This window comes from Myodes glareolus, chromosome 10, assembly GCF_982192425.1.
Source record: "Myodes glareolus chromosome 10, mMyoGla1.1, whole genome shotgun sequence".
Lineage (NCBI taxonomy): Eukaryota > Metazoa > Chordata > Mammalia > Rodentia > Cricetidae > Myodes > Myodes glareolus.
Genome location: NC_142035.1, coordinates 64,232,196 through 64,376,374, shown reverse-complemented (window position 1 = coordinate 64,376,374; position 144,179 = coordinate 64,232,196). Strand labels below are relative to the sequence as shown.

Below are 144,179 nucleotides of genomic sequence, written 5' to 3'. Positions count from 1 at the left end.
TTTTTTGTATCTGTTGAGGTTTGTTTTGTTATCAAGTATGTGATCAATTTTTGAGAAGGTTCCATGATGTACTGAGAAGAAAGTATATTCTTTTCTGTTTAGATGGAATATTCTATAGATGTCTGTTCTGTTAAGTTCATTTGAGTCATAGCATCTGTTATTTCCCTTATTTCTCTGTTAATTTTTTGTTTGACTGACCTGTCCAGTGATGAGACAGTGGGGTATTGAACTTTCCCACTATTAGTGTGTGGGGTATAATGTATGATTTAAGCTTTAGAAGTGTTTCTTATACATATGAGGGTGCCCTTGTATTTAGGGCATGAATGTTCAGTATTAAGATTTCCTCTTGATTGATTTTTCCTGTGACAAATATGAAATGTCATTTTTTGTCTCTTTTGATTGACTTTATTTTGAAGTCTATTTTGTTAGATATTAGGATAGCTACACCAGCTTGTTTCTTAGGTCCATTTGATTGGAAATTTTTTTTCCCAACCCTTTACTCTGAGGTGAATTTTGTCTTTGAGGTTGTGGTGTTTTTCTTGTATGCAGCAGAAGGATGGATTCTGTTTTCATATTCAATCTGTTAGCCTGTGTCTTCTTATAGGTGAGTTGAGTCCATTTATATTAAGGGATATAAATGACCAATGATTGCTATTGCCTGTTAATTTAGTTTTTGTTGGTGGTGATGATAATTTATATGTTTTCCCCTTCTTTGGGATTTGCTGATACGAGATTATCAATTGTATGTGTTTTTATTGATGTAGTCAACTTTCTTGGATTAGAGTTTTCCTTTTAGTACTTTGTGTAGTGTTGGATTTGTGGCTAGGTATTGGTTAAATCTGGTTTTGTCATGGAATATCTTGTTTTGTCTGTCTATGGCGATTGAAAGTTTTGCTGGGTGTAGAACCTGGGCTGGCATCCATGGTCACTTAATGTCTGCATAATACTTGACCAGGACCTTCTGGCTTTCATTTTTCCATTGAGAAGTCAGGTGTAATTCTGTTAGGTCTCCCTTTATATTTTCCTTTGCAGGTCTTAATATTCTTTCTGTATTCTGTGCGTTTAGTGCTTTGATTCTTACGTGGTTAGGTGACTTTTTTTTTGATCCAGTCTTTTGGTGTTCTTTAAACTTCTTGTATTTTCATAGGTATATCTTTCTTTAAGTTGTGAATGTTTTCTTTTCTGAGTTTGATAAATATATTTTCTGTGTTTTGAGATGGACTTCTTCTTTATACCTATTATTCTTACGTTTGGTCTTTCCATGGTGTCCCATATTTTCTGGACATTTTGTGTTAAGCTTGTGTTAGATTTAATGTTTCTTTGACCAATGAGTTTATTTCCTCTATTGTATCTTTAGCGCTTGAGATTCTCTCTTCCATCTCTTGTGTTCTGCTGTTCATGCTTGTGTTTGTGGTTCCTGATTGTTTTCTCATAGTTTCTGTTTCTATAATTCCCTCTGCTTGTGTTTTTTTTATTATCTCTATTTTAATTCTCAAGTCTTGAATAATTTCTTTCATATGTTTGATTTCTTTTTTTTTGGTTTTCTTTCAGGGATTTGTTGATACCTTCCAATTTTTTGTTGGTCTTTTCCTCCATTTCTATGGGGGGAATTTCTCATTTCCTCTTTAAGGGCCTCAAAACATTCTCTGTTATTTTTTAGGTAATTTTATTCTGCTTCATCTATATTTGGTTGTTCAAATCTTGCTGTTGTAGCGTCACTAAATTTTACCAGTATCGTGTTGCTCTTTGTGGTGTTGAGTTTGTTCTTACTTTGTCTACCCATCTTTCCCTCTGATTGTTATAGTTGGGGCTGTTTGTGACTCTAGTGATCAATCTTCCAGGTGCCAGTGGATCTAAGGCTCAGATGGTTGCTCCTCATGGTGCAGTCAGGGCCACGCTTCTACTCACCCTGTCAGTAACTCCATGTTCCTGGAGATCATTCAATGCTCCCTGGGTTTGCTCTGTTTCCATGGAGTTCGCTGTCTCAAGCCTGCTCTGTTCTGGGTTGCCAGCTCAGATCTGTTTCTGTAAATGTCCCTGGTCAGGATCTGCTGCTACAGAGGTCTCTGATTTGGGGTTATTCCTGCAAAGGTCTCTGGCTCTGATCTACTTCCTCAGAGTTCCCAGACTTGGGTGTGCCCGAAGCCACAGAGGTACTGGCTCAGGCCTGCTCCCTCAGAGGTCCCAGACTCACGCCTGGACTCACAGAGGTCTCTGGTTTCTGACAACTCTTTCAGAGGTTCCAAACCAATGTCCAGACCTGCAGAGTTCTCTGGCTCTGGCCCACTCCCTCAGCAGTTGTTCTCCTGCACCTGCTCCTGTGGAGTTCTCTGTCTCAGGTCTGCTCTGGCCTAGGTTGCTGGCCCAGTCCTGCTCCTGTGGCATTCACTGTCCCAGTCCTGCTCCAGCCTAGGTCACTGGCCCAGTCTTTTTCTACAAATGTCCCTGGTCTGGATCTTTTCCTGCTCCTGTTTCTGCAGAGTTTGCTGTCTCAGACCTGCTCTGGCCTAGTCTGCTGGCTCAGTCTTGCTCCCGTAAAGCTTATTGCCTCCACTGATTCCCGTCTTGATATACAACAAGTAAAATGCCAAAAGACAATATTATATTGTTTCATAACCTTGATGCAAGGAAAGGTTTTCCTTAAATATGGAAAGTATTAACTTAAAAAGACAAACAATACACAAATTCATCAAAAGATATTACAGAGAAAAATGGCAAGCTATTGTATAGACACATATCTGACAATACATTCCCATTTCAAATAAAACTAATTTTATTGGTATTATTAGTAAAATCAAGTATTAATTAAATTAGTATACATTAGACATTAATTAAAATAGTATTAACTACTAATAAACTCATATCAGCCAACTAAAACTATAGCAGACAATCCTATAAATGTTTGTGTAAGAATCTTGAAAATGTAGTTTTCTAAAGAAAATTCTCAAACAATCAAATTGGGCAAACTGCAGAATAAAACATGAAGATAACTTGGTTGATCTGTTTGAGGCCAGGGAGACCGCTTAGCAGAAGGTAAGCACCTGCTGGCAGGCCTGCCTGCTTTGATCACTGGAATTTGTCCGTGAGAAAAAGAGATCTTGCAAGCTGTCCCCCACTCCTGCCCAGCCACACATGTGTGTGCCATGTGAGTGCCTGCATGCTTGCACACACAAACACATGAAGATCTTTAAAAGCACGACCATGGCATATATTAAAATATTATATAATATGAAATGTTAGTGAAGGAATGGGACAAGAGGAACTCTAAGATACTGTGACTAATAGTGCAGTTTGTTTAAACACCATATAAAAGCCAATAACTCTAGTCAGAAAAAAGCGTATACTTCATCGCCTGAAAGATCTGAGTATAACGTTCACTGTGACATTATTTGTTTTTCAATATTTTATTTTATTTTTTTTTTGTTTTTTTTCTTCTTGTGAGACAACGTTTTTGTGTAGTTTTGGAGCCTGTCCTGGAGTTTTTTCTGTAGAGCAGGCTGGCCTTGAACCCACAGAGTTCTGCGTGTCTCTACCTCCCAAGTGTGTGTGCCACCGCAACCCACTGTGACATTATTTGTAATAGGCGTAAATACCCAAATGTTCTCTACAGAATGGACAACTTGTCATATACACATTTGATGAAATAAATTTCAGAAAAAATAAAGAAAAGTGAGCATTCACATGATGATATAGATGAGTTTGTAACCACAAACAGAATTCAGGGTAAGAAGGAAAAAAAAAGAATTGCAAGGATACCTAATAATTTAAATATAGAATAAATCCCAACAAAACGATGAAGATTGTGACTTTTTTTTCTTTCAGCAGAGTGGGAAAGGACGGTGAAAAGCAAAGGTGCAAAGCAGAACTGGAGCTCTACTGTCTTGATTATCCTCCCCAACCCAGGCCCCAGAAGCCAGTAACTGCCAACAGAGCCTGCTAGGGATGGAGGCCCATGAGTTCCTTCCATACTAGAATATTTACTGTCTTTATTCTATGCAGGATTTGTAAGAAAGCCACAGTGGCTATAAGAATCATATCTTTACTAAGGAGATCTTGTCAACTTCCCCTTCCCAGGGGATACATGTATGTCTCTCTTAGAGTTCTTCGTGCTTCCTGTCATCTCTGAGGTTGTGGACTGTAGGCTGGTTATCCTTTGATTTATGTCTAATATCCACTTATGAGTGAGTACATATCATGTTTGTCTTTCTGTGTCTGGGTTACCTCACTCGGGGTGTTTTTTTATAGTTCCATACAATTGCCTGCAAATTTCAAGTTGTTGTTTTTTACCACTGGTAGTACTCTGTTGTGTAAATGTACCACATTTTCTTTATCCATCCTTCTGTAGAAGGGCATCTCAGTTGTTTCCCGGTTCTGGCTATTACGAACAATGCTGCTATGAACATGGTTGAGCAAATGTCCTTGTGGTATGGGTGGGCATCTTTGAAGTATTGGCAGCATGAGAGGAGGGGGGAGGGTGGTAGAGGTGTGGGAAGGGTAGAATGGGAGCAGGGAGGAGAACATGAGGGATCGAGAAGATTGAGTTGGGTAAAGGACAGGGAGGGAGAGCAAGGAAAGAGATACCTTGAAAGAGGGAGCCATTGTGGATTTAATGAAAAACCAGGCACTAGGGAAACTCCCAGGAAACCACAAGGATGACCCTAGCTAAGAATCTAAGCAACAGTGGAGAGGGTACCCAAACTCCCCTGTTATCCAGATTGATGACTACCTTAATTGTCATCATAGAACATTCATCCAGTAACTAATGGAGGCAGGTGCATAGATCCACAGCTAGGCACTGGAACAAACTCCTGAAGTCCAGTCATATGGAGGGAGGAACAACAGTATGAGCAAAGGGGTCAAGACCATGATGGGGACACCAGCAGAAACAGCTGACTTGAGCTAGTGGGAGCTCACTGATTCCAGACTGACAGCTGAAGAAACAGCATAAGACTGAACTAGGCCCTCTAGATGAGGGTGACAGTTATATGCTAGGGACAGTTGGTGGGAACATTAGCCATAGAAACAGTAGAAACAGTTGGCTCTTTGGTGCCCATTCCCTAAGGAGGGATACCTTGTTCAGCTTAGATACCGTGAAGGGGACCTTGGTTCTACCTCAAGTGATGTCATGTGATGTGACAGTCTTCATTGAGTCCCCATGGGAAGTCTCACCCTCTCTGAGTAGTGGATGGGGGTGGGGTAAGGAGAAGGTGGGGAGAGTGGGAAGACAGGAGGGAGAGGGAACTGGGATTGATATGTAAAATAAGATTGTTTTAAAAATAAAAAAGAATTATATCTTTAAAAAGCAAATACCAGTATTCTACTTAAAAAAATATATCAACACCACTTATTTGGTTTCTTCTTTTTTATATTTATTTATTTATTATGTATACATAATTCTGTCTGTATGGATGCCTGCAGGCCAGCAGAGGACACCAGACCTCATTACAGATGGTTGTGAGCCACCATGTGGTTGCTGGGAATTGAACTCAGGACCTTTGGAAGGGCCAGCAATGCTCTTAACCACTGAGCCATCTCTCCAGCCCCGTTTTGGTATCTTCTTTACTTGGAAGTAAGAACTTCTACACCTTGGCTATGTTTCAGATTTTCTCCCAGGCTATATACACCTGTTCCATATTCTTTGACATGTTCTTGGTTGATGTGAAGCTATCTGAGTATCTCCACTCTTTCTTACAGTTTGAATTATATCACGAGACTGCGACATAGCAAAGTCCTAAGAACTATTACAGTCTCAGATCCTATCTATTTGATGGCAGGTTTCCAAACAAATCTTAAAACTATTGATTTCAGGATGAATTTATGAATGCTTCTGAACTGTTTACTAAAGATTAAATATTTTTCTTGAAACATTGCTTATTTAAACAAGTGAAAGAACAAAATCAAAGTCATGAAAGCAATGTTCCTGGATGAGTTTGAGTGGGATTTGAAATCCTCCTGTCTCAAGTACCTGAAATGGTTTTTTAAAGATGGAGGCCGAGATCTGATGTCTTCATTTTAAAGCCAATTGAAAGAGGATAAGAGTGACTTATAAGAGGCTGTGGACATAGTATGTTCCTGCGAATGGCTCTGAAGCAGCTTTCTTTGACAGGAGTTTGGTTTTAGGTCTGTCTTTAAACACATTTTTGGTTTTGATTCAGTGAGCATATTTGTGGGACTCTCGCCAAGAGAACACTCTGCTAGGGGAAGGAGGGACACTGCTTTGTTTCCTTTTTTGTTCTGAGGCTATTTTTGTTTAAAGAGAACACAGGATGTCATCAGATGTCCAAGTCTGAGCAGAGAGGTGACTTTGACAGCATCATTTTGCTCCCAAAGTCAGTAGCTTTCCCGGCAGCACAGCTGCCAATGACTTCCCTAGTCACTGCCATATTTAGATGCTTTAATAAGAGGCTATTGTTTACCCAAAGCTGTATCATTTTTTCTTTGTGTATTGCTCACTCAAGGTGAATTTACTTACAACCAAGGATTATGTCCTAAAGTTATTCCATCACTAAATATTTGAGCATCACGGGTGAATGATTTGTAGTTCCTTATAAACTGAATGCAGAATCAGAATCTAAACATAATTTTGATAAGTACCAGTATGGAGAAACTATTATCAAAATTATGATTGGGTCATTTTTCTGTAAGTTTATTAGTGGAAACTTCAGAAGTAAGCAACATGAGAAAAGTATGTGCATTCTCACTTCATCCTTCAGCATCAGACTTAGGGGCTGGTCCCTGCTGCCAAAGCAGTAGCTTATCTCTTAGATGTTACAGCAGCAGAAGCATAGAAGTCAGCACACTAGAGTTAGCCACTGCTTTAACTATGGAGATGCAGCCTTGTTTACCTTCAAGTGCGTGAGATGAACAGAGGTACTTCTGCTAACAATGCTGAGAGTCTGTGAAAGTTAAGAATGGGTTTTCATCATCTCTGTACCCATCACATTTGCTGTGAGATTTTGATCTCTAACTTTCTCTGGCCTTGAGTTTCTTACACTGGAAATGGAACAGGTGGGTTGGCTGAAGAGTCACCCCACATGCTTCTTCGGGGAACAGGGTATATGAGTAACTTTAGACAGAGCCTGAACTCCCCCACTCTCTGTCTCTTCCTACTTAGACTCACTAAAGTCTGCCATCTACAAGTGGAACCATGTCCATACTTCGCTATCTGCCGATTTCCTGGCTGGATGAACTCTGAAGGATTTCACAGTTTTTAATATAAAGCAATGGCCATGATGTGTCTAGTTAAATTCTCTTCCAATTAAAACAACAACAACAACAACAACAAAATGCTGCTTTCTTTACTCCCTTTACCTCCATTACCCTGGAAAACACTATGGCCTCCATCTACTTGGATGAATCAGGCAAACATATGAAAAATAAGGCAGTGAGTTTCAAATTTCCTCAGTGCCCAAAAGTAGAAGCTGCCATGTCTGGGTTTAAACATATAATGAATAATTTGTAATCAGTTGTCTTTTTGATGTATAGCCAAGGTAGATAATGTGGCTGAGAGTGCTCATGGAGTAAAAGTATTTCTCAAGTAGTCCTCAAAGTTTATTTTTCCTCTTTCTATACTCTAGCTCAAACACGAGTTGTAGGCACTTTTGCCAGTAGTGTTCAGGTCTCTGAGTCTACACACTGCTTTTCAATTTGTCCAGTCCAGTAGAACAACATAGAGGAACACATGACACGGGCCCAACGACTGTGTCGTTGACTTACATAACTGATTTCATACCCTCATTCTTTTTCAAGTCATTTATGTTACCACACCATTTTGTGTTTAGGCCTAACAATAATGGTTACTAATCATTAATGGTTAATAATCATTTACTGGCCCTGATCACTTATGGCCTGACTGGTATTATTTTCCTCTTTATTTCTACCATCTTTACTTAACGATCTGACATTGGCAATCTAAAAGTACATGATGCATCCCCCTGTTTCTCCAACTCTCCTTTAGTCTGGATGTCTGCTTTTCCACATTTATTTATTGTAATTATATACCTTTATCCCAAAGACATTAAAGCATGTAAATGCAAGAAATAAGTGTATTATATCTTAGACACTAAAGCTAACATGTAACATGTGGGGTATGACACAAAGTAGGCAATAAAATGTTTGCTACATGAATGCCATGGAAAGGAGACACCTTAGGCCATGGGTGGCAAAAGGAAAAAAGTAAGGAGACAAACATAAAATATAAAACCAAAAATAAAAAAAATTCAGAGGCTTAGACTTATTATTCACGAAAAATAATTTGCAATCAAATGAAAGAAAGTAGTTTAAAATTAGAGTGAGAAAGTCTAACAAATAAAACTAAGCCATCCTAAGAAAATCCTTAAGATTGTTTTAACTATGATATCTTGTGATTTGGTGGAAAAATAATGTAGCTAACCAAGAAAAGACATTTCCGTAAGGGTCAGTACAAGAAATTAGGTAATATAAACTGATGGTTACTGAGGAATATCTAAGTATTATAGATTATAGTCTACATGACCAGAGTCCATACACTCTCACAAGTGTTCAGAATGTGTTGTTTACTGAGATGTACAGACGCTGCCAGGAAATATGTGTTATTGCATAGATAACGTAAGGATACTGAGTTGAAAATTAGGACATCAGTGCCCACTCTCCAAAAACGGATGAAAGACAAGTGTATTCTCAATACTGTGTTTGCATTATTAAGCAACTTCGTGTTCATTTTATTTAAGCTCAGTTATGAAATTCTAAATTCATAAATTTAGATTCCTAAGTCCCTGTGGCAAAACCTATCTTCCTTGGGGGTGATTAAATCCATTAACCTTTCGAAAGGAAGGTTAAAAGGACATGTGCAGGCTGCATTCTCCCAGCACGAGAGAGAGCAGGCAGCAGCCTGTGTGAACTGCTGGGAGAGTTCAGCGAAGGGCTTGTACGAGCAGATGATCAGCTATGTTCTTGCTAAAATTTGGCAAAGAAATATATCGTGGTTTCTTCAGATGACAGCATCATAATTCATTTAACTCCCCCTACCTTTTCACAAAAAGGCCAAAACCCCACAGGAAATGTGAGCACTGACATTTTCTACCAAGGATCAAAACCTGACTATTCTGCCAGAAATTGAAAACAATATACCTAAAACAGTAAATACACAGTAATGTGTTGAAAGAAACAGGCTGTTGGACTGGTCAGTGACACAATCCATCATTTCTGTTTTAACTTCTGATGGATAGAAAGGTAGGAAAAAAATGTGTTTGGATTGGCAGACTTCCATGCAAATATAATGAAAACCAAATGAATGTGAAAGAACCTCTTTGCATTAATTTGCAGATTATGTTCCAAAGATTTATGCTACACACTGTGCCTTTAATGGCAAGTTTGATTATGCATTTCTAGCTGATTTCCAGGCAGTTAAAAGCTAGCTTAAGGGCCATCTAGAAGGCATGATTTCTTTGCTTTCTACAAAATGCTAAGACTTCTTTATCATTCTGTATTCAGTCATGAACTCAGCTGCACAAGCCAAACGTAAAGATTTTATGGGCCAATCTATCATGTGAATTCGTGAACAAGAATACAAGACTACTCATGCAGACACTAAGGGTGATTTCCATTTTTATGAATGAAAAAGAACCCTGCATAAACATTCTTTATTTAAAGTTTTAAACGAAGAGAGATGCAAAGCAAAATGGGAGCATTTTGTTTTATATGTCAATATCTTGTAAGAGGGGCAAAGCAAGGAATCTGGCTCCACTATTCCCAAGGCAGCTGTATCTCCTTTGCATTAAGTACATAAATGAAATTTATGGCTACTGACCTAATCTTAGATGCCACAATGTACAGCAGGAACAGCTTTCTGGAAAACTTAATTTAAAATTATGGTGTTAACAAAAGCACTTTAGGAGGCAGACATCCACACATGCATCCCTGAGACCTGACGATAGAAGAAGCCACAGCTATTTGCATGAAGCTGTAGAATACATTTCAGAGATAATTCAAATCTATACTATTTTGTTCTCTATAATCTTCATGTTAATGAGCTTCCAAATAAAGGCATATCACTGAAAAGTCTATTTTAATCATTAAAGGCCATTTAATACCAGATATTCCTAAATTTAGGTTTAGGGGAAGACAAAATATACAATATGTGAACCTGATAACTCTGTATTTCAAAAGTAAGCTTCTTCTTTACTGATCATGAAGCACATTGAGAGAAGAAAGGAAGCTAAGAAGGCCCTGTCTTCATTCTCTAGAAGAGGGCTGTGGTGCCGTTCATCTATCAGAATTTACTGTGTCGTTTCTCTGAACACTTATTTATCCTTAAAAAAACAAATATTAAAATCCATTAAGTGAAATTTATAATGACAGGAGTCAAATTAACACTTTTATAACACAGCCCTAATGTATTCTGATAGTCCCATAAAATAGAGCCCCTGCAGTGGTGTAGGGGTGCACCCTGCAAAAGAAGGGTTTTTAAAAGTACACTGTGCATAGTTAGAGGTGATAATTGTACAGTAACAAATGTTTTTCAAACAGTTTTATTTTAAATGCAGATTTAAACACTATATATTCATATAAAATAAATGTAAACCTGTCATTTCCTGAAACAGATAAGGCTATTATATAATACGTGCAGGGCTGAAAGTGGTTTAGTGAATCTCTGAAACTAAAAAGCACCACCCAAAAGAACAACAATTTCTCTAAGATAATTGGAGATTCTCTTAGAAGTTCCTGTTTTAGTCTGGGTTGTCCCAGAATGCCTAAAACCAGAACTTGGATCCGGGTCATTATTTGTTTGGGAGATAATCCCAAGGCAATGTAATAAGGAAGTGTGGGGTGTGAGAGGGAGAAGGAGATGTTTATAAATACCCTACAAAACTGGCTCATGATTAGGAGAACCACTGGTCAGCATTATGAAGGACTCACCAACAAATTCTGTAATATGTGCTTCAAACATGCTTATCAGAAGGATACTATCATAGAATTACATGCACCAAATTTCTATTCCATCTCCAAATTTTGAGGATGATTGAGAGTATTAGTAACTTCCCAAGTTCCCACACAGGGAGAAGATGAGCAGTTCCTCTGGCTACAGTGAATGGCTGGAGGTACTTGAAAAGAGAAACAAATAGTCTAAATCTATGGCAGGAAGATGTCATTTGGCTAAGTACTGGGTTGTAAGGTAGGGAGCAGCATCTGATGACACATTGAATTTGGTGCTCAAATGTGAAGACACTTGAGAAAGCTTCCATTGCCCTATTGGGAATAACTCCTCCAGGATGGAGACTGGTAGGACTCTTCATAAATCTAATCTTTTAAATGTTATCAAATACTTAGAACACAATTTCATTTGTAACAATAATTTACATATCTATATAACTAATCTGATACTTTTGCAACTAATATATTTTTGGAATGTGAATGTGTGTGGGGTTTCAGAAGAAATTAATGTTAGAGCTGAGAAATTAAGGTAAGGACTGGAGGTTGGTCCCCAGCAAATAAATACCTGGGAGATGTGAAGACATTTAGGCAGAAACAGGAGAAGTCCAGAACAAGAGGCCAGATGGAGAGCTACAGGTTCAAGGGAGAGATTTGCCTCAATATATAAGGTGTAGAGTGATGGAGGAAGACACACAGTGTCAAACCCTGGCCTCTACACGAAAGGACATGTAGTAGCTGCACATGCACATGCCACATACAAAGCACACACACATACATACACAAGACACAAGGATAAATACACGCGCAACAAGAAAATGATGCCCATACTAGACAAGATGATGAATAAGATAGTTTTAAATAAAGAAGTAGTCAATGATGGTATGTATGGTTTGGATTACTTGCACAATTTTCCTGCTGTTTTATTGCCATGAACAAACTGTGTTTTCTCTAACAATCTCTTTAAAAAAAATTTTCATACCGTATATTTTGATAATATTCTTTCCTGCTGTGGGAACTTCTTCAGCCAACGGCCTTTGGCGTGGGTCTTGGGGTACTATAAAAACAGACACAGAAATGTGTGCTCTCTCTGTTTAGGTTTCTGGATTCGGTTCCTGCTCCCCTCCTGTTCAGAGGACTGTTGATCTGTGAGTCTACCTCTAAATAAAGAGCCCTTTACTATACTCAGTTCTGAGCTAGTGTGGGACTACTTTAGCACGATCATCTACACTTTCTCCTGCTCAACTCCCCCTAGATCCTCCCTCCCTCCCTCCCCACCTAACTTAATGTTTTATTTCCCAACTCCTCAAACAAAATTCCTTCAAAATCAATACAAACAACAAAAGACCATAAAAATGAAAACCCAAACCGAACAAAAATTTAAAAAGCACACAAGAACAATAGAATCTGTTTTGTGTTGGTCAAATAGTCCTGATCAGGGGGGCAAATGGAGTGTGTTTTTATACCCAGGGCCACTCCATTAAAGAAAACTGATTTATTCTTTTTTAGTAGGTCTCAATTGAAAATAGCTTCTTGTTTAGGGGTAGGACTTCGTGCTCACTTTCCCCTTTCATTGTGTCTGGCTTGAAGTTGTGCAGGTCCTGTGCATTCTGTCATAGCTCCTGTGACCATACATGCATCAGGCCTACTTTGTCTGGAAGATGCTGTTTCCTTGGAGTCCCCCACTGATTTGACAGACATTCCATTCAGGGGATAGTGCTCCCAAGTCTCTCAATCTCCGTGCATTGTCCAGGTTGATCTCTGTTATAATTACTATCTTTCGCAAGAAGAGGTTCTTTGATTAGAATCTCCAGATATATTGATAATTTTTATTTTTATTTTTGTTCATTTAGCACAGTGGTTTTCAACCGTCCTAATGCTGTGACCATTTAACACAGTTTCTTATGTGTGGTGACCCCCCAACCATAAAATTATTTTGTTGATACTGCATAACTGTGATTTTGCTACTGTTAGGAATCATAATGAAAATATCTGGTATGCAGGATAGGATATGTGCCCCTATAGGTCAACCCTCAAAAGGGTCACAACCCACAGGTTGAGAACCAATGCTTTGGCTGAATAATAGTGGCAAGTTTTCCTCTAGGCCCATTACCTGTCTAGTTTCTGGTTCTTAGCAATTTTAGCAGTTCCAGGTGTGGGTTTAATTTCATGGGGTGAACCTATATTGTAATAAACAAGTGGTTTCTTACTACTATAACATTTATGCCACTGTTATACCAGGGTATCATGCAGGGAGGTCACTGTTGTAGATCACAGGTTTTGCAGTTGTGTGATATAGATGATTATTTTTCTCTGCCACTAAAATGCACAGTTCATTCTAGCCATATGAATGATATGCATATTCGAATTGGGTATATAAACACATCATCTTGACACAGCTTTCCACAGAACATTCCCAGAGCCAGCAAGATGCTTCAGTAAATTAAGTGCTTGCTTTCAAGCTTGATGACTGGAGTTCAATTCACAGAGCGGACATGCAGGAGAGAGAAACCGCTATGTTGGGTTATCCTCTGACTTCCTCCACATGCATGCTTGCACATATCCATTCACACAAATGAATAAATAAATAATTGTACAACATCTTAAAAGCCCATACAGCCCAATGGTTAAAATTGCTCAGGTCTATGTCAAATGCTTGAATTTGCATTCTCAGTTTACAACATATAAGTCGCAAAAATAGTGACTATGGTGATGCTTAATGAGATAGTTAGTAACTTTACATTTATGATTAAAATATGTAACACTTTCTAATCCTTCAGACAGGTGTCTATCTCATAGTAAATAGTGAGTGTTGTTAGATATGATGGATATTACTGATAATATTTTGCAAGTAGTAGGAAGCAAAAACAGCAACATTACATAAAATTGTACTATAAGGAAGCAAAGAGGATATAAGAAGCAGCAGAGAGGGTCAGAGGTTAAGAACCCTGGTTGTTCTTTCAGAAGAACGAGATTTGACTTACAGAACCTACATGGAGCCTAATACCTATATGTAACTCAAGTTCCGGGGAAATGATACCCTCTTTTGGTCTCTCAGGGAACTAGGCATTCATAACGTGCACTGACATACATGTAAGTAAAACACCCACATACATAATAAATATATAAATAAAATTCTCATTATTGTTTTACAAAAGGAGTGCATAATTTCTACGTGGAAGGATAGTATTTCATGGTGGTCCTTTTTTCTATTAAATGTGTTGTTTTCAATACAGTTTGGTTTATATGAGTAGTTTACTCAGGAACAACTTGTTTGAGGATGCTAAGTGTCAAGAAAAAGCCAGTGGGCAGGATAACAAATGACAAATCAGGAAATTTAGGGAAGCTGTCAGGTAAGGGCAATTTGCATCTACTCACAGTAAGACATAAAGCGGAAGTGAGAGATTTATTTACTCAGCAAAACTCGATATCTGAAAGTGACAAACAAGTAAATACTGACATTGCAGATGATTAGTGACCAATATGAATGACAGAATCACACTGCACACACACACATCCTCAGTACATTGCCATCACACAAAGACCAAAAGCATACTATAACAGCACCGAGTTAGGCTTTGCAGAACTCAAAGAGAAGCAAGGAGAAAATATCATAGTTACTAAAGGCAAAAGAGGCAATAGAAAGCACATCAGTTAAGTCATTGCAATAGGAAGAATGTTAATCAAGCAGAAGTGGTTCCCCTTTAAAAAAGTCATAGGACAGATGAATGTAATCGAGCAGGCATACGATCATAGCACTTACGGGACTAAGGCAGGGGGATTATGGGTTTGAGGCCAACTTAGGCTAGAGAGAGCGCTCATTGTCAGCTTGGGGTACATAGACCTCCCCCCAAATTATAGGATAATACCATTAACAAATGAGTAGATTGTATAAATGGATTAATATATACATTAATCAGATTGTCTGAAGGAGATAACATAAAACACAAATGAATAAACAGTGCATATCGTAAATAAGTTTTTAATCAGTTGGGATAAATTGGTAGTTGCATATGATACAATGGATAATGGAATAACATTAGGATCTAATAGACACCAAACAAATAAGACATTTCCATTTTAACCCATCAGATTAATTTTGTATTTAAAAGTAAATTGGAAAAAACCTTTTCTTTTAACTTTAGCTCTATTTGACAAAGTTTTTAAAAGAAAACTAGTTTATCTTATAGAACAGCTTTTATCATTTACTCCAGCAAACTTTTTGATTTCTTTTGCATTAAACATAAAAAATTATGTGCATTCCCATATAAGTTTATGTGTCCCTGAAGGAGCCCACAAAGACATGAAGGTTGTATTGGATGTTCTGGAAGTGGAATTAGAGGCTTTTGTGAGCCACCTCATGGATACTGGGAATGGAACGCCAATCCTCTCTGTAACAAAAATAAGTATGTTTTTCTTTATCAGAGAGCAATGGTTTCAACCCCAAACTTTAAATAGGTTGATGAACAGTTTTGAAAATAAATATTGCAAAACAGTGAAATAAAGTAGAATTTACTCATTATTAAAAGTAATTTTGAAATAAGCTTTCAGCTGGACTTTTTTTTTTACAAACATATGGTATTATTATATGAGTTTCCATAGCATTAATCTTAATTAAAATGTTAAATGTTTTCTATAAAATTAGTTGATAAGTTAAAAATTTTAGGAAAGTCCAGATGATTAATTCATGCTTATCAGATTTCCTCTGTAATGTAATTTTAAGTGAAAACTAAGTGATTTGTTAAGTTACCTCAATTCCTTCACACCAGAACACAGTCAAATGAGAATTCAGTTCAGTATACCCTTGCTACCAGCTGGCTTTATTAACTCTCTTTTCATTGAATATATTTGTCTGAGACAGGGTTTCACTATGAAGCTTTGGAGCCTTTCCTGGAACATGCTCTGTAGCGCAGGCAGACCTTGAACTCACAGAGATCCACCTGCCTCTGCCTCCTGAGTGCTGGGACTAAAGGCATGTGCACCACTGTCTGGCAAGGTTAATCTTTCTATCTGTTCTCTCACCATTTCCTTTACTTCCACTGCAATTGTGCAGATGAAAATTCCCCATTTCACAGAACCCATCTGAATTTATTTTAATAAGAAAAGGTAGAGAAATCTTTGTTTTGTTATACAACCTGAATACTATTATCATACCTAAAATATTCATTAAATTCTCATGTCAAATTTGAATGAAGTACAATATGTAAGACTGATGTGGGATTCCCCTCTGTATGCTATGAATAGGTTTTATTGCCATTGGTTAATAAAGAATCTCTTTGGGCCTATGACAGGGCAGAATAGAGAAAGTTGGGAATTCCAAGGAGAGATAGAGGAGAAAAGAGGGCAGAGTGAGGAACTGCCGGGAACAAACAAGCTGTCTCTTACTACATAAGACATAGTAAACAATAGTCAAATTCAAAGACTCAGAGCAAAATCTTAGCTAATCTATACATGTATCTTAGTTTTTAAGATACACTTAGTAATTGTTGGAATGCTGTTTCCATGTGAGCTATCATCTGACAATAAACAATGCCAAAACAGGGGAAAGGGATTTAATTTTAATAAGAAGTCAAAAGAATTCTGATATTACAAGTTTATATTCACAAACGAACTAGCACTAGTGGGTTGGTTCCCTTGTGAATAACCAACTTTATCTATTTATAGACTCACACACGTTAAGAAAGGATGATGATGGATCCTGCTCTAAGGGCACCACACAGACGACTATGATATTTTCTTTTAAACATGGCTGTCCCACTTCTTATTATATACTGCCTCTTGTTCCACTAACTACTTCTCTGCTGTAGTGATGAATAGGTAGGACGCTAGACTACTTTCAGATATGGTTCATAGATAAATCAGTTATTCTTTGACAAATTTAAAGGCTAAGTCAATTCAACTTATATTATAAACATTTATTGACTGCCTATTAACTGCTCTGTTCTATATGAAATATATACTGTTGACATTAACAGCCTGTAGTAAAAAAAAAAATTCTCCCTTTATCAAGCTTTTAATTTAGGCTGATAGAACTGTGAGAATATGGCAAAGAAGACTCCTATTCTAAAATTTAACAAATGCAAAGTTTAAAAATAGTTAACATTTATTTCACTCAGGTAATATATAAGGAATGACAGGGCCACTCTAATAACACGAGAGAGATACAACTCATGAACCTAGTTTTTCCCCTAGAGAAGCAGGCAGTACATTTCATCTTTAATAATAGTTAACTGTGTTTAAGGAAAGTTATTACCTGAGTAATTAAGTGAACCATCAAATCTCTCTTTAGTTATGAGATGGGTTATCAGTACTGCTGGTGTTAAAGAGGTCAGATTAAAAAGAAGATGGGCTGGCAGGAACTACAAAGAAGAAAATGAATTTTCAATCCTAGGTTTCAGATCTTACAAATGTACTCTGCCTTTTAAAAATATTTGCTCCAAGCAGAAAGCCCCATAAATGACACCAGGAAAATGACCCTTAGCTTGTACTTAGTTGCGTTATAAGTGTAACGGAGAAATTAAAAAGTCTCCTTATTAGATATTCACTTATGTAGTACAATAAATAATTAAAGATGTCAGATTGGATCAATAAAAATAAATATATGATTACCAAACAAAAGTAAGTTATTGTAGTTCCCACCTCTATTTGAACTTATCAGTAACAAAGATAGATGAAAATTCTGTTTGCATATTAAATTATGAGTTAAATACATACAAATAGTAGTCCCCATCATATATCAAACTAAATTTCAACCACTTTTGGAACTGGTCTAGAGAAAGTACTTCTAAAATAGGCAAATCTTATTTTTAAAGTGGTGACTTCAATTATCTGCTGTTGGTCAACTGAGAAAAAAACCAATTTTTGAAAAGAAAACATGTTTTGTATGTGACTAAGGAAAGTACAAGAAAAATATGACAAAATGTGGAATACAATTAACCATGGAAAAATGAAGTCATGAAAATAGAGTATTAATATCCCTTATATTGCACATGAGTAAATTGAGTCAAGAGGGGCTACATAAAACAGTAATTTGACATGAAAATGGAAGACAGCATTTTTATAGCTCTTTTGTTTGAGATAAGGTCTTGCTTTGCAGATAGGGCCTTAGATTCATAGCAGTCTTCTTCCTGTAGCCTTCCATGTCTCAGGGAGGAAAGGGATCTTATTGTTTTGATACTTGTGGGGAGAAATAAAGAAACCTGTGTCTAGCGCAGAACCCAGAAGATGCTAACAGATCAAGGTCTTTCAAGTCCAGTGTGATTATCCAGTGATTGCAGTTGGAATGTCAAAGGCAGATGCACAACTTAAAGACAGTTATAATGCTGTTGAATCCCACCTCAATATATTGCTCACCTCTACATGTTACTGGGGAGAGAAAATAGTCTCTCATGTAGTTGGTCATAGCAGCTTTGTTTCAAGACATTGATAATTACTCCAACCCGGAGGGGCAGATATGTTATTTGAACGCGTCTGTATTTCTTGGTTGGACTTTTGCTACTCTGAAGGTTGTTATTACAGTTTAAGTCTCCTCATTTGTTACTGGGTTGTTTAGGATGATCTCTTGGTTTAACTTTGAAAATTTGGGTGAATCTGTAAATTTATTAATTTCTTTTAGTTGTCAAGTTAATGGAGTACAGTTTTTTTTTTAAAAAATTATACTCTTATGTAGTCTGAATTTCTTAGCTGTCTGTTGTAGTATGTCCATTTTTAATTCTATTGATGTGGAACATGTCATTCTTTTGATTAGGTGGGCCAAACATCTGTAGATCTTCTCAAAAAATCACTTCTTAGATTCATTGATTCTTTGTATTATTTTCTTTGCTTTTATTTAATTAAGTTCTGCTTTGATTTTTCTTGCCATTAAATAGATTTGGGTTTAGTTTGGTCTTGTTTTTCCAAATTCTTGAGTCATTTATTTGTGTTCAGATTTTTCTTTAATTATAGTTACCTAGGGCTTTAAATTTCCTTAGAACTGTTTTTAAATATGTCTTAAGTGTTATTGTATGCTGTTGGAACTCCTTCAGCCAATAGCCTTTAAAATGACAGTCCATTTGGGCATGGTCTCTTACACTATAAATGCAGACATAAATCTTGCACATTCTCTCTCAGCTGCTGGATTTGGTCCCCGTTTCCCTGCTTGTGCAGGGAACTTTGATCTGTGAGTCTACCTCTAAATAAAGGATCTTTATTATACTCAATTCTGAGCTAGTGTGGGACTACACTATTGCATCCATCTACATCTGGCACCCCATGTGGATCCTGACTCCATGCCTACCAGGACTGGCCCAAAAGGTCTGCAGCCCAGAATGTCTTCCACTCCTGCCCGCCTGGTCCAATTTCACTTACTGTTTTTTTTTTTTTTTTTTTTTTCTCAAAACACCACTGCAGTGGAGCTACCTCTCTGGCAGGCCTGTTGCATGGTAACTTGGCAAATTCCCATGCTCGTTCCCCCTCCCCGCCAGTGACTTGTGCAGCTTCCAGTTTGTGATCCCGGAAAGTGAGCTCTGGCTTCTGGCCGCCAAAAAACTCTCTCCGTGTACAGAATCAATTTAATTGCTCTTAATTTGTCAAGCAAAGCCTATTTGTCAGTATTTAAGCAGGCACCAAGCAGAACCCAGTGGGACTGTTCACACTGCTGCTGGGCGCATCTCTCTACCATGCGGCTGCTATCACAATACCTGCTGGACAATAAAGATTATTACATCTCCAACAATTTACTGAAATCTCATAATGAAGATAAGGTAAGTTAATTTGATTAATAAATCAATAAATTTGAAAGTTATATAATGGCAGACAGTATCACCATCCAGAAATTTAATAACCTCTTTGCTTATACTATGGATGGAATTCTGCAAGGTTTATATGGTTTTTCTGATATATCCACTTATTTGATATTGGGAATTAGTTTTGTTTTTCATATTATATCCTCAAGAAAATGATTTATAACAGAGCCAAAAATGAGGCACTTTTAGAAATGATTCAGTCTTTACAGACTAATAATGAACAGCTAGCTGATAGGATAAATACCATCAAAAATAAAAAATTAGCTGAAAAATTTTCCTTGAAGAGAATAACATTAATTTGGCAGACAAAATTCAATTCACGTCATAAGGTGCTGGGAAATTATCTGAAAGAATTCATAATGATGAATTTGACAATCAAAATTTGTTAAAAAGTTGTTGTAAGTTAGCAGATAGAGTATCTCTCCAGGTAGGCGATCTGCACACCATCCAAATAATACCCAAGAATAATAAGTTATCTTTAATGGAAGAATTTAGTTCATTGGAATCGTGTGTGCAGAATGAGGACCAGAGGTTATGTGCATTGATGAAATCATTAGAAATATTCACAGGTCAAGAGATTCGGGCTTTACAAAAGACAGTGGTAAAAAGATCTGAAACAATTGAGGAAATTATCAGGAATGATGAGCAGGGAGAGAAGGTACAATGAAAGGATTTCACATTGCCAGTACTTGTCAGAGCCAGAGATGACATACTAAGAGTTTAGCTACTTACCCCATAATCACCTCTGACAAATCATAAATTACTAAATACCCAAAAGGATCCACAGTGTAGATGGAAACCTATAGGTATGAACGATCTAAAACAAACACATTTATAAAAGTTATGGCCATCATGGGTATACCAGCATATGTCTCTAAGAAACTGAAACAATTTTTTGCTTATTCTGTTACAAAGCATATTACAGGTATACTAAATAATACTACATGTCAGGCAGTTCTAGAAGGATCAAATCAAACTATAAAGGATACATTAAACAAACAGAAAAGAATGGGAAATACACCCCAGAAATAGATTGTTTAATGCTCAATTAACCTTGAATTTTCCTAACGCCAATGAGAAAGGAATAATGGCAGCAGAGAGACATTGGATAATAGAAAAAACTTCTGAATTAAGTCAGTTGATGTATTTTAAGGATGTGTTCACCTCAGAATGGAAGTCAAGAATTGTGCTACATTGGGGAAGGGGTTTTGCTCTTCTCTACACAGGAGAAGGAAAGCTATGGATACCATCAAAATTAACATTCAGTTTGAAAAAGAGAAACCTCTTGTGAAAGGGAAATGACAGCTCATCCACACAAGTGACAACCATACAGGTGGATGTTTTTATTGTGCTATTCATTTTTTCCTGCTCCCCTCCTCTCTTCTGCTCTCTTCTTCTACTCTTTCTTGGGACCCCCATGATCCCAATTTACTCTTTCTCTCCTTCCTATTTAGATCCATGGATGGATCCTCTTTGTTGTCTAGCTTCTCTGAGGTTGTGGATTGTAGGCTGGTTTTTCTTTGCTTTAGGTCTAAAAGCCACTTATGAGTGAGTACATATTGCCCTTTCTGGATCAATATGCTTTCTGGTCAATGTGTTTTGTTCTAGATCCATCCATTTGCCTGCAAATTTCAAGATTTCATTATTTTTTTTAATCACTGAATAAAAAAGTTTTTTTGAGTAAATACATTTTATTCAGAAAATATAAGAAAATAGTCTGTACTTTATTTTAAACCAACCAAGCACTGATAAAAATATGTATCCCGGCAGCCATGATTCCACATTAAAACTTATCAATAAAAATGAGTATTTAATCTTCACATCTTGTGCTGGACCTGGCATAGGATACCTCCTTCCATGAGGGCCCTAAAGGCCAAAGCAAAGAGGGAGCAAGTGCCCTGGTAGAGAGGGTTAGAGGCAGGCTTATAGTAAAATGAGCGGCGGGCTGCGTTCCCGGAGCCCAGCCACCCGGCTAGTTTTACACCCAAAATAATTACTCGGAAACTGTATTCATTTAAACACTGCCTGACCCATTATATCTAGCCTCTTACTGGGTAACTCTCACATCTTGACTAACCCATTTCTTATAATCTGTATGTCACCACAAGGTCGTGGCTTACTAGCATGAGTCTAGCCAATGTCCGACTCAGGAAGGGGAATCATGGCGTCTGCCTCACTCTGCTTACTTTCTCCCAGCATTCTGTTCAGTCTGCTCCACCTATTTGAATTCTGCCCTATCAAAAAGCCAAGGCAGTTTATTAACCAATGAAAATAACACATAGACAGAAGGCCCACCTACTCCACAGGCTTGCTCTGGGTTCTGTAGAACAGATCAGGACAAGGTCCTGCTCTTCCCAGCTGCTGGAATATAACACTGATCAACAGTTGCTCAAGGATGGTAGAGAGTGGACAGGAGGAAAAACGCAAGATATTGGATCCTCTTGCCCTTTTCAAGGTTTCTGAAAACCCCAAAGGGCATTTGGCAGTTCTGGTAGAGCCCCAGCTGCAGGAGAGTTAGCCTTTGCTTTGGCTGCAGGAGAGCTGAAATTCTGCAATGGACTCCTCTCTGAACACAAAGTAGCCATAGCACACGTTCCTACATTCAGTGTGGCAAAGGGCAATGGGAGGGTGCTGTGGACTCCCATTAAGGCACTTGTAACAGAACCTAGATGTGCAGGTCTCCAGAGATCCTATTTTCCCTTATCCTAAGGTCTAGCATCTCCTGCCCCTTCCCACTGACTTTTTAGTAAGCCAAAATTAATGGAAATTTGATGAATTAATCTGTTTTCCCTCTTCCTAAAAATACAATATAATCTGGAGATTCTTGGGGCATTATCTTCATCCATACACACACCTATAACTCTTTACCCCTCCCCCCATTGCTATTTAACAAAAACAGGTCCAAAACTTGATCATTACTCTTCACTTTGAAGCAACAGTGTATCACAGTCATGTAAATATTGGTAAATCTTATAGGGCTTGTCACTGTAAAAAGCAATGGGTGCAATGATTATAGGCAGAAACTTAAACACAAGTTAAAACAGAATTATTTTGCAATTTGACTATATTTATAGTGATTGTCATATAGCCAGAATAAGTTTGCAAAGCAAAGACTGATAGATGTATGCTAAAGAGAAAAATTGAAACAGAGGTTGTTTAATGTTTATACTGTTTTGAGAAACTTGTTGATATAGTTGAAATAATGACAAACAGTAAAATGAAAAAAAGCAAAGTAAGGGTGACAATGATGATGTCTTTAAAAACTACAAGATGTTGGAATAGGAGCTCTTATAATTACTTAAAACATTTTGCTACTGTGAGATTTTTTTCAGCAAAAACAAAGGTAAGCATTAGTTGACAATATATACATCAGGACTAAAAGGCTATTTTCACACGAAGCAGAATTAAGGAAGAACTGGTATTGGAGTATAGATGGGTATTTGTCCCACCTGGTCTTACGGTCATTCAATTCCAAATAAATACACATAGACTTATAATAATTATAAACTGTTCAGTCTATTGCTCAGGCTTATTAGTAACTATCTCTTACAACTTAAATTAACCCATTATTCTTATCTATGTTTAGCTACGTAGCTCTGTACCTTTTCTCAGTAAGGCATTATCATCTTGTTTCCTCTGTCTGGCTCACAACTGAGTCTCTGCCTTTCCTCTTCCCAGAATTCTCCTAGTCCTGCCACCCCACATATACTTCCTGCCTTTCTAATGGCCAATTAGCATGTTATTAAACCAATAAGAGTAACAAATCTTTACAGTGTACAAGAATATTATCCCACAGCACTGGAGGAAAGTAATGATATTGAGACTAAATTTCTACGACCATTTAAAATTCTTTTATGTTTAATTTTAAGTGTATGGGTAATTTCCATGAAAGCATGTCTCTGTACCAGGTATGTGCATGATGCCAGTGGAGGGCAAAAGAGGGCTTTGGATCCTCTGGAACTAAAGTTACAGATGGTTGTGAGCTGCCATTTGAGTGCTGGGAATCGAACTCACTTCTGGAAGAGGAGTGCTCTTAACTGCTAAGCACCTCTTTATGTTTTAAGTACATTTTTTTCAAAAATAAAGTTTGAATGCTATTTTCCACAGAGCTAAGGTCCTGAGACAATTATGTGAGATGGGTGTTTGAATAGTTACAAGTAAAAGGCTTGACTCTGTTAAATTTTAGGCATTTTGATGTAATCTTTTAGTTGATTTATGTAAAGTTGTACTTTTCATTTACTCAAGCTTGTCACTGTGTGATGTATGGTACATTTTAACATCAAATTTGCTATAAGCAATAAAACCAGGGTCCCAAAGAAACTTTAATAATGATTTCTCAATTTTTAATCCAGGTCTTTCCATTATTCAGTTTTTTTGTTAGGGATCTCATGTCTAATTGGTATCATTTTCATACTTAAATCAGTAACTTACGGCAACATAAAATTTAATTAAATTAAGTTTGTTATTTTATATTATAAGGTGTTTAAGTATCCTCTTTAAAATGTTCACTACCAGTCTCTATATTTTGTATATTGTACTACAGCTTTCTTAGACATCTTTTTCTAATAATTACAGAGGAAAGTGATATAAATTTGTCTGTGATATACAACAGAAAGGCGTATACAAAACTCTTCATGAAGAAAAAAACTGAGGTTTGAAAAATGACAGTTCATATAAAAATTATTTTTAAAGTTATATCTGGTACTTTTAGATCTCATAGCTGATTCAGATGACAAGATGAAATCAGACCAGTCCACAAGAAATTTGCAAAAGAGTAAGAATGATAAATGCTTAAAACAACTGCTAAAACGAAGTTGCCACAGAAAGAGAAGAAAGCATTGGAACATGGTGCAGGAGAATTGTCTGTATTCTGTCAATCATATTTTAAATAAATGCTGATTGGCCAGGCAGGAAGTATAGGTGGGAAAATCAGACAGGAAGTAGACGTGGAGCAAAGAGAACAGGAGTATTCTGGGAAGCAGGAAGCTTCTTACACACTCCAGCTCAGACCACTGAAGTAGCAACATGTGACCTGCCAGCTGAAAAAAGGTACCAAGCAATACGGCAAAAATAGATCATAATAATGGGCTAATATAAGTTATAAGAGTTAGCAAGAAGTCTGAGCTAATGAGCCAATCAGTTTATAATCCTATGGAGTCCTGTGTGTGATTTTCTTTGGGGCTTGCCGGCTTTGGGGTACTGGGTGTGACAGATACCCCAACAAACAAGCCAGGCCCCCTCATGCTACAGGAACAATTTAACTGGGGTTGTTAAATTTAAGTATTTGAATTCAATTTTGCTCCACGGATAGGATACAATCAGTTTAAAAGAAGAATGCAAAGTGTATATGGCAGAAGAAGAAAGATCAAGGGAGGAAGGAAGTAATCGCAAAACAAGGGAGTATCAACTGGTTTTGTCTGATAAGCAAGGAACCCAGAGAGCAAAACTGCTAAAAGACCTTACAATGTTATGCCACATGGCTTCCAGTTTATAGATGATGATCTCCTTAAAGCAGATAACAGTGTACAATTGTAGAAACCACTACCAAGAAGCAGTTCTCAACCTGTGGGTTTCCACACCTTTGGGGTTGAATGACCCTCTCAATGGGGTTGTCTAAGACTTTCGAAAAACCGCATGTATTTATATTACAATTCATAACAGTAGCAAAATTACAGTTATGAATTATCAACAAAAATAATTTTTTTTTGGATGGGGGGTTCACCACAACATGAGGAACTGTATTCAAGGATCACAGCATTAGGAAGGTGGAGAACCACTGCCATAGGGGGAAAGAAACATGGCAGTGAAATTCATATAAAGAGTAAAAAAGCAAGTGGCCAACTCAAAAGAAGTTAGGGAAGACACAACTTTAAAGGGGAGATAGACAGGAGTATGGGATGATGTAGGGAAAACATGTAAGTGTAATACGAAGGAGCTCTTTACTCTTTCCTGTGGATGTAAGGGACTAGCTGCCAGAGTTCTAGACTATGTCCTGGAATAAAAAAACAAATAGCCTTTCCTCCACTATGCTGCTTTTTGTCAGAATATTTATTATAGCGATGGAAATAAACCAGATCATTCACCATCAAGTAATTAAGCTCTTTAATAGTTATACAAATGAACTGAATTTTCATTTATAGAAAATTTGTACATGAATGTTGATAGCAGCTTTATTCACAGTCACCAAAAGTAGAAACGGCCATAACAAGACACAAGGGAATCCAAATGCATATTAATAACTGATATTAATATATGACATTCTGGAAAATCACGTTGGTGACCCATTGATTACAGTAAGCTTGTTTGTCTAGATAGAGTAGTCTTTTTCATTTTCTGATTCCTCTTCTCCAAGACATGGGGTAAGAAAGAAAGGGAGGAAAGAAGTGTGAAAAGAAAATGTCAGAGAGAGAAGCGGGTAATAAAAACAGGTAATAAAGAAGCATGCCATAAAAAGGTCATGAGACTTGTTATCAAAAAAGAAAGTGAAGAGGAGGCAGAAAGACCTGAGGGTCAGAGGATCATGGAGTTTGCCTCTCCCAGGAATCTGAGGCTGCACCCATGAAGTATTACTAAGGTGGCTGCCTAATCATGAGCTCAACGCAGGACACTGGCAGCCATGCTGCTTCACCACACAAAGGACTTCAGGCAATTAAGGAATGCTGAGGGCAGAAGAAACTGTCTTTGCAGTGCAGAGCACACCAACTGGTATCCAATAAGAAATGGTCAGGCCTGAAAACATACATACAGGTATCTTTCTACAGAGTAAGGAAGTTGTTTTTAATGTACTTAAGAAAGTGAGCATGTGTATGTGCGTGTAGAGAGAGCAAGTGAGTGAGTGAGACAGAGCAGGAGAGAGGCAGAGACAGAAAGAAACAGAGAGACATAGAAAGGGTTATGTATATAATAACAACAGGAAGGAAAAAAAGGCTTTAAATTTGAAAGTGAGCAAGTGAGTGGGATGTAAGAAAAGGGAGGGGGGAGATGATGTAATGACATTATAATTTCAAAAAATAAAAGAAATTATCTTTTAAAAAAGAAAGTGAGGATATTGGCACTATTAGAGAAGGGTTCACGGAAATTTTTCCAGTTAACCAATGTTCCATTATATTTTTTGAAGAGGAACAAAACCATAATGAGAAAAGTTGGTCATAATAATTTTTAAAATGCACCATAAAATTTCAAGAATTGTGTACATAATTAGTTGTTTCGTTATTCCCAGGTACTGAAGACACCTACAAGGAAACAAAAGAAAGAAAATTTGACATAATCATTAATGTCAATAACATCATATCTCAAAGAAACAACAGCTCTCTGCAGTGGGCTAATGGCCTGTGAAGACAATGAACTACCAAGAGAACCCTAGTGGGTTACATGGTGAAGCCAAGCTTAGAGCTGAACAATGCGTAAGGGAGAGGTTAGTGTTTCAGGCTCTTAGCTGTGCTTGTGGCAGCAGAAGTAGAGGAAGGCTAAAATAAAGGGTCCTTTTTTTAAATTTGGAAAGTGTTTGGATGGAATAAATAACCCTTTGATGTCACCAATTTTTGATAAAAGGTCACCAATGTCTACTTTTAGCTCAGTTCAATCTATAGGTATCCAAACCTGTTCATCATCATTAATTTTTCTGGAAGATTTACATACGTATTTATCTATCTATCTGTCTGTCTGTCTGTCTGTCTATTTATTTATTTGTGTGTATGTGTGTGATAATGAGGCTTTCATGGTAAATGCTTTCACTTTTTTATTATTTAAAAAAAACTATCTCTTCTCATTTTACATATCAATCACAGTTCCCACTCCCTCCTCCAACGCATTCCTAATTGTTGAGTCATCCTGCTGGCCCTAGTAAGTACTCTTTTCTTACTGACTCATCCTGAGATTTGGGGACCACTGTTTTCCTTCTACTTTTAGAGAAGCCATCATTGTGATTCCCTGAAACATAGACAGCCTATGCGTGTGCCTTAGGAAGTGAGCAAGAAAACTGTACACAAGACCTTTTCCTATTATTTGTGCTTTCCATCACGACTCTCTTTTTCCTTAAATAACTTCACTGAAAACAGAGGGGAATCTCTCCAGGTCTTTCATACAAATATCAAATACATATCTTCACGTACCCCCAAAGACACATTCAACAGGCATCTGCTCCATCCTGATCACACCAATGTACTGCTACATTTTGTTTCATCTTCCATCTTTTTGTCATTTTTCTCATTTATAGCATCTAGAAAACTTTTCTCTTCTTTTTTTCCCTCAAAAGCCTTGCATAATGAAAGTCCAACTAACCATCAAGCCTTTCCCCACATGCTCAGGCACTACAACCTGATTATCATGCTAGATGACTTACTGGTTTTATACTATCCTTGTCTTCTTAGTATTTATCATTCTTTTAATAATTAACCTTCAGTCTCTTCAGAATGTAAGGCTTTTTGTGTTAGACAACATTTTCAAAAGTATTAGTTGTTGGCTGAAGTTGAAATCTACTTCTCTGGTCCATTGCCTACTGTTAGAGACTTACACAAGAGAACTGACCTGTACCTGTCACTTGTCTGAAATCACTGCAACTGGACAGCTGCTTACCTTGTCTTCCAGGTGCAGCTCTGAAAGTCGCAGATAAGCCACAGGTGCAAAGGCATCAGCGGAGTGTATGACTACTTCTGAGGAGTCTCTGCAACACAGATAATTTAGTGTACTTACCAAATCCATACCTGTGGCTAATCACTTCTGTTGCCAATAGAGGACACCTGAAAGCTGCCAATACTAAGAAACACTGACACTTTTCCTATGTAAAGGGACCCACAGTTCACATTTAAGTTTCTACAACTCTCTGAATGATTTGGAGACCTCAACTGTTCAACTGCACTTCACAAATGTGCTTGACATGGGCTAAACATTAAGCTTCGTTACTTGGTCTTCAATGCATCTTTATTTTTAAGACTCAGTGCTTCAGACACAGTCTCAGTCATCCCTTACACAGGCAATGGCTGTGGTGGAAGGCTCTGGCTGCACTCTTCACACTATAGGATCACTGCTATCAACACTGCTTATTTGACAGGTAATTACTGCTTATTTGACAGGTAACATGGTACAAACTGCTTGCTGCCTCCATATGGGTACATGTAAATTTACTCAAGTTTTAATAATGATACCCTGTACATATAAATAACTAAGATTATCTGTGAAATTAATAACTAATTATGTTAATTAATATAGCAATAATGATTTTCAATTCAACTGAAAATATAAAAATAGAAATTCTAAATATCTCTTCTAATTTCTCATGAATTACTTCCATTGGTTATATTATTAGCAGCTGGCCATGGCAAAATTGGAAAGCTCATTTTTAACTCCTCCTCCTCCTTCTCTTCTTCTTCTTCTTCTTCTTCTTCTTCTTCTTCTTCTTCTTCTTCTTCTTCTTCTTCTTCTTCTTTTTCTTCTCCTTCTCCTCCTCCTCCTCTTCCTCCTCCTCCTCCTTCTTCTGTAACATGATGGCCGGCTTATTGGGGTTTTTGTCCCGCCCGGTACCCCACAGCTGGCAAGTCCCAGAAAATCAATCACACAGAGATCTCTATAAGTTATAAAGCTGATTGGCCCATTAAGTCAGGCTTCTTATTAGTCCTTGTAACTTATATTAATCCATTATCGTTATCTATGTTAGTCACACGGCTCAGTACCTTTCTCAGCGTGGCAGCTCACATGTTGTCTCTTCGGTGATCTGGGCAGGAATGGAGGAATGCGCTTCCTCCTTCCTAGCCTTCTCCTGTTCTCATCACCCTGCCTCTACTTCCTGTCTGGTTGACCCGCCTATACTTCCTGTCTGGCCAGTCAGCGTTTTATTAAAATACATGATTGACAGAATACAGACAATTCTCCTGCACCATTCTTCCTCCTCCTCCCCATCCCCCTCTGCTTCCTCCTCCTCCTCCTCCTCTTCTTCTTCTTCTTCTTCTTCTTTTAAAAAAACAGATTTATCTACTTTCATTTTTGTGTGTGTGAATGTTTAGTCCGCATATATGTATCATGTGCATGTCTGGTGCCCAGAGCCTAGAAAAGGTCACTGGATTCCCTGTAACTGGAGTTAAAGATGGTTTTGAGTCACTATGTAGGTTCTAGGAATCAAACCTGGGTCCTCTAGTAGAGCACCAGATGTTCTTACCTAATGAACCATCTCTCCAGTCCAGTTATTTTGAATATATATATTAAAAATTCAAATTATGCTTTTACTTTATTTTAAAAATAAAGTGTGTGTAGGTATGTGCACGTGATTGGACAATGTCTGTGGAGATCTAAAGTTACAAGCTGTAAGATGTTAGTGCTGGGAGTTGAACTTGGGTCCTATGCAGGAGCAGTATATGCTCTTAACAGCTGAACTGAGCTATCTCTCTGGACTCTTACTTCAACTCTTTGCAATTAGCTTAAAACATATTTGAATAAGGTTTTACTCATTAGAAAGTTATGTAGTTATGAAGAAAGAACCACAAAATACTTGAGTTCAGAATACTAAATTTTCACAAGAAAATGCTTGTTTCATTTGCAAAATGTAAAAATATTAAAACTGCATATATCATGATCAAAAACAATACATATTCATGATTATTTACTATCAAAATGCATATTGCATATCTGAATAAAATAACATTAAACAGACAATGTTGCAAGAAAAGGAACTCATATAAACTGACCCTTTAAAGAATCAGATTTTGGATAAAAAGGTAAAACTAGCTTTCACAGATTATAAAAGCATTAACATAAAAATGCTTTCAGAGAGAGAGAGAGACAGGCAGAGAGGGAGAGAGAGAGAGAGAGAGAGAGAGAGGCATACAGACAGACACAGTCACAGACATACAGAGAAACAGGAAGGGAACTTGTCAGGAAGAAGGGTCTTATTTAATAGACATTCTCTGACACCTTTTACACAGTGGCAGGACTAATATTTGTGTGTTGTGAACTGCATAATGCTTGAGCTACTATAGCTACAAAGTGAAGATGTTGAATTGTTTCACTGTTGGAGTACTGCAATGCTGAGATCCTTTCACGACAAGGTGGAAAGCAGTACTTCTTACAATTAGGTGTTTATGAAGACCTTTGGGTTCTCAGAGTCTTTAGTCTGTCAGAAGGCCAGGTCGAGTATCATTCCTTTGCATTTCTGCTTGTTGTTTCCGTAGTTAATCTTGTGTTAATAAGTAAATCTATTGCTATTTTTCAATTATATTCTAAGTTTACCCAAACATGCAAATTATTTTTTAATAATAAGCAGCACTGTTTCATGGAAGTATACTTCCTGTATACAAAATCCTTTTGTGATCTGCATAGCTATAAAAAATTTCTCCCATCTACAAACTTGTAGAAAATAACTTTGCTCTATTCTATCTAAGTTAATATATAGATATGCTTTCACTTTGAGCTTATAAAGGAAGAAATAATAGGCATCAATTATAGTGACCAGCAGAGTTTTATATAAACAACAGACACTCAACAATAAAATGCCAAATAAATTAGTGATGTTAATTACTAATGCAAAAGAAGTTAGGAGAACATGAAAGCAAGAATCATGAATACTGGATTTGGGGATGAAACAGTTTTAGTCTTAATTACCGAGATTATTCCCTTGCCCACTATTAATTGTTCAAAGAATTCAAGTCTTTTTGTTTGTTTTCTTTCAGAGACAGGGTTTCTTTTTGTAGTCTTTGGTGTCCTGGAACTCTCTGTAGACCAGACTGGCTTCAAACTCACAGAGATCCACTTGCCTCTCTGCCTCCCATGCTGGGATTCAAGGTCTGCAGAACCACAGCCCAGCTTAATGCTGGAAAGTATCAAAGCTATTCATTCATCAACCATCTTTAACAGGAAAAATGAGTTTAGGAGAAACAAAACAAAAACAAAAACAAAGACAAAAACAACACAGGAAATACTCTTCCAGCAGACAAGAAGTGTAGCATAATGTAGAACACAGCTAATAAGGTGATGAACTAGACTAAGTTCCCATTGTCTCATTATACTATCTTTTATGATTTATGGCAGAGGTACCACACTGCTCACAATAAAATGAATCTGCTTCAAAATAAAGTTTGTATGTAAAAATACCCCTCCCCCCAAACTCAATAGAAACGTCTAGTCTCATCATTCTAACTTGTTAAAGCCAAGAAAGAGGAAAAAGAGGACAGAGTTAATGGAACCCACAGGCTACTGATGTGGTAGTTTATCAAACGTAGCTGTAATGAAAGATAAATAATACAGGCAATTCACACTTCAGGAAAGGATAAAAGTGTCAGTGTGTAGGCACCAGTTTTACTGCAGGCCGTAATCAGCAAGTAAAGGAAAGTGCAATGTCTAAAAAGTTTACAGCCTTCTATGAAGGCCTCGCCTTGGCAGGTATTGATTTAAGTATTCACACGACTTCCTTGGGATTAAACAAATTGAGTGTTTGTGAACTTAAGGGACATGTTCTATTTCTTCCAATCAAAGCTGCCTCAAGCTAAATGCTTAGGTGCTTCTATCACTTAAATTTAAGAAAAAGGAAGATGCTGATATGGTATCTTACACAACGATTTTCTTCTGAAATAGAGGGCAATCCAAAGTGAATGTTTCGTACTCGCCACCTTCCCCACAGACATGAACACCATACTTCTTAGAAAGCTGAGAACCATGAAAAATAAAGAAAAGGAAAGGTTAAAATGATACCCTCAAAATACTCATTTAGCAGGTTATCTACTCCTAAAAACTAATTCAGGATATTGATTCTAAAATATATTGTAGGCTACAGAAGGACTATTATAGGATACTAAAAACAGTGAATTTCCAAAGTTGTAGGAAGTCTTTTAAAAAAGTTCTTAAGTCTTAATAAGGTTCAGTTTATGAAGGTATCTAATAAAATCTGGAAATAAAAAGAGCAAGCAAGCAGCAAAAACAAAGAAAATAAACCAAAAAGCTCCAAAACAACAAACAAACAAAAAAACTCCATCTTATTTGTTTTAACTATAAGCCATTATGTGATGATCTTGACACTGGGTGCAAGCCCTATGGCTGACACACACTGGGCATCAGTGTTGAGGTCACTTGCACGGGCTGTCATTGACACTGATCTTTCAGATTCTCTGTAGGGAGATTTGACATCACAATTTCATGACTCCTTGCTTCAGAATGTAATAGCTTTTCATGCTCTAAGGTGCCACAAGCCCAAATCTTTTCAGCTTGCAGGAGGGAGTCCTCTACCTTACTATCAATGATGTGGCTGCTTCTTAAATCTTCAGTTTTCCTGCATGTTAGAAGCTTATTTGAGGATTTTTGCACTTGTGCTACTCTTCTGACTTTGTGGCTTCAGTGTGGACCTATGAGCATTCTACTCCTCACACGGAGAGCCAGAAGTGATGCCAATGACACTGGTGGTAGTTTGAATGCACTGACCCCATAATCTCACAGGGAGTGGCACTATCAGGACACGTAGCTTTGTTGGAGTGGGTGTTGCCTTGTTGGAGGAAGAATGGCACTATGGGAGAGGGCTCTGGGGTTTCCTATGCTCAGGATACTGCTCAGTCTATCATTTGAGTTCCTGTGGCCTACAAGATATAGGACTCTTGGCTATTCCCTGAGCACTATGTCTGTCTGCATGTTGCCATGCTCCTCGTCATGATAATAATGGTTGGACACTCTGAACTGTAAGCCACTCCAATTAAATGTTTCCTTTATAAGAGTTGCTGTAATCACAGTGTCTCTACACAGCAATAAAAGTCCTAAGCAAGACACACTGTAAAGCCAAACAGCAGAGTGAGTGTGGAAGGAGAACTGGGTAGTGTTTTCTATAAGGGCTCCAAAGGGCAAGATAGATAAACTTTTGCCTGGCTCATAAAGCAGAGACTCTGCAAAGCCAAATTATAAGAGGTGGTCCTTAAGGGACCAAATAATAGGACAAGACTGCTTTGTCATACCAAACTAAATTAAATTAATACCTTTTCTGCAATAAAAACCATACAGCAATAATAATGAGATATGGATTTCTGGGTATTTATTTGTTCCGCACTTGGTATTCTACTGATTTTCCAACAGCTTCCCACCATGGACCTTCTAATTTCACCTTTATGACTCACTGGCCAGATTATGTGGAGGGTATATATGATCAATACTTAGCTTTTCTTTACTGCCAAATGTTTCATTGAAACTCTCTGTTGTTTTTGTAATACAAAGAATAACTGGAGTGTTAAAGTCTGTGTGACTGCTACACCCTATAGAAGTGATTCTGTTAGTCCCCTATAAAAGTAACATAAGCTGCTATGTTAATTCAACATTTGCTTTTAAGAGGTATACAGTGACATCTGTATGTGCCTGCAATATCCTTAGTTACACTAAATATTATTAATATTCATTTATCCTATCAACTATCTCTTCAACAAATATTTATTGAGCAGCATTGAGACATTAAAAAAATAAAAAAACAAACAATGTCTTCAGTTCTTGAAATTCACCAAATCTAATGCATTCACATTGTAGTACCACAAAATAATGATTAAACCTTGATGTTGCCTATATCAACCAATATTCAGAACCTCCTTTCTTCCTCTATTATTAATTTACCAATATGGAAAAATTTATAGTTAAAATATTTGGATAAAAGCTCTAGTGGTCTCTAAGACTGACAAATCAATAAGTATTCTTACTAAATCCTGATATTTCTGTTGCTTCTGTAAGTTCAATTAGCTTCATGCTATAATGTAAGTGAGTTATAAATATCAGTTGTAAGGTTCTTGATAATGTGGTAGTATATTTTTCAGAGGTGAAAGTTAATCATATATACTTTGTTCAGAGAATTGGCACTCTACTAAAATACAAGACTCTTGTAATATAAAAGCAAGAAATATACATGATACAGAAAATGTTACTTTCTATAAGTTTAGGATCCAAAAGTATATATTCCAGAGAAATATTCACGAAGTATACCTTTAATGTATTTCTCTAAGACTTGTAACTCATGTTTAAACTGTTCACATGAAGCCGCAACAGTCCTCATTCACCTCAGTTCTGGCTGCATCGTCAAACTGGAAATATCACATGCTCTACTTAGCTACTCCTCGATAATACCTGTCAGCATTATTGTAAGGAAAACAACAAATGATATTTCTCTTTAATTTAGCACCATAATGAAATTTTGTTATTCTTTTCCATCTCTTCTTAAAATTTACTTTTTCCTTTCCTTTACATTCTTCAAATTTAATATGCATAGAAGAATGTTCTTAGCTCCCCACACCCCAATTCTCTAAATACAACAATGCAAACAAGGGTTGAAATACTGGTGTAGAGCTTAAGTCTGTGCTTCTGTTCTACATGCAGCCTGATTTTCTAAAGTTCATTAATTCATCTACCAAGACCTTTGCAGTTGCAGATTCTACATGTACACTAGAAGCATGGCCATGAACAAGGCAGAGAATGCACCACATCTCTCCATTTTAAGGCTCTGATGACCACTTTGCAACTCAACCCTCAAAAATCAGCTCCTCTCTTGCCTTCTATATTCACCTTTCCAATTCCCCCAACATGTTATGACCTTGCTAATTTTTCTTAATGCTATACGTACAACATTCTGCTGAAAATCTTGGATGGCCAATCACCATCTTCTCAGTAAAATTAACTATTTAAGTCATAACCAAAGGCTTCCAGCCTTCTATCCTGTCCTATACCTGAATACATAGACAGTGGAGTAACTGGCAGATTTGAAAAGATTCTGATTGACTTGAGAAAATTAAAAAAATAACTTTACAAAGTAAATTCAAAGTGATGAACATAAGACCCAAATGAGTTTCCTTCTCTTCAACATAGACAATCAGTCTATGGTACCTTATCCTGCTCTGAGACTCATTATGGTTCAGATGTGAGCATGCCCCATAAGAAAAGCCCGACTGACATGCACTGACAAATTCAATTTGAACAGGAAACAAATAGCCCTGTCTATCAAGAATAAGAAGAAAAAGTCACCAATGTCTTTTATTTTACCCTCGGGAACAGGATACAAATTTTCCATTTTTCGAGATCTAATGCAGGGAACAATCAATGTTTTTTATTAGCCATTGAATAGGTGATGTCACTATTTTCCTCCTCCCTCACATTATTTGGGGAGTTGAGTTAACACAAAAAATTATAGAGATCATATGGCCAGTGGGTAAGATGACGACACTTGTTACTTTTCTGTATTTTGCTTGATTAAGAAATAAGTTGCTATTTTCTAACCAGTTAGATTGCTTTTAATAAGTAAAGAAGATAACTTTTGTATATGTATTAATGTAACATTCACTGCATAAAAGCATGTTTAATGCTTCATAAATATCTAGATCATATTGTCCTCTAGATAAAATTTTTTGAGTAATATTGGTTTGTCATTTCATTATTAGAGTAAGGTTTTTGAACAAACTGTGTGAGCAGATTTGCTGGTCTTGGGCCATTTCATGGCTCATAGAAATGTTCTGGAATTTTAGCATTTTAAAAGCAAATTCCCAACATATGAAAATGGAATAACTTACACGAGTTTGTTTTGGGGGCATGTCTACTTACATATACACATTTACAATAATGTTATATGTAGAAAAGTAATTACAGAACTAAAGTTAAGCAATTTATAATCTCCATGTTTTAATTTTTATCCCCTTAACAGATAATATTAACATTAACTATAAAACTTTTTTATTAAATCATGAAGCTTTGTTTTTAAATAAATGCCATTTTCAGTTACTCAATTTAAGTTGGGGAGTGCCAAATCAAATGGAATTCTCATTAGCTCTCACCTAGAGAAGCCCATAGGTCTTATACAAAGCACCACAATTTCATTTCAGATAGTGTTTTTAACATATAATTTCATACTGTATAGATCGAGTCAGAGGATTTGCTTATTTATTGGGTATCACCTACTACTGGCTTAGATATAGAGGTTTGCAGTGTGATTAAACAAACAGATCCTGTAAAGAACAGCATACTGACTGTCTGTACAGGTTATTTCATGTTACCTTCCTCAAGGTATAGAGAGGGCACACCTGCAATGGAAGTCCCATGCTTACTTTAGAGGAAGGTCAAAGCATTCCTTCATTGGCTGCTTTAGGGACAATAACAAAGAAGGTCAGAGTGACCTTCCTTTGATTGTGCTCAAATGTCAAGATATCTTGTTTTGAGACGTTAATTTTGAATGCCATCAGCATGAATGATTAGTGAAATGCATTACTGCATTAGGAGAATTTCCACCTTTCTACATTCTAATTCTACTACATTAGAAAACTGGGTGGATGATTGTCTGCTTATTGCTAAACATTTGTTGTCAGAACCCAACTGCTCTATAGTTTAGCAATTTATGTGGCCTGTAATGTTATTCACCTCTCATGTCTTTCTGACAGCCTTCCGAGAGCTTCCATATTACTACAGTTTTGAAGACACGCTTTTCGTATTCCTTTTCCCTGCTGCTGTTTCTAAGTTACACATACACCTTGATGGATCTCTTTGTAGTATGCTCTTTTGTCAATACAGTCCCTCTCAAATGCATCACTCTTCTGGCTTCTCTATGGCTGATGCTATTCTCCTGCTGCTAACATTACTGTTCCTACTACTTGTTCTATGGCTAAGGCAGGGTTATTCTTTTTTTAGTTAGACCTCAAAATGACTTCAAAGTAGAACAGTTCATTCTCTGAAATCAGCTATTGATGTGGGATTTCCCTCTGTATGCTATGATTAATAGTGATGAAGAATGAAACTGCTTTGGACCTATAGCAGGACAGAACTTAGGTATGTGGGAAAACTAAACTGAATGCTGGATGAAAGAAAGGTGGAGTCAGAGGGAAGCCATGTAGCTCCACCTGAGACAGACGCTGGACTTTTAGCCAGCACACCACAGTCATGTGGCGATACACAGATTAATAGAAATGGGTTAAATTAATATGTAAGAGTTAGTCAATAAGAAGCTAGAGCTAATGGGTCAAGCAGTGTTTTAAAAACTATAGTTTCAGTGATTATTTTGGGGCTGAGCTATTAAGTGGCTGGGAACTAAATAGCAGTCTCCTTACTACAAGCTATACTTAGACATAATTTTATTTCTGATATCCCCTTTGCCATGTGACTTAGGAAAAATTCCCCTCACAAGTGGTGCTTCAACTGAAAATGCTATACTAATATTTGTATCCTCATAGGTTTGTTAGATAATTAACTAGTCATGAAGGAAGACCACTTAGCATATGATATGTATTCAGCATTGAGTTACCACCAGGTTCAACTACGAGAGACAATGAAGTTCATGTAGTAGGGTAGAATGAAAACAGCATTCCACAGCTGCTTCATAAAGAGACCAGAAGTACATGAGGATTACTCACCTACTACATGCAGAACCCAAATAACAACCTTAGACTTCTGTCTGACCATCTCAACTGTACTCCAATCTCATTGATTAAAAACATTTGTCTTTGGGGTATATGTTATAACATGAAATCTAGTCATTTGTGACTGGGCAGTGGTGGAGAACGCCTTTAATTCCAGCACTCAGGAGGCAGATGCAGGCGGATCTCTGAGTTTGAGGCCAGTATGGTCTATAAGAGCTACTTCGAGGACAATCTCCAAAGCTACAGAGAAACCCTGTCTTGAAACAAAACAAAACAAAAACAAAGCTTGTCTTGATTTTTCACTAAACCCTTCTGCCTTCTATAATAATAAGTGCTTCTGGTTACCTTCATCACATGTGAGTAATTGCTGATATTGTATGTGAGTAATTGTTGGTTCTTCATTTTTCAGCTTGTGCAAATTTTGATGCCAATGTCTTTTCGTCTTCCTGTCACATTATTTCCATATAGTCCTATCAAAACTTGCTTCCTAGACCAGTTTCATGGACTTTACTTCCCATGTTTTCACTGCTAATCTATGAACAGCTGCTAGACTATATTTCCTCACCTTTTAAAAAATAGCATGAATTGCTGTTGAGGAGTCCTCTAAATCTTATTATTTCTCATCCTAAATTGCCTGGCCCATACCTGAAGGCCCTTTAAGACTGCCCTACCTTTCCATCTTACCTTTTCCTTACCAATCTATCAACACCAGTTTAATTTCATTTAGATTAAGTTTCTTCTTGTCTCTGTGTGCCTTCCTGCTAATGAGTCTTCATTCATATTGATTTACTTTGTGGCCACAGCCCAGGTAAATTTCACCCATCACTCAAATCTGTTTAAGATCTTATCCACTACTCCAGGACCTGTGGCCCTATTCCATCTAGCAGCTCCTACCCGTGCTTACATTAGGAACCAGGTTCCTAGCTGATGCAGATTATTAGAGTTTTTCTTCCCTTACTTGCTATAGTACACATTCCATGAAAAACAGAAAATGTTCAATTTGTTTTCTTTCTTCCCATCTCAGCAATTTGCACAGAACTGGTAGTATGGGTTGATTCTGAAAATACTCAATATTCAATTCTACAAGTATCACATGACAATAGAGACCAAGAGCTCATTTACAATATACATTTAGAAAAATGTGAGGGCCACAAATTAGGACAGCTGGGAACTAACATGACTTTTATGCTTCTCTTTAAATACTACAATCAGGTACTGCTGCTCAAACTGCTTAATAATTGTTCTTCCTTCCTTGAAAGTCTTCATTTACTGCACCCTGTTTAGATAATTAATCCTTACTTCATTATTCTAAACCTTTAAACATGTGGTTTTATTTTCCCAGAAAAGCTTTAGTTAAGATATACTCCAGAGAAAGGAGACTAATGTCTGAAGAACTGTTTCTTCTGCATTATGTGTTGGTATAAAGTGAATAGCTAAATTTCTGGGGATCACAAGTGTTTCAATTTTCACATTTTATTTTCAGTTTTTGCAGCCTTTATATATACATAATGAGATATTCTGGCTTAAGCCCTAGGTTTAAAGATAAAATTTACTGCTTCATAAACATATGTGTATCATAATTATGCATGGCTTATAGGGTCATTTTTGTGTCTGAATATAATAATATAATAACAATATCCTGGTTGACCCATAGCCAACATCTTCACACTTTCTAAAACATTAAGAACATTTTATTTTTCTCATATAATTAAAAATACCTTTTAAGCAGAAACACAGAATTGGACATACTAATAGGGTATCATATAATATTTCAAAATATGTACATATCATATAGTATTTTAAGGGTAAACAAACTTATCCTCTCAATTAGCTAGATTTTTATGTAAAGCAGTCAAATTCCTTCCTCTCAGGTTTATGGAACACATAGTACATTACTATTATCTATAGCTACCCTACTTAGTTGGTTTTGCTATAGAGTCCTTCAACTCATAATATCATAATCTAGAGAGGGCTTCTAAAACATTCTTTTGTCAAACCACAGATTTCACTTCCTTTCTTTCACTTTCTGAAACTTGCCTTCACTATATGTCAATATTGCTTTGGGAGAGAGAAGCTAATTTCAGTGTGGTGGCAGTGAGGAGATATGACGACAAATAGAACCATGGCCGTAAAACAAGCGGCTGCAAGATGCTTATGTGAACACAGAAAGAAACCAAATAAAAATCTCAAATGACACTAATTTCTCTAGAAACCAAACATAATTTGTCATAAGTATATATTCTTCCCATTTTTCTTTTCATCTTTACTATCTGTTTGTCATATAATAAGTGTGCAGTTTTGTTTAATCCAAGAAGGAATTAATATTTTAGGGACTTTTAGGCATTTTCTATATACTGATAAACCACAAAATATCCAATTACAAATAATTCCAAAGGACAATATGAAGTTCATGAAGTTATTGTGGAGAGTTGCAACTCTTGCCATAGTGTTCTTGACAACACCCAGAGACACAAGGAAGTGAGGTAAAGGACAGGACACTAGGCAGAGCTCAGTTCTCCCTAGAAACAGTCACTGTCTATCTCTATCTTGATTGTAAGTTAAAAATCTCACAAGCTATCAATCATACTGCTTCAGTGACTGAACCCGTGCTCTATCAAACCCAACACCTGCCCTCAATCTCAAAAAGCAATTCAACAGAATTAACAGGGAGGAATAAAGAAAATAAATACTATTTTAGTATGAAGAATCCACTTTGGACATGACAATGGTAAAGACAAAGGAGGTTATCTGAAAAGTTGGGATAATAACTTTGTTTTTGGAAAGTCCATTAGTCTTTGTAAAGAGGACTCAACACAGTAAGTTCCAGGAGCTCCCACCCCGCTGCCTGACAGCTGAGCCAGACAGGCGCTGCAGAGGCTGCGGTAGCATATCACTACTCAAGCAGCTTGCAGGTCCCTTTAACAAAGCACATGTCCTCAAGGGATGTTCCTTGGCGCTGACTTACTCCTGCAATTACAGACTCATTCTAGTTTGGGTCAACAAACTGGTAATCATTTTATATAAATTTAAGCACATTTCTATATATACTGTGAAGTTTAACCTTTTCACAACTCATAAAATGAATTCATCTAAGCCTGTCTAAAACAAAATCCATTCTTACAGTCATTATGCTGTGATAATACTTTCCTCCTTCAGATACTGATATTTTAAAGATGAACATAAATTCTTACCTCGAAAAGATAAGGCTCCATTTCATCCAGGGTTTTCCCAAGATGCTTATGAGGATCTAAGCCTGCGGAGGAAACGGCAAAGTTTTCTAGCAAGTGTCAGAGTAGAACTGTAAAGGCAGACTTCCCTTCCCCTGACAGTCTCACCTCAGAAAGCAACGTGTATTTATTTTAAATTTTTTTGACTTAAAGTTAAATGTACTTCACCAGCATATACTTTCTTATTTCCCTAAGATAGCTGGATTTCTTGCTCCTAAAAATAAGTTTTAGTTTATTTCAATGGGCAAATGCTTCCTTCAATTTGACTTTCGTTTTTGGGATTTCTAATTAAGATGAAAACAGTATAATTTCAAAGACAGGAAATGCAAAATCTCAGCATTTTAGCTGTTGTGGTTTATTTTAAAGACAACAATCTGATTTGTCTGTTTTATTCTTATTTTAACTTTAAATGTAATTACAGAATAACAGAAATGAAATAGTATTAGACTGTTACACCTATAAAATTAATTCACTTAATAATACAATATCATACACTTGTATTAAGAAATAAAATCATAGTTACTCTCAAAACAATATGTCTGTTTAAGTAGACTATAATTCTTTACCAAAAATATCCTGATTTTAGTAATTAAAGTGTCTCAATTCAATATGGTAATACAGACACTTTTCTGTGTATAGTAATATTATGTCAGGCTTATATGTTACACTGCCCTCAATAATGCCTACTTAGGTCTTTTGCTTCTCACACCCAGCAGAGAATTCCATCAGACATTTCCACATTTGTTTAATTTTTTTTCCTGTTCATTAGAAAGTGACAAGTCATTAGGAACTCCATGATTACTATCCATATGAGACACATTCAGGTTGTTTGGAGAAAACATTTCTTGGCTAAGAGCCAGAGACCTCTAGGGATTGATGCTAATGTCCTTGAGAAGTTGATGGCCTAAGCCTATTGTTATCTTTAAAGCAGCCCAAGCTTCACCAAAGAAGCATTAAATTAGCTGTGGATGTTGTAGGAAGACTACCTGTCCTGTTCCCCCCAAATATTCAGATGCCGAAGAGCTCTCAATGAACTCTTAATTCCTAGAGCACCAATGGCTCCATAAATTATTAATAACATGCAAATTAAAACCCAAAATAATTAAATTCTTATTTTTCTTACAGTTTCACATTTTTCTAAATTTTGCCTATTTAGAAACATTTACCTTTCAATGTACAATTTGAATATAATTGACTTTTATTTATGAAGAATGTCTTAAAAAATAAACATCTGGTAAAATGGATCCCTTTAATTTATAAAATTACCATCTAATTTTCAATAAATTTGCAGCTCTAAGATTTTGGTCGTGTGTGTGTGTGTGTGTGTGTGTGTGTGTGTGCATGTTCAGGATTATCTTTTTTTCTGTTACTAAAAATGGATTTGTTTCTCACACAGTATATCCTGGTTACAGTTTCTCTCCCTCTACTCCTTCCAGGGATGAGGACTTTCTGACTGGATGTTACTTACAGAGAATTCTAATATTCATGAATGGTTATAATTGAGAATTGAAGTGTAAGATTAAAATCATTAAAATAAATTCATCACTAGCCTTCTTTAGAAGTTTTTAAAATGATCAAGTCAATGTTTGAGTTGAAATTAAACATGAATCTTGGAATGTATGAATCACTTCTGAGTTTAACTTGTTGGCTCTGCTGTAAGAGGGGGCAACTTAACAGTCTTGATACAGAGCTTTGTTTGTGTTGAAATGATTCTAGGATGTGGAACTATTTGATGGTATATTAATAACAAGAATTTGGTAATGTTCAAATCCATCCTATACAGTCATTTTCTAAAAAAAAAAATAAGTGTTAAATGACTAATGCACCTGATCTAAAAGGTACAATATTCTCCTGTCTTAAAAACCAGCATCAATATCCAACACAATGCCAGTTGTAATTGAGAGCATCTGTGTGGTTGCATGTTTCTTATTTATTTTATGTAAAGCAACATTACATCAAACACTTCGGGATATTATGAAAAAGACAGAATAGCTCATACACTCTTTAACGCAAACTTTATCCAAAAGCTTCAGTTCATCTCACCCTGCAAGAGAAACATTACTTGCCTAGATTCATTCCATTCAGTGACTGTTAGCCAGAGAAGCCTGGCTCGTGAATACTCACAAACTGCACTTCACTGAAATTGCACAGAATCTTTTTAGTTTATCTTCTCCAACAGTCAGCTGTGGAACGCTGTCTCAATGTATTCATGTTTCCTAAGAACTTCAGTCACTGAGCCATTTATTAATGTTGGTATAAATAGTGATATCAAGAAATAAAATATTAACAGAGAAGACAACAATCCAGAGGATGTAGGATGTCATTTCATTTCAAGAACGTTTTAATTCACAGGCATGAGATTATTTTTAGTTACTAACAAGATTTTCTCCAAAGTACAGGAAAAGATTTACTGTAAATTCTGACATCTAACCATTCAATCATACTTATAGACATTCCTTGATGGAAGCTGGGTGGGTGAATAAACCCACAACAAGACCTAGGCACTGGATGACTCCATGCAGAATTAAGAAATTAATTAAGAGGAAGAACTATAATTTGCAGAGCTGACATCCATTTTACTTTAGTTGCATGTATCAATGGGAAGCGATTACAATTCAATTAAAATATTCAATTTTATTACTTTACTGACTGACCTTGAAGTTAATGCGTGCTTTATTTAATTGCATCATCTATGAATAAATGTTAACCCTAAAATGTTATGCCCCATTATTTTCAGTGCAGTTTTCAACATCTCAACTAAATTATATCGGTCAATTTATTATCTACTGGCATGAAAGCAAGTGGAGGTTTATTTCTTCAGGACAGCCCAATATATGGTGAAGGAAACATCACAAAATAGTTGATAATGCTATTTTTAACAAAGTCCAGTGAAATGAATCTTATTCCCATCCTAACTTTAGCAGTGCACACTTTTAACTGTAAAATCACTATCTATATTAGAAAAGGCATAATCAATCTGAGAAGCAATTTCCGACCTGCCTATAATTTTTGTTTAATACATTGTAAGCAGGAACTGAGAATTTAATATAACTTCATAATTAACACACACACACACACACACACACACGCACACACACACACACACCACATATTCTCTTGCTGTCTCTATCACATTCACGAGTTACCAGAACAAGTAATCTCATTTTGTAAAGTTTAAGTTTTAAAAAATAAATGTAACATTTAGTTGCTCCCAGATGCAAAACCTACACCATTACAACATATTTGAGCATTTAGGAAATGAAATGAAAAAAAATTTTTGTTAGAAATGACAGATAGTACAAAAGACTGGTTATATAATCTCTAAAACAAAAACGAGCTGACACTTGAAAGTGAATACTTGAGCAAGGACATTATTTCAACATTTATACTTTTCATTTTTTTAAATTAGGCCACCAAATTCTTAACTATCTTAATCATCAAGGCTTGTTTTAATATGGGTCTTCTTTCTTAAATCTATAAACTGAATTTTTTAACAACAAGGAGGCTCATTTTTATGGAATCACTTTAAAATCCATGGTATATATTAAATGAATAGCCAGTAAATCATATTGAGTATAATTATGTAGTTATATAATCAATACTCAACTAATAACAGACAAAATTTTCTGCTTTTCTACTTTAAAAATATTGTACAGTTCTTAACGTGGAAAGAACAAATAAAAATAAAAGATATGTGCGCAACAGAAGGGGCATACTGGAAATAGTTCTGTAAGAATATTTGTTCTTACTAGCTTTAAACATGAGGACTGCTGGAACCTGGAAGCCTGGTAAGGGTAGAGGTATTGGGAAAGCAAAGAGCTAATTGTAAAGACCAATGGATGGATGGATAGATGGACGGGTGGGTGGATAGACAGAAAGATAGATAGATAAAAGATAGATAGATAGATAGATAGATAGATAGATAGATAGATAGATAGATAGATAGATAGATACATACATACATACATATCAGCCCTTATGGTTTTGGTTTTTACTATGGGAGTTTATAGCTGAATTACAGAAGACTGACAAATTCTAGCAGACTGCGCTATGATCCAGTCGACCTTTGATCCAGTTTGGAATTCAGAAAGATCGTTCTAGCTTCAGTCAAATGCCTTCAGTGGAAAGAGGGCTGGAGGAAAAATGGAAAGGGAGTAAATATGGCACACCAGAGATGTAAGTGAGAGGGTGTATTAGAACAAAACCATTAATGAGAAAAGAAGGGGACAAATTTGAGGGCAACACATGGTGGGTAGGAAACAGACAGTACTCACAGAACTAGGAACGTGCGGAGAGAAAAGGTCAGGTGATTCGCAGGTTTTAAGTATGGAGCAAATTAAAAGATAATATTACCAGCTACCATTACTTCAGATGCAAAGCAACAAAGCATGTAAAATTTGGACGGGAAATACAGGGTAAATATCATTCCAGGAGCATGCTGCACTTCCTAACACTCACCAGAGAAGAGACATCTGATTGGCACTGAGGTAAATGGGGTCAGAGCCCAGCAGAGAGGTCTGGACTGGAGATACAGAAATAGAAACAGAAGCTGTGAGAGGAACTGACTGTAGGACAACACTCTGTGTGAGTCAAAAAAAAAATACAGGAAAGAGCCCGAGGAATATAAATTTTAATGATGACAGTAAGAATGAACTGTTTAAAATTCAAATCTGATCAAGTCATTTTCTCCTCCCTCCTTGCCAAATTTATTTAAGTATATTTGACAGTTTAAAAATCATGTATATTTAAAGTATTCAACTTAATAATTTCAAATATGTATACATTTAAGTTTTCATCACATTAAAGCTAGTTAACTTTCTATCACCTTGCACAATTGCATTTATTTTGGGGAGTAGGTGCTAAGGACTGAAACCAGGTATTCCTGCTGCTAGGCAAATGAACCCCACATATCCCAAGAGCTATTTACTGTTTTCAATTTGGTAACCCCCCCCCCCCTGAACAAGGTATGTTGGTCCATGCCTATAATTCTACATTCTGGAGTCTGAGAAAATAAGAATACCACAGATCTGAGGCTCCCACTGGATATATACTGAGTTTGGGGGCAGTCTGAGCAACAAGGTGAGACACTTTCAACTGTTCCTCTGAAAAGTAAAGATTTACCCTCTTTAGTCTATACATCTACATAATCTTTATAGGTCAGTTAATCATAATATAAAGTCAAAGCCATTACCCAAATAAAACCTGAAAGTTAATAAAATGTGAAAACACTGGAAAGGTCAAGTATACAAAACAATATCATAGCTATTAGACAGTGCTGCACACGAGATCGTTAGAATTCGTTCATCTTATAGAACTCAAAATGCAAACCCTTCTTTCTTAACAGTTTTGTACTTTTCCCTTGATTTTCACATTTGTAGATTCTACATATAAATGAAATTATGTAGTATTTGTCCTTTTCCTATTTATAGCACTGTTCAGTGAAAAGATTCTCTATTCTCTTGTGTGTTACTGGCACTCTTGCAGAAGTGGATACAGAGGCATGGACTGACTTCTGGATTCTTTGTTTCATAATCTATTCTATCCATATAATCTTCTGATGCATTATTTTTATGTATGATTTTCTGTATTATTTTTAATAGTAACATCATATTGAAAATATAAAATACAAGAAAGCATAGATATATATTTGAAATCATTAAGTATAATAGCTTTGTTACTGCTCACATTTGATTTAGCTTTTGATCTTCTGTTCTTTCCTATGACTCTGGGGACTTTTTTTTAACAATAACAGTATCAATAAAATATATTAATAATATAACACAAGATAATATTATATTAATATAGTATAACAATAAAATAATATTATTAATAACTATGCTATTATTATTTATTTTTAACATGCCAGCAGCTACAGTTTTCTTCCCTCCCCCACCACTTCTCTGCTCCCCATTCACTCGTTGTGGAATATTTATCCATGTAAAGATGTGTTACATGTGCTTCTGTTGCCTTTGGTAATGATGCAAAGATGTGTTACATTTGTTTTTGTTGCCTTTGCTTAATTATGAAAAGATATATTGCTGATTCACCTCACCTACCTACAGCACCTGATTGGTCTAATAAAAAGATGAACGTCCAATTGGTGGGCAGAGAGAATAAAGAAGACGCTTGAGAAAAGATAAGGAGAAAAAAGTGAGGATGAAGGAGAAAGAGAGGTACATGTCCGGGGCCAGAGCTAGGCAGCTGCCTGCCAGACACAGAGACAGCAGAAAAGCAAGATATACAGAAGAAAGAAAGGTAAAAAGCCTGAGGCAAGAGCTGAATAAAGAGAAACAGGTTAATTTTAGCTAAAAGAGCTGGCCAGAAACAAGCCTATGGTAGGTCGAGCACTCAAAACTAATAATAAGTCTCCATGTCATGATTTGGGAGCTGGTTGGTGGCTTAAAAGAAGCCTGGTACATCCACTCCTCCTCCTTTTCTATTCAGAAAAGGGCAGGCCTCCCATGGAGATCTCCCAGAATGTCAGAGGAGAATACAGGCTGCATTGAATCTCTTCATTTACTTTGCATAATATGTACATTTTAACATTTTTTAAGTCTTCTAAATCATTAACATCAGTTTTGTTTCTATTGTATTTTTTCAATTTTAAAATAATTTTCAGTGCCCAAATCTCCTCTCATTGGTTGAGATTATTCCTATGTATTTTATTCATGTTGTCATTTTAAATGAGGTTGTTTTCCAGATTTCATTTTCTGATCGTTCACTATTTGTATGTAGAGGTACAATTTCTTTTTAGTATGCTGATTATGTGTGATGAAGTTTTACTGGATAGCCAATCTTAAAGTTTTGCTTAAATCTTCAGAGCTTCCTACGTCCATCAGGATACCATTTGCAAACAGAAATAACTACTGTTTATGCCTTGGTGATTTTTATTTACTTATTTTCCATTAATTGCTCTGGCTAAGAATTCTAGTATTATGCTGAGTAGACATGGTAAAAGTGGGTAACCTTGCCTTATATTGTAGTCCTTGTCACACTTTTTCAAGATAAACATATAAGCACCAGCATTCAGTCATGTTCATTTCATCAGTATCCTACGCTCCTAAATGGATTATGGAATAAAGAAATGATAAGCACTGCAGTTATGACTTCTACAGGGTGAGAATAACTTGCTAGAAAATGAAGAGCACACACCTGAAAAACACTGGTTACATCCTGTGTCAGACCTTTTACCAAGAGATGGAATTCATCCCCTCCTGCTTCTTCTGTACAATTACTCTGCATATTTATGCTTATACAAATCAGTCAGCATGAGAGATCAGCAATAAAATATCTCTTCTATGTTAAGTGATTCATTAGAGGATAAATCTTATACATGTTATAACACACCTTTGATCTACACCGTTTTAATACATTATGCTGTGATCTCAGCTAAAATGGGTTATCTCATTTTCATTCACTCCAAATAAGGGTTATTTATATTATGTATATCACAGTGGTAAATTATCATATGTTATTTGAGCTCACTACAAAGCTGACTCTGGAAACAGAGTCTCCCCACAACATCCCATGTTTTTCTTCAAGTATGTTTGTCTCAAAGTATTTCCCAAGGTCCCTGGTAATGGATTGGTCTCATTGACTCTGTGGCAAAGAAGGAACCAACAGAGAAACAGCCAGAGTAAAAACACTGCGTCCTTGACAACTGCTTGAAGGTAAACCATTTCTAGCAGATGTTCCTATTGTTTATCCCATGATATAAAAGTACCTACAGTAGGAAAGAAAACTGGACGCTCATTCATGAAGAGAAAGCTAAATTGGAAGCCCAGCTGAGCTTCTTGGCATCCCTGCTTGATTTCTGCTGGATGTTTGTAAGCTTGATGTTGTTAACTTTAACTTTCTTTCTTTTTTTTTTTTTTAATAACAGCTTTACTCAGCTTTACTTGGAAGCCTCACCCAAGTGCACACTCTGCTCTGCCCAAGAGTATCAGGAACCCCAGTTGAGTGCCTTGTTGTCTATATCTGCAGGATGCTTTGAGAACCTGATTTGATGTTCTGCTGTCTATATACTATCTAATACCTATCTGTCTGTTTTCATGTTTCTATTGCTGTGAAGACATACCATGACCATGGAAACTCTCATAAAGGAAAACAATTAATTGGAACTGGCTTAGAGGTTCAGAGGTTTAGTTCATTATCATCATAGTGGGAAGCATAGTGGCAAGCAGGCAGACATGGTGCTTGAGAAGGAGCTGAGAGTTCTACATTTGGACTGGCAGGTAGCAGGATGAGAGAGTGAGACACTGAACCTGGACTGAGCTTCTGAGACTGCAAAGCCCACCCACAGTGATAAACATCCTCTAAGAAGGACACACATACTTCAACAAGGCCACACCTCCTAATAGTGTCACTTCCTAAGAGACTATGGGAGCCTTTTCATTCAAAGTATCACATTATCTATCTATCATGGATCATTCTCTGCATCACAAAAAATAGATATTAAAAGTAAATTTTGTATATTCATTAAATAATTTGCTACACAGAAAAAAATGACTTCCTGACTTTTTTTGGGAAATGTTTTCAATTAATTACTACATATTATCATGGACATTGTTTTAGTGCAAGCTATCTGATATACCCTTTCCATATGTATGGCAGAGAGGGTTAGCTTTAAGTCATGGAGGAGGGTTAACTGTCTATGTGTTACTTTCATTGGTTAATGAAGAAACTGCCTTGGCTTTTGATAGGACAGCAGCTTAGACAGGTAGAGTAGACAGAACAGAATGCTGGGAGGAAGAAGGCAGTGAGGCAGACGTCATGCAGCTAGCTGCCAGGTCAGACATGCTGAATATTTCCTGGTAAGCCACCACCTCGTGGTGACATATAGATTATTAGAAATGGGTTGAATCAATATGTGAGAGTTAGCCAATAAGAGGCTACAGATAATGGACCAGGCAGTGTTTAAATGAATACAGGTTCCGTGTAACTATTTCGGGTAAAGCTAGCCGGGTGGGCGGTGGGAAGTGGCCCACTGCTCCTTTTACATTTTAGAGTAGCAGCATTATTGTAGGATCCTTTCACATTTATTTGTGAATATTGTATTTTTTTTTTAATTTTAAGAGGGATGACAATTAGAAGAGGTGAAGGTCAGTAGATAGGTTTAAAATTCAAATTTTAAGGGCTGGGGGTGGCAGAGTTGGTAATGTATTTGTCCTATACGATGAGTACCTGTATTTGATCCCCAGAACTCACATAAAAATGCTGGACATGGTGATAGTCATGTCTAATTACAGTGTTGGAGAGGTGAAGGCAGGAAGATTCATGGAGCTCCCTTATCAGACACTCTTTCCTAATTGGTCATATCTAGGCTAATGAAAAGCTCCTCTTCAAAGGAGGTGGATGGTTGTTACTGAGGATGATACTGCAGTTCTTGTCTAGCCTAAACACACATGCACATACATGTACACACCCAACCACATACAACTGTGTATCCACATGCAAATGAATATACACATGCATAATGTATGACTATTTAGTAAACATTTCTTGAAATTTATATATACACAAATATTCCTGTATACACATATATAGATAAGATAAATATTCACATATATCATATGTTTGGAAATATAAATGCAAAGTACTTTGAGCATGAAATCTCAATTTATTAAAAAATTTAAGGAACATATCCATATTAGAATTAGATATTACAAAGCTAACTTTGTTCGAACAGCCTCCCTTACATGAAAGAACAATGTTCTAATATTAAAATAATTAAACTCAGTATTCCTTTTCTATGCTGTTATAATCTGCAATTCCATTTATAAAACTAAGAAAATGATGCTTTTATTCAGAAATAGCCAGTTGTATGACTAGCTGAACTTGTTTTTGAAACTGAAGATTATACCAAAAATACTTAAAAGTTGATATATAATCCTTGATTTTATTTCATAAGTTGAAAATGATAAACAATTTATGATACAATTGGGTATGGTAAAACTCTGAAGCTTAAAAAAAATCTGTACTAAATTACTCTAAGTGAAGACAGATTATATTTATATCACAATTAACTATACTTTAAATCATATTAAATAATCTTTTTTAACGAAATAATTATTTGAACCAAGTTCAGGTATAAAAATTGTTAACTAAAGAATATAAAAGGATAACATAAATTGCTTTTAACCTTTGCTGCTTAGCATTCTTTCTAGAAAGACTATTACAATGCATGATTTTAATTATGTCCATTATTATCCAAATGAATGACAGAAGAGTACAATGAGAGGGAGAAATAATTAACATGCCGTAGCATGGCTTATTTGGGCAGTCAGAAGCAGAATCAGAGTAAGGTATGTATAGAAGTACCATCAGTGAGCATGCGTGGGAGTGGAACCTGGCAACTAGACAGGTCGCACAATTAAAGCACATGGTTAATTAGTATGGGCATTTCTTACTGTGAACCCAGGAGGCGAGACTAAAAAGTATACATTAAATTTGAAAAGAAAATTCTAGTTAGCAGTTTTTTGAGAGAGAAAAAAAGAGTTTAGAAGCAATTCAAGCTACTTAAGCGAAATAGAAGGACAGTAGTTACAAGAGATTATGCACTACGACCTTACCTGAAAGGTCAGAAGAGACATCTGTGCATAGCAAAAAGATAACATGAAAACAGCTCCGTAGAACTGTTCATGAACCTGCTGAAAATGTCTAGATCATTTAATAATACAGTATTTTAAAAATAAAGAACCAGAGATGTATTGTTGGGAAATGAAAAATCTGAGCTCTAAAAGGGACAGAGCAAGAGGAGGCCAAACCCCAGCGTGAGTGAAAGTGCTGGGCTCTGCAGCAGAGACTCAAGGCAGAGAGGAGGGAGCAGGGCACTTCATGGGGCCTTGTGTTGCACTGACCTGTACTGCACAGCCTGTGGGAAAGGACTACTCCAAGGACACTTTGAGAATAACTAACAGTGCAGAAGCAAAGAGCAATTTCCTAGGGGAAAAGAAGAGAGCAACTTGAGAAATTCCACAGCAATAAATCACCGTGGCCAGATGGTGTTCAACTGAGAATTTCTGAAGGAAATAAAGTGTGACATGGTCGAGCATCCGAAAACCAGCAACTGTTACTGTTTCTGAACGGTGCTGTTTTGCTAATATGAAAGTTTTCTTTAGGAAAAAGAAACAATAAAATTAAGATTTATAGAGGTAAAGATGAGAAGCTCTTGTGTTGATAATGGAGAAATTGATAGAGTCTAATTAAGAATAGCTTCCTTCTACATCAGGATAAGGTTAACTGACTGAGGTCAAATCACCCACTGAGTCTATAAAGAGAATACTGTTTCTCTCCATCCTATTAAACTTATCAGGAAATGTCAATAAAATACTAGATAGAAGCAAAACAGTAAATGTAATTTATTTGGGAATTACATGAAGCTTTTAACAAGGTCACATGAGACTGTTGGGGGAAATAAATAAGCACAGTCTTCAGGAAGAGAGGCCACAGGAGAAACTTGGGCCATTAATTGTAAAACTTGCTAAGCAAGGAAAACAAAGTTTCAGGGACAATTTTGCTTTTGTTCCCTACATTGGGCCCTAGGTATCTTTTGATGTTAGCCCAAACGGTACACGACTTAAAGCATATGCTCAAAATTTTAAGAAAGGAAATGGAAGTCCCTGGTAACATAGATTTCCTTTCTGTTAGGGAGAGAAGGAGCTCACCAAGGTCAAGAGGCATGGTGATAGTGTGGAAGGAAGAGGAGCTCCCAGATCAAAGAAGTAAAAAAGTCCAACAAGAAATAGAGGGAAAGAGGCAGATAACAAAGCTTATATTTGTGAAATGGCATCTGAAAGCCAAAATCATTTTAAGTAATTTATCACTATGCCGAGTATAAGCAACAGATTGAAAAGAGAACAAGCGTTTCTGTCAGTACCGGTAGGCTGATTTCACATATTAAATTAGGGCTGGCTCCCTCAGTGGGGTCAGTTTTGGACACTATATTTACTTAACACTATATACTTATTTGTCCATGACCAGGTTATGTAAAATAATTTTGTAAACTATCTTCATAGCCGGTAGTAGGTTACTCAAAAGTTGGAAAAGGGAAGCCAGTCTTCATCCTTCAGTTCGCCAACCTCTGTTTACCTTTTCTTTCTCAATAAGGAGGACAAATATATAGGGAAAAAGCAAGGGCCAGAAGTAGAAATCTGAAATCCATGCAAAGGCTTGGGGCACTCTCCTATGACAGCACATGCAGCACCAGATGCGGGAAAGCTCCCGGAACAAACCAAGACTTCTTTCACCTGTCACTTTTCCTTGCTCTTAGTACTTTCCAATGAAGCCACAAAAAGTACCAGCAGTCTTTTGGATATTGTAGATTGCTACTAAAAATTCCGATTCTCTTTGACATAGGAAACTGTTGCCTCCATCTCAAGCTAAATACACAACTCCTTAAACAGAGCTCATACAGCACAACTGCTGTCCTTTTAATGTTCTGGTAGCTCCCTGCTCAGGGAATTACAGTTGCTTCTCTGTGTCATCTTCAAAATAGTCACACTTCTTGAAGAAGCAATTTCAAATCATAGTAAGGAAATATACAAAAATGTTAAGGTTGCTTTTTTCTGTATTTCTGGGAATTTCTTTTGCTAATGCATTGTTATCTCTGTGTTTAGGGTGTCTTTATATTAATATCGTCTACGAAGACTGAACTGTTTATACCATCTCTCTCTTAAATTACTAGACCGGCAATCTTAAAGGTAACTACTACTCATAAAACACAAAACTCCATATTAACTTATTAATTCCACCTTGCCAATCTGCTTAGCTGTTTTGCCACCTCAAACTACAACTGTCACAAATTAAGCAAAATGTAGAAAATTGCTACAGCTGTTTTTCAAGGGTTAGCAGTTAGCATTATCTATTTCACACTCTATATACATACCCGCTGAATTATCCCTGGGCAGCTGCAGTAGCTAGGTTTATCCAATGAATATGACTCAGGACTGATTCTATTATCAAAAGTATTAGAATCTCAACAATCTCTAAGCTATCAACAATTTAAAGATCATGCAATTCAAGCACACATTCGCACAGCTGTTTAAAAAGTAAGAAGGGTTAGATAAAGTAATAATGATGTCAATATCACGGGGCGTTCCACAGTTGATGCTGACTTATTATCAAGTTCATACTACGTCCATTTGCTTAAGTAACTGAACTCTTTTGCTTTACATGTTGTAGGTACAGTCTGACATCACATAGGATAATGACTTTGAAAAGTATAAGTACATGAAATCACATTTTAAGTAGCAGTAGGATGCAATGTGAGAGTTGGTTCAGCCCTTAAAGGCTTGGCTCACAACCGAAAATATAGGAATGCAATGAGAAATATTGTCTTGTATGTAGTTTTATGAGTTATAGCTGTAAAAGTATAGCAGCCACTGGAGTGGGAGACTACTGAAGAAAAGAAAAAGTCTCATTGCCATGGCTTTAGGGTTAGCGGTTAATATTTTATTTTGGAGCCGAGTCAGTAAGTTAACTTTTTAAATTTGGAAATGGATGGAAAATTATCACAAATGATATTTCAAATATGTTCAAATATTTCAAATTTCTTCAAATATGTTGCTGCTTAAGTGAAACTGGAACTGTCTCAGTAAAGAAAACGAAGGGGCAAAGACAGAAGTGCTTTGGAGTTATGGTGACAGTGACAAACGCAGAGGGCGGATCTGAACGGACACACTCCTAGCAGGGTTCAGTTTTTCCTGTCTGACATCCACTGCGGGCTAAAACAAACAGTAGTGGTAATTCACCTAAAGATAAACAGGAAACCTTTACTTATTTTTTTTTTTTTGCCACTCGATATGTTAAACAACCTCCTTGGTTAAAAAAAAAAATGCAATTATGAACCACAGCTGAATGGCCCCAGTGCACACTGGCTCCATTAAATTTGCTCGTGTCTAATTATACCTGCCCAAGGCAGGTGAGAAACGCATACTGATAAGATCGTTTTTTTCTAAAATAAAAAAAAAAAAAACAAAAAAAAGCAAAAAAACTGGCACTAAAAAAGAAATGAAATAAAATCACTGATTTCTAATCAAATTGCCATCTAAAACTATTGTTGTATTTGCTCTTTAAGACCCTTATAAAGCTAGGCTTTGTGAACATCATTATAATTATGTTTTAAAGTGTTTGGTGGAAATATTTCCTTCTAGAAAACCTACTCTAAGTCATCAGTGTAAGCCATCACCATGTCAATCACAAAAGCCTTTCTTACATCTTTCAAGTTTAATATTTTAAATGTTTTTTATGAATGTATCAAAAAGAAAGCTCATCTACAATAAATAAATAAACAAACAAAATAAACAAAAAAATTAGAAGAAAAATCTTTATGCACTTATCTTCGAAAGCCTTTGTAGGAAACACCAATGGGCAGGATAAGACCACAATCCAAAGGAAAATATGAGATGCTACAAGGAATGACACACAGAACTACTGCTAAGCTTTTAGGGCACCTACATATTATCTACATAAACTAGGTAACAAAAATCAAAATAATAACGGGCCACTAGTGAGATGGAGAACAAAACAGTACGGTATGCACCTTGAATCCCAGGCCCAGGAAGGATGACTATGAACTCCGTCAGCCTGAACCAGTTATTAAGACCTGGATAAAAGAAGTAAGCTAGCTGGTAAGCAAACAAACACACAAGCTTGTGACACTCCATTCCCCTACATAAAACAGACATAAAAACACAAGTAAAATATAAACAATTTAAAAATATACATATAAATCATGAGGCAGATGAGTCACAACATTTCAAGGCTTGTGCTAGGTAAAATATAGTTACAATGATGATAAATGCTGTGTTCGCCATAGTACCATGAAAATGGATTTCAAATGAAAGAAAACTTAGTCATACTGAGGAAAGCTATATTGAGGAATATTAAAGTGAGTTATTGAGGCAGTAGGAAGCTTTCACAGAGTTAAACGAGAACATTAGAGGGGAATAAAGTATAGTGAGGGGGAGAATATAGGCAATATACATAAATGTTATAGAAACAAAATAATACACTCTAAGGACAGACATGCGTCTAGATGAAAATGCAAGGAAGGTAACGATAAAAAGTTCAGGAAGAAAATAAAGTACATGTACAGCAACCACTAGACAAGAATAAAAGTAATATTTAAGTAGTTAACTAATAAATGTCATAATGGAAGCAGGTTTAGTAAAAAAGTCAAAAAAAGGAAAATCATATCAAATACCTTCTATAATTCAGAAAAATAATAAGCTGATTATACAAATCTGAATCCAGTTGAAAGTGAAAAAGCAAAGCTCAACTACAGAATCCTTCCAAGATGAGTGTCAAGCAGAAGAGAGCTGAGGACAAAGTAAGCACGGAAAACTAACTGAAGCCGTTTAGTCACCAGTGTCAGGAAACTTACACGGTGAGGTTGAAGTATTTGAAAACAAAGGGATTTCTACAGGGAAAGTCTCTGACAACATAAATCCATGTACAATTAGTAGTAGGTTGATCTTGTTCATTTTACACAGGAATTCACTTTGTAGGCCTGGCTATGCTGGTACTTACTACAGATCAGCTTATCCCTATAATCAACATTTAGAAAGTATTTTAAAAAGAAAAGTTTTGAGGAAAACTCACTTTACGAGAAATAAACACACTACTGTAGAATGTGGTACATTTACACAATGGATTACTACTACACAGCGATAAAAAATAATGGCATCTTGAAATTTGCAGACAAATAGATGGATCTAGAAAAAACCATACTGAGTGAGGTAACCCAGACCCAGAAAGACAAATATAATATGTCTTCACTCGTAAGTGGCTTTTAGACATAAAGCAAAGAAAAACAAGCCTACATGCCACAATCCCAAAGAAGATAGACCACAAAGAGGACCCTAAGATACATTGATCTACATAGGAAGGTGAAAAAGACAAGATCTCCTGAGTAAATTGAGAGCATGAGGGTCACAGGAGAAGGCAGAAGAATATAAGCAAGGTAGGGAAGGGAGTGGAGAAAAATGTATAGCTCAATAAAACAATAAAAAAAGAAAAACGATTATATAGAATAAAAAAACAGAAAAAGAGAAAAAAAACACTGATAAAGTAACAGAGAAAAAGAATCTCTAATAAAAGTTTACCCCAAGGAAATTTCCATGTCCAGATGGCTTAAGTAATCAGCACTTTGGAATACAAAGGAAGAATTAATATTAGTCTCATAGGGAATCCTTCAGCAAACAGAAAAGGAGGAAGCACATCAAAGCTTGTGTCATGAAGTCACATTACCCACACCTGTCACTACCATGAAAGAAAATTCTAGATCAGTCTACTTACAAACATGAATGCAAAAAATCCTAAACAGGGTGAAGAAAATGAATCAAACACTTATTATTGTCATCAGGACGTCTCCCAGCAGTGTAGGCCATACGAGCATTGACAAAAAGTAGTGTTGTAGGAGGCTACTTGTTTGTTCCCGGCTGCTCAGCCTTGAGATAACCACACAGAAACTGTATTAATTAAATCACTGCTTGGTCCATTAGCTCTAGCTTCTTATTGGCTAACTCTTACATCTTAATTTAACTCATTTCTATTAATCTGTGTATCGCCACATGGCTGTAGCTTACCGGGTAAAGTTCCATCCGGCATCCTGAGTCTGTCTCCAGCAGGGATACATGGCTTCTCCTCACTCTGCCTTCTTTCTCCCAGCATTCAGTTTAGTTTTTCTTGCCCAGCTCTACTCTACCCTATCACAGGCTGAGGATTTTCTTTATTCATTAACCAATAAAAGCAACACGTATACAACAGGACTTCCCACACCAAAGCAGAATTCCCATTTTGTTGATCAGATCATTTGTGACCATGCTTGTTACAAATGTCAACACAAGTAAGTTAATTTTCTTCAGAGAACATTTTTAGGAAATAAAGAGTGATTACACAATTCTACTTTGGCAGGGACCTCTGGACCAAAACAACAGATGTAAAGACAAGTTTAGATAACAGTGGGCCAGGAAAAAGAGCATGAAATCATTAGTATAACCAAAAAAGTCAAGGGTATGAAGTGCTTTAAGTTTAAAAAGGTAGAGGCAGTGGTTTCTTAATACGATTATCAAAGGATAAATCTACAAAAATGAACGCACTGAACTAAACCAAAATTTACAAGTTTTCTGTTTCAAAGTGTACTATCAGAGAGTGAAGAAAAAACCAGAAGAATATGAACAGCACTGCTGTAATAGTGGCAAACTGGAAAAACACCAAACAAACTGCCCCTAACAACTCCTGTATTTTCTGTTTTACATTACCCTTAATTCCAAATTACATAGAAACTTAGAAAACCATAATATCAGTTTTTTATTGTTAAGTATATACTTCAAATGAGATAGCTGTTCACTACCACTGTCTTTGCACATATATAAAGGGCAGTTTTAAAATGTTCTCTCTCTTTCTCTCTCTCTCTCTCTCTCTCTCTCTCTCTCTCTCTCTCTCATACACACACACACACACACACACACACACACACACACACACACACAGTGCTTACTTAACATTTGTGACTCCACATGTTTATAACTAAATCATTGACCCCTCTTCAGCGCATATGTAATATGTGGCCTTGGATTATTTATGTGGTAGTAGACAACAGGTTTGAAAACTTGGTTCCATACCCAAAGCTGCTACTTTGATGATAATGGCTTCAATGTTAGAGGCTATCATCTCTCGGAGCAAGTCTTCCTGGTTTCTCTGCCATAAGTAAGTCAAAGGCTGAAGATTAAGCCGTTTACATCTACAAAGGAAAAAGGGAAAATTAACATATTAGGGTCCCCAGCAATTTGATTTTAAACATTATGCTTCTTCCAATGATTTTAACTTTTAAAATGCTCTTTCTCCTCTTCCTACTCTTATTTTTTTAAAATGCCTTGTGAAGCCAGAGAGGTGGCTCTAGGGATAAAGGCACTTGCTATCTGAGTTCATTTCTGGAAATCCCACGGTGGAAGGAGAGAAACATCTCCCACAAATTGTCCTTTGAACTCCATGTCCTGTGCACCACGGGATGCATACATCATCCACACAGTCACAAACACAATGAAAAAAAAACATGGTAAAAATTTAAAAATGCTTTGCACATTTAAATTTTTATGGACTGTACACAAACATAAAAAAATCAATCTCCAGGAAGACTGGAAATAATCAACTTTAGTAAGACTTTAAGCTTAGAAATCAGTGTCAAAAAGCATCCCATGACAATTAATAATTATTCCCATTTTCAATACTTCCATAGGTTGGAAAATAGGGAAAGGCATAGTTCAATGGGAAGGGTGTGATGATTTCATGCATTACAAGTTTATCAGATTCTCTATACACTAAAAGTCAAGGGGGAAGAGGAAGTGAAAGATTTCTAACTGTTTTGAAACAGTTTGCCTAGGTTTCAGAACAACTGATTTGCTAATAGAGATGTATTACCTATACGTTAGGCCATCATTATTTATTTATGTTCTTGATTTAGACGAAACTCTCTAAGACGACTTGGCTTATCCAGAGGATATGGTCATTGGACAGCTGCTCATGCTCCGGTGGAGCAGCACGCAGTGAAAGCACATAAACAGCACTATTCAGACTCAGTGCTACTGAAGAGATGGAGCAGGGGAACTAATGGGGTTCTATTCAGATGCTGTGCTACTGAAGAGATGCACACTTGTGTGGTTCTGAGCAGAGTTTGTAGGAGGAAATACTGGGGTTATGGTAATATTTAGTTGTATACACACATGAATATCTCAAAAGAATTTTAAAAAATAGAAAACAAATATGGCTTTTGTTAATTAGGTAAACATATGTTTAGCTCTATAGAGCATTCGTAACATGTGCTTGTGATTTGGGTACAATTTTTTTAATTCATTAATAATGCTTTTTATTTATTTATTTTTATATTCTTTTAAAATTTCATCTATTTATTTTATATTCAGGCTGCAGCCCTCCATTCTCCCTTCCCAGTCTCCCCCATCCTCTCTTCTTCTGTCTCCCTCTAGAAAAAGGCAGGTCTCTCATGAATATCAACAAAACATGGCATATCAAGTTGCAGTAATACTAAGCATCTTCTCAAGTATTAAGGCCGGGAAAGGTGACCCAATATAAGAAGTAGGGTCCCAAAAGGCAGCAAGAGTCAGAAACAACCCCTGTTCCTGCTGTTAGGAGTTCCACAAGAGGACCCAATTATACAACTGTAACATACATGCAGTGGGCCTAGGCCAGTCTCACGCAGGCTCTCTGGTTGTTCATTCAGTCTCTGTGAGCCCCTTGGAGCCTAGGTTAGTTGATTCTGTGAGTCTTCTCGTGGTATCCTACAGCCCTCTGGGTCCTACACTTCTTTTTCCTCCTCCTCCACAGGACCCCAGAACTCTGCTTAGTAATTGCCTGTGGGTCTCTGCAACTACCTCCATCAGTTGCTAGATGATGTCTCTCTCATGACAATTGGGCTAGGCACCAATCTGGTCACAGCATATGGCCAATGCAGGCTACTTATCCACTATTATGTCCTCCCCATTGGAAGATCTTGGAATTATAATTCTGGCTTTTCACATTCTGAGCACACATTCAGATACTAAATTTAGCCCTCAACCCCAATCCCGATTTTTAAATTATTTATGTTTTTAAAATATTAGAAAGATTGATGTTCTCTTACACATTTTCTACTCGCACACGTTGATAATCAGAGAGTATAGCACCTACAGAAACCCCTTCTATTTCTTCTTTTTCCTGAAAATAAAAGAAAAACATTTAAACTTAAAAAATAGGCATGTGGTTTGTATCATACTCTGAAAATTACACATGAACTGCATATTATCTAAGAAGCCACGTTCAAATCAAAGTAATTACCTGCAAATACACATTTAGGACAATTATCTGTACATACATTGTAATCATCCTCCTAGTAGCAAAAAAGTAATTATTCCTTTACTTGAATTTTTAACTACAGACCTATTGTCATTGAGAAAGAAAAGACTTAGAAGCAGTTCCAAAATGTTTTCATATTTATATACTTAATGACACTGAAATTCTAGCAAGGACAATATTAGCTTGAGTAATTTCTAAAATTTACACACTAGTACCATCAGATATGGTTTCTGATCTCTGTATCAGAAAAAGATGAGCAGTGCAGAGGCGTGTAGAGTGCAGAAAACATTGAGGCACTACCTAGTGTCACACAGTAATAAAGAATCCTAACATATATAGAAGGAATGGATTATCGCCAACACAGTCACAAGTGACAGTACCAGCATGGTCCAGTGGGTTAAAGACTTTTTATGAGTATACTTATGAGTTTACGAAGGAGAATGTAAAATCACTCATAATCATGTTTGCAGAGGGACTGAGGCAAGAATGAATTAAAAGGTAGAAAAGATCAATCAAGGATAAAGACTGATACAGAAAACTTAGGAATGTAAAAGAACAGTTCTAAAATGAGACTTAATGTAAAGAAGTGAAATATAGTTAACCAAGGGAGGAACAATACACACCATAGATATGAACCAGGGAAATGTTATCTATGACAGAGATACGAAGGGAATGATGGGGTAATTATTCATATGGCTCTGAGTAGAAATTCTCTGACTACTTGTAAGAGAAAATCCATCTTAGCATAAAAACTGATAGAAGAAATCGCTTCAGAGAGATAACATCATTGGTAATACATTGGTTTACCAATCATGGTAATTCAACAACAGAAGTAAGAGTGTTTCACAGAAAACAAATCATGCTTCCAGGCACAACAAAATAATCCTAACATGCTGAAATAACAGTTTGTCCTAAAAGGATACTATAGTAAATAAACAAAGAATTTTTCCTGCCTTTGAAGAATTTAGAATATACCCACTAAAATGATAGAAAACGATCTTTTCAAACTGCCCCAAAATAAAATGATTATTTCCTATATTTCCCTTATCAGCAGTTTGTGAAGCTCTTAACCGTTCTTTAACCTTCCTAAACATTTTCTTTCCCTAAAAGTCACTATATTCCTCATTAATAGATCATATAGTAGGGAAGGTACCAAAAGATAAGCTTTTCAGTTCTCTTCCTGTTTTGTATCTCAGAAGTTCTAACCTAATAAATTATAAAGCACTTGATTATATATATATATATGTGTGTGTGTGTGTGTGTACACTTTATATTATATTTGCATATTTAAATGCATGTGTAGTGCATTGTTAATTATGGAAACAAAGACAAGGTATAGGCATAGGCAAGAGCTTTCTGTAAAGAACTTCAAAAGCAGAAGAAAATCCCCCAAAACCAGTAAATAAGACTGCATGAAATTAAAAGGCTCTGGACAGAAACGGGAACGACCAACAGTGAAGAGGCAGCACATAGAATGGAAGACAAACTATGCCAGCTATTCTCCAGACAAGGAACTAATGCATAGAATATATTAAGAAATACAAAAATCAAGTTCAGTTTATGGCCATATCTGGAAGACAACTGAGAGTCAATTTCTGAAGAAATTTTTTTTCCCACTCATAAAGTAAGGCACAAAATATGCATATATTTAAAATGCAAATTCAGAGGGCTGGAGTTTACTCACCAGGTTAGAGTTAGAACTTCAATGCAAAAATTTTGTGGGGACACAATTAAGTCTAAAATACTATCTAAAGAAGATAAGACTAAAATTTGCACAAATATCTCAAATATTACATTATTATTTTCTTAATCATAGGAAAATCACTCAAAAATTTACATGTAAATATACATTCATTTCTTTATTCTATATCCTGGCATGTTGGGAGGCAAAATTACTCACAGATTTACCAACACCAATTTTAAAATTCTAATATGTTACACACACACACACACATATATGTATATATACATATATTAGCACACTGTATGTAGATGTGAGATTTATTACTGAACATGATTTGGTAAGTACAGGAGAGCACTCAAGAAGTCTTCAGGAATGCAAGGCTCACTACTAGTCTAAGGGACTATGACAGGGGATATATTTGCCTCTATAGCCATTAAGAATGAACTACTTCTTAGCAACCTGTCTTCAAATTCATATGCATTATACTTGGTGAAGCTCCACTTCTTTGAGATGTGGATGTTCAGGCAGCCAGGGAACTTGAACTTGGCTCTATGCAAAGACTCAAACACATGCTCCTTATTCTGTGGCTTGGTGTAACTGAACATGATGACCTGGCTAATGCGAATCCTTGGCACTGTTTAATGGGCCTTCCCAAAGGCACCAGGCATACCTGTCTGGAGTCTGTCAGCCCCAGCACAGGACAACTTGTTGATTTGGAAGACAAGAAGAGGGTAGAGCCTCACTTGAAATGAAACTCTACCATGTATTTGTTGGCACAAATCAGGCATCTCCAGAGCTTTGGAAATGAATTGCACATATACATCTGACACCATGTAACCACAAATTATGAATTCATCGATTATTGCCTTCTTCCATCCCAAGCCAGAGGCAGATCATAGCACCTGGTACATCTTGACAGAAGTGAAACTTTGGATATGGCTTGCTCTTACAATACCATTAACACTGGGCAGGGCACTTGCCCATAACGACATTAGGATAATCAGTGTTCCATACTATATTATGAAAGGAGAAACATTTAAAAATATCAGAGTGGGTATTCTTAGGGAATTAAAATCTTGTGGTCATGAATATAGAGGAATAGAATGACTGTTGACATGTCTATGTAGCACTTAATGAACTATAAACAAGAGCTACGTCGATGGAGAGTAACATCATGAACTACTCTAATTTTGGTTTCTTGAAGCAAGGGCTTATGAAGCTCAGGTTGTCCTTGAGCTCCTCTGATCCTCCACCTCCAAGGTGTTGGATCAGGCATATACCATTAAATTTAACTCAGGAACTATTTATTTTTAAATATAAAAATTATATTCCAAATACTAGACATTCAGAATTGTCTACTGTTTTCCTGTATTCTCCTTGGCATAGCATCTATATATAAAACCCCAAAGGAAAAAATATGGCTGTAAAACTATAAATAACTTATGTGCTACCATTTATGTTAACATAAATATGAACAGGTCTAATTGTCAGTCTCCACTTGGTAGCTCCTGCTGAACCATCCATATAAAGCAAGTAAAAGATTCTGTGACACCACTGGTGTTATTTTAAGCATGGAGAGACGTATAAACATGGATCTACTTATCAGAGTTTATGACCTAGTATTCAAGAATTGTTAAATACTCTTAAAAAGAGTGCACCAAGAATATCTACATTCAAGGTTGGATGTGTACTCTTCTGTGATATGTAGCTAATGCTTGTGTTCTTATTCATATACAAAGCTCTAGACAGGGATTACAATGATGAAGACAGATGGTTATACATCAATAGGGATAATCTTAAACAGAATCTAGGCGGGTTTAAAGGTACAAATACAGAACTAAGTTAAGAGTTTGCTCATTAATATTCACTGGACTCAGTGTTGAATATTTGGCTCATGAAGCTCCCTGAATTGGAACTAAAATGTCTATTTTTGTCAATGAAAATGTACCCTAATTATTCTAAAGTTGAGAAAATATGTATGTTGCATCTATCAGAGATACTGTTTTCTTTGAAAAATGTCTCAGTTATCAGGATTATTCTGCTAATGAGTTCTTGCCTGTTGAGAAAAAAATGATCTGCTGAATTTAAAGTTTTTTTTTATCTGAAAGGCATTCTAAAATTTTTAATATGATTCACTCATTAAAGACAAACTCTTGCATTATCTTCTAAGTGGCAATATTTGGACTTCTGGCAACATACCATTACTGAGTATGAAAGGAACCCTTATGAATGTCAATGATGTCCTGTGGCCTAGATAACTAAACCAGATATGAATATGACTGGTTATGTACCATATGTTTTTTTCTTTAAGCTTCTAATTCTTCATTTATTCTAGACAAATAAAGAGAACCACAGTAACATACCATTTAAGTGAAATAATTTTGAATGCGACATTTAGAACTCCCAAATAAAGTTCACTAAAAAATTTTGTTATGTTAAAAATATTATTTTTCTTAGCATGATCAATAGAAACATTCTAAAATGGAAAATGATCACCATCTGGCATTGTCCCATTAAACACTGAGCTCAAGACAGAATATTAGGTCACTAATTTGCAGTATTATCATCTTGTTTTATGAGATTTCTCAAAGAAATAAGGAAAAAAGTTGTTAAGGCAGAAAACTAAATGACAAAGTAGATAAAATTTACTGTCTAAAATTGCAGTAGATAAAACAATTTGTCAGTGACTTCCATCTAAAAACAAACATTGCATTATTTTACTTCTGCTTTTCCACCTGATGTGTGATAGTGTGACATCATTTCAGGCCAAACTTTTACATTATCAGTCTGAAAAGAAAGAATTAAGTATTTTTCTTTAAGGCCCAAGGCATTTTTGTTGATAGAATAAGGCAGTTTATTGCTAATATAAAAACATCCACATATGTAAAAGAAACATTACTAGAACTCAGAACATACATCAAACCCCATACTCTAATAGTGGGTTATTTCAACACTCCTCTCTCACCAATGGACAGGTCAACCAGACAGAAACTTAACAGAGAAATAAGAGAACTGACAGATGTAATGAACCAAATGAACCTAACAGACATCTATAGAACATTCCACCCAAACAGAAAAGAATATACATTCTTCTCAGCATCTCATGGAACCTTCTCAAAAATTGATCACATAATTGGTAACAAAGTAAACATTCATAGATATAAAGAAATTGTAGTAATCACCTGTGTACTATCAGATCACCATGTAATAAAGTTAGAATTCAACAATAATTCTAACCCCAGAAAGCCTACAAACTCATGGAAACTGAAGAGTCAACTACTGAACCATCCCTGGGTCAAGGAAGAAATAAAGAGAGAAATTAAAGTCTTCCTTGAATTCAACGAAAATAAAGACACAACATACTCAAACCTATGGGACACTATGAAAGTAGTGCTAAGAGGAAAGTTCATAGCACTAAGTGCCCACATAATGAAAACGGAGAAAGCACACATTAGAGACTTAACAGCATACCTGAAAGCTCTAGAAAAAAAGAAGCAGACTCACCCAGGAGGAGTAGAAGACCGGAAATAATCAAACTGAGGGCTGAAATCAACAAAATAGAAACACAGAAAACAATCCAAAGAATCAATGAAACAAAAAGCTGGTTCCTGGAGAAAATCAACAAGATTGATAAACCACTATCCAAACTAATCAAATGGCAGAGAGAGAACATGCAAATTAATAAGATCAGAAATGAAAAGGGGGACATAACCACAGACACAGAGGAAATTCAGAGAATCGTTAGATCTTACTACAAAGGCCTGTATGCCACAAAATTAGAAAATGTGGAAGAAATGGACACTTTTTTAGATAAATACAATTTACCAAAATTAAGTCAAGATCAGGTGAACAGTTTAAATAGACCTGTAAGTCGCGAGGAAATAGAAGCTGTCATCAAAAGCCTCCCTACCAAAAAAAGCCCTGGCCCAGATGGTTTCAATGCAGAATTCTATCAGATCTTCCAAGTAGAGTTAATACCTATACTCCTTAATGTGTTTCACAAAATAGTTTGCTTTCTTTTTAAAAAATAAAATAAAGAAAAGAAAGCTTGTGAAGAGTCAAAGACATCAGCATTTGAGTGAAGATGGAGCAGACAGAAGGGGAAAACAAGTTTACTACATAATCAGTATATAGAGGGTCAATGTCTATAATACAAGAGCTAAAAATTAATATATATATATTAAACACTGAGAAAATAACCAATTAAAATATGTGTTGTGGTTTAAATGATAATGGCCCCTATAGGCTCATATATTTGAATAAAATTTTGTTTCCCAGTTGGTGAAACTCTTTGGGAAGGCGTAGGAGATGTGGCCTTGTTGAAAAAGGTGTATCACTAGGGGTTGGCACTGAGGTTTCAAAAGCCCAAGCCATAGCCAATTAACTCTCTCTTTCTGAGCCTCATGCTTGTGGATCAGATGTAAGCTCTCAGCTTTTGCTATATCACCATGCCTGCCTGCCTGCTGCCATGATCCCTACCACGAGAGTAACAGAGTCACATTTTGAAACTATGTCTCAAATTATATGCTTTCTTTATAAGTTGTCTTGAGCATAGTGTCTCATCACAGCAGTTTAAAAATAACTAAGACATGGAACTAAAGAGAGTTCTCAAAGAAGGAATTCAGTCCCCAAGAAACAGTTTAGAAACATAAGTGAAGAAGAACTGGGATGAGTTAGAGGGAGGGGAACCATAAGTAGGATATATTATGTGAGAAAAGAATCTATTTCCAATGAAAGGAAAAATGTAGACCACCACCACTACCAACAACAACAACAAACGAACAAACAACTAAAAAACCAAACAAGTCGTGAAAGGGATTTAACAAAGGAAAACAAAACAAAACATTCTTGCCATCAGGAAAGGCAAATAAAAGCTATTTTGAGATTTCCTCTTACTCCAGTAAGAATGGGTACGATAAAACAAACAAACTAACAAACAAACAAGCAAAGACAAATGACAACAGATGTGGGGTGGGGAAAAAGGAATGCTTACACCAAAATTTTACCATTATTATAACATCTAATATGTTAAGCATTAACATAAGTATCACATAAGTAATCAGTGAAGTATAAGATGGACCAAAAATTAATGTGAAATGACTGGGTTAAAAAGAGTAAGAAAGCTAAACATGAGGTTAAAGTGGCAGAGAAAAAGTAACTGTAAATCTCAACAAACATTTTAAGAGGAGGCTAGAAGATGGCTAACTCAGGAAAATGCTTGTCCTGAAAGCATTGTCCCACACTGTAATCCCTCATGATGAGATGAAAGGCAAAGATAGATTTCTGGAACTCTCTACACAGGAAGCCTAGCCTACGCAGTTATGCTTCAGGTCAGTGAGATACCCTGTCTCAAATAAAAGCTGGGAGGCCCCTGAGGAATGACATTTCAGGTTGTCCTCAGGTTTCCACATGCATGTTTACATACACATATTTGTGATCATGTCTAGCTGTGGCAGATTAACCAGTGTCTAATTTTTCCAGATTCCAGTGTCGTTAGTGGAATATAAGGGGTTTAGGGCTCTTTTCCTATCTATTATTCTAATATTAAGTATTTATTTCCAAGGAAACTTCTAAACTTCTCTGTTTTTAAAATGAGTACAACATAAGACTTTCAACAAACAAAAGAAGAGAAATGTTTTTGGTGATTTGTGGCAAGAGGCATTTAGAAAATGGCACAATATTTATATCCATGAAGACAAGTCTTCTCATGGGTTTTATACTTTACACACACAAAAATAATTATATTATTTTAGATTTTATTAACCCTATGCATATCATTAATGAAAGTGGGAGGAAACCCTGGAGGCTACTGCTAGATTAAAATGTACAATTATGTATAACCATACAAAGCATAACATTTATTGTCCAAATTATATAAAATTTGAAATGCATCCCCCTTTAGATTATTTACTAGTGTTTTGTTAAGGAATCTTTGAGGAAGATAGGGTTTCTCTTAAATATTAGCTTGGATACTAAGCTTTGTTTTGTAGTATGAGGTTTTCAAGTAGAAAATGAATTATGTTGCAGTGTTAAGAGCCATATAAAAACATGGGTACTGCAAAGGCCCATAGCCTCAGTGTATTCCATCAAGCAGGCATATTCATTCACTAGAGTGGTGTCACTATCCCTACCAAAGATAGTGATGCATGGGCTTCTGGTAGATGTATGACTGTTACAGGTCAGACCAGTGTATTATTTGACAAACCTAAAATACATAGTGATTACATTCATTTGGAAATTTCATTTTCTCATTGCAACCTATCATGAATTCTTCTAAAGACTTGTAGGGTTTCATTTTCCATCTCTAAAAATATTTTAGCTGTCCAAGTATTCAACTGTTTAAATTGGTGAGACTATATAGACTTTCTTCAGTTTCACATTCTCACTTCTTGTCAAGCTATCTTAGGGTTCAGCAAAAAGAAAATTAGTGATAATGCTTTCAATTTAATTAGTATATTACACACACTGTAATTATTAGCGGGAAATGTTATATTAATGAATGTAAAAGTTAGCAGTAAATTACCTTGTAGCCATTATCAATTTCCCAAGCTACCGCTCCTTAAGATAACCCTCTCCCTATGGTCCTTCCGGTAATTTCTCTTTGCCTGATAAACATGATGATTAAATAGCACACAGAGTAAACCTTTGATACTTTTTAAATTAAATCCATGCCCAGCCTAAGGGCTGTGTCTGATTTCAACTAAATGTGTCAGTTAATCAGATAAAAAATTATCAGTAACTCAAAGAAACAGCAGCCTTAGGCTTCATCAGTGCCAGGGAAGCCTGAACAAAGTAAGACATTCAGACAATATCACATTATGTGCAAAGGTTACTGATAAGCTAGAACTAAACAGAGCTGCCTACCAATGAAGAAATGTCTGAAAAGAATGTTACGTTCAACATCTAAATTACCTTTTACATTTTTAAGGAAATATGTTATATAGAGAAGACTAAGATAATTTTTTCCATATACATGTAAACACACACATAACAAATATATATAAATGACTCAATATAAAAAACATTGAAAATATAAGGATTCTTTAAAAAGCCTTCTCAGTGAGATTTCTGTGTATAAGAATTCAGATCAATGTTTCTCACACTTACACAACATAGAATGGTACTCTGTGATTATTGAGAAAAATACATATGAATTCAAGATCATGTATCTGCACCATTCTTCCTACTCCCTCAAATGAACCATACACAATTTCATCAGTTTTCTTTCATATCTGAGATAGACAAAAACTACAGCAAAACTTTAAATTAATTAAGATTGCTTTAACTTGCAACAATGAACAATGAATCATTTGCAGTATTAACAGATTAAACAATGCCCATTATCAAAGTCTTGTCTATTTTAATAAGAGGATTGAAAAGCCCCTGCTCTAATTCTAGATTCTGAAAAACCCTTAAACTTTCAGAGAATATTACAATTTTCAAAGCATTCTCAGATTTCTAATTAAGATTGCTTTAACTATAAAAGACAGTTATTTTATAAACTGATATATCAGTTTTCACTGCAAGGAACTAACTAAATCTGAAAAGAATAGAAAATTATCTTTGAAAGACATAATGGGCAAAAGCTATGAACAATCAATTTATAAAGCAGAACAGAAATCCTAAACCTTCTGACAAAAGAAGTTTCAAATTAATACCCCACCATCTTTATTCTGCTCCACTATTGTGATCAGAGAACATTTCAGCTGTGACAAGATTCTCACTCCTCCCTACCAAGTGCAACATTCAGTAAGCAGACCAATCCCAGAGGAGAATCCTGCACATCTGATTATACACAAACAGGCTTCTGAACACCAGGTACTCACTGTAACAAAGGAAAGTGACTCGTTTCATGTTTCTTCACATTTGTGAACATGGGATGACTGCATTTAAGGTTTGATCCTCAACACAGTGACAGCATTAACATCGATCCAATGATGTCACTGTTTAATCAGGAGGTCTGTGAGATGCAGAGAAAGTGGTGTGCCTTTCTTAACTGTTCAGAACAAGATTCTTTTTTAGGATATACTTTGCGAAATTGTGATCTACTAAAAACCAACCTTGATTAAAACTAGATTAACAATTCACTACGACTTCTATAAATTAGAGTTCATCAAACAGTAACTTAAAACTATTTTGGGGTTATGAGATAAAAATCAAACTGGTCAAGAAGTGGCTGCCACTAGCAATCTCCACAGATTTCTGGTCTTCTTTTACAACATGGGTTTTAAGGATTAATGGCTTCCTTGGTACCTGCATATCTCACAATATCAAGTCTTTCTCTTTGCAAACCACAATTGTACATATGCTTAGATGTTAATATATTACCCAAATAAAAGTACCATGACTTGTCAGATTTACAAGTTATCACTAGAAAACATTTTAAAATTTCCTTTAAAAGTAATAAAAATATTTCAATTTTAATCTAGTAACAACATTAAGTCTGTCCTTTCAAATTAGCCAAGGGACAAAATAGATGGTTCAATGGTTAAGAGCACTTGCTGCTTTTGCAGAGGACTGTTGTTAAGAGGTTGCTTGTTGGTTCCTGGCTGCTCAGCCCTGAAATAATCACACAGAAACTGTATTATTTAAATCACTGCTTTGTCTATTAGTTTTAGCTTCTTATTGGCTAACTCTTACATATTAATTTAACCCATTTCTATTAATCTGTGTATCACCATGTGGCAGAGGCTTACTGACAAAGCTTCTGCATGTCTGTCTCTGGTAGCAGCTTATTGGCTTCTTCTTGATTCTGCCTTCTTCCTCCCAGCATTCAGTTTTCCCCACCTAGTTAAATTCTGTCCTGCCATAGGTTCAAAGCAGTTTCTTTATCCATTAATGGTAATCACAACATACAGAGGGAAATCCCACATCATCTCTCCTTTTCTATTTAAATAAAAAGGAAGGTTTTAACTTTAATATAGTAAAATTACATATAACAAAACAGTTATCAAGCAAGAGTTCAACAAAAATCAATCAAAAAAAGAAAAAAAGGAAAAAAAACAGAAACAAATAAATTGCTTCATTGTTAATAACTGGGAAATTTAAAAAAGAATTATAGTTATAATATTTATATCTACTTTATCTTTTATCATAACTAAGGAAAACTATAACTATAGCTATAAATTCTTCAACTCCATCGAAGACTCCAGAAGGATATAACATTACGTAAGTAACCTGGAAGTGCATTGTAAGCAACTTCCAAAACTCTAGAAATGACAGAGACTGCCTGGATAGTCACCCAAAGTTCTTCTGTACCGTTGGGGCATCCATCTTCAGCCTACATATTCTGCAGACTTTTCCATGAAGCAGGAAATTTCAAAGACAATTCCTCCTATATTGATAGTTTGTCAGTCACATTTTTGTGTGTCCTGTAGAATGTCTGGCAGACTCTTTCATGAAGCGGAAACCCTGAAGGACAGTCTCATCTTTAGACAACTTCAGCAGTCATTTATCTGTGGGTCCTGTATGTCCAGTTCACTCAGGATATTACCAAACAGTCTAGGCAAGAGCAGTTTCTTGCCTAAATGGCTAACAAACTCCATAAGGAACTTCTCTGATGCCCATCTTCCTCTTGAAGTAATTTGGTGCTGCCAGGAGCAGATGTGTCTCATTGTCATGAAAAGTCCTAAGTTCTTAAAACATTCAAATGCCATATACTGTCTTTGAAAAGTTTGAAGAATGACTATCCATCTGAAATACATTTCTATACATCTAGAAAATCTAATTAACATGGCTATAAACTTGACTATTATCTATTAACCTATATTTAATTATAAATTATACTTTTAAATGAGCTGCAGACACAATACCTTAATCAAGAGCAGAAATATACATGTAACAAAATTACTCTAAAATTTGTATCAATAAAGCAAGATCCATACCATTTCAAATCTCTATAGCATATCCCCCTTGAACTGTAAACAAAAATTTATAAACAATACTTGGGAATTTGGGTGTAGTTTTCTCAAAACTGCTTCCTGCTGTTTAGTGAGCGAAGTAATTTTTTGGAGGTGTTCATGGTGACCTCTTGGTGGGGTTGTGGTCCATTAAACCACATTAGTCTGGAATTAATCCACAGGTTCTCATCTTCTGTGAGAAAAAAAAAACTCTTTTCCAAAGCAACATATCCTTACTTTGAAATCAAGACACCTTTAAGATATATATTTTGGGTTAGCTTAGCAGCCTTCACAGTCAAAAAATTCAAAGAAAACATAATAATATACATATTCCAGACTCTCTGTGAATTTTTTTATCTTTATGTGGCTTTTTTTCTTTACTCCTTTTAATCCATGACTGTCTGTATTGTCTTTTAAAAGACTTTTTTGTGTAAACCACTTACTTAACTTTTTATACTTTTTTTATTTCTCCCAAGCCTACGTACATTTTTTAAACACACTGTGACCCATTTAGAGATCTCTTCCATTTGGATTTGTCTTTATTGCATATCTGTAATCCTTTCGTGACCAGAAGAGCTTCTTAAAATGCTAAGCCCTTTTTATGAATTTAAGCGGTGTCACTGCTTGCCCCATCCAGTCCACCATGACAGAGTTGTTTGCTGCCTCTGAGAGCCCCATTTTTAGGCACACAGCCGATCTATGTTGCCATTAAGCAAGTTGTAGCACTCTCTCACAAATCCATTTAAACGTTCCATAGACGGACCTCATCAGAGTTTGTGCTGGCAGAGCCCACCCAAGAAAATGCTGCTACCAAACCATGCCCAACTCTGTTCTTTTGTGTCTAAGATTCCCTTTGAAGCTTTCTCAGGTTTTATGTGGATTTAGTCAACCACATTTGAGTGTCAATTTGTTGTAAGAGCTGCTTGTTTCTTCCTGGCCGCACAGACTTCCGAAATAATCACATAGAAACTGAGTTCCATTCCTATCAGGAGGCTTCCAACTACCTGAACCTTCAGCTTTAGGAATTTGATGCCCTGTTCTTGATCTTCTGACACAACCACAAGCACACACCCATGCACACAATAAAATACTCTTTTAAAATTAGGTCAAAGAAAAGTGATGTTGCTTATTTAAATAATATACTTACTATTGGGTTTTATACACTATCTTCCCAAACAGCTGGTATGGTTTTGAATTTAACAAACTAAAGTGAACTGAAAGGTACTGGATTACCATTGTCCTGGAGTGGTTAGAAGAACAGGCAGTTTCCTAGACTCTTCCTCTCTCTCATTCCCTCTCAGCCTAAGGCCCTCCACTGTGTCAAATGGCACAAAAGGCCTTATCAGATGCTAGCACACTGACAGTCAAGTGTCCTGTCCTCTAGAACTGTAAGAACAAATTTTCTTTCTTTATAATTTACTGAGTGAGTCCCAAGTACTCTACCATGAAGTACATAACAGATTGTTACAATACAGTAACTATTACTTGTTTTTAAGGACTACGATGATAAAATTTAATTGGCAAGCAATGATTGAAGTAAATCAGTATTAAACTTTGATAAACCTTAACTTTAAAAGAAAAATGAAACAAATTTTAAATGGGGGACATGATATATGACAAGAAGTTAATTCGGGAAATTTTTAATTTTATCCTTAGGGTAGATTTAAGACACCAGGTTTATACCCACATTATGGAAAATAATGTCTTACCTAAATTAGGCAATTATTTGAAGACATTTAGACATCTGTATGGTTTCCTATTTGAAAACAACAGCATTTACAGAGCACTGATTACAGAAAATTCTTTAAGGAAATCCTACATTGGGAAGACTCTCATCAGCAAGATTAAATGATAACTTCTTTGAAATTCTATTTGGAGGATGGCAGGGATGCTTGCATATTCAAAGTCCTGGGTTCAATCCCCAGCATTACAAAAATAAAATAAAGTGAAATACACAAGTCAATCAAACTATAAATAAATATATGAAAAAAATAAACTGAGTTTGGCATAAGCATGCTTCCCAAGACCTAATAAATTTACATTCTCCTCAAGTATAGCACTGCCATGAAACCCACAGTACCTAATGCTCTGTAGTATGTTACACCAGCTGCATACACAGTGAATGTCCTTCTGAGAACACATGGGGGCCTCTGAAATCTCAAATTTGGTGTTCAGTCCATTAGCTGGACTTATTTTTTTAAAAAGCACTCTAACATTAACATAAAGAAAAATTGACATTTATTGCTTAGAAAAATTAACCACAGCATAATTCATAAAAGGAAAGCAAAAGAAAATCTAACAAGTTAGATTTCATCAAAGGTTTAGAAATGCATTTCTAAAAGACACTGCTAAGAAAATGAAAAGATAAGCTATGAACTGAGAACAAAATCGTATTCCTGATAAGAAGTTTTGTATACAGACAGTCCCTATATTATTACTTACTTCAGTACTGCTGATTTTGTGGGTACAAAGGCATTGCACTTTCACTTGTAAGCATCATTTGATTTTGATCTTTTCCCAGGAAAATGGCATGAAGGAGGATACGCTCTAATGATGTCCAGCAGTGTCAGAGAGTCTCAGCTCCTAGTTTCTCTCATTGCTGGAAGGGCAGACCACTAGTAGTCTACAGTATACTGTGCACTTGGCTATGGTGCTTGGTAGTTAATATTTTAAACATATTCTTTTCATGATATTTTCAACTTGTTGAGTTTATCTGGTTGTAAACCCACCATAATCCAAGGGATACCTACATAAAGACCATCTTGTCTGGAATATAAGAATACAAGTGATTCATAATTGAGCAAAAATTTCAATACATATTTCACTAAAGAATAGGAGGGGTAACATGCATATAAAAATATACTCAGCAATGATAACAAATTAAAACTATTTAAAAAATCTATGTTTAACCTCAAGGAAATTAACCATAATGTGTGCTGATTGAGAAAACTACATCCCTTATCCACAAAAGGGTTAGAATTCAAAATGGGAGTGGGTGGAGAGGTGGTTTAGTGGTTAAGAGCACTTGCTGTTCTTACAGAGGACCCAAGTTCATTTTCCAGCATTCACATGGTGGCTCACAACTGTCTACATCTTCAATTCTAGGGAATACAGTGTCCTCTTCTGATCTCCAACGGCACTAGGCATGCATAAGGTGTACAATATACAAGTAGGCAAATCACTTATTCACAAAAATAAAGCCAAATCTTAAAAAATATTTTCAAAAGAATTTTTAAACAGTAAGTCATATTTGAAATATTTGGCAGTTTTCTAAGGATAAACTTGCCACAGCATAACCAATTATTTCATGTTATCTACTCAGAAACAAAAAACTCCCTTTCTTATATGTGAATACTTATAGAATTATTTAAAAATAATTTTAAAAAACTGAAAAATGACTTAATTGTCCACTAATGGGTGACTGGACATAAGAAATGTATCTGTGCAGCAGAATACAGTTCAGCAGTAGGAAGGGATGAAATGCTGTGTACACCAATCATGAACTTTAAAAGCACAATGTTTAAAGATGTCAGGTAAAGTATCCTGTACTGGGAGGGCTCATTTACTTGAAATGTTGAGAAAAGGCAAATCTATACATAAGAAAGTAGATTGATGGTTTCCTAATGTGAAGTATGGACCAAGACTGACGATATATAGATGCAGGATCTGTTTAGGTAGAAAAATTTGAGATGCTAAAATCCTTTGTATACCTCACTGTTTCTATATAAATTATGCATAACCTCCTACAACCACAAAAGCATCTCGAGTATTTATATACCTAATATTAGGTAAGTAGATATCCCAGTATACTGTTTATTGTTTCAGGAATGACAAGGAAGTCTATACACATTCAGACAGATCCTATTTTATTTTCTTATGTTTTCCTTTGGCAGTTGGTTGAGTATGCATATGTGCAGGGCAACTATTAATTTCTAAATGTGGATGTTTTAGTAATGGTTGTAGTTTGGATATGGCTTTACCAATCTCATAAAAAGGTTTTATTCCCAACGAAATGGTTATAACAGTCCTGTAAGTGGTGTTTAGGGTACTGAGTGGATTAATGTTTTCTTTGTAGGAATAGGTTCACCACTGTAATTCAGATGCCCCTTTTTTTCTTCAGAGTTCTACCACTGATATACATAGCACATAACCTCCAACAGACACCAGACAGATGTGGCTGTCCAATCTAATATTTATACCTCTAAAACTAAAGTTAAGTAAATCTCCTTTTTTATATATAGCCAGTTCTTTGTATTCTGTTACAATAGAAAATGGGCTGATAAAGTCACCTATTACTACATTAGAGATGACTTCATTCACTGGCTTAAATAATGTATTATTTCACAAGTTCTCTGCTTAAGCAATCCAAGCCCAGCATGGCTGGAGAACTCTGGGGCAAAGTCTCTTCAGGAACTCACACTCATGCTGCCAGACAGGCAGTCCTCATCTGGAGTCTTACCTGGACAAGTTCTACTTCTAAACCCAGGTAACTGCATAGAGTTCACTTCCTTATAGACTGCTTGATGGAGAGTGATGGTCTCAGTTGCCATAGCTACATAAGTGGATCTGCTCACAGGCTAGTCTGAGATCTTATTTGCTGGTAGTACTGATTTCTACCAAGGCCCCTTGTTTTGCTTATAGATGACAGTCTTCATCCTTCATTTTTCTTGTCAGTTGTCTTTTAATATTTAATATTTAAAATATTCCTTTATGCTAGATATTACAATTATTGTAGTCATAACAATGCACAAGCTTAAGTATAGAAAAGTCAAATAACTGTTGAAAGTCATACAGCTAGTTAGCAATAGAGTAAAAAATGTTCCATGGGTGGTAGGAAAAGCCCATTTGAGACATATTATGTCTTTAGAATTTAAAAATTCATAGTAAAGGTGATTTGGTTTATTTATGTGTTACCACAGTACAGAAATTTTATATCAGAAAATATTATTATGTCAAATTAATAAACAGTAAACTGTCTTACTCTTCTTTGACAAAATAACTGTAATGACCGGGTGATTCCTGTTGTGGACTGTTACATTAACTAGGCAAAGATGTGTTACATTTGTTTATGCAGTATTTGCTATTATATCAAAGTGTATTGCATCTGTTTCACCTTGCCTACCTAAAGCAGCTAATTGGTCTAATAAAAGCTGGCCAGTCAATAGCTAGGTAGGAAAGTGATAGGCAGGGCTGGTGGACAGAGAGACTAAGTAAGAGGAGAAATCTAGACTAGGGAGAAGAATGAAGAGAACAAAGGAGAAAAACAGGGACACACCCGGGGCCAGAAGCCAGGCAGCCACCAGTGAGATACAAGTAGCAGTAAAAGAAAGACACACAGAAATAAAGATAAAAAGCCCAGAGGCAAAACACAGATAAAGAGAAACAGGTAAAGTTAGAAGAGCAGGCAAGAAATGAGTATAAAGTTGAGCATTTTAACCTCCATTTAAGTCTCCATGTCATGATTCGGGAACTGGCTGGAAGACCACAAGAAAGCCTGGTACCGATTCCTGCTAATTTATCAGTATAGATTATCTATGGACATCAGCTATCTCCACAGCAAATCTAATTTTCCCATTTATACAAATCACCAATTCTATTACCCCTTTTGCTTCCACCAAATTCCATGCCTTCACCAGTCTCTTATCGGGATATGAAGTGAAGTGTCTGTTTCCACCTTTCACTGCCCTGTGTGTTAAGGCCAAATGTTTGAATATTCTTCACTGAGTTCATGAAGTCCCATCATTCACATTGCCTCACCGGACATACTCAAAATGAACCTGTGGTTAACCAGCCTTTTACTGCATCATTGTTCTATCTGGACAATGGTGACATGAGCAGGTGACTTTGAAGCTCACACGCAGATTTCTGTTTCTCAGTTCAGGACCCTTACAGTCCAACCATCACTATCTTCCACCAAATGAGTTGTCAATCATATAAAACACTGGGAGCTACTAATGAGCTTAAGCAATAAAGCACTAGTTTAAAAAATATTTATTATGTCAAACAAAGTTTCACAATAAAAGAGATAAAAGTGATAGGGAGAGGAAATTACTGTCAGAAAAGGCGAATGAAGAAGTCTAGCTGAGGACAGTAATGCTACACTTCAGGAACAGAGATATTTCAGTTGCTAAATTTCTAAAAATATGAGCTCATAATCTCAATGACATCCACACAATACACAATATTTTTTTAAAAAGCTTATAATGACTACCACTGAAAAAAGTAGCAAAAGTATTTTTGGAAAATCAACTTTATAAAACCTACTGAAAATACGTAAGCCCAGAAGCAAAGCCCTTTATGCAGAAGGGCACCCAAACTTAAAAAAAAAGAGCCCACGGCTAAAAGAAGACTATTTGAGTAATTACCTCCTTACTCAGCCTAAATCTATACCAGGCTCACTGGTGCTTTTTCAACTACATGTCAGTCTTTGTCCTAATTTGCACTTCACTTAGCAGCAAAGTCTGAGAGTCCTGTGGCTCCTTCTACTCCACTGGGGGAGGGAGCAGAGCAGAAGAGAATAGCTGAATTGTTAGCTATAAAGAGAGTGGTTTGTAGTAGACTCAATGAATAAGGATACAAGACACGCAAATATGCTATACCACTCAATGTAACACAAAATTCCTTGAGTCTATTTGACCAAAAAAGGAACAATTATAAACTACGATGCTTTCAAGCCATATGTGACCACACAAGAGTCACATAGTGATAGCAATCTGTTGTAGCAACATCTCATTTTCTTTACGTCTAGGATTATATAAAAGAATACATTCTTGTAATAAATTTATGTGTGCTTCTTCATTCAGCTATTTTATTCAGAATTTCTCCTCTCTGAGATAGCCTCCTGAGACATGCATCTCATTTCCATGAAGGTCCCGGAGAGACATAAGCGTACAGTATTTACTTCAGTATGATATCAACAACATATTGCAGAACAGTTCATCTAAAATAATAATAGAAAAACGTTGAGCCATCTTTCCATTTGGAAAAAATGTATCTGGAAGAATGTGAATTCTGACTAAAGTTACATTGCTTAAACACATTGTGCTATCTCAGCTTGCTTAGAAAATTTAAAGACACATGCACACACATGTTCAAGAGCGAAAAAATGAAGACTTATAAAAGGCTGTATGACAACAGGCAAGAGAAAGTTAATGCAGCATAATCATGTACTATCTAGAGTAAAGCAAATAAGATTAGCTGGCTATGTAGGTTGGTCAACAGGATAGCAACTAGACTTACAGACAAAGAAACAAAGCAGACCATTTAAGTAGTTTTCTAGAGCAAATTCAACTATTTTCCCAGGGTAATTTTCAATGCGACTTGTCATGATCAACATCAAATATATGATCATATTAAGTTTTCCGAGAAAAATGTAAGGTGTGCATGTCTGTATGTATACAAGCATAAGTCTATAAAAATATATATGCCTATTCATATATACTATACATATAGATATATAAAGTGACTTGCTATAATATACTGGCTTACATGATAACAGGGGCTGAGAAGTTCCATAGTTTACCATCTAAAAGCCAAGAACCAAGGAAGACAAGACATCAGTCTGAAGGACTGACAGCCAGAGAGGTAATGGTTCTTCTAATCAGAGAGCTGACGTGGATTTTCACCCAAGTCTAAAGAGTGGAGAATGAGGAGCTAAAATGGCAAGGCAAGAATGATGTCAGCTCACAGGTGGTGAAGGATGGAGGAATTCTTTTTCCCTCTACCTTGTATTTCATTCAGGCTTTCAAAGGTCAAATGGGGAGGGTAACATTTTACACAGCTTATCATATTAAATGCTAATATTTTTAATAAATGCCATCAAAGACACAGGACATGTGCAGAAAGCACATATCTGTATTCCAGATCTCTGTCTCAAAGTAAATTGGCATGGAAAATTAGTTTTCTATTGCTTTTTGTTGCAGGAATAAACACCAGGATCAAAAGCAACTTAGGGAGAAAAAGATTTATTTGGCTTACAGGACAAAGTCCATTGAGGGAAACCAAGACAGGAACTAAACAGGAACCTGGAGGCAAAGGCCAAGGCTGAGGCCTCAGAGAAAGGCTGCTTACTGGCTTGTTTCCCTTGACTTCCTTGGCTACCTTTCTTATAAATCCCAGGCCACCTGGGATTTATCAAGAAAATGACACCATGGACATGGCTACAGGCTAATCTGATGAAGGAAATTTTTCAGTTGAAATTTCCTCTTCTCAGGTGTGTTAACTTGACAATTAATCTTACTTTGACAATTAGCTATTATGGAAGACAATAATTTAATAACTTCAAGTTTTCTATACACACCTTTGATCACCTACCAGCTTATAAATGAAAATTATCTACTATGTGATAGAAGATAGTCCACTGAAGTTATTTTCTTTTTTACTGGTTACAGTGGTCTCTAGGAATAGGATTTCCTAAGAATCAGAAACATAGTCTTCATCAAAAGCATGATTTCTGCCACTCGCTATTGACAAATCACTCTAGGTGTGAGAGCATTGCTAGCAATCATTCAGTTAATAAACAAACTCTAAAGAGATATATAAATATATGTATATATGTGTGTGTGTGTGTGTATGTATATATATAGTGGTTTTTTTTTTTTACTTTTGATTAACAAATCAGAAATCTGAAGTAGAGGGTTGAAGGAAACTTTTACAGAATATTCAATTTCTAAGTACTATACGGTATCAGGATCCGAACTCTGGAAGGTGGCTCCCAAGTCATCTTGGAAATACAGTACAACATTAGAGCAAAGGCATGGAAAGAAATGAAATCTTCTATTTTGGCATACTGTGCATAAGATAAAACCTTACAAATATATAGAGTCAAATGTAAACATTACTTCAATCTGATTTTTAGAGTTATCTTTTTACATAAGAGGGGGTATAATTTTATTTCCTATAAGGGGAAAACCACTATATTAAAAGTATTTGTCTAAATACCTTAAACTCACGCTAACTGATCAATATTATATCATCCATAATAAAAATAAATCACACTGAGATGGTTCTTCGTGACTGGAAAGCAAATCGACAGCCACAAGAAAACCTGGCTTGGAGATTTAAACAACTAAATGTATAAATGTTTTATTTCAGAACTTTGGGTTGGATTTCCTGTGGAGTAAATCTGGCTTGGCCTCCTGCATTTACGTATGAGTTATACCACTAAGCTATGCACCTTCAACCCCATACAAATTTACTCTAAATGATGTCCAGTTTCTAGACTAACTACTTAGTAATAGATACCTGTGAAAAGTACTAAAAAGTAGTGAGTAAAACCTAAAAATTAAGTAAAAGTAACAAAAAATAATTATTTAAAAACCCAAAAGAATTTACCTCATTTATTAATATACAATAATTAAGTAAACAATTTTACGGAAAAGAAGCTAAAGAAGTAGAATGGAATATTGTCAGATACCTGGAAATCCAGGTCACATATTCTTAGAAGCTGTACAAGTTAAGTTTATTCACTCTAGAATTTTAAAAATTGGATGACTGCTAAGCAGTCAAAGGCAGGTAGAGTATCCAGCGTTGAAATACTGCACAAAGGGACAATTCAGGATGCGAGTGGGTCAGAACAGAGCTTACACAGGATTCCACTGCACTATCTTGAACAGCATGCAATTTGAAACCCATAAATAGCTTATTTAGGGGGAATTTTATATTTCTGGTTAATTGGAAAATTGAAATTATGTACAGTGAAAGATGAATTACAGGTAAGGGGATAAATGAGGCCTACCAGTATCGAGATAGGGCTTTCAAATAGATATTCAGAGCATGAGGACAAGATGTGGACTCTATTTCACTATCACTGGAATCCTCAAAAGGACAGATAGGAGGTAACATGCTCACAGCCCCAGAAGACCACATAAAAACAAGGAAGCGCATGTTTTCCCACTCCCTGGAGTTTCTTCTTGCTAATCTTAACAAACTCATGTTTGTTCTTGATAAGACCTTCCCCAGAAGACAAAACAAAAGTAACAGTATCACCAGAGAAATGCAAATTAAAACCTGAATGCACAGGATCATAGCAGAGATTTAAGTGGCAAATGCTAAGTGCTGACACAGTCAGGAAACTGCTGCGATTCTGTTGCTGGTGACAGTGCAGACTGTCCTATTTCGGAAAACTATAGAGCAGTACCTACATATGCATGCACTTTGATCCAGACTGCTGCTCCTGTGTCTCTTCCTAACAGAAACAAGAAAGTGTGTGTGTGTGTGTGTGTGTGTGTGTGTGTGTGTGTGTGTGTGTGATGTAATAGATGTAATAGCTTCAACCTAGAAAAGTCCAAATGAACATTGTGTGTTATTCCAAAGTATTTACAGATTGGGATACTACATAACAATAAAAATGGATGGATTATTTCAATAGGCTAAGGAATAAGTACTACATATACATAAAGAAAACAAATATGGATTTACAAATATGAGTTCAACTGCATAAAATCAAGTGTTGTGATAAAATAAAATAAAGAGGGGACAGAAATCAGGATGGTAGGTGCCTTTGGAGAAGAGACAGTGGTTACTGAAAGCTGGTACAAGAAGGTTCATGATGTCATTTATAGGATTCAGCTTTCAATGATGTTCAATCCAAAGTTTCTTAACAAATTAGTGCATCTGTAGAAAATAGTGTCTAAGTGGTAACTTGGTAAATATCTAGAAATTGAAGCATCTTCTTAGCTCTCATCAAGCAATAGTCATCTGCAGCTTGCTCACATATCATCCTCCATTTTATTACATATCACAATCACACTATCTTTTTCTAGACCTGTAACTACTCACACTTGGCTCTTCTCCTCTCTGACAGACACCTGGTAGAGATGGATTCAAGCCCAACTCTTAAACAGATGTATTGCTGGTAGCTTCTAGGATGTTACCAGAATGAAGCAACTTCATATGCCCAAGCCTACCTTCCAGAAGGGTCTGGAATCTTTGAGCTGTTTAAGTCATTCTCATGGCTCCTACTTTTTTTTTTTTTTTGCTGGATCAATTCTCTTAACTGCAATTTTATGTTAGATAATTTATTTGATTAATGTCTGTAGACACTCATGGCTAATTATGTAATTAATTGGTAATTAACATAGACATTAATTACTAGGCTTTAAGCAGATGCTTACAAACAGTGCATCTCTTTACCTTATCATCCCTCAGTAATGAATAGAGAGATTATTATACAATAAGTCCTCAATAAACATTTGTCAAATGAATAAAGTAAAAGATAATGAAGTCAAACCATAAAACTGCATAAAAGCATTAGTGAGCTTCCCTTTATTTTATAGTTTTAATTTTTACTGGCTCTCAATAGTGAACTCCAACTATTTACACAAGTTGGTGGATTTTTCTGTCCTACCTGCCAGCTCCCAAACAACCACACAGAGACTTATTAATTATAAAAGTTCAGTAGATAGCTTAGGCTTGTTTCTAACTAGCTCTTATAACTTAAATTAACCCATTTCTATTAATTTATTTTCTGTCCTGTGACTTTATTACATTTACTCTGTTGTACCTAATTGTTCTAAATATTAAAACCCAGAGTGAGATACAGGGGTGAAAGCTGAAGAATCAGAGAAACCGAGTGACCAGCCACTATTGTTCTTACCTCTACCAATGCTCAGACAAAAAGGGCAATTCTGTCATCAGATTGCCTCCTCAGACTGCACTTTCAGACAGACAACCTCAGATTGACTGCCTAGACTGCTGCCTCAAACTACTCTGATCTCCTGTCTCCTCCTGCCTCATATTCCACTATCCACTCATCCATATCACGCCTGTCTCCACCCCTCTAGTGCTGGGATCAAAGGTGTGTGATCTTTGTGTGAGCTCTGTTTCTCTTTTAGACTGAATCAATTTTGTGTAAGCAAGGGTTGCCTTGAACTAACAGAGCTCTGTTTGCCTCTGTCTCCTGAGTCCTGGGATTAAAGGTGTGTATCACCACTGCCTGGCCTCTAGTGGCTTAGCTCTGCACTCTGATGTTCAGGCAAGCTTTATTTGTTAAAACACAAAGTATCATCACACTCTGTACTCTCCCATGCTTTCTCTAAATCCTGTGTCTCCTCTAGACACTCCCTTCATCCCAATTTTCTCTTTGCCTTGAAAATTTTGAAAGCTTGAAAATCTTGCCTAGCTATTTTTAAACCAATCTGAGAGACATATATTCACTGTGGACAAAAAGATTATTCTACCACTGACATATTGTGCAAATTACTATTGATATTAAAATACAGTACCATCCAGTAGGGTTGAGAATCAGCTCTATTCTCTAAAGCATAGACTTTTGCACTGACTAAGTCTTCTTGTCTGATGGGGGTTTTCCTTAAGTTTTTGTTTGTTTGTTTTGCTTTGTTTTCTAAATAGTCATATATGTGTTGAAATTTGAGAAAACACATTTTTGTACATGGCTAATTAAGTGCTAGCTAACAAACAAACACACAAAAACAAAGCAAAAAAACAAAACAAAATGAGCAAAAAAAACCACTTTTAATCTGTTTGTTCTGCAGGTATTTTGCTAAAAGTAAACATTTAAACAACTTCTATTACCCTAACATTACAAGAGTGCAAAAGTTTAGACAAGACCTCTAATACATGGTTGATAATACTCATCTGTAAAATAATGTCTGTTACTGAGTTATACTCATGCTTGTTCAATGTTAGAAGCAAACATTCACAAATGACTATAAATTGAACATATGCAAGATCAGTAGGTAGAGTACATTCAGTGTGTTAACGACTGTCACCTTCCCCTGTGGAGGACAGTGTCTGCACCAGTTCTCAGATAAAATATCAGCACTCTTAACACTTCCTCCAATCTTTTCCCTTGTCATGTCCAAGAGCCTAGGGGCTTTCAGAGAAACATAGCCTAAAATAGACAGAACTGATAAAACATTCAACAATGGCGACAAGACCCCCTACAATGGTGACAAGACCACACTGAGCTGTGGGTCATTTGTTTTTTAACAGAAAGCATATATTGGTCCTAGTTTCTACTTACCCTGTCTCTTCACCCTCTCTCTACTTTTAGTTAGAAAAATCAAACCCCTTTTTGTGGAGACATTATATTCACTTGTTCCTTGATTGTCATAAGAAGCTATGAACATATCACTGAAGCACACGTTTAAGATTACCTGGGATTCTTCTACTCCTTCCCTTTGCCCATTCCACATCTCTCTGCCTCCCAGGAAGTTCAGCTAAGGAATTGTTGCCAGCAAAAAACATTGCTTCTTCCTTTGGGGATAAACTATTCTATAATGGGAGTAGATACAACAGTATCCTTCAACATACTTATGTAATTCTAAACAGTGGATACTTCTCAAATGTTTTAACTATTTTTAATAGTTAAAACCAAGTCTATTGGCTAATTTTCTGTTCCTGTTGCACTATATTTTTTTTAGTCTCTTATTCTGTGATTGTTATACATAGATACTCTTAAAGCACAGGAGCAATTTTGTATCTTATATGTACATACATATTGGTTCTAGAACTTAATTTAAGGCTGCACCAAACTGTTTAAATGGGATAGCCATTTCCAATTAAACCCCTTAGCATAGGAAGTTCTAACAGTTGTTACTTTGTGAGAAAGCCAGACAGCAATGTTCTATTATTGTACATTTGTTTCCTTTTTTCCAGTTATATAATACAGCTGCACATACTACCTTCTACCATAGTGTAGAAGCACACACTATGCTTCTGTGTAGTCCCTGTTGCCTTATCAATTTCATTTGAAATGCTATAAGTAGAAGCCAGAGGAATAGTCTTGGACCCAGGATTTCAGTGCTTATACGAAATGGGGACTAACACTTCCTGCTTTCTCCCTACCAAGTTCTGGTTGATGAGATATTTGGCTACAAGTAGATGTCTGATGTTTGCCATTCCCACTCCAAATGAGGAACATTTTATCCAATGTTTAAGTAGCCATCTATTTTTTATTTTTCAGGATAATGAATATATGAGATGCCACCACATAATTAGTACCAGAATTATGCCCCATGATGTCAAAAGGATTTTCCCAGGATGCTGACAGATTCTCTAATAATCAGAAACACTGTTTTTGTTTGTTTTACTTTTTGTATGGATTTTTTACTTATATTTTTTGTTTGTTTGTATCAGACATGAGTTTTTTCATTTCTATGAGCAGATAAAAATCAACTTATAGGTCACTGGTAAATATCTGTTCTCAGCTTGCCAGAGTTTTAGGAGACTAACAAGGAATTCATCATAACCCAAGTCAATTTAATTTGACATTTGCTCCTTTTCCTGAGAGCTGCATCAGTTGGCAAAGCAGTCCAGTGATCACAGAAAAGGATAGCATAAGATTGCTGTTAGGAGAATGGTACTACCCCAGGAAGCTTTTTGTGATTTAAATAATAGCTCAGGTGATTACTGTACAAGTAGTGTGAGCTATGCCTCTTTGCACTCGTTTACACAAAGGCTAAATTTCCATTGCTTTGTTCCCTCGTAATATTTATTCATTTAATGACAACTGGACTGTCCAAAAAGCACTATGCTTATTCAAATGTGCTATATCATATACATTCTTGTGTATTAGAAATAGGCTGTAAACCAAGTTCTAATATAGACTTCTTCTGTGAAAGCTAATTTTTAAAATATTAAGTGAGATAGAACTAGGCTTGATTAGTCATATGATTTTACAACTGTTGTTTTTTTCCCTTCCCTTTCCCTTCTTATGTGTTCCCATATGTAAGTTATTTCTCCCAATGCTATAGTGACAATTCAACTGATAGTAGAAATACGATAAAACTTTTAATAATTTCTTTCACACTTACATCATTTTCTTCTGAAAACCATGTCTCTTAATACTGTGTTCCATGTCCTTGGAACACAGCCATGAACCTAGAGGTTCTGAAGCACTCCTGCTTGCACAACTGTTTATTCTCAGGCATTAGTTCTAGTATTAGAGACTCATGTTATCTTTTAAATCCACTAACATCTACTGATGATTTATGTAAATTCTCCTAAGACTCTACCATGATATACAAATACCTCTCTCTCTCTCTCTCTCTCTCTCTCTCTCTCTCATACACACACACACACACCAAAAAAACAAGTATTTGAGTATTACAACCTTAAATTTTCTACTGAAATGTAAACTTTAAAAGCTACTTAGTACATCTGAATATTGGAAAGTAAAGTTGAGATTTTGCTGGGCTCTTTTTTATTATTGTTTTAAATAGAGTAAACAAATCTCTGTATAAAATTTAGTTTTCATTTACTTCATTAATAAACTTCAAAACCACAAATTACTGTACTGGACAATTACTGTCTTTATGAAAAAGCAGAAAGCCATTCTGCTTTAAATTTCATTCATGTTTTTGTTTTGTTTGTTTGTTTGCTTGTTTGGGGTGTGTGTGTGTGTGTGTGTGTGTTTCTGTGTGACTAAGCTTTAGCAGTTTTTCTAACCAGACTAAAAAGCAGACTAAAAAGCACTACTCAGTTTATCCGAGCTGCCCTCAACTCTGACCTTAAGCTATCTAATTTAAGATCAGACCGAGCACTCTCCTAAAGAAGTTCACTTTTAATCATCTAGCTGGAAGATGTTTATAATTGGATTCAAGCTTTGTGCTAAATGACCTAGAACCATGATGTTTTAATTTCTGAATGAAAAAAAATATTCAAAACAACAGTTTAAAAAAGCTCAAAGCATGGGGGGGGGGTAAAGTATTGAATGTCTATACATGTGAGTTAGTGCTCAATTTTAAATGCTGCTATGGTATTCTCTATGATTATAATCAATATATGACCAATTTAGGGGAATTATTTGAATAGACAGATTTCTAAAATACGTCAAAAAGTACATGACAGAATGCCAGGTGTCACTAGTTTTTAGGAAAAAGAAACTCTCACCTCAATTAGAATGGTTATAATAAAAAAAATCCAAAATAACTAAAGCTGGTATGGGTGGAATTGGTATGAATATAAATTAGTACAGTGAATATTTAAAAAGTACAGAACACCTTAAAAACAAAAAATAAATCTACCATCTGATCTTGTAATACCACTCCATGGAATGTATCCAAAGCAAATGAAATGTCTGCATTTCCAGGTTTGTTTAGCACCATGAACAGCATTATATATCTATGCCTATACCTGTGAATATATGTACATATGTATATTCATACTAAATAATGGCATATTGCAGTGGAACATTATTAACCATAAAAGAATAAAAATTTGTCATGGCATACATGGTTAAGGGGAAAAGAAAGATCTAGACACAGAAAGATGAACTGCATGCTCCTGGTTAGATATGGAAGCAGGATAATCAGTTTTATAGAAGTAGAAAGCAGAATAATAGTCAGAGGCTAGGAGAGGGATGAAGGTGTTAAAGTGAGGACCCAAACAGAATTACAGAAGAAGGATTAAGTTAAAACTTTTTAAAGTTATATATATATATTATATATATATAAAATTCAAGGAAACAAAATTGATAAATGTGACCATTTCACTTTGCATATATGTACCAAAATTTTGTTGTATTCCATAAATATGTGCAGTTAACGTACATCAATTAATTAAATAAAGAAATATATCAAAACAAAGATGTTACACAAATTCCTGCATCTCAAATTTAAATATTCATATGACAAATACTTTGAAGTTAGAAGACTTTGTGATGACTGATCCCCTCTATTTCCAAACACTGAAACAGCAGGAAAGGAAACTAGAGAAGCAGTCAACGAAACCCTGCTTTGTTACCAGAGGGAAGGGAACCCAAAATGAAGTCAGGTCACAATCTCTGAAGTACTACTGCTTGTCACTGCTCCCTCGGGCAACCCAAACTCCTGTTTAGAGTTCTGACAGCACAAGGAGCCTACACCATGAGAACTCCTTTTGTCAGTGAACTAAACAGTCAATAGTAAACTCTTTGGTGCTGGTACAGCCTTTATAACAGAAAGTAATCTAAACCTGGTCAGAGTACTTTAATAAAACTTTTCAATTATTAAAATGGGGACATTGATAATAAAATAAGCAATAGGAAATTATTTTAAAATAAATATTTGAAAGATACTTATGTAAATATTTGTTCTTAATCCATTTGAGCATGAATGTGGGTACCTCTATTTCACACTGTTATCAACACCGAAGTAGTGGGCTTCACTCTTCTGATCCTGTACATCAGTCTCCTACATTGGAGCCTTTCATCACTGATATTTGTGAAACTATCGAAGATGACTGCATCTTGTTTGGTTTGTTGCTCTGAAAATGTCACCTTTAAATGGGTGTGTTCAATTTACATTACTACTAACTTTGTATTCACTTCTCTAAAGAATATAAAGTTGCTATCTTATTTTTTACTGTTGCTGTGATGAAATACCCTAACCAATGCAGCGTCATGGAGAAGGACTTCACGTTGTACCACAGTTTCTGGTGAAGCCCATTGTGGCAGGAAGTCATGGTGGCAGTTGTTCACCTTGAGTCAAAGTCAGGAAGCAGAGAGAGAAGGATACTGTGTACTTCTCCTTTGTATTCAATCTTGGGCCTCAATCCATCCACAGTTGGCATAACTCAATTATCCTAATCAAGATAATCACAGATACGTATGCCCAGAGGCTACTCTAAACTCCTCAATAATTCCTCCTGGGCATGCCCAGAGGCTCATTTCCTAGGAATTTCTCACTCCCCTTTTATCTACCACTGGGAAAATTAACTTAGACACTTGTCCTCATAGACAATTCACTTAGGTCATCATGATCCCTGGAATTCATTATTTGTGCTTTCCCTGATGAAATATATCACTGCCTACCTCTGAAAAGCAAATAAGTAATGTGCTTCCTAAAAAGTGTCCTTACCTAGAGAAGTCACATATTTCTATTTATTGTAACTGAAATTACAATGTTAAAGTTAAACATGGTTCTCGTCCAACCAACCCTCGGACTTTGGATAGTTTAGCCACCTTCAGACTCCTTTCCTTACTCTTCTTGATCATTATCATTTATAGTAAATCTTCTTGCCTCTAGGGAGAGAGGAAAATTGTCAAATGGACAAGCCTTTATTTCCCTGTTTCTTGTCCCTAAGTTCACCACATTCTGTCCAAAACTAACTCACTAACTGCACTTTCCTTTTGTTATTTCCAAAACCTCTGGATCTTGTTCAATCAGCTTTCACATTTCTTTTCAATTCATCCAGAAGTCCTCCACTTTCATAGTTTACAATACCTAGAGCTCTTTCATCCCACAAAGCTACTGACTAGTCATCTGCTCCTCCTCAAGGCTACATCTTTCCACCACCATAGCACTACACTAACATAGCAGCTCTGGTAAGCGGATGATTTTATCTGCATTTTCTAGATGAGAAAACTGAGGCACAGAGAGGTAATTTCTCCAAAATTATACAGCAACTGGATGACCACAACCAGCTTCATCAAGGTGGGTAAGCCTTCCTGCTCATATAGCTGGTTGGATTCCATGCTGATGATCTCGACCATCAATTTACACAGTTCTAATTTCAGCCTTCTAAGTGGTACTGTCTGCCTTCTGCCTAACTTCCGGATTAGTTAGACACTATGGCCACAGCAACTCTTATAAAGTAAAACTTTTGGTTGGGTGTTTTTGTTTGCTTTTTTTGTTTTTGCTTCTTTTTTTTGAAAGTATGGTGGTGCGCAGGCAGACATGGTGCTATGGTGTTGGATAAGGAGCTGAGAGTTGTACATCTGGATCCTCAGGCAGCAGGAAGGGAAATGCCTGCCACATGGAGCATTTGCGCATCTGAGACCTCAAAGCCCACCTCCAGTGACAACACTTCCTCTAACAAGGCCACACATATTAATAGTGTCACAGCCTGTGGGCCCATGGGGGTCATTTTTATTCAAACCACAGTACACTCCCTGGCCCCATAGACTTGTACGCATATCACAATGCAAAATGCATTTAGTACAACGTCAAAAGTCCACTCGTCTATAACAGTCTTAAACTTGTTTAAAAGTCCGAAGTTCAATATCTTCAGAGACTCATGCCATCTCTTAACAGTAATTCAGTGTAAAATCAAAATGAAAAAGCAAGTCCCATATTTCCAACACATAATGGCACAAGATATACATTACTATTCCAATAAAGAGGGAGGGGAACATAAATATGAAATACTAAACTAAAGTAAGACCAAACTCCCTAACTCTGGGTCTCCCTCCATGTCTGATGTCAATGTTCTCTACAGACCTCCAACTCCTTTCAGCTTTGCTGACTGCACCACAACTCTTTGTGAACAAAGAGTTGTTGACTGCAGAACAACTCTTGGGCTGGTTCTGCTAACCCTGTTAGCAGCTTTTATAGGTAGGTACCCATGACTCTGGAATCTCCTATATTTTTTTTTAGGGTCTTCAAGGCAATCTAGGCTTCACCTTCATGATGTCATGCGATGGTCTCTCTAGGCTTCCATGCCAGAACACCCTGACACATGCCAATAACCCTTTCTTGTATCCTTGACTCTGAAGCCAGAACCACACGGTCAAAGCTGCCAAGTTCTGTTGTTTGATCGGGATGGAAAATGGCACCCTCATTCAATTACATCTTCACCAGCTTTCTGTTTTTGATAGTTTCCTTCATTGCCTAAGCTTGGCTGTCCTGACTTGCACTGTGGATCAGGTAGGCCTCAAATTCACAGATCTGCCTGTCTCTGCCTCTAGAGTGCGAGGATTTAAAGGCATGTACCGCAACACCTGGCCCTTTAATTTCTTTTCACAAGTTAGAAGCTTAGCTGGGGGAGATCTTGCCCTGAGGTCAACACTCCCTTATTAGATTTAATATCAGGCTTCTCTTTAGATGCTGAGCTCTATTCCACTTCCTTCTGCCCCTTTTGTCTTTGACCTATACATTTGGTATTTTTCCTTGCTCAGCTTGTTCCTTTTCATTATAGATCTTCATAAGAGTAAACTTAAAAACCACAGGACAGAGTTAATACTGTTTTGAAATTTCTTCTACCACTGAAACTAATTCAAATCTCTTCAATTTAGTCTCAGGCAGACTTTTCAGACATGGGCAGAAGCAGCTATGTTCTTAGCCAAAGTATCACAAAAATAGTCTCCAGGCCACTCCTCTTCTCTGAAACCTCTTAAGTCAGGCTCCCACAGTCCATATCACCCTCAAAATCATTGCCTTCCATGCTCCTACTAATATGGCCCACTAAGTTCCACTTAAAGCATTCAACTCCTTTTCCAATCCAAAGTCCCAAAGTCCCTACTCCTCCAAATACAGTCATGCCCAAGACTATCAGACCAATATCCCAGGCCCTGGTACAAAAACCCATCAACTTTGCTTAACTCACAAGCTTTCACTGACTCCATACTACTTTTTGTGAAGGTTTGCAGACTCCTTGGAAGACATTCATGGCTTTCTGCAACTATTCCCAACCTCCTACACCATCACTTCCTTCTTATACTTATATATAGTCTAGTCACACCAAACTTGAGGTATGTGTCATTCTTTGTCACATTTCTGTCCCATGAAAAATGCAGTTGCAAGTGAGAGGAGTCATTCATCTTCTCTTGAGGAGTCATTTCTCATCTGTGTTTCCTCACTGCCCACCAAGTGCTTTCCTGAAGTCAAAACCAATCTCCCACTCTTCTATATTCCCACAACAATGGTTTGAAAAGAACAACTCTACAACCACAATGCAGTGCTATATGGTCAATCACCATCTAGACGATATAGACTGGTCATTACATTACTGATGCTGGAACCTTACAATCTTATCCATGAGGACAAGACAGCTATCGCATAACACATTTGATGAAGAAAAGGGTACAGTTCTTTTTTAACAGTCAAAATCAATATACTCCTTGTTAAAAAATGATGCATTAATATGGCAACAGTGGTAGCACAACTTTAACTAATCAGTTTGCCTAAAATGCAGCAATACATAAAAGTTATTTTATTTAAATGTGAATAAAGATATATATCTTTCTTTTTTAAAGTTCTATGGAATGACTCTATCTTATACAAGATATCTCTGCTTAAATAACAATAAACTATATCAAATAAAAGAAAGCAAAACAGTCAGACCTGTTTCTAGGTCACGAGGTTTGAGTATAAATAGTCATCATATTATAAATATTATAAAATATGCCCATGAATCAAACAAGTGTTAAAATCAACAGCCTCTCAGCTTCACCACCCTTTGCATGTCGATAGTACACTGGTATACCCAATGACTGCTCTTACCAAAAGCCTTGTTTATTACAAAGATAAATCTCACAGGACTGTATACTCAAGGGCAATAAGCCTGTGGTGCTTTTGTGCACTTGTCTGCCTCGGGCTACCACCTCCTTGCCCTCATTGTGGGGCAGGCACTGTGCATGTCTGCTGGGAGGAGTACAGGTAAACTGCAGAAGCAGACTTTTAAAGAAAATTTGAGGTAGAAGGCAATGTGAAATCCACAAAGCTATAAACAATTGTTTATTTTTGCAGGCATTAAAACAGACAAAAGCAAACCTCACAGGTTCAAAATAAGGTGGTGAGAAGAATGCAAGGTAGCTTAGATGATATTAAAGCAATTCACTATTTTAAGCTATAAATAAGAGCTCAGTTAATACAAAACAAAACCTAACTGTTGAGCACCCTGATCTACATTAAGCTCATTGTGTGTGTGTGTGTGTGTGTGTGTGTTAGTGTCTCAGACTTGCCTCAAACACTATATCCTCCTGCCTCTGCCTCTTGACAACATTTTCTGACAGAACATCACCACCTTGCCTGCACTCTGCACTCCCACAGACTGTGGCCTAAAGTTCAGAGTGCAAACAATTCAACATTCAATATAGGTAATGAAAAATTACCCAGAGTCAGTCACCAAACACCAAAGCAACATTAATTTTGCTGATGTAGACTAAACAAAAACCGGAGTCACTGGTCTTTTAAACTTTTACTGTTTTTCTAGCCCTCGAACAGGAAAAGCATTTTGGAAATAAAGGGCTCATTAAAGAGGCCCTTTCAACCATTGTTAGAATTTAGGATTGCTGCCTTATGTGTGGAACTCTAGGAAGAGATTTAGTGGCTATTTTCATTTATACTTTTCAATAGTTTACAATCTTATCCTATAAAGAGAATGGCTGACATTTGACATTGCAGAGTTTACACAGTGTGTCAAATCACTGGCAAGTCTACAACACAAATGAGAAATAAGACTTGAATTAGATACGGAAAAAGCTCAGCACGTACAGTTCAGTTTTCTTTCTGCATCCCCTAAGTTCATATTTTATCTTACTTTGGACTCATGGTTTAAAATAAATCAAAATTAATTAATTTGAAATAATACCAATATGAAGTCGCCAAAATAGCTAAACAAAAATAAATCTCTAGGAATGTTTTTTAAAAAATAATTCTCAGTTTGAAAAACAGTATCTTGATGCTTTCCCACATTAACAAGGGACAGGTAATAATGACTGCTTACATGACAATATTGTCTTTGTTAGCTCTGCCCCAACAGAACTAAAGATCTCCTGATTACAACTTTGTAATTTAAGTCAACTGAAAAGATTTCTGGGGAAGGGAAACAAAGAGGAGCCTGAATACCAGCATTTAAGTGGACTGTATTACCTAAGTTTACTCTTCAGCCTGGGACACTGTAAATAAGAAGGGCACCAACTGCACAGCCCATGCTAGGTCATGACCCGCTCGCCTCTCTCTGTACTGGAAAGGGAAAGTTGTTCTGAGGCCTCACATGCACAGGCTTCTGCTTCACCTTCAGGCTCCCATGAGCACAGCGCCTCACAAAGAACGGTTTGCTCTACTGTAGCTCATTGTCACCATTTTTAAACAGTTGCTTTTTTATTGTAATGAGCCAATTATGAGCTAGTCACTCAAGCAGTCATTAACAATAGATTTTTTAATTGCATTTTTAATGAATTTTATTTTGGATAAAAGCCCTTAAAAGTACCTATGGCAAAGGGTAATCATACATTGAATTAACCACAAAATCTGTTTAATAATGACTTGTCTTTTATTTACTACAACAAAATACATTCCAGTGAGACTGCTAAAAAATTGACAGTGTCGGAAAAAAAAAGGTTTGGGTGGGGAAGACAACTGTATTCTTCACTCTTAAAAATGAAAAACAAGAGTACGCATTTATTACATTGTATTATCTACTTGTTTGTTTCAATTTTAAGGTTAAAATTTTATTTTGTTAACATTTCTTGACTTTATTTTGAAAATAAGATTTATTATCATTACCCATAAACTACTGATACTTCAGATAATTATAAAAAAAAATCCTGAAGTACAGAAAAATAAATTTAATGTACTCACCCTAAAGCTGCATTTATTGGCAAGCTATGTTAAATTCATTTTTTAAAAGTCAATTTTAAACAAAACCCTATGATATAAAATTTTCATCTCAAGATATTTTCTGTGCACAAGAATAGAAATGTTTTACGCTGAAGATAAAAATTACTTTAATGAAAATTTGAATAAGCATAGTAATCAACCTAGCATATAGCTATATATGTAAAGGTGATTGTTGACATCTCCTAAGTTTACAGACAGATGTTTGAATTTCAAAAGTATGTGACTATTTCTAGAAACAATGATGTAAAGATTAGCATTACAAATTTTAAGCACCAAACAATTTTTAACTAAAAATTTCAAAAACGTACGAAGTCATTTAAAGTATTATTCTATTCATACCATATAGTTATGCATTAGTGACATTAATTTGGTACCATTAAGCCATAATTAAGAGCCTTCCAGACAAGATGAATTAGTAAGCCATTAATCAGGAGTTTTTAAGGATGTATGGTATTAGGAAAGCCTCTCTAGAGGTTACACAAGTCATACATGCACTGGTTAGGTTTTAAAGTTTTTAATCTGTTAAGATCACTCAATGCAATGAGAAAAAAATACACATACAAAATACATATACAAAAACTTGTGTGTAAAAAGCTGTTCCTACAAAGTATCATTAAGTCCTCTTATTTTGTTAGGGGAAAAACAAAACAAAAACAACAACACTCTCTTGACTGCTCAAGGTCTTTACAGTCTTGCGTGTTCTGACCTGAGAAAGCCTGACTGGAAGCAGCAGCTCTTAGGAGAACTGCTTGGCCTCTGGCTAATAATCTGCAAGGGCAGTGTGCTTAGGGGTATGGGGCTGGCAGCCCACACAGGTCCCAGAGTGCTTCAGCCTTGGACAACTACATTCTGCATGCCAGGACTTTGCCTACCAAATAGCAATAAGGCCTTCAGTCTTCCCTCTTCTACCTGAGATATGCCGTTTAATTAATGGAATCTCTTTTTAGCTTAAGTTTTCATTTTGAGGCTGAGGGAAAATCAGTACGGCTAAGCCTCAGAATGGAGTAACTAGTTGCCCTAGCACTTTCCTTACCCAAAAGACTTCTTTTCAGGGTATAAGGAAAATGAAAGGAGTGCTATACCAAACATGTACCTTGTTTTATTTAAAACAAAGCAAAACAAAACTGTACAACTCAAGGTTTAAGAATTCAGCTTAATGAATCTACTGGTTTACACATCACCAGACTTACAGTTTTTATATGATAATATATGAATCAAACATGCACCTCACTACTTTGCAAATTACTGATACCCAAACATAAGCAAGGTAAGGCTATGTTTTAGCAATAGGATACAAACAATGTTCTCCTAATCCTTTTCACTGTCAGAATGAAACATCTTTTAAATCAAGATAAAATCACCACATTATGAATGTTAATATCACTCTGAGAAATAGAATTTCTTGTGAGTAGAGAAGACCACCCCTTTAGGGAGAAACGCTGTGTTAAAGTGGATTACTCTCTTAGTATAATGGAACGGCTCCTACCTGGTCCCAGATGGAAAATCAAAATCTGCATTTATATGGAAATATTTTAAAACAGATAGGACAAAAGAAATGCCTATTTCTTTATATTCTAAAAATTCAGAATGACACATAAGAACTTCTGGGGAAGGCTTTAGTTCGATGATTTTTGCTTCTGTGTTTCCCTCATTTCTGTAAAAGCCTGCAGCATAACATAATTTCACAGCATTGTGATTAACACTTACTATATGTGCCTATTATATCAAATTTGCAAATGGGATCAAGAAACTGGGCTGTGCAATTACAAGAAACAGATATGTTGTTTAGGCTTAGGTAGAGCTAAAAATGAGCCCTTTATTTTCTTCCTCTTTTTAACTGTGGTGTTTTATAAGTAATTCTTACAAGGCAATAGCAGTTTGTTGAAATCAAATAAAATCCGAGTTTCTTCAGCATTGATTCAAATCACCACTATGGTTAGAGAAGAAAAAGAAGCAAATGCCAGGCAATATCGTAACAACTGCTCTCTGCGACCTGAGAAGATTATTTTCAGTTCTTCAACAGTTAGGGCAATTTTCTTAAATCCTCAAGGAGCCTGACAGCACTGCACATTTCTTAATGCCTGCATTTACTTTTACATTATAAAACAATAAAACAGCAGGATAATGTTCATGCCGTTTAGAGACTTGTAACATTACCACAAATAATTCTACTGTATTATGGCAAAACATGAGCTTTTTAAGTGTAGGCTGACTAAAGAAAAGGTAATCTATATTCATTGAAATCACAGAGACAAATAAGATTGGAAATATAACTTAAATGTTGTACCTAGTTCTAAAAGGAGGTTTGAAAAGGGGAAAAAAAAACCATGCTGGGTAATTTTTTTGCTCTAAATTAAAATACAATTAATCTTGCAGTATAGCACTTGCTGGTAAGGGAAACGTCTCCTACTTTAAGTTTACAGTGGGATGTGTATCCTTGTCTGCTGCCCAGGTAACAGTCACACTGGAGAGTTCAAACACATTTCTCATGAATAATGTAAAGCAAAGTTTTACCTCAAAGACATGGGTGTTTTGCTGATGGCTGAATGTGACCATTGGACTGCTCTGGGCAGGCTAACTGTAGAACTTGGTCAAAGACTCTTTTTCTAACGTGACTGCCCCTTCTAATGATACTGCAGGTTCTGATATACTGCCTCACTGCAGCAAGTTCTGTCCAAGTTTGAACAATAAAGTCTGAAGCTTTCTGTTCATATAAAAGACAAAAAAGACAACATACTGAAAAGCAAAACAGGGCAACTGCTTCTGCGGGTGTATTGGGTGACTGTCTCCCTTTCCACTGACAACTCATTTAAGTGTGACAGAATGTGATTCTTCTGCTAGCATCCACAGGAAAGATGAAGCCTAACAGCCATTCCATGTCATAGCTTAGCTTTTAGATACACCCCAGGACCTCTATCTCTGACGCAATTACTCATCTTACCTCCCTTCTTTCACTTTCATCTTCTCCTCAAACTACTAGAAAAGCACTCAACCATCAATGGCTGATGGTAGTCCATAAAATCTAATTTTAAAAAAACAAAATGCTACTTCATGCCTTCAGTCGCCTACAGTGGAAGTTGTATGTAGGAATATCACAGATAAAGAATCATAATTTCATTTTAAATCTCTATTAAAAATCATCTAAAGTGCAGAAAACTGAGATGTAGAAATTAGGTACTTAAAAAAATCCTTGTAAATCTTGGGATTCATAGCTAAGGTTTAAATAAACTGCCCTTTAAAACCAAATATTCTTATGCTAAATAAATGGCATCACACATTACCACAGAACCTGACTTTTCAATGTAAAGTTTTAGACAAACAGCAGCATCAATGGGGCATGTATCAAAAATCCCCTGAATACACTAGCTAACTCAGAACGTGACGTTTCAATAAGAATCAAAATGATGTATCTGCAGAAAGTTGAAGACTCTACAGTCTAAGAATGGGACTAGTTTTCCATTATTTTTCACTGAGAAACCAGTCAGGATCAGAAAAACCTGTACTCATATAAACATAAGCCTTGAAGATGGCTACATTTTAAGTGGTGAAATACCTCAACACTGAAATTGAACAAAGACCATGCTCTTTTTATATTTAACTCTTAAAAAAGTCATTAATACACATTAATGTGTGTATATGTGCACGTTCATGCTCACGTAAAAAAGGAGAGAAAAATACAGGACATAAGGAAACAAAAGAAGACGAAGAACAAGGGGCACAAGGAACTCTGCTGGTTGGCACAGTGTACATTTAAGTGTGTACAGTAGAACACTAGACAAAGAAACACAGACGCCCAGCTGGAGAAAGCAGTACCATTCCTTCTCAGCAACACTTCCTCACACACATAAACACACTCATAGACAGGCATGCATGCATACCTACATGTCTACTCATACACATGTATATTCATAATCATACAGATGCATTCATACTCAGTCAAGTCATGCAGTAGTAGAACATTTGTATCACAAGCAAGAAACTACTCAGAACAGCATTATTCACAGTGTCTCCGAAGCTGGTGTTTTCTGGTTGCACAACACAAAAAAATATGGAAACAGCTCATTCTGACAACTAGAGACTGACAGTCAAAGGCAGCAATATCATCAAGTGTGTGATTTATTAGTGTGTTACAAGCTTAAATAACGATTTAGTAATAGTTATCTAAAGTAAGCACTGATTTGTTATTATGAAAAGAACAATTACAGGACTGAGTCTAGGAGCTGAGTTATAACAATGGTTCCATGGATTTGTTTCATTACTTTTAAAATCAAAGTAGTACTACCACCACTAAAATAAAAGTTAACAAGAAAATATGGAAAGCACAAACTACTTTCTATGATAGTCAGTGGACTTAAAATGGTGTTTAAACATACAGTAATAATTTGTATGATGTTAAGTATCCTAAAACTGTTACATCTGATACAAAGTACACATACTCAAAATGATTACTATAACTAACCAATCCATTATTATACCATAATTTATTTACTGAGGTGAACTTAGAAATTTTCTGAGGTGAACTTAGAAATCATGTCTAAATGTTCTTGAAGTTAATGATGCTGATGGAAAATAAGTCGGCTGATATAACTGTGACCAGATGGAAAAAGGAACCTAATAGAAAAACAAGTTATAAGTAATATCACACTTACAATGCTTCAAAATGCCCATGTGAGTGTGTATTTACTGTATCCACCTCCAGGACACAGCAGAGTGTGCACCTACTCTGTAGATGTTATCTCTCAGAGGCAGTCCTACCAAATGAGCGAAACCCAACTTTCCACAGAATGGGGGAGATCCTCTGAGGCTCTGACTCATGTAACTTAGCCATTCTAACACACCTCTCTAGTGTTGTTCCAAGAAAAAAATAAAGTCAAACTCGGCAGAATACTATTTCTGGCTTACACTCTCCAAATTCTGGGGACTATAAAAACAGATTCCAAGGCAAGGTTTCTCAAGTGAACCAAGTTTCGGAATTTTAAAATACAAACAATAACCATATAAATGGGCATAATTTTCATGCAAAACATCTATGCGGTATGTATCAGTGATCTTAGGAATTATCAACGATTTTAATCCATCAATCTACCTAGAAATACATACTAGAGAATTAATTTTTAAATGGTAATAATTTATGCACCCATATCAATGTGCTATTATTTATAGTAAAAATTACATCCAACCTAATTTACAAAATTAGGGAATCATTAAGGAAATTACTATACAGTCATGCAAGAGAATATTAAGTAGATATTAAATTATATTCATGAAGATTTTAATAGCATAGAACAAATCCTTTATATTTTGATTAAAAATACAACATACAATGTTATGCACATGCACATTTCTTATATATGTGTGTGTTACATTAAATATACAAAATATGTTAAAATTAACTCTAAATGGTTAACTTTTGAGGAATATTTCATATGCTTAATTTTGTTTAGAAAACAAAATTATTCTAAATAAAAAGAGAACCAGGAAAAAATTTAGACAATATGGAAAAAGCATGAAGAATGAGAATGAGAGGCTTAGAAAGTTACAGTGAAATGAATTCACTAAGTGAGGGAAACAGTGGGCTCAGCACTGTGGTATACTCCGCAAGGCTAGCACTCAGGAGGCAGAGGCAGGTGGGTCAGGAATTCAAAGCCAGCCATACCAAGTTGGAGGACATCATAAACTATATGAGAGCTTTTCTCCTTAAACCAAGGACTTAACGGTTATACACCAAGAAATTAAAAATTAAAACAAACTTTAATATCCTAATTCTGTATATTATGATGAAGACAGAATATTCCTCCATTTTCACAATTACATTTTAAACAGATCTTTAATTTGCCCAGATAGTGAATATTATACACTTAAATATGAATGCAAGTAAACTGGCTTTTTGCAGAAGACATTTCAGCTACTTTGCTAATGAGTTAAAGTCACGTGTAACATAACACTTTCCTCTTCTCTTTACTTAGAAGATTGGTTGCACATACTTTACGCTATCTCCATTATAGATGACTTGATAGTGAGCTGCTCTGGAGCTGAAGCTGAAGCATGGAGACAGATGTGGGGCTTTATAGTCACACCAAATCTGCTACGTAAATTGGGGAACTGAGTGAATAAGGACTGATTAGTTTATTTGTATGTTTTATGTATTTTATTTTACATGTCAAGGACTCATTACAATCAATTCAGCATAAAGCAGAAAGTATAAATCTATGTCTGGTATTTTATCAGAAACTATCAATGCTTGTTATTTGTCTTTCTTTTTCAAAAAATGTACAGAATAGTCTAAAAGAAACCATATGTAAAAGATATTAAAGAAAATCAAAATCAAAGCCAAAATCTTACCAGAAGTATAAAAGTTCAAGAATTCCCTCTGCAAATAAAGTTCTTTAATATACATCTAACACTGAAGTCCACAGAATGGTACTTAAGACCTTACTGGATTCTTATCCACGACAATTCTAAAACTACATAAATAGTAAGATTAATTAGATATTCTTCTATAAATAGAGATATCTGGCATCATAAGGTAACTAATTTAAAAGAAGGAAGCAAAGCATAGATGAATGAAAGACACAAATAGAAGTTAATAGCTTTATTCATGGCTTTACTATACATAGGACTAATGTCTGATGCAAAGTTAGTTCTGAATCATATGACTTTGGCCAGTCAGGCAAGACAGAAAAGTTGTGGAGTGAGAGAAGCAGGACGTTCAAGCGAGGCACGTCATTACAGAGAGCCGTGCTTTCAGCACTGGCAAGAGATTATCAGTTTACAGCTGGAACTTTCTGCCTTAAAACTCTGTTTTGGCACAGGCAATGTATTCCAATCAACCCTACACATGCCTCAATCAGACACATCTCCAGCACTTAGAAAAACGCCCAGATATGGAGGTAAAAAATTCAGTGTAGCTTGAACTGCTTGCATTTCCAGCAATGAGGAGGCTGAGGCTGGAGGATCATGAGTTCAAGATCATCCTCAGCTACTTACCAAGGGACTGCAAAAATTAGATAAAGACAATGATGAAAAAGGATGTTGACATTCTAAATGATCACACATGTGAGCACTATCAATAGTGACTGGACGGCATGTGGCACCCCAAGAGTTCCCTTTTACTTTATGGAGTCTCGGGGAAAAACACACAGAACAAAATCATCTTAAAAGGGGCTTCCTTATATTTTTTTTCCTCATGTTCTTTTCTTGGTGATAAGTTTATTTTCTGCCCCCCACCCCAGGCTTTCTAAGTTAAGAGTCATGTAGTAGATGATCATCTGAAAGATCATTTTAGGAAAGTGAACTCTGATTCAAGAGTAGTGCAAAGCCAAGGCAGAAAAGCATAAGCTTCAGATCACACTCACCAGCGCCCATGTGCCAACCTATGGTCAACACTAAAGAGAAAAATAATTACATAAATAAGGAGCATTTCCACAAAACAAGACTCGAAGAAAGAGAAGCAATGCTAACCAACTTATCACAATGGAAACACATATAGCAGAGAACAACGACACTATAGTTAGCTACTATGAGTGCTCTATGGCCCCAGGGAAATAAAAATTATGTTATCAAGTTACAAAGAGGATAGCAGATAACCTTTACTGACGATTCCCACATGTTGTACTCAACAGATATTATTCCATCAAATACATTAATTTTTACACTGGAGTAATATCAGTCTTCACAAACATGAAAGTAAAGCCACAGAACTGTAACACCTACCAATATGGTGGCACCTAGAACACAGGCAAGCCTACCCTAGAGTCCCTCCATATTCTTTAAACTGAAAAACAACAGTGCAACATGAACTTAAAACTTTATTATTATTATTATTATTATTATTATTATTATTTAGTACAAGGCTGATTTTCTCAAATACATGGAATTGCAAATCTCTTACTGGTCACTATTCAAGGAAATAAACAGGTTCTAAACCACTTTCACATTGAGACAGTGATTTGGTCTCACTCACTCATGTTAGTGTCCCCCACCCAAGCCAGGTTTTTTGCTTGTTTTGTTTTCTTTGAGACAGGGTTTCTCTGTCTGGCCACAAACTCAGAGATCTGCCTGCCTCTGCCTCCCAAGAGCTGGCGTTAAAGGTGTGCACCACCACCACCAGGCTCACAAGCCAGGTTCTGAGCAGAGGAAGAGTACTACTGAGAGCTCCCAGCACTAACGTTTACACCTTTATTTTTCAGCAATATTACACACGGCTCCACCCAAGCTTGGCTTGTGCTTCATACAACTTTTAAACAAAATATATAGCCAAAAATTATGCCACATTTCTCTCATGCAAGACTCACATGAAAAACAATTATATAACTCAATACTAGCTTATAATTAAAAAAACTGAATTAATAAAAAAATAATAGCATGCTACTTTCTCCTTAGGTTTAATCTGTTTCATTCAGCAGCAGTAAAGATCTCATTTAATTTCTACAACCTTGAAAAAATTTAAGATGGATCATTTTGAGGCCTGCTATAAAATTATCATTGACATTTTAATTAAAAAAAGAAATGTATGTAGAATAAACAGGACGTTTGCTCCAACAGTCTGCTGTGGCTGCTCCACTGCTTCTTTGTACACTCTTGGTAAATTATGCAGGATATCACCAAGGAGAGCAGCTGTATTTCACTGTCCTCAGCAATGTAATCTACATTTATCACTATTTTAATTAAGCAGATTCTTAATTTGGTACTCTCACTGCAAGGAAAAAAAATCTCTCTACTGTCTCCCTCTCTCTCCCTGTGGCAGACAGCATCTTGTTAGCCTTGTAAGCTACTCTTTAAATTTAAAAATACATCTTAATGCAAGTGATCATGCTTTTAAAAAGAACTACTGTATTTTATTAACTTTGTCATTTGCATTTTTCTATGTATAACACTGTTTTTATTACAATGATGAAATAGGTACTTTCAAGGTTCCCAATTAAATTCCATCTATTCACTAAACATAGCATTACTTACTATAATGCTAAATTTAAAGTTACTCAAAATTATCATAAAACATAAATAAAAATCCTACATGAAACGCAACACTAAATGCTGAGAAGATTCATAAATTCTATGAGACTACTTTTATCCATGGATCAGATACAATACTGTCTAAATCTTCAAGGAAATCCAACTGTGCAAATCCAGCAGCTGCTAGCCAGCAAGATGTTGAAAGTAAGCTCTGAAGACCTGTTATTCATTTTCTATTATTATTTGTAGATAGAATAATTTATTAAAAACAAATTTTTTATTATAATGCATGTATGTTTGTTTTAGAACTTTTCATCTTAGGTTGACCACTAGTTATTAAAAATCCTGATATGGTAAGATAGATGTAAGTGTTTGCCTGGTTAAAGTGGAGATGAGTGGTCAACCAGAGTTATCTATGAAATGTACCCTTAGTGTTCCGATACTTTAAAGGAGAAATCCAGAAGTTCCTATTTTATTATCTCCCAACATTTACTCATCATCGGCATTCACAGTGTTATGTATGTGACTATCTAGTGAGACTTAGTTGATAACTAAGATGTTTGGAAATGATATTTGTATGAGTTAAAAGTCAATGCACATTTAATTTTGCTACTGAACATTATCAAGGAATTCTGTGCCAAGTTTCAGATTCATGTAAGTTACCAGAAGTTTCAAGAGAGGAATGTTAAAAACAGTGTGCATTAAGTGTATTCTAGATTTCCTATTAATTTTTTTCCTGTTAGACAAAGTCATTTACTTTTTATGTGAGAAATTTAAAAATTACCATTTGAAAAATGCCCACTGCATCTACACAGTGCCCTTTCCAACACTTTCAAAAAATAAGATAGTCCCATTTTACAGACTGAAAAACAAGTTCAAATATTTGAAATTCTGCTTACCATATTACTTAGTGAAAATTACAGAATATAGGATTTTGGTTGATTTTTTTAAAATTAAAAAACCTTTAAAAATATAATAAATTCAATCTATAAAATATTTGTCTAAAATATTAAATATGTCTGCTTTTATTATCAATTAATAACTTCACATCTAGTTGTATTTTACAGTGAAAGACTTAACTATCCACTCAAACACATACAAATACCAAATACATAACCAAAGGGAGGAAAGGAAATCTACAATTTAAATCAATGCTAATGAAGGAAAATACTTTAGTCATTATGTAACCGCCTTGGTTTGAATTTAAATAATTGCATGTATAAAGCTTTGGTTATCCAATTCCAGAACAAGGAAAAGTTAAGTTCTAGGCAGACCGCGAAGATTCTAATTAAGAAGCAAGTATGAAAGAATTAAGTTATTTTTAAATACTCTTATTGGAATTCAACCTCAAAAAGTATTTCATGAAGAGGCCATACAGCTTGTAAGATTCCTTCTGTATCAAATTACTCTGATAAATGTCTGATAAAACAGGGTTAGCAACAAGAGGTAGCCAATAATTCTACACGAAAATGCAAAATGGCCTTTTGTTCCCTTTGTTTAATGTAAAGCCACTAGTGAAAACCAAGAATGTCTCCCTAGGAGAAAGGGATCTCTTGTTTGCAAAAAGAAATTAGAGTTCAACATCCCCTTTCTTAGCTTCTTACCTGTCATCGCGGAACATCCACATTTACCTACTGAGTCCTGAAAGACTATAGAGGGCACTGTTGCACCAGCTTTGAAGCTTTACAATAGAGGCCTTAAGAAAAAATACTATAATTTCTCTAAAGGGTCAAATGCATGGAAATCTCCTAAGCTTAATATAAAGGAGGAAAAAAAATGTATTTTTTTCCAAAATAGACCGGACTTCAATGAGGGGAAAAAACTTAACAAAAACAACTGTCAAACTGAGCACAGAGCAAGGCATGCGTTTTGCATTTTCCTTTGTGGTGCTTTCACAGGGAAGGTAACTAATCATAGTGCCTCCTTATCCACTGCAAACAGCACCCACTGCACAACACTCCTCACAATCAACAGCAAACGAATGTGGCACCTCTTGCAATCCTTCCACAATTCTATCCAGAGAAAGGATGCAGCCTGTTTGCATACTTTTGTCTAAAAGGCCAATTCCATTTGTCCCCTCGTTGGGTAAAATGACAGCTACAAATCAATCATTCTCACATGAAAGTAAACACTGGGAAAAAGTCAATACTGAAAACTGAAATCCTTACCTTTTTTAAACATTTTATTACACAAGAATACACAAAATCAGAACATAATTTTAAAAAGCATGTTTTTTTTCCCATAAACATCTACTGGACAACAGTGCCATGATCTAAAACAAATGTTCCCCACATCACTTACAAATCGAGTAATTACCTATGGATAGTATTCAATAAAAATTCACATTATTTCTGTCACGATTCTTTGACAATAAATTCAATTACATGCTGTGCCAATTGTAATACTTATGCTTTTAATATATATAGTAAAACTAGTACATACGGCATAAAGCTTCATATACCACAGTTTATTTTTTATATTTCCATATTTATCCAAATATAAACTTTTGATACCATCAATAACAAAACTTACAGGAAAATCAAATTAGCTCATTTGGATAATTAAAATACAATGTCCTGAATTACTGAACTTCTATAGAAACACATCTATTCCCTATGAGAATGGCATTATCTTGTCCCAAGAGAGGTAACACAAAAAAGGAGACAAGGCACTCCTTTAGCATACATCAAACCACACCACCATATCCCATGGTACATACAACATCATTTGCGTAGGTACCATCATAAAGCTTGGACCCCTAATTGAAAGTCCAAATTTTCCAAAAAAATCCACTGTCCCACACATTTTGTCACTCTCCAACTTCCAGGAGATTAACACCTTCTTTGAGATCAAAGCACGGAACTGCAAAAGTGTTAAGAATTCTACAATAACAAGTCAACCTGCTTGTAAATCAGAAATGCAGGGGAGGGGGGATTTAGATGGCATGAAGATTTCATTTTAGTACAAAAGCCTCAGTTTAACAAGTTATTTTCAGCCAATAAAAGTCAAAAGTAAAGCACCTTTAAAGTTGCTGGTATTGACTCTGAGGCTTTAACTTATTAGCTTAACCAAAATGCTACTTGAGTACTGCTCTCTTAAATTATTAATTTATGAGTCTTACTTAGTCTCCTCCTGAGGCAAGGCAGTTTGGAGGTGTGTTGAATGCGTGTAAATAAACAGAAAGTTTTTTATAGGGGCCTAAAGATTACTGTGCACCCCCTTTTAATGATTGTTGAATGTGCAATCCTATGAATCAAGGTTATACAAACAAGCTATATCACTTTAAATATCTCTGAGATCCTCTAAGAAGTCAATATACAAATTAAGAAAAATTAAACATTAGCCTATTATTTTTCATCAGTTTGATAAAATACATGCATTCAGCAGAATCAAAGTGCTGCTGTGACTATAAGCCACATGTGTTTTCAAAAAAATCAAGGACAGACTGTCACAAGCTGTGGACAGTGTACTCGGAATGGTATTCTTCATCTACCACAAGGATGACTGGGAAAACAAGCAGACAATATCCTTTGACAGACAGAATTTTAACAAGATATTTTAGTTTACTACATACAAACATAGCACATTAAAATCAATTTCTGTTAACTAATTTATGCAAAGCTTGATTGTGAGCAATAGCTGCTAAAAGGATGCAGTCTTGTTGATTCATATACAACGATTTTACTTAACTACATTGGATAACAGCAGGGCTCCTAAAGGAGTATAAAAAGCAAAGTGATTAGCAGTCATTACTGTTAATTAGTGCTCACATTACATTACTTAGGATGAATCTCCTTTAAGCTAAATACATGGAAAGTTTATTTTTGCAAGTTTTCCAAACTATGTCTAGGTAAGTATCGGGATAAACCGTCAACTAGCAGTAAGTAGAATGAAAAACAGGGACAGAGCAACATGCAATTACTATGTCTACATTTTTAAACAGGAAGACGGTTGAGGGGAATGAGTAAAACTGGAAACTCATACTTCACATTCTGCAATCTCACTGATAAAAGGAGGAAATGTGTGTTTATCAAACTTGCTGTGAGTGCACAGTTCATTTGGATTCCTGTAAACAATCCCCGGTTGCCCACTTCCAAAGGCATGTGAAAGTCTTGGGGATTCAGAGCAACATATTGAGCAAGCAAGGTCACTCTAGTGATGCCCTGGAAATGGGAAATTAGGAAAACGTGGCAATCAGAGGGCTAGGACTGACCAGAAAAGCCCTGAGGCTGGCTTACCATCTTTCACCAGCAGTCAGGCTGTCTCTGCTTATTCAGTATTAACACAACAGGGCCTCAGTGAATGAAAAGAACTCCACACACCTAACTAGGACACTGGCTCTCTTGTTTAGAAAATGACAGGCATTTGTCACAGAAACAAAACAAAAACCTCCCAAACATAGCTTTCACAGAGCAGCTCCAATAGGCAAGCAGGCTCCTCGTGAACTTCCACAGAGACCAGGGAATGGCTGACATCCTGTTGGCTATTATGGTTCCTCTCCCACATATCATTCTGTATATTTAAAAATATCAGTCATATGTTCAACAAAGAAGCCTCAAAAGCAATGCATACCTCTTAGAAGACAAAATTACAGATTTAAAAATGCAAAAGCAAACAGTGTTAATACTGTCCATATACAAAATTAAAATATAGCCTTCAGGTATTGTTTTCCATATGTACAGCAAAAATGCATCCTACAAAATACTATAACACCAAGTATTCACAATGTATTTTCTCACTCTGAGTAGTACATCTAGATGTAATTTTTAAAACTTCATTTTTGATGTCATACAGCATTCTATCATATAGATGCATCATAATTTAGATTGACAGTCATTTGTAAATGGTCAAGTACATTTTATTTTTTTTAGGATAAATCTCCCAAGTGAAACCACATTTTTGTGTCTAATGAGTTCTGCTAAATTATCCTCCAGAAAACTTAAGCCAGTTTACAGAATTTCTGAAAACTTATAACAGTACCCACTTTTCAAGACCACTATCTTTTGTTTTGCTAAGGTACTTTTGAACATTTTTTTTCCCCATGTGAATTTCTTTCTTTTTAAAATGCCTATTCATATTCTTGGTCTGTGTCACTATTTAGATACATGCTGCAAAACATTAAACAAACAAAACATAAAAACAATAACAACAACAAAAAGACAACAAGGAATTCCTCATCAAATTCTTATTTCACCAATGAGGCATGGTTCAAAGAGAATTATATGAGTTTTTTTTTTACCTCATGCAAAATGTAAATTAAAGTCTTCTGGAATTGTAAACATTATCTCACTAATACTACCTCTCTTTTTTGTAAGTGGAAAAACCTTCAGCTAGTATCAGCAGCAATGTTTTCTTGTTCTTTTTCTGAACTTTTTCTTATTTCATGAAAGAATGCGTACATATTTTAATATGTTAATTGTTTTATTAGAGATATCAATGGATCAAGGAGAGAAACTAGAACTATCAGTGATGGACAATATCTTCATATTTTTAATTGTGAATCAAGGACTTAATTAAATACACCATTTTTATAAGAAATACTAAGTGTAAAAAAAAAAACAATCTGTTAATACAATGTAGAATATGGCAATTGACCCAAGGCATCAAGCATCTTAAGCAAACTTCTTCTGCCTCTGAGCTATGCTCCTAACTCCAAAGGAAGTTCAGGTTACCCTGGACCTCTAGATCCTTCTGCCTCAGCTTCTCTAGTATATCCTACTGGTTAGTGCCAATATAACTAGCACAGTATTGTAAAATGTAAAGGTAAGAGTCATCAGGACAAAGAGATCTGCTGCCAGATCTGAGAACGTGAGTTTGATCCCTGGAGTTCATACGGTAGAAATAAAGAATGGACTCCCATCCATTGCCCTCTGATCTGCACAAGTGTACTGTGACATACACACACACACAAATAAATATAAAATAAATTTAAAGATTTAAAAATACATTTCTTAAAATATAATAAAAATAAATGAATAATAATAAAATTACTGGAAAACAAAACAAAATTTTTATTACTAGATTCAACAAATTATAATATAAAATTATTTATTGGAGTTACTGTAAATTTTTATGTGCTTTTCCTGTATATATCTTATCTTGAATCATCATGCAAGTACCAGATTAGTCCTTAGAAAATCTTTCTCAGAAGTCAGAACTCAAAGTTACTATGAGAACCTAAGAGATCAAACATACACAGATTATATGAATTAAGTACCTATGTAGCTGTTACCAAGTTATATGACTGCACTCTTCCACACTGTCAATCTATATGGCATACTGGCTTCCATTGTACATGTATTGCTATAAATGTATCTACCATGAGTACAAATGTATGTTGTGAGAGTACAGGCCTGTATAAACTCATATGAAGTGACACTATTAGGAGATGTGGCTTTGTTGGAGTAGGTATGGCCTTGGTGGAGGAAGCGCATAAATTTGGTGGGCTGGGCTTTGAGAACTCATACATGCTCAAGTCATACCCTGTGTTTCAGTTCACTTCCTGTTGCCTGTGGGTCAAGATGTAGTAATCTTAGCTCCTTCTACAGCACCGCGTCTGTCTGCAAGCTATCATGATGCATCATGATGACAATGGACTAATCCTCTAAAACTGTAAGCTACACCATTAAATGACTTTCTTTATAAGAATTTCCATGGCCATGGTGTCTCTTCACACCAATAGAAACCATAACTAAGGCAGAAGTTTGTATCAGGGACTGGGGTATTTCTGTGATAGGTCTGACCACGTTTTCATTTGGAGGAATTTAGATTTTGGTACTTAGGGTTAGGAAAGCAGTGGGATGCTTTAAGCACTGCTTAATGGGACACACTATTAGGAGAATGGAAGACAATGATGCTGAGAATAATTTGAACTTTGGGGATTGGCTCAAGAGGTTTCAATGGGGTGGAATTTTAGTATGTTGCCTAGATATTGTGTTGTGCTATTTTGATGAAGAAAGTGGTTGCTTTTGGCCCTTGTCCAAACAGTCTGCCTTAGGCTAACAGAAAGAGATTTGGATTCAAGCTGTTGGCAGAGGAAATCTCAAAACAGCCTAGTATAGACTCTGTCCTGTGATTACTAGTGTTCATGCTTGTAAAGATTTATAATGAAAAGGACCAAGCTGAGGAGAAAAGGAGCAACAGGAAGTTGAATGAAGGTAAATACTGTGATCAAAGAGATAAACAGATTAAGAAATGGACTAAAGGGAATGGTGACCTCAGGGCAAGATCCCACCCAGATAAATTTCCAATTTGTGGAAAGGAACTAAAGAAAAGCTTAGAGTCCAGTGTCATAGTGCTTGCTTTTAATCCCAGCCTTCAGAAGGCAGACTGGTGGATCTCTGAGTTCAAGGCCAGCCTGGTCTACAGAGCAAGTTACAGGACAGCCAAGTTTAGTCAGTGAAGGTGATCATTAAAAACAAAAAGTTGGTGAAGATGTTCCAGCCCCAGAGCTTCTGCCACATAGTTCCAGCTTGGCTTTAGAGTTAAGGACAAAAGGAAGGTTACAGAATTTGCCTCCAGGACTAAGGAAAGCCATTAAGGCCAGGATTGTGTCAGGGGTTCCATGAATGGAGGCCTAGAACGGCCATTTCACAAAGCTGTGAAGTTGAAGACTGGATTGCCTTAGAGACCCCAAAATGTTGGAGATGCCAGAGCTGTGAGATGCCTGCCAAGGGGAGCTGCTAACGGGGGTGAAACTATCATGAGAAAAAGTATGTTGCAGTCAACAAAGATGAAAGGAGTTGGAGATACGGAGAGAGCATTGACATTAAACATGGAGATGCTGAGTTAGAAGTTGGTTTTTGGTCTTACTTTGGTCCAATATTTCCTCACTATGCTCCCTTCCCTATATTTTGGAACAGGAACTCTATGTCATGGAAGTGTGTGATTTTTAAAAATTATTTTATATGGGATTACAGTTAAGAGATTGTATGAGTCTTAGAACAGACTTTGAACTTTGGACTTTAAAACATTGTTGAGACTGTAATAGACTATGAAAACTTTTAAAGTTGGACTAAATGCATTTTGCATTATGTTATTGTTATAAACTTATGGGGACTAGGGAGTGGAATGTGATACTTTAAATACAACCGCCCCCCAAAGCTCATAGGATACTGTTAAAGAGGTATGGCTTTGTTGGAGTTGGTATGGCCTTGTTGGAAGAAGTGTGTTACTGTGGAGGTGGGTTTTGTGCTGTCCTATATGCTCAAGCCATGCATAGTGTTTCAGTTTACTTCCTGTTTCCTGCAGATTAGTTCCTTCTCCAGCACTATGCTTGCATCCTGTCATGTCCCACAATGGTGATAATGAACCAGACCTCTAAAACTATAAGCTACCCAACTAATTTTTTTTCTTTATAAGAATTGCCATGGTCATGGTATTAATTAAGACATGTTTTACCACTTTTTAGCTGTATAACCTTAGACAAGTTACTTAACCTATATTTCTAAGTATCTGCAAACTAAAGATAATATGCCCCATTGAGATGATGTATGTATAGATCAGAATATATTTTAGAAAGTTTGTAGGGATAATTGTGGATCTTTCAATACATGATACAAGGGAAAAATCTATATGATTTACGGAGCTAATATAATAAAAAGTACACAATTATAATAAGGCAGAAAATTTACAAACAGTAATTCCTAAGAGAAATTCCACCCTTAATTTGTGATAGAATTGACTATGTGATTGATGAAAAACATTAAGAACATTGCTGGAGCAAATATATAATAAAAACTGTTAAGTACTTCCTACAATCAGGACATTACAATGAATGCAGAGGAGTGCCCAAAGCTGAAAAACAGGCAATTCTACCTAAAAGTTATAAATGAATAGAAAGAATATGCTATTCATGTAAATAATGATCAAAAATAGCATAACAGGATAAACACTTGTAAAAGTAACAGAAAGGAAAAACACAATTGGGGAGGTCAGAAGTAATGGCATTTATATCAGTCTCTCAGCTTCCAGTATATAAAGTCCGCAGGTCAACTTCCTAACAACCAGGTCTCCAAGTCAGAAGCTCCTTCACAGGCCTCAGTGCCCTCACTTCTTTTATTTGTCATTTTGAGGCTCATGCTCACCTCAGACTCATGGTGATCCTCTCACCACAGCTTCCCAAATACTGGAACTGGAGGTCTTAGCCAACACGGTGTTTAGTAGTCCTTATTATTCCATTCCTAAGAAACTTAAAAGACCACTGCTTATCTTTTCTCTAGACATATCTACAGCATCCTCATCTGTTCCATCCACACAATGACTCTGTTACCAGATACAGAGCAGAGTATGTGATCACATGATCAGAGTCCCACTGATTCTCAACTAAAGGGTCATGATATGCCTAGGTTCCAAGATTTTCTGTAACTAATGGGTAAAAACTTGGCTTAAAACTTTTAAAAAGAACTGACTATTATTATACCTAAGAGAAAAACAAATAATTCACTCCCTACAAACTTATATATACAAAAGTCTGCATAAAATTGACTCTTTCAGATTTAGAAACCCTTTCTTAAAGAATCACAATATCCTACAGAGAAGTCCACAAGTTCAATTCTTATTAGATGTCTGTGATTAAGCCTGGTTACTATCCACATAACTTTCTAGCTTTTTGAAATCTTCATTCACAACCTGAACTTGCATATGGAATAGCATTTCTCTAATCTGTTAGTTGTATTATCATTGCTCCACCAGGAAATTCTGAAGTTAACTGCTGCAGGAGCTCCTTCCACTCCTTCAGCCAATCGCCGCTGAGTTACCAGCCCATTGGGGCGTGGTCTCTCTCTCTTTAAAAAAAGCAGCGGCTGTCCTCTCTCTCTCTCTGGCTTCCAGCTCCGCTTCTGGCTTCTAGACTCCTTTCCTGTTCACACGGAGGGACTGTTGTCTGGGACGGTAATCTGTAAGTTTTTTCCCCTTTGAATAAATAACCATTCTATTAATCATAATTCCAAACTGGTGTGGGATTGTCTGTGACTTACGCCTTCAGTTAACTTGCAACTCTGTCATTTCTTGGGCAACCCCTTCAGGGTAGTGGCTTTAATCTTTACTCTAAGAATTGTTAACAGTAAGAAATACATATGTATGTAAATACACACATATAAACATGCAGCTGCATACATAAATACAGATAGTCTTATATGCATGTATATATTAGATATAGTACTCAAACAGATAGTCAACTAAGAAAGAAAAAGAGGTAAGAAATAAAAGACACACAAATGAAAATGGAGAAGAGAAATTATTCTTATCTGCAAATGGCATAATATTGTATACACAAAAACCTAACATTTCTACCAGAAAACCTGTCAAACTGATAAATTCATCATTTACAAGATACATCAATATAAAAAATAGCACCCTTTTTATACAGTAAGATTGCCAAGAAAGAAATAACAACAGAAATTCATTCTCAAAAGCTATAACAAATACTTAGCAATAAATTTAATCAGTAAAGCAAAAGACCTGTACAATGAAAATTATAAAACACCAAAGGAAGAAAGTTTAAAGTATACACAATGCAATGAAAAGAACTCTAATAATTATGAACTATAAAAAATATATTTTTAAATGCTCATACTAGGTAAAACAAATGAACAGAGTAAATTAAATTCTCATGAAAATACCAATGGTATTTTGCAAAAAACTGAAAATGTTCCTCAATTTCATATGAAAACACTAATCACCTTAGAGGACAACCAAAACAATCTAACAAGAAGGTCAAATGTGAACACATCATAATACTTGATTACAAAACACAATACACAACCACAGTAACTGAAAGACTTCAGTAGTATCTTGAAAACAAGAGACCAGTAGAGGAGAACAAAGAGCTGAGAAATAAGTCCACTCATCCATATACCACTGACTCTTATTTAAGGTACCACAAACACATACTGGAGAAAGATCAAACACTTTCTTCAATAATTAGTGCAGGGAAAACCAAAAAACCACATGAAGATTGAATTTGACTATCAAATTTCAGCATGGACAATAAATAACTTAAAATGGATAAAGTATCCAAGTATAAGTAAAGCAAATGGGAAACCACTAGATAAGAACACATGGAGATACTCAAGACATTATTAAAGGCTATTCTGTTGTGTTTTTTAATATCAAATGCAACAGACTAATAGAATTACAGTATACCATAAGGCTGCTCCACAACAAAGTAAACAACAATGAAATAAAACAGGAGCCAGGATAAGTAAAGCTGAACATGTCCAGGGTGGGAGTGGGTATGGGAGTCAAATAATATCAAATTAACTCCAAAAGATTCCAAGATTATTCTTTATTGTAAGGGAAAAATTCATGGATCTGGAACAGGGGTCCAACCTCAAGGTGTGGAGCATGGGAATAAGAGAGAGCAAGAACTGACTGGCAGTTTTCTCTGGGTACCCAAAAAGTCATGCTCCAACCTGTTCCAGCCTCTTATAGGTTATTGACTAAAGGAGGTTACCCATCAGATAAGGGAAACCACTGTTAATAGATCACCTAACAAAGGGTTAAAAACTAGTGAACATAAGAAACTGACAAAAGTATCATTCAAATAATCCAACTTAAAAATAACTATTCTAGATACTTCTTAAAAGAAATAAAAATGGGCAGCAACTATATAAAAAATGTTCAATATATTAACTATGAGAGAAATGCAAATTAAAACTACACGTTATACCCATGTAAAAATAACTATTACTAAAAACTGAAGTGAGGATATAGAAAAACAGAACTCTCATACATTATTGGTAAAAATGGAAATGAGTATAATTATTGTGGAAAAATATAGAAATTACTCAAAATTTAAATTACCTAGCCCTAGTAGTCCAGGTCTATATTAATCTTAGACACTTAGGAGACTGATGCAGAAGAGCTACAAATTCAAAGCCTGCCTAGGTCACAATATGAACTGAAGGCTAGCCTGGCCAACTTGGTAAAGCCATGTCTCAAAATAAAAGTGAAAGAGAGCTAGGGATATACCACAACACGTATGGCCTTGGGGTCAATTCCAAAGCACAAATATAAAAAAAAAATGAAAATGTTTGTAGAACTAGCCTATGATCTAGCTATACCACATATGTATGTGTGTATCCAATGGAAACTTCAAGAAACATCAAAAACCGTCATTTACAATTTCCTTTGATTACTCCATATCTTCTCATGTCAATACAGAATGAAGTCTCTATTATATCATCTCTTATCAAAAACCATACCCAATATATAACTGCTTCCTACAACTACTTTATTATCTTTTTTCTGATAATGTTTCTAAATTTAAAGACAAAAATCCATCATAAAACAATCATTTTATGGGCTAGAGTGAACACTGCTTTGCAGAAGATCTCAGTTTAACACACAGATACAAAGTTGGGAGCTCACAACTAACTTCTAACTCCAGCTCCACGTAGATACAACTCCTCTTGCCTTCATGGGAACTCTCACTCATATGAACATAACCCCACACAAACACACAACTGAAACAGTATTTTTTAAAAGATCTTTATAATATCTATGATTATGTTGTATGACAATCAATAAAGTCCTACTTGAAATGTAATGCAAGGCCACCAACAAAGGAATAAAGAAACTTTTATCAATCTGTCATACGTTCTTAGTCATTTAATTGAGAACACCACAGTGACAGAATAAACTACATGTAAAAAAAAAAGACTAGAGGACAGAAATGGTATAGGAGGTCCTTCTCTTTGTGTGTTGCTTTCATTGGTTGAATAAAGAGACTGCCTTGGCCTTTTGATAGGACAGCCCTTACATGGGCGGAGTAGACAGAACAGAATTCTGGGAAGAAGGGAAGTTTGGCAGACGCCATGGCTCTCCTCTCCGAGATGGACGCTGGTTAGACTCATGGTGGTAAGCCACAGTCAAGTGGCAATACACATTAATAGAGATGGGTTAAACTAATATGTGAGAGTTAGCCAATAAGAGGCTAGATATAAGGGGCCAGGCAGTGTTTAAATGAATACAGTTTCCGTGTAATTATTTCGGGTAAAGCTAGCCAGAAGCCAGATGGCAGGAAGTGGCCCACTGCTCCTTTTACAACACAGAAACATAAATCTAGCATCTTAAATGACACAATTACAGAAGCAGAGAGCCACAGAAGGTTTCTTTGAAAATGATGGTTATACATTCAGAGAAAGGGCAAAAAGTTAATGGGACAGAGACTCCAGAGGTTGGAAAGCATAGAGAAAGAAATACAAGAAATAAAGTCAATTGGTAAACTCCAAGAGGGTCACTAGATGAGAAAACGACAGAAAGAATACGTAGGTAAGGTTCACAAACAATGTATAGACACTGTCAGCAACACCAAGTGGAGACAGTCCACGTTGAGGAGACACAATCAACTTGTGAAAATGAAGGCGTCTAAAGTTGAAGTTTTAGGAAAAATCTACAGACAAAAAGTCTGATCCAGGAAGTGGTGGTACACACCTTTAATCTCAGCACTCAGGAGGTAGAGGAAAAGTGGATCTTTGAGTTCTAGGTCAGCCTGGTCTACAGAGTGGGTTCCAGGACACCTAGACCTATATAGAGAAACCCTATCTGGTTGGGAAAAATAAGAAAAAAGAAAAATCTGATCCTATGATAAGATGAGGAAGTTCTAACAACTGAAAATCACCATCCAACTCTACTTCCTAGAGAGATTCATCATCTTCTATTTCCTTACACATGTCTGAATTTACCATCTTAACAGGCCAAATAGTGCACAGCCTTAAGATGCTGCACCTGGGAGCAAAATGGCACTGGCTAACTACAGTGCCAACACTTTCTGTCTAGAGACCAGGGTCAATACTAGAAATACATTTATCATGCCAAGGGATCAGGCTTAATGTCCCATATCTTGGGGACTGACAGAGCTTGAGAGAAGCTGTGCAGTGCTCAGGAGCCAGGAGCAATCTGGGCAGAGCTATGTGTCTGTTTTGGGTCCTCCCTACAAATCTTAAAGCCATATTATACTTTCCTTCCACTTTAAACACTCTGGATTCACCTCAAAGCCACTTAAGATTCTAGACTATTTCCCCCTAAGATCTGAAGTGAAAAGACTCACAAAGCAGGTTTCCTGATATAGGGATATTGTGAAAAGCCTCTGCTCAGCATTTGTATAAAATATATTGCAGCCGGAAATCACACTTACTACAGATAATAATTGCACCACAAATACTAGGATGCCTTATTTTATAAACTTTCACCATGATGCCGAAGCCCCTTAATTTCTGGACAAAAATAGAAAAACCTGGATTATGTCACATAATGAAATAATACCAGTACTCCTACATTAAATAAATTATGAAATAAAAAATTTAATTTGATAATTTTTTGACTTATCTACCCTTTAAAACAATCCTTCATGAGCCTATATATACCAAAACCTTTCCCAGTAACTCAAGATACAAAAATGGAAGTGAGCATTGCCCATCGTGCTGAAGGTCTCACAGCCCAACAGCCAGTATAGCCATATAAATGATCACAGTGACATGCTCAGGGCCACAATTAAATAATTGACAAGTTGCCATTAGAGACCCCAAAATAAGGAAGATTACAGATTTCACAATGGATGAAGATGAAGTTCTTCAGGAGAATAAAGAAATGAGACTTTCTCAAAAAAGCTAAAGTCACTGCTTTTTTTAAAAAAAAAAAGTTGAAATTAAAGTGGCTCCTGGTTATAATTTGATCACAGAGCCTTATATGGGAATGACAAGACCAGATTAATAGGACACAGGGACTTCTGTTTAAGTGTCTTAACAGTGGCATCTTAAGCATGCATACAGTCTCCCTGACAACAATGAGCTGGAAGAGCTACACGAAGCACAAGTGAGTGATTCATTAGGAGACTGCTATATACCACAGACAGACAAGCAGCCATGGCAAGAATGAAGTCAAAGTGTCAGATTTATATTCTGTCAAAGTATTATCAACAGGTTACAGAGAAATAATAGTAGCAGCTGAAGTAAAGGAGGAGCTAAGTAAAAGTTCAAGCTTGGTAGTGGTATTCAGGTTTTGAAATGAGTGATGGGGTCAAATTCCTAAGAAGGTAATAGAAAAACTGAAATGTTCTTACAGAAACTTTCTGTTTTCAACTTGCCAAGTTCACTATGCTTACAGGATATTAAAGTCAGGAAATTATGAATAACAAAATTATGAAAACCTCAGATTGCAAAGTCAAGGCTGTGGGGCCAATGGTTAATTTTTAAAAATATACAAAAAGGAGGATGAAGGAAGAAGGTAAGAAAGAATGCAGTGGGAAAGAGGCCATAAAAGCAGGGAAATGGTCAAAGAATCACCTCTCATGGTTCCCAAAGTTGCCCATATCTAGGACCTATTAAATTCTGGAAACCTGCTGCTCTTTATGCCCCGATCACAGTCCAACTTTCAGATAGCAAGAACCTCATCTAAGTTGAAGATCCATCATTTGGTTATGTCTGGAATATATTATCAGAATTTAATAATAATTTCTCTACTTCTCTCTCTAGAAATGGTTGGTTTACACCTGTTCAATCAAATGAAATCAACTTCTAGAAACAATAACTGGCTTGAGAATGTTATGTCAGGCCAAAGAACAATGACATAAAATTGGATTTTTTTCTTTAAGCTGTGTAAGATGACTAGAATTTTTTCTAGAAGAATTACACTAGAAAGAATGTAAATAGGAGTTAACTTCTAACTGCAAGAGTTCTGACTAAATAGTCAACAGAGGCTAGAGAGAGAAACAAAATAAAACAGGATAAAACAGAACACTGCATTTGAATATCTAATTGGGTCCTATATTTTTACTTGTTGCTGAACTTTTATAGTATTTTCAACAAATTATATTTTATTTAAAATTGGTTAAACAGGGAAGATGGAGCCCCAGTTGGATATCTCTGATCACCAAACAAAGCTTTCAGTCCCAGGAATTGGTCACATTTAATTGAGTTGTTGGCCAAAGGGGCCAATAAGAACCTGCAGACAATTATTACTCTCCAAAAAACTAACAGTAAGGCCCTATTGCAAAAGACAAACCCTACACAACTCACTGAACATGAAGAAGCCACGTTGGTACCTGCCTAGAACCTTTATCTCTATGGACCAGTGTTCATGGTACTAGAAGGGACTCTGCAAGCAACCAAAGCAGAAAGATAAACGACATCCCCAAAACAAACATGATCTGATGCTGCCTGGAAGAGAACAAGGGAGAAGGAGCCAGGGCAGCCACATTATTATGAACTCCAGGTTCACAAGTCTGAGCCATGTCTGCGAAAACTAAAACCAAGAGCTGTAGTCACAGTCAGCTCTTCTCTTATTCTTACACAGCATGAGAAAAAAAAAAAAAACCAAAGAAAACAGGAATAGCTGAGGAACCAACAGATAGGATTTAAAACCTTGTATTTATATTTTAAGAATGATACAAGGGATGTGGCTACTACAGAAAAAGAAAATCATCTATATGGAAAAAGAAAGCTCAATGAATAAAAACAGTTCTTAAATATTGGAGAAATACTGCTTAAAAAACTCAACACAAAAATAAAAAGGATTCTAGAAGCACTCTCAAAAAAAAAAACCCAATAATGAAAAGGCATAGAGCTGGGGACACAGTTCAGTAGATAAGGGGTCTCCTGGCAAGCATGCAGCCTATGCGGTACCTGAGTTCAGTTTACCAGCATCTAGGCAAAAAAAAAAAAAAAAAAAAAAAAACACACAAAAAAAAAAACACAAAAAAAAAACCCCAAAAAACCAAAATCCAACCAACCAACCAAGAAACAAACATATCAACCAACCCAGGTAGAGCAGCTTGCCTGTATTCTTTGTACTGGGGATACAAAAAAAGGCAGATGATTGGGGCTTGCTGGCCAGATATTCTGTATTCTGTCCAATTACTGACCTCCTGGCCAAGTCAGAGATGCTGTGCCAAAAAAATAAGGTAGAGAATCCATTGAGAAAGACACCTAATATCAACCTCTGGCCTCCACATGTATGTACACATGTGTACAGACACACACACACACACACCACCACCACCACCACCACCAACAACAACAACAACAACAACAACAACAAACCAGATAGGACACATTCTGGTCCCCAAGGAACACCTGTCCTTACTAATGACACAGACAAGAAAAATATTTGAGAAAATAGAAGTTACATAAAGATTCATCCTACAAACTGTAATTTCTGACTAGGCAGTGTCGGGTGTTTGCAGTGGGGGGAGGGAACATGAAGAAAATCAAGAAGAGAAAATTATCAAACAAGTCACAAAAGAGAACTTCCCAGAACCATCCTTACACTGTAAGTCCTCTGGCTCTGCCATTTTTTTCTATTATATTTGACATTAACTATTCCCCTTTCAAAATACAAAGTAAAAGGCAAAGGCTATCAAATATCTCTACCCCATAGTCAACCTCTCTCTAGACAAGTGGAAGAACATGGCTTCTGTCAATTGCCAGTGCCATACTCTTGTTAGGACCAAACCAGCCCTGGTCCAGTGCAGACAGAAGAGGAAGGCTCTATTTTAAGTGGGCTAGACATAAAGGTTATCATTTGAACTATAAAGCTGCCATCAAACAAGGACAAGCTTTCAAAGAGATATCCTGTCACTGGGCAATTATAGAAGACCCACAGAAAAGCATTTGTTAATGTTCAGTAAAAACTGTGGGGCAAAATACAAACACTTTCAAAGTGTAAGACTTTGAATGGATCTGCCATTTGGAAATGTCTTAAAGAAACATTCCACCAAAATGGGGATAGTGGGAAGAAACCTCATATCTAGAAAGAAACAGTACCAAACCAAAAGAGAGAAAAAAATAGATCCATAAATATGATTCTATAGAAAAATGATGCTAATCTGTATCTTTTAATAGGCTTCAATAAAAAAACATGAACACAATTCCTAAATTACTGGTTTCAGAAAATGAAGGTTACACCATATAAAACTAAAAGAGAATCACATTACACTTCAATACTAGAATACAAAAAGAGACATCATACAACCAACTTTTTTCTGTTTGTTTGGTTTTTGAGACAGTGTTTCTCTATAGTTTTGGAGCCTGTCCTGTAACTAGTTCTTGTAGACCAGGCAGAACTCCAACTCATGGATATTCACCTGCTTCTGCCTCCTTAGTGCTGGAATTAAAGACGAGTTCCATCACCACCCAGCAAATTGTTTCAGTTACCTATATGAGACTCACAAGTACCTAACAACTGAAGAGATATGAGGGATTGATACATTTTCCTGACTTTAAAAAAAACAGAAAACTTGTAATTCTAAACTTCCTAGAGTTTATTATCGAGGTCTTTGCTACTTAAACAGATCGAATTATTTGCAAAAATGAAGCTCACCCTAGAAGAACATGGCTCTCATATCTGAAGGGAAAAAAATCTATAAAAACAAAAGACACATGTAACACAAGAGAGAAACCTGTAAGGAATAAACAACTGAAACAAAAGTAAGTCCTGGCGCTTCAATACTGCATTAATATTCAAAAGCTTAAAATGCAGTTCTTTTGTTTATAGAAAGTTGAGACAAACGTGGAAATTATAGCCCTTTCTAAGTTTTTTATTCTATAATTACTCAATTATTAATTAGACTATATGAAACCTCTACTGAAATCTTTGTATCAGTATTTCACAAATGGATTTAACTTTAAAAGCTTAGCAATACAATTTCTTTCATAAAAGTAATAGATTTCTGATATTGATGTCTTTAAAATATCCTATAGTAAAATTAATATTTTTACATAGGAAAAGAAGAAACTATTTAGTCCCAGACAACTTGATAACATCTCTTTCAACTATAGTTATAATTATCATGTATGAAATTCCAAATGTCAAGATTTAATATTAGCATTAATTTATGTCATAATTGACGGTTACTATCAAGATAATGGCAAAGCATCCATTTCTCCAAAGACAGCATGGAGAGAAAGGGGATTTCTTCTTAATTACTACTAATCTGCTCACTTTTAATTAAACTGATTAGTAATTTATTATCATTCCCTTTCCTGGATGGCTGTTATTATCACAGGATTTCTTCAAAGTTACCACATTTGTGATTTTTAAGCAACCCAATTATTTCTAGTGCAAGTTCCATCATTTTATAATATTGTTTTATACTGAAATGTTGATATCCAGTTTCAATGTAGTCTGGAAAAACAAATGTGAAAAGAAAAAAATCTAGATCTCATTTTTCCATCTCCAACCTTTCTAGAGAGACAAGCATAGAGAGTGAAAGTCTTCTCCTTCCTCCTCGTTTTGCAATCACAGTAGTTATAATGAGCATGCAGCTCCCACGCCAGTCTCTGCAAAGTCTCCACTTCATATGCTGTCAAACTAAACAGCACGCTGCAAAACAACAGCTCCTGTGCTTCTTTTGAAGATAAAAAAGTTCTGACACACAAAATAGGAACTGTTTTCATTAAGCTACTTTAAATGTACTTGGCTATCTGGTATTTTTCTTAATCAAAACTGTTAACCAATGTAAAATTTTGATTAATATTATAAATTTTAAATTAAGAAATGTTCATTACATAACTTGGGAGAGGGTTGAACTAAAGAGTGAAAAAATGCGATGGTACAGGAAAGGACGGAACTCTTTTTCTTTCCCCTGTAAAAATATTGAGATATTCAGTACACACTGACTTGAGTCTCCCATCAGTATGCCTATGTGAGCTGAATATGTACAGTGGATGAATAAACATTTGTTTAGGAAGACTGCTGAACTATCCTCAAGTAGCTGATTATCAATGAGCATGCAATGATGGTCATTCACTATCATCTCCTCCTACATTCACTTAGTGCAGTATCTAGCAGATAGATGAGCCCACATTTCTCTTCAAGATTTTCTGTGCTGGAACTATTCTTGAATGAATGACGGACAACAAAAAAAATACATATAATGCCTTATTAATTCATAATTCTGCCAAATTTATTGAAAGTTCAGCATCTGACTTCCTTCCTTCTGGCCTCCAGTCTGTGTAACCTTAACCAGGGAGAGGTCTCGTTGGCCATCCCAGACAGTACATCCCTGGCTATCTCAGGCTGTCAGCTGCTGTCACCTTGGCCTCACTTCACTCCTTCTCACAGTACTCTTCCACAGCAGCCATGTTGTCTGTTCCTTGTCTTACTCTCGAAACTAGAAACTCTAATCTAGTAAAGAAATAGGACTCATCAATTTGTTTAGTAGGGATTCAAAATCTGTTAAATAAAAAGATTGAATGCTATTGTTTTTCAATACCCTGAAGGAAAAGAAATACCATTTGATGAAGGTGCTTGAGAAATGGCTAAGCAGTTAAAGGTGCTGGTATTCAGCACCCACATGGAGGTTTACAACCATCTGTGAGTCTCAGTTCAGGAAATTGAATTCCCTTTTCTGGCCTGTGTAGGTATCAGATATACGTATGTTATACAAACATTTATTCAGGCAAAACTCACATACAAATTAAATTAAAAAAATGTTCAAAAAAATCATGTGATAAGCCTAGATGCACATCTATACCTAAAGTCTTATTTTTCCATAGTCTAATATAAAGACATACCAGCAAATTTTTTGTTACCTTTCTCCTAAAAGATAAGATATCCTTTCAAAAAAATAGCTGGGCTATGAACAGTTGCAAACTATTTAATATTAAATAACTCAATAAATGAAAATTACAAAGTTCAAAAGGGAGACTTAGTCACTCTGCATACCTTAACGAGTTTCAATAGTTCATAGAGATCTTCAACCTCATCACCTTCACGTGTGGTATACATTTTTCCTGTCTCCAAGCTCCTTCCTCTTATGGTTCTGCGGTACAGGGGAAGAGCCATTGCTTCTGCATACAGGTCAATAGCATGGTGACCCACTGTCTGATACATGTAGCTATCCAATTCATCTGACTCCACTGTAATAGTTAAATAGAAATAATTAGTAAGAAAGACTAAAAACAAATAGGCTTTAGGAAGCAACTTTTTTCATTTGAAGACTAGTCAACACTAAGCTTGAAAATGTACCATATCTCCCTGCATTTATAGTGAGATAATACATGGACACTGCACATTTATCACAGCTAAATTCAGTTCAGTTCAGCTCTAATCATCTGGGTTTCTAATTAGTAACAGGATTACATTTATATTTTTTAAATTATATAAAATTCTTAAATATAAGAGTAATCAACCCAATAAATTTTAATTAGTTTACTCAATTAGAAATTATATTATATATGTTTATTCAAATCATTCAGGTTATTCAAAAAATCATCTAGACTTTTAATAAAAACTTCTCTTAAATAAATACCTGCTTAGTAAGTAAAACAAATTTGGCAGAAAAAATAGATATACTTGCTTTGTTTTATAATCAATACATCAACAAAACATATACATATAATTCACTATTTGTTAGAGCAATTACCAACATATTTTGGAAACAGGATAAGTGAATCTAATGCATGATATAATTACCAGTTGTCTCAAATTTCCATATATATGTAAAGCATTCATTACAGCATTATTTGTAATAGATTAGGAACTATATTATAGTTATATGATAAAATGATAAGCTGTCTTTGATGCATCTTCTAAAGTCTTTTCTCCAGAATACAAATACCATAAAATATTAATATTTAAAACATGGAAAGAGATTATATGTCAAATATGTTTTAAAAGTATGTGGGTTAATAAGTCTAAATAGATGAGTTTGTTGAAATTTTTCAAAGACTAATATGCTTTGCGTTCTTCCAATAGAGGACAGAGTATGAATTACCTCTCAAAATGATCTCAGACCATTCACATTTTATACAGCAAAGATATGGGAGAAATGATACTGAAACTAGTATTTAGTGCCATTGAAACTGTTTCCTTTTGACAGACACATATGTACATGCATGTTTTCAACTGTGGAAGGGAATGACTAACAGTGTAAATGTCTTTCAACAACCAATAGTATCATCATGTGCCGTTTCATTTTGGCTCGACCCCCACAGTTGCGTGGCTTCCTACAAAACAATATTCACACATTCCTGTAAGTCTAGTCCTTACCCTAAACTTTGAAACAGAGATTTAGTCCACTCACCCTAAAACTTTTCAATCTTCCACCCTACCAAGTTAGCGAGTCTTTAATGTATTTTTACTAAAGAATATTGGTCAATCAATTTATTCCACAAAACGAGCTTCATAGCAAAAAGCATCCTGAAATGAGTACAACTATTAGACATTGTAATGGCTTCAAAACCCAATCTGTTTTCGTTAGGGCTCCATGTAGTCCTTACCACAACAGCCTCCTGAGTGGAAGCTACACAGCAGCTACTGACATAAGAGAAAGAAAACCAAAGCCTCCACTGTGGCCTAAAGCACTTGCATTAGCACACCACAAAAGCTCCTACTACAGACTGAAAGGGACAGCGCTGGGAATTTTATGACAACTGAACACTATTCTCATTACCTACTGTGAAAAGCATGATATGTTGTGAAAATATTATACCCAGGTTTGCTCTTCAATGGAGCCATGCATTTCTCAGTGAGGTTCCTTTCAGACCGTTTAAAGAGTGCAAAAAAAAAACCCCAAAACATTCGGTGACTCATTCAACAGTTCCAACATCCAGCTGACTTTAATCAATACTACCAAACCCTGTCCATTGTTGACCCATAACAACCTACTCTCTTCTACACCAATTACACGGGGTAAGTTGATATTCCCAGCTTTTAAATTTATAATATTCTAATTACATTTACCATTGAATTTGTCCATCACTAACAATATTCTAATAAAGGCCTCCATTCTATTAATAAGTACAAAAGATATACTTGCTTGTCGTTTCACTGTTCTGACAGCAAAACTAACACGAAAAAGATTATACACTAATATTATTTACACAATAAACAGCTCAGGTTGAAAGCTGGACACACAGAAATTCAAGGGAGGAAAATTACTTCATATGTGCAGGACACATATGAACATTTTTTTTTTTTTACTACTAAGAATTTTAAAGACAGGTAAAAAGACTCACTTGCCCAATTTGATGCAAGAGATGGATAGGGTCTCCCCTTTGGTAACAGCACAGCTTGTATGAGAGTTTTGCTGCTTCTTCATAATAAAAGCTGTAGCATAGTCCTATCACCATCATAATAAATACCACCTTCATAATAAAAGCAGTCCTATCACCTTCAGAAACTTCTCATGCTTTAAGTTAGAAATAGAGAGTCCTTCTCAGAAACACCTTACATCTAAAAACCTCGTTCACTCATCAGCAGAGCCAAGCCTCAAATCCTAAAGCATAAATTTACCCCACATCCTTTGGAACCGTGTTTCCTTTCTTCTTATAAAATACTCCCAATTTCCAACTTTCCACATCACTTTCAGAATTATTCAAATATCCCCCAGAAGTAAACAGGCTAATTCGAATGAGTTCAGTACTCACTAGTCCGCCAATAAACACCTACTAGAAGTACAGAGCTTCCAAGAGCTGGGTAGCAAAGGAAAGTCTAAGATACATCTCCTCTAATGAGGCTCATCATCTATGGTGAGTACAAAGGGAAGGCTTACATGCTTCACTACATCTAAAATAGTGAAGGGCATCATTTTACCAGTGGCACTCATGTTTTGTAAACTAAGAGCCAGTGAGCCAACAGACTATTTCTTACCAACCTACAATAATGAGGTTGAGCTGCAGTCATCTAGAGAAAGGACCAAAAAAGTCAGATCCTTACCTTGGTTTTCATCTGGTCTTAGATTTGCTAAAGCAACAATGTGATGCCCCGCGGCAATGCACTGCATCATGTTGTAACAGCTGTCCTTCCCGCCGCTGAAAAACAAGCCAGGAGAGAGAAGGGTATGAATGTCAGGCTCCTGATCATCATTAAACACAGAATCACTGGACATCAAAATCGGTCACATCACTACTTTGCTTTTCAGGCTCCATGATGGAATGTACCACAATTATAGTATAAGATGATATACATCTGTAAATAGGAAGAAAATTGAGCACATGAATCTGAATGTCTAAGGCTGCTACTTCTAAGAACTTAGAAAATTACATGTGTCTACAATATAGAAGTTCTAATCAAAGTATATTTGTAACAGTGGTTTTACATAAGATAAAAAGTGCTATGCACATAAAAACTTATTTAAAATTATATTCTATATCCTAGCTAAATGCTTATACCATATCTTCCTTGGATGAAAGTCCTTAATTAAAAAAAAAATCTGGGGGGGGGCACAGAGATGGTTTGGTGGTCAGAGCACTGGCTCCTCTTTCAGAAGACCTGGCTTCAATTCCAAACACTCACATGAATGCTCACAACTATCTGTAACTCTAGTTCCAGGGAATCCAATACTATTATGTCCTCCATAAGCACCAGGTCAGCAAGTGGTGTGTAGATACACATGCATGTCAAACATCCATAAACATAAAGTAAAGCATTATTTAATCTGTTTCAACTACATGAAACCTAACTATGGTCTACCAATACCCATCAAAGGATGATATTAAAAATTTCAATTCAAACTGTGTAATAGAGCCTGATATGATTGATTCTAAAGTCTATACAATGAATATACAAATGCTGACACATATCAATAGTCAAACATTAGTATAATCAGTATGTCAGCCATCACTGCCTAGTCAGTTTCACTGTAGGTCTCCTCAAGAGGGAGAGAACGCAAAGGACAAAGGAGCGTTTCAGAAATCCAGAATCCTTCCTTTCAGATACTCTCCTAAGCAAGTCTTTCTAACTTTCTCTCTCAGAACCTATTACTATGCTTCCCCCAAACAAGAAAATACCAACAACATTGTATACTATATTGAGGATTCAAGGGGAAACAACCACAATCATTACTTAGCTTTATGGTTTAAAATATGTCAACTCTTTAGATATGATTTCAAAGTATTTCCCAAGCTATGTTCTGCAGAACACAGAGTATTCAAAGAATAAACAGCTTTCAAGGGCAAAGAATCTTATGAATGCTGACAACATTATTCACTAAAGTAGCTAAGTACAGTCAGCCCTTCTGCCAACCCTCCATGGCAGTGGGTTTCACATCTATGGATTCAGCCAATCGTAAACCAAAAATATTTCAGGGGCAGACACCTATAACAATAATCTACTGAACATGTAGCTTATTTTATTGTTAATTCACTAAAAGGTGCAACGTAGTAGCTATTAACATAGAATTTTATTCTACAGGTATCACATCATCTAAAGATAGTTTAAAGCACATGGCGGGAGGATGAATATAGGTTCATAAAATGATATACATATCATTGTATACAAAGGACTTTGCAACTGAAGATTTGGGTTTCCCTGGGGGTCCTGGAAGCAATCTTCCATAAATACCTGGGCATACTGTGTATGTCCTGCAGAACAATTTTGTTGTTGTTGTTGTTTTTTGAGAAAGGGTTCAAGTACAAGCTTAGCTACAAAAGTTCATATGCTTCAATATACATTGAAAATATCCTGCCTAGATAAATCATCAAGTTTACATTCAACAGTGAAATTCTGAGAGTACTTAAGCCCTTAAACTAATGATATTCAAAAAGTATTTCATTTTGTCTTGAAATATACTTATACCAACTCTGCTGTTGTACACACATATTCAAATACATGCGCACACATACACAATACAACTATTTATCACAGTGAAGCTTAAATGTATATTTACATTATACACAAATATATATTTAAATATATATTTACATGTTATACACACACACATATACACACCATGAAATATACGACACACAAAAATAGGTATATTTACTCTGTGGATTCTTATCTTCTAGCATACAGTCCTTTAAAATGTGGCAAATTTTCAAATAGCACTTCATTATTCAGAAACTTATTACCAAAGTAAGACACCTGGATACTGAGGATTTTGAGGAACAGACCATACTGACCTCCTCTCCAATTTCACTTGTTCTATCAGTTGAGCTTTTTGTGAACTAAATTCCAATCACGAGCCTCCTGGCCTACTTTTACCTTTTATCTCTCCTCACCAAATAATCATAATGTTTAAAACTTCATTATCCACTTTACGGAGAAAATTTATTAAATTACAGTGGCATTACAGTATAATTTCCTTAAAAAGGCATGGTATTAACAGAACTGGCATTTTGTTTTTCCTGTCCCTAAAGAGGCACTGAAATATGGCTCATCAAAAGTCTGATAAAACACCATCAACTAGCATCATTTACCTTGGCATTAAACAAGGCTCTCTATGTATGCCTCATTGTGGTAACAAAAAAGACTGAAGCAATATAATGGAACCTACACTTTACTGGGGTCTGTATCACAAGAAACAAAAATATTTAAGGGTTTCAAACTATCTCTAACATTGCTAGTATTTCCATTATCAATGTCAGGTATAGAAACTGAAACAGATCAGGCTGATTTTGCTTATCAGTTACAGTATCTAGTCTTGTAATTTACTATGGATTTCAAACTACTTTTAGAATAATCCTTTGGTTGCCAAAGGTCGATAAGGCAAATTCTTTGCATCCAATACAAGTTCGGACACCTCTAGCCTAAACCAGCAGAATCTCAACTCCACCTAGAGGGAATATTACTCGTCAGTAGGTTTTCCCAATGCAGGTGTTTAACACGTATAAGCAATGGTAAGCTATTTAAGAATCCTAAGGCCATCCCTGCCAAGTTCGGGATGTGGTAAGTGAGATGAGAATGAGGTAGATTTCGAGAGAGGTCAGGCTAGTGAGAGCCTGGGAAAGATCTGTCAGATTGATGGAAAATACAGAGGATGAAAACTGGAAACTAGTCAGTGAAATTAACAGTGGGTCTCAGAGTTCAGAGCGATTTAAAGTCCAACAGGTGTGCTGAGCATGCGCCCAGGGCTGAGGACCCAGGCAGCAGCGCAGTGCAGCTTTGCCAAGACAGCCAGGGAGGAAGCATGCAGGCGGGGGACAGTCGGAGCAGCTCGTCCCGCCTCTTCCGGTGGCCGGGGCGCCGACCCGCCCACGCGGCTCCCCCAGAAGCCATTCCCGAGGTGCCTACAGCGGCCGAGTCAGGGCCTAGCCTAGCCCGGGAGGAGGGAGATGGATTCCCTCCTCATTACCTGATCAGGGCCGCGACCCTCATGCTGGGTGCAGTGCGCGTGCGTGCGGCAGGCGCGGACGCCAGGCCCGGGCCCCGTAACCGTTCCAGTGACGCGCGCGGGTCCTCGCCCGGGTGTCTGCTGCGCTGCCTGTCCGCAACCATCCTCCTGCCCCTTCAGCACCTTGCTGAACAAACGGGCGTCCAGGGTAGGCAATCTCGGCACCTGTTACCCGCTACATGAATGCACTGACCAAGGGGGGGGGGGGTTTAGGCACAGCCTAACCACCTAAGTAAGGGCAGTGAAGCTGCTGGGGGAAGGGCAAGGTCCTTATTAAGCCCTTTGAGGGTCTGAATTTGACTGGGACGTAAATCACAAGCGCTGAGTTTTGAAACACTGCCCCTGCAAGGGAACTTAGACTCTCTCGTTTCTTGAAGAAACCATTAATACTTGAACACTTTTATCTTTGAGACTTCCATTTCTGTCCTGCGAACCAGTGAGGCTGCGTGGTCTAGGCCTCCAGTACTGTTTTTTTTTTTTAGCATTTTCCCAGTACAAATACTAAGAAACTTGCTCTCCATTAACCAGAAAGAAAATCTAATTTCCAATACATTGTTCAGTACTTACTCAGTGTCATGAAAGTACTAATAATCACTGGGGCTCCTGGAATCAAATGGTGCTGCCCAGATCAACCTCCCTACCTACACCCCTGAGCACAGAGTTTGTGTAGAGCTGAAGAACACAGGTGATACACTGTATAGTTTCAAAGGGGAGTCATATGTTAAAAAGTGGAAAATATTGGACAGTCACACACAGACACGAGAGAGAGAGAGAGAGAGAGAGAGAGAGAGAGAGAGAGAGAGAGAGAGGATAAAGACAGAGAGAGATCTAGTGAATTCCCAAAATCCATTTCTCCAATGTAGCCATGCTGAATAAATCTCGCTTTCTGATTTCGACTTTAACTTGCCTCTTTTAATTGGATTTTAATTAAAGACTGGTGGAAGGACATGACTTGGGGCACAGGTTGTGATCCTCAAGTTTGTAGCAGAAGAACAAAGCAGATTACTGTATCTGAAGAAGACTGACAGAGAGAATAATGGAAGATGAAGTCAGGTGGTGGAGAGGAACGATCATGTAAGGTACTGTAGACCATTTCGGACTTTATAACAGAGGATGGTTGGAAGTTCTGGTTAGGACTACAGGTTTTATAATACAACAATGTTGAAAACACATCTATTAGAAAAAACCTATTTTAATGATACAGGAGAGATGATGGGACCTAAAAACAAGATGATGGATTTGATGAGAAATGAAAAGATTACAGTTCTGTTGTAAAAACAGAGCCAATATAATTGAGCAGACAGATATAGGGTACTAAGGAAAGTCATGAGAAATTAGAACAGTGTCATGAACTAAGTAAAGGTGAAATGTTCAAGACTCCTCAAATTGTGTTAGAAACACATACACATTCAGGTTTGTTATACTACAGTGTTTTAATTGGCGCCAGAGAGTTGGAATGGGTCACTATGGCACTGATAATCTCCACATGAGTATGAGTATTTAAAAACATGTGTGCTAAAATTTTGTGATTGTAGTTATTTACCAAGTCAGTTAACTATGTGAGATGTTGGTGCCTGGTTAGAGAGAAAACATACTAATTAAATATTCACAGTATAGTATATTGAATTTTGAAAATAACAGTTCATGCAATACATATGGCAAGGTCACTGGGAGTTGACCCTATTGGACTGAAAGATAGTTAGAATAGGATAGGACTTGAGAGATTAGGACAGAAGAAGCAGCTGCATCTTGAGACAAAACCATCAGAAGGTTAGCCTTGCTATTGGCTGTGCTATGTTGATGAGAGGGCAAGATAAACTGGATGGCAGGGTCATATCCAGTTACCAGTAAGAAATACTGCAGCTTCAGGAATAGCGCCCTGGCTATTTATCGTTGCTTTTAGAAGGTTGTGAGGATGATCAGTAATTAACACGTTGAGGTTTTGATGAAATAAATGGAAAGTTCCCCAGAAAGATTTGTTTTATATTTTGTAGTATTAAAAAAAATGTACCATTTTTCAAGAAGTATAAGCAAATTACTTTTACTTCTTAAAGCTACATATTAAGGATTATGTTTTGCTTCTCACTGGTAGCCTCATGGTTTGATAGGCTTAACAAAAATATTCAGTATAGTGTGTATATACTGAGGTTTAGCTATAAATAAGACGAATATATATTGAAATAAAATATATTTTGCCAAGGTCAACCAGATTTTAGAGGCGTCTTCAGAATCTTCCTACCTCCTTTATATTATCCTTTACATTGTCCTTTTAACCCCTTGAGATTTGTTTCTTAATGTTGTGTCAGTTAATGAACTTTCCTGCTTGATCTAGTATAGCAGTACTTCATGTATTGTCTCTTCTTAGAGACCTTTATTCTAAGCCCAAGTTGTCTATTACAAGACCCGCAAAGTGAGCTATGGCGGCTTAGCTCTAGTATCTCATTTGCACTTGGAGAACAGTTCAGGGAACATTTGATCTGCTGTAATCTTTGTAGTGGATCCCACAGTGGCTAGAGACTCTGAAACCCTTTATCAAAATGGTGGTGACATAGCTGTTCCTTGGGGTCTGCAATCTTGCCTAGGACATAAACATGGAAGCTAATTGGAGAAATGACAGCCCTTGACATGCAGTGAACCTCAGTCCTTGCTGGTACATGCACTACTTTCTGTCCACTCCATATTCCCTTTATGCTCAGCAACCACATAAGCATGTATTCCTTACTGCTTTACCTGTCGTTCCTAATGGATCACAGTCATTGCGCTTTAGCTTTCTTTGCAGTGTGGATCAGCTACATATGTTATTTCACAGGTACAGTTGGACAAGGGAACCAAGTGGATCACCTGCATTCAGTATATGGGTGACCTTATCCCCACTGCATAGAGAGACCTTATTCCTCCACATGATTCATTATCCTAGTCTGAAGGCCCTTGCATACAGGGTACTTAAAGTTTTGACTATGTACTCTGAAGTAAAATGAATCCCTGCTCAGCCCATTTTGTAGATCAAGACCTAGAAATATTTTTTGGCTAAAATTGTGAGAGGCAAGGAACAAAGTTCCCCAGTAGGCCCTTGGCAATTATTATTTTCAACCCTTGGTTCCCAGATATGTGTTTTCTTCCTAATGAGTGTCATATATAGAAATCTTTGGTTTCTCACTATGCCTATGTCTTCAGGCACGACCACCCAGCCTTGCAGATTCTTGTCTGAGCTACTGATTTATATATGTGACTTCAGTTGACCCAAACAGCACACTATGTACACACAGGTACTGTGCACCAGGCCCAATTCTGTACTTTTCTGTGAAGCAAGGTGTGTGTGTGTGTGTGTGTGTGTGTGTGTGTGTGTGTGTGTGTGTGTATTCTCTACTCAGTGGAATTCCATGCCTCTAATGGAACTCTACCAATGTTTTAGGATATTTATTATGCCTGGTCAAAGGTTAGGACAAGCTTCAAAATTTAACCTGGATGAGCTCTATGATGAATCCGAAGGTTGTCATCTGGTGGTTTCCGCCTGTGGTTTTAGTAACTGATGTTAAAATAGCTCTTGAGTTCCTCTCTTCCATGCCTGCCACAGTGAAACAGAATGATTCCCCAAACCACATGAGAAGGAGCAGGAAATTTAGACTCTCACATTGTGCTCTGTTCCAGCAAGAAACGTACAGAGAAGAGTTTATTCAAACCAAGAATAGTATTTGAAGGAGAGCCAACCTCAATTTGTGAGAGTCTAACTCAAAAACAACAGTATTTTCAAGGAAATGCTTTAGTTTACTCCCAAACACATGCACTAATGTTGATCAAACTAAATCAAACTAACATACTAATAGTGGATCCTGGCAACATGTTTCTAAAAACTCTCCTAAGTTAATAGCGGAAACTTATTTTTAACTGCTATCCATTTGCCTATACATAATTTGCTCAAATTTCAAGAACATTTGATTTAGCAAGAACCCTATATGCATAGCTTTCCATGCAGATGCCATATCGATAACTTTAACCCAGTAAATGTCAACAAGTTAAAAGGTTTCCTTTCGGTATAGCCGACTTTATTTTGTAATTCACGGAGCTGTTTTCCCAGAGATCCACCTTTCAAATGCACTGTGAGTTTGTGCTCTGCAGTCTAAAGCTATTCCATACAAATGAATACCGCTTCGCTCGGAGGGCCAACAAGACAGGTGAACAGAAAACTTGCCCCAGAAAGCTCAGTCCTTTGCCAGTTTACTTAAGGAAACTCTCCACAGCCAAACACTGTTGCCGGTAATAAAAGCTTGCAAGCTGTCGCTGAATTCTGCTGCCTTGGCAGTATGCTTCTCGGATGCACTGATTGATAAAGACTCCGATAATCACATCAAGAGATGCTACAGGTAGTTATTCCTCAGCAGCCCAGAGAAGTGGTATCTCCCCTGAAATATGAAACAGGAAGCCGTCAGAATACCACAGGGCTACTTATTTTTAAGACGAAAGTAATAGGTTGGAGGCAGAGCACCAGCCTAGCATGAACAAGAACCTGAGCATCCAGGAGAAAAGAAATAATTATGTAAAGTTTAATTGTAAAGACATACACATGGGAATGTATGTAACTATGTTTTCTGTTATATTGCATTTGCATATATATATACATAAACGTATGTGTTACAGTTTACTGTAGGCCTATAACTCATTGAAACCTCACAGCACACGTATGGGTTAAGAGTCACTGTGTTCATTACTTATAAGTGAAAAAGTTGCGCATCCTTGTATAAGTCCTGCAGATAATAAGTATAAAAACAGGATCGAAATCCAGATGGGATAGCCCTTGACTACCATACTATAATTTTCCATTCAAATGGGCAGCTGGTTAGTTGCCTAAAATCCCTACATGTTCTGAGAGATACATGTGGAAATTCGATTTCTTCATTGACCTCCAGAATCTCTCCAAATAAGCAACGTTTTTGAGTGGTAGACATAGATTTTTTATATTGTATTAGCTGATGTGTTATATTAGATTGCATATGATACCTACCAGGCACCAAACATTGCTAACTCTGGAATAAACAAGTCCCAAGCTTTCACCCCATCCACAGATGTGTATAACTTAGAAAGGTGCCTGAGGTCTCATTCCTAGGCAACCAGATCCACAGTTGCACTAGGGGATTTATTGGATTGGCATACATGGCATGGTCTAGGTAGGCCAACAGTGACCATCTTCACATAAGAGAGGCCAAGAGCCTATAGCTGCAAAGTTCACCAGCACGATGTCACAGCAATACCAATCTGAAGCTGAAGACCTGTACAATTCCTAGAGAATTACTGGTCAATGTTCCCCATTGGGAGGCCAAAGTAGCTGAGTTCTGATGTTAGTGAAGAGTGAAGACAGGTGCAACATAGACAGTATGAACTTGTGCCTTGTGAAGTATCGTATTCCAACATGAAGAAAAGAGGAAAAGTGTAGCTGTCATTTACCCTTGGGAGATCATTAAAAAATCAAATTGCTGCATTGTTGGCATACATGAAAGGGAAGAAATGATAATTAAGGAAATGTTTCTGATCTTGGGAACTAAATGGATGCCCATGACTGTAGAACTCCAAACAGACATGAACAGAGAAGATCCTCAGCAAAACTTTAATAGTCCGAATCTTAAAAGTGCACGGGAATGAATTCTTCAGTATCCTAGAGAAACATACTAAGTGAAGTTTAAGGAAAATCCCTTTAGACTAAGAGCAGATTTCTGAGAAGAAATTTTACAGACTTAGGTAACATGGAAGTGTGATTTTCAAATCCTGAAGAAAGAGCCAATCTGAAAACCATTATTAGCACACCTAACAAAGATATAATTTGGAGTTGAAGAACACGTGCACTCATGCATGGGCATGAGCACACATGTACACACACACACACACAAAATCTTGGAAATTAGGCGGTGGTGGTGCACACCTTAATTCCAGCACTTGGGACACAGAGACGGGGAAATCTCTCTGAGTTTGAGACTAGCATGGTCTACAGAGCTAGTTCCAGGAGAGCTATGGCTGTTACACAGAAAAATCCTGTTTTAAAAAACCAAATGAATGAATGAATGAATGAACAAGTAATGAATCTTCCAAAATATAAGGGGAATCTATATCACTCCACAAAAGATACTTAAGGGAATTCTCTACCTAGAAGCTGAAGAAAGGCAGTTACCATCAGGATGACATGTGAAAACATAAATCCCACTAGGAGAGTAAACATGGTGAGGATGGATGGGTCTGGGCTTAATATTTCCAGATTTTGGGCTTCCTAGTTAAGAATGAAACAGAAACACACAACAGAGAGTAGCAAGGAAACGTAATTCAAAACAAATCTACGGAATGGTTCAGAATATAGTGTAAGAGTATCATTCCACCTGAATGAAGGTGAATGAAGGCGCTCAAGGACTTTTACCATTGTTTAGTCTTCCTGTTGCAGGGTTCAAGAAAAGGAGGAGTTGGTTATTAGGAGAGAGGTTTTTGCCTTATTGTATATACCCAGTGCCAGTCTAGGTCACAAGTTCATGGCACGTGGTTCCTACATTGTGTTCCTGGTTATTTTGAATAAAGGGGAAGCCTTCATGAAGGGATTACTAAAGGGAATAACTTATTTCCATTGTTTAAGGAAGCTATTCTTATGCATTGCCATAAGTAATAGTGAATAATTTTGTTCTGTTCTGTTCTTTGACTAAAAGGGGTACTTTAAGGGGAGGGGAGAGGCAGGAAGGGGAGCAGAGAAAAATGTAGAGTTCAATAAATTCAATAAAAAAGAAGAGATACTTTAGTTTTTTCTTGTTCAGTATGCTATTGGCTTTGGATTTGATACATTTATTAACCGATTTTCTACCTCTATTGAGATATACTTTTACCCCTTATTCTATTTATGTGATGTGTTATGTTTATAAATTAGCATATGTTGAACAAGACTTGCATGCCTGAAACTAAACCAAGTTGATCACTATATGAGATCTTTAATAAGTTATTAAGTTTGTTTTGTAATTTCCAACACAGAGATCTTCATATCACTCTTGAATAGAATGTTGTATGAGTGTCTCTAAGGTCTACTTAATGATTATTTCTTGATTTTGATTTTTTTTTGGTCCAGGTATATATTAAGTCTAATCTCCTACCTCTTGAAAGAAACAACTCACAATGGATCAAAACTTTAACATAAGACCTGAAACTACTGGAGGGAAATAAAAGGAAGCTACTTCAAGATGTTGGTACAGGCAATGATTCACTCTTTCTGGGAATGTAAATTAGTATAATGTCTATGAAAATTATGGAACTTCTTCAGAAGAGTAAAAATAGAATTACAGTCAGCCCCAGCTGTCCTACTCTTGGGCATCAGATGAAGAAAAGAAGTCAGCATACAAAAGAGATGATTGCATGTTCATGTTTGCTGCAACATTATTCACAATATCTAAAATACACAATTAGCCTAATATGTGTGGCTGAAGCAAATATGGTGGAAATATTTTGTGGAATATTTGGCACTAAAGAAAAATGAAGTCTTCCCATTTGCAGCAAAATGGAAAAAAATATGAACATTGTGTTAAGCAAAATTAACCAGAGACAGACAACTGCCATATGTTCCCTTTCATAGGTAGAAACATTACAAAAAATCTGAAAGTAGAATTGGGATTATTACTAGGTACTGGGAAGGGTGCCATGGCTTGGCAATAGAAGGTAGATGGATATGATAAAGACACATTATATATAGTACATCCTGTGATTTTCAGAACTTTTTAAAGTTCTGATTTAAACCACTCTATAACAGACTATCAAGGACTTCCATATTCATGGAAGACTCATTAATAAAACAGAATGTACTATGTAAGCCAGTCCATTCTTTGCCAGTAGGAAAGCCCAAATTGGAAATATAGCTCCTTCCTTCATCAAACCTTTGCTAGATAAATTAGAGCCAAAATGAGATACATGTGCTCCTGTGAGAAGTGCAGTGCTGTGTGGGCAAGGATATTCACCAGATGGAGCTGTAATTCATTATTAGTAGATATGCAAAAATGATACAGCCTCTTTGACACATAGTATTATCTCACCTTATATAGTGTAAGCACATTGTTTCCTATGACTCAGTAATTCTATTCATAGATGTTCATTCCAGAGAAATGAACACACTTGTCCTTGCAAAATATGTTTGTAAGTGATAGAATCATTGCTGAAATTTCTATCACTTGGTGGCTGAATAAAAAAAAAAAATTGTGGTCTATGCATAACCATAGAATTCTGACTAGCAATATGCATAACATATGAAGTTCAAAATTACACTACTAAACAGAATCAAACACAAGCACTTTGCTTTATATGATTATGTTTATATAAAGTATTAGAAAAGGCAAAATTCCAGTGATAGAAAGGAGATCAATATACTTAGGGTCAAGATACAGGAGATATCAACACACAAGGTCCTTTCAAAGACAGATGTGTGAAAAACCTTCCTTTCTGTGAGGAACTTCGATAGTAGTAGTGGTACCATGCTTTGCAATCGACAGACGGCAGCAAACTTGTGCTTGAAATTAGAGAATTGTATTAAATGAAATTAACAACACATTAAGAAAACAATTATTTTGTGAGGATAAAATCAGTTTCAGTTGTCCAATAAATAGTATCACTCCATCTGTTCTCTTTTTAGTATGTTCACAGATTATGTTAGACTTTGAATGAGATCATTATACCTACCAACATTGGAGGAGCATCCATTTTTTTCTGATTCTTTGTCCCAAGCGAGAGGAGTTTGAGAATTTCTGTATCTAAAATGTTTTAAATATGGAGGAAATGATGCTTATTCCAGACTCTATTCTTATATCAAGCACACGTTTAGTTAACTATGAATGTCTTTGAAGGAATTTTTGGTAATTATTTGGGACTGTAAAATATAAATCTTCCCAAGCTATCTTTAATGACACTTAATTTTCAATCACTGTGTATCAGATGCTCATTAGTTATGAATGTTTGAAAGTAAATTTGCATCCAATAGTGATATCACCAGTACTGTAGTATATAAAACACTACCTTAATTTCTTCAACATTGTGTTCTTATTCTCTCTCAGAAAAGGTAATATGAAGGATCCTGTTCCTTATTTTGTTCCCAAATTGTGGCACTCTATTATTTGAAGCCTTTACCTACCTGTAATATTTTATTCATAATGTTTATTCAGTAACTTAAAGTATAATTAAAATTTTGTTTTCCTACCATGTCTCCATTATAGACATTTGATTGTATCAAAGACTATATATATATATATATATATATATATATATATGTTTTAACCTCTTCTTTCATTTATATATTTCATATATATATATTGGGCTGTATTTTGTTAGTGTTGGCACTGGGAATAGAACCCATATTTCATCATTTTTAAGCTGGATTATAAACTTCAGAATCACATATCTATTATTTGGTTTCTTTTTTTCATTTAAAAAAAAAACAAGCAGCAAGATGTTCAGCAAGTTAAAGCATGTGATTCCTAGTGGATGGAGAGAACCAGCTTCCTCAAGTTTGTCCGCTGACTGCCACAAAGTACTGTAGGATATACACAGACATGCACACACACACACACACACACACACACACACACACAAAGAATGAATGAATCAAAGAATGAAGAAATTGAAGGCCTGTATAAAATGAGTATAAAACATGACAATATTGGCTCAGTGTACACAAAGTTTTGTTGTTCAAACATTGTCCAAACACATAATGGTCCAAGCTCTAGAACAATCATTTCAAACTGATGGACTATAGCTTTGATAATATTCAAAGCATTATGCGTGCCATGAACATCTACCATCTCCTTCTTCATTTAAAATGGATACCCTGCAGTTATTCAATGCAATATCTCCTGGCTCTTATAAAAGCTCACTAACAGCTTCCATTCCTTAGCTGTGTTCCTGAGAAATGAGATCATTTCAAAAGTCCACCAAAATAAAATCTAGGAACCAATTCAATGGCAATAGGCATATTTGAATAAATTTATTTAAATAGAAAACTCATTTATATTCAAAGTAGATCATTTTCAAGAAAAATTGGAAAAGCTCATGAGAAGAAAATTTATCCACAGTCGCTTTTTTATTGTGGTTATTGTAATACGTTAATGAGTAAACATTATAGTCATGGTCATTTCCTACTTTTTTATAGAATCAATAAGCTTTCCCTATATTAACTTTGTACTTTCTTTAGAACCAGATAGATTAAAATTGTATTTTTTTGCAGTGTTTATTTTGAACTATTTGTAGACAGGATTCTAATAATGACTTTTCATTTCTTTGTATGTGAGTATGTGCACAAGCTCATAGAATATGTGGTATTTGAGAAATAAGCAAGTTATCAAGTGATAGAAAATACATCATTAATTTGAAGTATTAAATTGATTTAAAATATAAAGCATGAATCAGTTTTTCTGTTGTACACCTGTAACCCCAAAACTTTGGAGGCTGAGACATGAGAGTCCACATGAGTTCAAGGTCATTCTGAGCTACAGAGTGAGAGCTTGTCTCAACAGTTCCCAATGCATAGCAATATATAAGTAATTAAATTGAATTGAAAGCATGAAAGGTAGGGCCTGAAGCAAAAAATACTATATAAAAATTAAAAAATAGATAATACTATATAAAATCAAGATAATAGAATAATTTGGTTATATAGTATACAAATAATTTTTAAACTGTTACTTCACAATTTATATTGATATTACAGGAATTTAAAAAGCCATCTTCAAAGCCAGGCCTGGAGCTAAATAATAGAATAATTGCCTAACATGTGCAAGGCCCCAATGAGTAATCTTGAGTATCACAAAATAAAAAGACCATCTTCTATGTATCCTCATGAATCTGCTTTAAATTTTCTACATTTTATTATACACATGAATGTTATCATGATTCTTATATAGGCTGATACAATTTTGCATTCTAACTTTAAAAAATAGTAAGTGTTTTATAGATAAAATTTTCTTTGTAAAATTTAAGTGGAGATTAATTGGCTATTATTAATTTGCTTCATCTATTCATGGTAAAAATAAAGAAGCTCATTATTATAAAATATCCGTATATTCTTGTTTAAGTGCAAAGTAGTTGTAGAGTTTAATAAAGAACAGGGAAAACAATTTCATTTTTCAAGTTTCTTAATTACATTTATTTACAGTCTTTGTTACGAGCATACAGAAGATTCTCTTTACCAAAATATAAATGCACGTAGAGTTGTTTCTTTACTCCAGATCACCTGATCTTTCACACTAAAAACCATCCTTCCTGGATGCCATAATATAGATCAGATGCCCTTTTGTACTTCTCAGTCACGCGTAATAAATTATTTGTGTTCTTAAATAATCATCAATTTCTTGAACACAAAATCTTTTACTACTTTGTCATTCAAATTGATTGAAATGAGATAGGATTTGAAGGCTACCCAATAAAGGAATTTTTATAGAGTTGCATGCATGTTTAGGGACTTATTAGGAAGGTTAGGACACTTGGGAACTATTAATACTTGGAAGACTGTAGCAATCTAGGTCCAAATGGAGCAAGGGAAAAATGGAGTCTTTGAACATGTTTAGAGGTTGGAGTAATGAAAGCAGGGAATTTGATAGAGGCTCTATTTATGGAAGGTCATAGCCATTGTCATAAGAGTACATCAACAAATGGAGATTGCAGCAGAAGAAATACCCTGATGTCTTTTCCATCTGCCATCCTCCCTCCTGCCAGGGCCTGCCATTGGCTTCAAGTCAGTGGATAAATGAGCTAGTTGGTCTAATTCACAGAGATCAAGCTGTTTGGGGCACAGAGCAAGGAAAAGGATGAAGGAACAGTTTCTCGAGAGTATAAGAAATCACATATGCCTTATATTTAATTTACTCATTGTCTGCCTGATGTAATGGGGCATAGTAGAAAATATTTATTGGCCAAAAGAATACATTGCATGTGTACTAAAGCAGACTAATCCAGAAGCTAAGTTCAGCCTGTACTTCCTTTCACTAAGAAAGTATTTAACTTTAACAAGTTGTCTTATTACTAAATATGGTTGGAAAAGCCTTTTACTGTTTACATTAAGTAGTTCACAAACCACTTTCTGAATTCCTATGAAGAACATTAAGAACTGAAGTAATTTGGGAACGATGTGGGAGGGATCATATTTGGACACAACAAAATGAAATGACTCATGTGAAAGTTGGTTGGGAAGATGAGATGAATCATAA

The 144,179-nt window shown here is 36.1% G+C and overlaps 1 protein-coding gene, 1 long non-coding RNA gene and 1 pseudogene across 2 annotated transcripts; 1 reads left to right on the top strand and 2 right to left on the bottom strand.

Annotated features, from left to right (window-relative positions):
* Positions 1–25,776: 25,776 nt before the first annotated feature.
* Positions 25,777–132,046, bottom strand: Dph6 (diphthamine biosynthesis 6). Its single transcript, XM_048459771.3, has 9 exons — positions 131,944–132,046; positions 128,586–128,680; positions 125,592–125,785; positions 60,890–60,963; positions 58,878–58,996; positions 41,215–41,276; positions 32,227–32,321; positions 28,266–28,353; positions 25,777–26,923 (listed from the first exon to the last, which is right to left on the bottom strand). The coding sequence occupies exons 1-9, from the start codon at positions 131,964–131,966 to the stop codon at positions 26,870–26,872; spliced, it is 804 nt and encodes a 267-aa protein (XP_048315728.3). The 5' UTR covers positions 131,967–132,046; the 3' UTR covers positions 25,777–26,869.
* Positions 63,230–63,769, bottom strand: LOC125416664 (large ribosomal subunit protein uL16-like; annotated as a pseudogene).
* LOC125416665 (uncharacterized) lies at positions 132,030–141,177 on the top strand. Its single transcript, XR_007236949.3, has 3 exons — positions 132,030–132,130; positions 132,916–133,061; positions 139,070–141,177. It is a non-coding gene; the product is annotated as an uncharacterized LOC125416665 (long non-coding RNA).
* The last annotated feature ends 3,002 nt before the right edge of the window (positions 141,178–144,179 follow it).

Bases quoted from the DNA above. Each gene is read 5' to 3' on its own strand.
- Dph6 (XM_048459771.3), bottom strand. From the start codon at position 131,966: ATGAGGGTCGCGGCCCTGATCAG. The intron at 128,681-131,943 runs GTAATGAGGAGG...CTTGTTTTTCAG, and splicing joins AGGGTCGCGGCCCTGATCAG to CGGCGGGAAGGACAGCTGTT. The intron at 26,924-28,265 runs GTAAGCAGCTGT...GTTTCCTTGTAG, and splicing joins AGCTGCACCTGGAAGACAAG to GTGTCTTCAGTACCTGGGAA.